The 127,052-nt window shown below is 38.5% G+C and overlaps 6 protein-coding genes and 2 long non-coding RNA genes across 19 annotated transcripts; 3 read left to right on the forward strand and 5 right to left on the reverse strand.

Annotated features, from left to right (window-relative positions):
• The first annotated feature begins 2,028 nt into the window (after nucleotides 1–2,028).
• Nucleotides 2,029–6,015, forward strand: LOC110837302 (uncharacterized). Its single transcript, XM_022079260.2, has 3 exons — nucleotides 2,029–2,390; nucleotides 3,198–3,328; nucleotides 4,297–6,015. Exons 1-3 carry the CDS (start codon nucleotides 2,376–2,378, stop codon nucleotides 4,796–4,798), a joined length of 648 nt encoding a protein of 215 aa, XP_021934952.1. The 5' UTR covers nucleotides 2,029–2,375; the 3' UTR covers nucleotides 4,799–6,015.
• On the reverse strand, nucleotides 6,008–11,755 carry LOC110837277 (uncharacterized). Its single transcript, XM_087346632.1, has 3 exons — nucleotides 11,582–11,755; nucleotides 8,036–8,398; nucleotides 6,008–7,741 (listed from the first exon to the last, which is right to left on the reverse strand). The coding sequence occupies exons 1-3, from the start codon at nucleotides 11,612–11,614 to the stop codon at nucleotides 6,971–6,973; spliced, it is 1,167 nt and encodes a 388-aa protein (XP_087202758.1). The 5' UTR covers nucleotides 11,615–11,755; the 3' UTR covers nucleotides 6,008–6,970.
• A 4,380-nt stretch (nucleotides 11,756–16,135) lies between these two features.
• LOC110837291 (uncharacterized) lies at nucleotides 16,136–20,910 on the reverse strand. Its single transcript, XM_022079241.2, has 3 exons — nucleotides 20,628–20,910; nucleotides 18,384–18,668; nucleotides 16,136–17,836 (listed from the first exon to the last, which is right to left on the reverse strand). Exons 1-3 carry the CDS (start codon nucleotides 20,637–20,639, stop codon nucleotides 17,558–17,560), a joined length of 576 nt encoding a protein of 191 aa, XP_021934933.1. The 5' UTR covers nucleotides 20,640–20,910; the 3' UTR covers nucleotides 16,136–17,557.
• Nucleotides 20,911–27,918: 7,008 nt separating this feature from the next.
• LOC110837293 (cuticle protein 14) lies at nucleotides 27,919–33,242 on the forward strand. Its single transcript, XM_022079243.2, has 4 exons — nucleotides 27,919–28,023; nucleotides 31,784–31,925; nucleotides 32,421–32,553; nucleotides 33,018–33,242. Exons 1-4 carry the CDS (start codon nucleotides 27,997–27,999, stop codon nucleotides 33,118–33,120), a joined length of 405 nt encoding a protein of 134 aa, XP_021934935.1. The 5' UTR covers nucleotides 27,919–27,996; the 3' UTR covers nucleotides 33,121–33,242.
• Nucleotides 33,243–33,527: 285 nt separating this feature from the next.
• Nucleotides 33,528–37,634, reverse strand: Blos2 (biogenesis of lysosome-related organelles complex 1 subunit 2). The gene is made up of 4 exons (XM_087346641.1): nucleotides 37,270–37,634; nucleotides 35,983–36,113; nucleotides 35,431–35,542; nucleotides 33,528–35,272 (listed from the first exon to the last, which is right to left on the reverse strand). Exons 1-4 carry the CDS (start codon nucleotides 37,316–37,318, stop codon nucleotides 35,136–35,138), a joined length of 429 nt encoding a protein of 142 aa, XP_087202767.1. The 5' UTR covers nucleotides 37,319–37,634; the 3' UTR covers nucleotides 33,528–35,135.
• Nucleotides 37,635–43,223: 5,589 nt separating this feature from the next.
• Nucleotides 43,224–56,580, reverse strand: TH1 (negative elongation factor complex member TH1). Of its 4 annotated transcripts, none has more exons than XM_087346637.1 (14): nucleotides 56,472–56,580; nucleotides 55,661–55,732; nucleotides 54,363–54,478; nucleotides 52,944–53,053; nucleotides 51,787–51,896; nucleotides 50,681–50,788; nucleotides 49,363–49,512; nucleotides 48,222–48,352; nucleotides 47,211–47,398; nucleotides 45,920–46,181; nucleotides 45,141–45,351; nucleotides 44,584–44,724; nucleotides 44,022–44,151; nucleotides 43,224–43,556 (listed from the first exon to the last, which is right to left on the reverse strand). In XM_087346637.1, exons 2-14 carry the CDS (start codon nucleotides 55,712–55,714, stop codon nucleotides 43,525–43,527), a joined length of 1,743 nt encoding a protein of 580 aa, XP_087202763.1. In that variant the 5' UTR covers nucleotides 55,715–55,732; nucleotides 56,472–56,580; the 3' UTR covers nucleotides 43,224–43,524. The 4 variants fall into 4 exon arrangements, with proteins under 4 accessions (XP_087202763.1, XP_021934940.2, XP_087202764.1 ...); XM_022079248.2 differs by lacking the exon at nucleotides 56,472–56,580 and adding an exon at nucleotides 56,154–56,308; XM_087346638.1 differs by lacking the exon at nucleotides 56,472–56,580 and adding an exon at nucleotides 55,896–56,032.
• Nucleotides 56,581–56,706: 126 nt separating this feature from the next.
• LOC147874271 (uncharacterized) lies at nucleotides 56,707–59,302 on the forward strand. Its single transcript, XR_015534587.1, has 2 exons — nucleotides 56,707–56,934; nucleotides 58,031–59,302. It is a non-coding gene; the product is annotated as an uncharacterized LOC147874271 (long non-coding RNA).
• A 3,641-nt stretch (nucleotides 59,303–62,943) lies between these two features.
• On the reverse strand, nucleotides 62,944–119,937 carry LOC110837296 (uncharacterized). 9 transcript variants are annotated; one of them, XR_015534590.1, is made up of 5 exons: nucleotides 119,606–119,893; nucleotides 119,230–119,384; nucleotides 118,929–119,075; nucleotides 113,859–113,929; nucleotides 62,944–65,976 (listed from the first exon to the last, which is right to left on the reverse strand). It is a non-coding gene; the product is annotated as an uncharacterized LOC110837296 (long non-coding RNA). The 9 variants fall into 9 exon arrangements; XR_015534591.1 differs by lacking the exon at nucleotides 119,230–119,384 and having other exon boundaries at nucleotides 119,606–119,903; XR_015534589.1 differs by having other exon boundaries at nucleotides 118,929–119,384; nucleotides 119,606–119,889.
• Between the last annotated feature and the right edge of the window lie 7,115 nt (nucleotides 119,938–127,052).

Raw genomic sequence — 127,052 nt, forward strand, 5'->3', positions numbered from 1 at the left:
CTTCTGTGTGTGAATGGAGTAATTGTTGGGATGCCACGGAGAAACCGGGGAAGCCCCCGGAGGAAAACTCCGTGTTGCCTAGACCACGGCCTTGCCCAACACAAGTTATAAATTCGGGCACCACCGGGAATCGAAACCGAGACCCCAGGATTACAAGGCCAGCGTTCTAACCGCTAGACCACCGTGGCTCGTGATCAACGCATATGTAAGACAAAGACCTCCTATCTCTTCCTCTGCACCTTCTCAGCCTCTGGATTCCAGTGTCTACGAAGTGACACCTCTGCTGTCGTTTAAAAGGGCAACCATTTACTTATTAGAAGCAGAAGTGAGTCGACAAGATTTTCTTTTCAGCGTGTAAGACTTGGGGAAATTGTCTATAGTATTAGAACTGCTATGTTCAGAACGACTTTTGATTACGGTCATTAGAAGTTAGGCAACTTCCATTAAGTTCAAGCGAAGGTCATTCACCGGGAACAGTAAACTATGTTCCAGGGGTGTTAAAAATCAAGTCACGTCAGCAGTTTATAAAAAGTACGCTTGCAACACCGTCGTGGCCTTGTGTCTATCTTTTATCTATTACTTTTGAACAAAATGGCTAAATTTCATTAGACTTGGAATTTACGTATATGAGAAGCCACCTTGCATTTGTACTTTTAAATATTACTCTCAGCAACATTAACATGTATGTACAAACGTCTGAGGCGGGAGTGATATCGCGACATCTATATATTATCTTGAGATTTGGTGGCGAATAGGATTCTTGACTTCAATATCACTGTCATTTTTTCCACACACTTTTGACAATTTAACAAGATTTAGTTAATACTGAACTACATGTTTCGATCAAAAACGGTCTTCATCAGGCTCGTTTAAATTTTACCCAACCTATTCCACACCTTCAACGGAAATAATAGTTTGTTATGTACATTAGATATTTAATTACACCTATGACAAAACAGTGGACAATATTTTTTATAAAATAATTCATTAGTTGTATGTTAAATTCCCTAAAATGGTTACAGCATGGATTCTTGTGGAGTATGTTTCGTCATCATTGAGGTCTTTCAACTCATTTTCAGAGGTGCAGCTTAATACTTGATTTCCTATCCACTGGTACTCAAACTTCAGACAGACGGAGTTAGGTTTTCCTTATCTATTCATTAAGGACGTCCCTAAAGTTAAATCAAAGAATAGTCACTAACATGAGCAATTACTCTTAATCAAGAATATAACACGCAGTTATAGGCTCGACTACAAGAATAAATAACTAATGCCCTTAAACTCACATTAAAATCAGCAAACCTATTTCTCGTAGATTCACGTTGTTCATACTGTTACGTTTTATAATTCGTAATCAATTTCAACTGTAGACATCTAATGAGACGAGAAGTTAATCGTGCATGATGACTAGGTAAGGATTTAGAAGGAATCAGTTTTTTGTCTATCTGGAAGTTTTATATATTCAACAGAAACTTGCCAGTATCGGGATATTCTCTCGGATCCACAGAGCGAAAACAGTGCCAAATTAGGTAGGATTTGAGGTTTTCACGGTAGGGAGAACGAAGATCGCTGTCTTATCTTCTGGGTTGTTGCATCCTGCAGCCTGGTAGGCGTTTATCGCCGTTTAAGAAGTCCTTGCAACCTCCATCATCAGGACGATGATGGGGGGGGGGGGGGGGGGTGGTGGTGGTAGAGAGAGCAAAAACCTCTTAAACAATAGCAAACTTCAACCAGACTACGAAGCACTACAACCTAGAAGACAGTCATCTTGGTGTGGAATTGCATTTAAAAACGAATCCTGGAAACCGAAAATAAAATAATATTTTTAAGGAAAACAGTTTGCATTAAAGTAATATATATTATAGACAGTTTACTTCCGTTCATACACGTATACGTTGATTAGTTATTTAATTGTAATCTTTAAACACATGTTAGTTGAAAATTAATTAGAGCGGGAACCAGTAAAACTTAGTGCTTTAGGTATGTGGGCGTCACATTTTTATCATCTCTCACCTTCAAGCAAGTGCCTCAAAATTATACAAAAGCTAATTATTCAATCACCAACAGAATACAAGAGTCTGATTAAGCAATTTAACTGTGATTAGGTGCTGACTGACATTGGAGGAGACTGATTTGCATCTAGCTGGTCGCAGGTTATTAAGGTGTGTGGTTTATGAACCTCCATGCCAGTTTGATCAGGCTCGGTATACAGAATATACATTGGCTAGAAACAGAAAACCTTTCGTGCATTCCAATTGATCCTGCGACGGCCTGGTTGATACATTGGAAATCTTTTCCGGTGGTTAGAAGTTGTTTCAAGTTTGCAAGCAGTAGCTGGATCCTGTCATAACATCAGCCAAGAATTATTTGCCTGGATGTCGGACACAAAGGTAAGAGGGGTTTGATAAAATCAACGAAAGAAACCTTTGCGTCATCTTTTAGCATTTAAAACTATTTGTAACTTTTGAACATTATAAAGTTTTGTTTCCATGTAAATGCAGTAACGAAAGAAATTTTAATGAAACGAATCCTGGAAGGGGTTATTTGACAGAAGAAACTGCAATTTAATTACAAATTGTCGTACTTCATTCACGATGTCTATTGCGAAAAATTACAAATACGCTGAGCAGAAATGCTGAATACCGCGGTACATGCGATGTCTTGATTTCTTACAGCATAAGAGCGGTCAGTGGTCAGGAAAGCAGTAAAGTAATGCAGTGTGGTAATTAATTTCAGGTCCTTCCGTATCATTAGGACAGTTAGCTGTGGTAAGTGACGGGAGGGAAATGCAGGTTATACATTCTAAGAAATTCTTTATTTAAAAGGACTGCAAAGGGACAGGAAACAACCCGTGATATTTTAGGTTATCACGGCGGCGAGTATGAAGATGACTGTCTTCTGGGATGTTGCTCCATGTAGTCTAGTAGGAGATAACTGACGTTTCTGAGGTACTTGCTATCTGCATCATCAGGACGATTATAACCACCAAAAACCTCTAAAACGTCCGTAAACTCCTACCATACTACACCGCGCAACATCTTTGTATACAGTGATCTTCAAGAAGGAACCCGGCGTTGGCCTTCGGTAAATGCCAAACAGCTTTTTCAGATGCTGTAGGTTACAGAATGGAGTATGACGACATAAGACATAAATGCATGAAGTTGCGGACTTGTAGCATGGGTTGTCTAAACTTGCAGGCGCTGATGCTGGTGGTAATGGCTGCCGCGCTGTACTTGGAGACGTGTGCTGCCCCGCACCTGCTGCTGCCGCAACCTCGACCACATCGGGTGCCCTGGGGCAGCAACCCTACATTCCTGGCTTTGCACAGGTGAAGGCGCCTGCTTCTCTGTGACTGATACAACCGAGCTGAATTGTGCCACTCCTTACTACACAAATAATTGTTGTGTGACTAACGGTGAAATATCCCTGTTGCTGTCCTTTTTACTTCCTTTCTTTCACTTACGGCTTTCAATCTTTATTTACTCGTCTTCCTCCGTTCATTTTCTTCACTTATTTTTTAATTACTTTATAATAAACTTATTCTATCTTTAACTTTTTATCTAGGCTATTAATACGGCAATCCTGGTATTGCAATCAGAAGGTTTAACATTGTCTGTACCAAGTCCCGCCGGCCACTGAGTTAGTTGCATCCACTCACAACCATTCTGTTAGATACATTTTAACATCATCGGACTATTATGAGAATCTTCCCCGCTAGAATTCTATTAATTAGGTATCTTCCCATCAGACCTGAATTCTCAGTCCACGAAAAACTCCTTGATTTTACCACCCTAACAACCGTATGAAACAGTTTCTTTACATAACACTTTGAGCAGTTTAATGTTAATAAACAGGTCTACAGACATGGAAAGTAATTTAATGTTAAATACGTAATTTATCTGTACAGTATTAACTGCAAACGTTCCTTCTATCCCATTAATATGGATGATTGCGTACGTTAGTTTGGAACGCATGAGATCACGCCAAACTTAATAAACCAGTCCAGAATTCGCTTGAAAGGATTACGTGAACCAGTGAAAAGAAGAATATACAAATGCACTCCAGGTGTCGCGTTAAAAAAGGAGAGTTTTATTTAACGACTTCGTCTCTTTAGTGTCTACATGCATGCGACGCTCTTCGTTAATTTCTAAATAGAGTCGATAACCAAACGCTTAACTGAAGATAACTTTCCGGGATGTTGCGTCGTTTTGTCCTGGTAGAAGCCTGCAGCAGCCCTATATAATTTTATGTCGTACAAAAATATGTTTTCAACAGTTTTAATATCTTATTTTTCAGGGAAAACGTATTAACAATATTGCCACGTAATAACGAGGACGTGTACCTCGTACTCAGCACGAAGTCAAATGCGGGAGAAGAAAAGTCTTCTCTGTCTTCCAGCAACATAAATGTATACTACATTACAAACACTGTCGGCGAAGTCAAGTCTGATCTGCAATCTGGTGATGAAGGAATGAAATCAAATATTACAGTGGTAAAGAGCGTACGTCTACCAACTTTGGGAGATGTTATTGAAATAATTCCGTTCCTTCCAATTGAAATTAATGTACCTAATGTCATAGCATATATGACAAGTTTCCTTAACTGGATAATGAACTGGAGACCTCAGGACCAGAGCAATCCCAGAATTTATTTCATGCTAAAAAATCCTCATGGGTACGAAATTTATCCGTTCATTACGAAGCCAACTCTTCCAAAATTTCCTTACGACAACCACCCTTCTTATGGTATTTTAAAAGATCAGTTAGTGTTACCAGTGTACGGTACATCTACTGTTTAACTATTCTCATGCTACGAAAGAAATATCTCAGATACGAACATAAACCGCTTCTTCTCTGAGCAACTTCAGTGTTCGTTCAGAATAAATCCTTCCTTTGCCTCTTTTTTTTAATAAATTATTAAAATTAATACTTATATTGCCATGAACACGCTATACAAACAGTGACGACAGGTTGGCTAAATTAAATTCAGCATTAATAGAGTTGGGCAACGAGTAAAACGGACCAATGCAGACAGTCACTTAAAGTTACAATTAAATGTCGTAGATTAGTGCCAGTTCTGGCATAACGCAAGGTTCTCACGGCGACAAGTGTGAAGATAACTATCTATCTTCTGGTATGTTGCGCCTGTAGTCTGATAGAAACTGGCCGACGTTTCAAAGGTGCTTACTGACTCATCGCCCTGATTATGAAGGCAGTAAGAACCTCTGAAACATCGGTAAATTCCTACCAGACGTCACGGAGCAACATCCCACAAGACAGTCATCTTCTTACACTGTGTTTCCACTTAAACCAATTATTTAAACACAACAAAAAACATTTTTAAAGAATTAAATTCCTAATTCACACCACAAAATGACGTGTTTTAATTTTCGTTGTAACAGTGTAACCAATGAATAATTTTCCACCAATAAATCGGGCGATATTTTTATGTATAAAACAATGCAGCCATCTCGTTTATGCACTTAACCCTTCAACTGCACCTGTGTCTTTTATTTAGCGAAATTTAAAAGTGCCCTATTAAACACTATGCCGTTCAAAAAACATGAAGGTAAAGTTCCACATATTTTAGACGCAGTAAATGGAAGCCACATTTTTCTGGGATCGGAGTTTCTGGTACACATTGGGTACATTTTTGGACAGGCCTAAGAACCGTTCTGAACGTAGTAGCAAAGAGATAAAATTCTGTTATCAAACGTTGTTTTGAGCTATTTGAAACAAGTCCATTCCGTACCTTCCTCAGTTCCGTTTTCACTGTAACTCATATAGCTACCCCCATGTGTGTAATATCTCCTCATACTTATCACGCTTTATTACAATAATAATATTATGTAAAGAACATACATAACAAATAAACCTTCGCTACCATCTTGATAAGATTCTGCCACCTTAATCCTAGAATTTGAATTTAATTGCGGAGAACGCAGGTAAAACGTTGTAATTGTGTATCGTCTAAGAGTATGTTATTTACTTTAATAAAACAATATGACTAACATCAGTCGTTTACTTTTGTATTTAAAAATTAACAGCGCTTAAAATATCAAAATATCAGCTTATCACGAAGAACACAACATCCCGCTACGATGTCAAAATTCTCTCTTTTACCGTTGCATTCAATAGGTTATTAATACGTGATTTTACACCATATGCGGGTGATTCTATTAAACCGAAATTATATGCAAAGTAATACAAAAGTTATTGAAATATTTCTACACCAATTCTGCTACGTACTGTACCATATCTTGTTTTGAGAATAACGGCAAACCAAACAAATTACACTTTATTGAATTGTAATTTAAATTAAAAAGAAGGAACTTGGTAAGCCATAATATCGCATGCCTCGTCGCCAATAGATTTGCCTCAGTGATTACGTTACAAATGACTTCGTGTTAAATAACAGAAAATATAGTTCTATCAGACTTAATGAGCTTGACACATAAATCGATACCTACATAATGAAATTCTATTATCGACCACATTGCTGGAAATTAAATAGAAAGATTACCCGGCAAACATTCAAGAATCCTTGTTGCCATAATAAAATACTGCAAAATGGAAGCAAGTAATTTTTAGTAGCGTATAAATAAAATCCTATGTTTTAAAAAGATTTAACCTGATGTTCTTTTACTTTAGGGACAAATATTTTAATCGCGCTGTAAATCGCAATTATATTTGTGACAACGAAATCATTCAATCGAAAACAAGAATTGAGCTCTGTTACCTTAATTCCTCAATAACGACAAATTATATCCAAATATAAAGACTCTATTCGAAACACAACCAATCCTTTGCAATGTATGTGAGCTATTATTAATTTATTTATAATGCCGCCTAATGTCATGCAAAACGTTATCTCAAAATTCACAAAAATTATAACGTACCTACTATCAAATATCCTACAGTTCAAAGGATGGTAGTAATTGTACACCGACAATTCCCACTTCCCTATGCTCTCACTTTATCGACTCGGATGTCTCGATATACAAGGGCATAACTTGGTAGTTTTTGACTGAGCCTTTCAAATGAGCTGGAACCTGTGCGTCGTGTACAGCTGCTACAGGAATTGCACCAAAAAAAGCAGCTTTATGTGACACCGATGAACCATCTTTGACAGTCACTGCCTCTTTCTTTATGTCACCATATTTCTTGTCTTCTTCCATAGTCCTAACCTGCACATACAAAGGGACAGGATATCTAAAACTATAAAAGAATCCACCAGGTACTTGAGGTGGTGTCACATCACTTGTGACTCCAGAACTCCCTTCCCCAGATTCAACTTCAAGAGTCTTCGCAGCTCTAAGACTGTTCCCAGATGTGTCTGAGGAAATATCTGGGTTATCCACAATAACAGCCTCTCTGCTAGCGTCGTGGACGTGCGTGGGATCGAACAGGTTTTGAGGAAACATATGAAGAAGAGGATATCGTGTCAGTTCTTTCAAATCGTCGGGGGGAACAGTACTGGGATCATCACTTTCGACTACCACTCCTTCGTGATTGTGGACCTCCTCTGAAGGTGCCTGCTGAGGCTTATGGTTGTTGCTGGGATCCGTTTTGTCTGTGTTAGTAACAGCAGCTGCAAGTGCTTGTTGGAATAACTGAAAATGCTGTTTCTTCGCTGCCATCACTTCGGGTGTGTCTTGAACCACTTGGGGCATCTCTGAATATACGCCAGGAAGATTGTTTCCGGCAGCGTGGAAGCCTGTGCCATCGTCCCAGTACTGTACCTGGAAGCAGAGCGAAACTGCAGTTCGGACCGTAAATTCCGCTCCTGTCCTGCAATTTGAATAAGGTTGAGATGCGAGTTTGCTGCGCCCTCGCAAACAACGCAGATTTCATTTCTACAAACCTCTAGTACGCACTTGGATAGGGGAGTAAAGAAATGCATATAAAATGTTGGTAGGGATAAACAGGTAATGTAGTAATTTGGAAATCAAACAAAGAGAAGACAGGTTGTGAAGATAGAGGCTGGTGGAACTTGCCCAGAACAATAACACAGATAAGCGACCGGCGGCTGTTACCTTGACAGCGTTCCCCCATGCGTCCAGATAGCTGTAGGAGCCTCTGACGGTGCCGTCCTCACTTCGAGACTCAATTCGGGCCTGGTCAGGTGTCGTGTAGCCAAAGAGGGCCCGACCCCTGCTGTCCTGCGAGTGGAACTGCGAGGCCTCCCCTTCGGCCACCTCCTCGTTCCCTTGACTCTGTTTCGCGAGGATCTCAGATAACTTTTCATCTCTCATCGCCGTCTTCTCTACAGCCATATAGCGGCTAGGTGTCTGATATGGTGGTATTAACCCCACGTTGTTAGGGGTTAAATAAAACAATTGAAGGGGATACGGAAGTTGGTCGGCCAAGATGGCGGATGCACAACATAGTAAGCTGATCTGTGAGATTGAAATAACGACAAAACAAATTGTAAAATTTGAAATAACGAGACAGAAATAGCAGAACGAAGAGAGAACAGATCTGGAAGGAGAATAATCCGCCCCATTCTACTGAACTATAGAGTTCGCTATGCGAAACTTTTTTAAGTTTTACCAGACTCATTCCGTTCACAGAGTGTTACGGTTTTTATTTCTGAACGACATGAAATATCCAGAGCAGTGAAACGTAGAAGAACATTTGTTATGCAAACTGAAGACATAATTTGTTGTGTAGTGACAAAAGGGACAGCAGGTGTGCAACAGTGACACATAGAAACACCAAGCTGTAAACTCGTTCTAGGGTTGGCAATGGCAGTGACCTCAAGAGATTGAAAGTCAACTTGAAGGTCAAGTGACTAGATATACACATATAGAGAGGGGATAATGTTAACATGTTGTATACCACTCCCAATGTGTCGTACATTTTGAAGATAATGTATAAAAGCGTATTATGTTTTCCTTTCATTCGTAAATCCAGTGGCATCTACTTTAAACTTTAATAACGGTGTAGAAAATATGTTGATGGGGCTGGAAATTATAAAGACCAATGAAGAGAATATATGGGGGGAGTTCAAAGGAAAAGGGATACAACTCTCAACGAATAAGATAAAATAAAAATGGCATTCTCTCTGCCTAAGAACTACTGCATGAATACGTGCAGGGAGTGAAGGGACAACTTCGTATATTTTAATCTCGTCAATACATGGAGGTAATCTACGTATTCACATTACTTCTGTGTAAATTTAATATATTTATTTATCCACTTGTCCCACATTGCGTCCTGGATTATACTCTTGAAAAAAGTCAAGGAGTCTATTAAATTCCAGAGACCAGAACAAATAAAAAAAACTGCTTGACAGCTTTATGACGACAATATGTTTATTGATTACCCGATTATCCAACTGCCTAAGTTACGTAGCACGCAATGGTAGAATGATTTCTGACTCATAACTTTAACTGGGTATGGATAGAATCCGCTGTAGTCTATTTTAAAGTACTATTTCAGAATTTTCTTTTGGGCGATTACGTAAAATCTCGAATAATGCCAGTCTATATAATGATAATGTCTAAAGAAAGTACACGCAGCCTATGATATACGTACGTACACTCTTCGTTCAAATTTGCAAAATAGTCGAGTTGGGTCACTGTTCCTCTCAACTATGATTATAATAATAAGGTACGGCAGATATCTGACTGTCATTCAGTGTAAGTACCACGTCAAAGAAGCTGACGACCCCTCACAGAGGGGAAGCGTAAGTAAAACAGGTTCTATAGAAGAGGTAATTTAATTTTCCAGCAGGTAAATAAATCAATACAAACTACTTCATCATCGGCTTAAATAGTCTCACATAGCCTAATTAACGTATCGCAACATTGATGTGTGGCTAATTTTCTAACTTCAACTGTGACCATGCTTTAATACTGAGCACTGATAAACAGTCAGCGTCCAGCACGTAAAATATTCCTTGGACTGTCTCTGCTTGTCGGACGCACATCGCTCACAGAATTTTTAACCACGGTAATCACCTATAAGCATTAATTATAATACAATGTGGGTTGGCTATTATCATGACAAATAATTTAGAAGTTCGTGTGAAAAATCATCAAAAGAAAGAATGTGATAAAAGTAAAGCAAATAATAAAGAGAACTGAACGCATTGTGTCGTAGAAACGCGAATCACATGTGTGATGTTTCATGGTGTGCTTCTGTGTTGAAGACAGCAATCAACATTTTCCCTTGAAACACTCCGTCAGTCTGCTGCTTCATTTGTATTGGAAATCGCCACGAAAGTTTATTATATATATATATATATATATATATATATATATATATATATAAACATTTCAAATCATTCTGAATATTGAACACGACTGATTTATGGAGTACAGCGCCGTTTAGTCTGGAAGACGTTTACAGACGTTTCAGAAGTGCTTACTGCCTCCAGCATTAGCACTTGCAGCCCTGATGCCGTAGGCAGTAAGCAGTCCTGCAACATCCTAGTAGACAGTCATCTTTAAAAGTTAAATTGACTTAACGTGAAATTTGTGGACTAATAAACACGACTTTCCCACAATGCGTTCAATATATACACTTCAACAAAAGCATAAGAAATTAATGATAGCAGAGTTTCACCTCACACAAACTCACAGGTGTATCTTCACAGCATGGTAAAAATAACTTGGTATGTGCAGGGGCTAGACACAATAAACACAAATGGAAGTCGACATAACCACTGACCAAGTCGATGTATCGGCAACTTTCTACTTACATTCGGGATATATCGAATTTTGATCAAGTTATCTTCTATAGCAAATCTAAAACTTCTTGACGATGGTAATAGGGATTAGCTCTATCTAGTGGGCCCAACTGTGTAGGAACCTGAAGACGGAGATACAGTCCCATCTCCGAAACGTCGTTTTACGTTTTATATTTACTAGACGATGGATAATATCCAAGGAAATTTTTATTCAAACAAGTTATCTTCTATATTGACCGAGACCTTTTGTGGGTTTCCTCAGTCTCTCTAGGTAAACACCAGTACAGTGTTCTGTAATAGTCTACGGCCGCTTCCTTCCACATCCCTCCCCCAATTCATACTCAACTCTATACAAACTCAACAGCTGAAACAGTGTCGTTAACGATTCAAGACCCAGCTAGCCATAAACTCTGCAGATGAAATAGAGTCGCATTCATTCACTGACGGTCTACTTAACGACGCTGTCAGTAGCTCAGAGTATGTAGCGTAGAATTATTAGAATTATAAAATAAATTAAAGGAAGTGGACGTGGCCTAATTGTATGTACTACTGGAGATACTGACGAAAACCATACAAATCCCGTCAGGGTAGTCAGATTCCTATCCCAGATATGAACCCAGGACCCCCGAATACGATGCTAAAAGAACGACGTTAAATAACCTGTAAACTGTAACTTCTGTAGTTAGAACTACGTGAGACAACCCAATCGTAAATCACATATAGACCAATATCTGTATTTTTAAAACCGTAATTGAATATTTCATGCGAGCGATTCCTTCCTCATCCCTTAAATAAAATATTCACTTTCACACTTCCATTAATACTACATAACCTGTGTGGCTGAAAATGCGCTGTTAAGCAAACAAATCAGTATCGGCAGACTTACCACGAGCAAGCAGTTCATGTCGCCTGTTACCATCGGGATGGTTGTACGCAATTAACTATCGAGGTCCAACTCTGTTGGTATGAAGCCGGGACAACAGGATAGGACGCCCTGGAGAGAGAGAGACGCTACCACCACAACCAGCCAACCAACAGACCTTTCTGAAATCTCCGACCAGCTTCGGGCTAAATTTTGCAGCTTTTAGTTTGTTTTTTTTACTTTTATTCGGATCCTGACTCTTTCTTTTCCTCGTTTTTCTTTTACAGGGTCGAGGCTAAGCAAGTAGACTGTAGATGACTACCAGCAAGTGGAAATATTAACCAACCACAGACCAGGTGGGCCTGCTCTTATTGGAAGAGAACACTGAATAAAGCTTTTCATTCAGCGTATTCTACAGAACTAACTAGTATGGTGGCTCTCATAGTGAGACAATTAACTGGTCTGGCACTGACTTATGTTCCCAGTCTTACCAACAATTTGATTTAATCGAAACAGATGAGACAGCAACAAGCTTCTAATCTTAGACCTGTCAACACCTTACTGAACCAACATCACACGTAAAATGTTGATATAGCAGCTGTCTGTTTCATCCTCCTGTAGAGAATACTAGAAGAAACATTTCTCCTGTCTGACAACACTAAGGCAATTACATTTTTCATTCCTTAGATAATAATAGAAAATCCATTACGAATCTTATCTTCTGTCGACACCATGATTCTACATAAAATTTTACGTTCTAATTTTGCAAAGTTAATTGATATAAATTTATTGGATTTGAGGATTTCGATAAAAAAGATATTTTAATTGCGTTTTTTCTGGCAGTAGCTTACAGTAGTACAGATGACAGAAATAAATTATTATATAATAATAGTTTTGTGAAATTCAAAATGTGTGCATTGTGCAGAATGTACGAGAGTAGGTACGCCTGCTCCTAAATTTCTTTTTGTGTCGAAGAATGTAAATGCTGTGTTGCGTTTTAGATCAAACATCCTGTATTAGGGTAGATGCAGTTATGAATCTTCAAAGTGGTAAGTCTAATAATGACGGCCTTAGGAATACGTAGACACTGTTTACTCTACCAGATTAATTTATTTTTATAACGTTAATTGGACTTCCCAATTCCAGTAGCCTGCTGTTAAAGAATATACTTGGTGTCACAAAAACTTGTTCTGTTTGTTGAGATACAAGCAAATTCCAATACGATAGTTACAAACAAATGATATTCAAGAACTCAGGTTATAAAAAAATGGCAGCATTCTTTAAGTTTTGTTGTTGTTTTTCTAAGTTACGTCCTTGTGTGTCTTTTTTAAATAAATAAACAACAATTTCGACGTAATTCGGTTATTCACCTTCAAAAAACCAAGGTACAACAAAAAATGTATTTGTTACCATTGAAAATAAACTCTAAACAGAAGCACCAACGACAGAAAAACTTGTTTTCTTTGTACAATAATTCAGAAACAATCAAAATAGGGTAAAAATACAGACCTGGCCCTATCGTAAAATAAATTGGCGACTCATTTCAATGCCATGACTGAATTTGTAGCGAGGCCCCTTGAATTTCTGGCAAATACCTCAGCGTGTCGAATATGCAGGACTGTTACAGTCCTCTGAGATAAAGGTCAAGGTTCCAGGAAGAGCTGGACACGTACCATACAATGATTATTCTGTATTTAACCCTTTGAGGCCGAAGTTCGTCTATGTAATATTAAAGATTCAGTTCCTACCGCAAAGAAAACAATGTTTCACTGTTACACAAATTAATTGGTTGATTAAAATAATTATTATATTTGTTTACCGTTAAATCACAATAAAATAGTAAGATAAGATAATTAAAATGATTAAAATATCATCTTATGTTCCATATCGAGCATTCGATTTACATCGGAACATTCACAACATGTTTCGGTTTATCAAACCGTCATCAGGTGTAAATTATAAACTTTTAAACTCAAATTACAATTATTTATAGTTTTTACAATTTTATAATTTTATTTTCCATAAAATATACTGAGAAAGATGATAAAATTATAAAATTGTAAAAACTATAAATAATTGTAATTTGAGTTTAAAAGTTTATAATTTACACCTGATGACGGTTTGATAAACCGAAACATGTTGTGAATGTTCCGATGTAAATCGAATGCTCGATATGGAACATAAGATGATATTTTAATCATTTTAATTATCTTATCTTACTATTTTATTGTGATTTGACGGTAAACAAATATAATAATTATTTTAATAAATATCACAATATGACGCAACTATAATATCTCATAATTGGTTGATGTTGTTCAAGAAAATTATCGTTTTCTATTCAGAAGATTACACGAAATAAATACTACGTTAAAGACTAAAAAGCAGGTGGTGCATCTAGTTGTTACTAAGTTTTAAAGGGTTAATAAGTCTTTATTTCGAAAGGATGTGTTGCACTAATGTAATCCGAGGTAACTTTCGGACAAAAATTTGTTTCCAATATTGCACAGCAGTATTTCCAAAAAATTATTCCTGGTCATGGAGGCTGCCTACTCCAACAAGAAAAACTTGAATGACAGACATGGGCGGGCCTAAGTGTTCTTCGCTCACGCCAGAACGTGAAAAGCACCTAACAATCTACTTATCTACCTATTCATCCATCCATCTAATGCAGACTTTAAATATACGTAGAGCTTCACCTTCGGCTCCCCTAAATCCCTCTGTGGCGTGATAGGAAGAAACAAACATGACATCACAATCCGTATGGATTGCCGGTCTTGTGACCTTCGAACAGCTCGGCCCAGGTCCTTGAGCACCAAACTTAATTATTATTCCCAGATTTGTAAATGCGACAATTTGTGCTAGAGCGTCGGATAGTTGGTGTGTCAGGGTTATGGCCTTGCCAATGATCGGCTCACACAACGCCACTCTGGAATGACTTCACTCACCACAATACCGAAATGCGCGTTAAAAATATAAACTACCTATAATACTAATTCATTTATTCCACCTGCGTGGATCTGTGGATAGATTTCAGATAGATGAGTCGATGGATGCGTGGGTCCAGAAAGTATACCAAATGATGCAATGAAGCAGACTTAGCTTATTTTAAGCTATTATCTAAGTATGCAGCTGGAGAATGAAGAAAACCAAGATTGCCGGTCTTCAGACTAAAAAACGAACGATACAAAGCAGAAATTCTAAGTACTCGCCTATTCCGTGGATTCATTGCAGGCCTACAATTCGTCCACTGATAAACTGGAAATCGTAATTTCCCGCCAAACGCTGCAAAATTGTCCCTGAAATAATCATCTCCTCAACTGCGCCAAAGTGATGCAGAAATTAGCAGTGTGTTGGCATCGAAAACTAGAGTAATCATGGAAACTAAAGCAACCAAGGTAGCCCACCAAGTCACTTCCGCGTGCAGATCTCATAAAAACCCGTTATTGCTGTTAGGTTTTAACCAAAACTAGGCAAATTTTAGGAGAAATCTTAAATATCAGATTTCACGACAATCCATTCTATTCCATCATTCTCGAGTTGTTTCATGCAGACAGCCAGATATGGCGAAGCTAACGACCCATCTTCTGTCAGAGTACGAGTCAATATGATCGAGTTAAGCTAAACACGTACGATTATTATTATTATTATTATTATTATTATTATTATTATATTAATATTATCCAAAAACTTGGTTGAAACGTTGTTGGGCAGGCCAGATTTTACAAGGCCTCTAACAATGCGCATTAATCGCATAGTTTTCCGAAGATAGGTACCCCTCATTTATCTCCTGTTGTTACGAAGAACTGCAAAATTCAGTAGAAACAAAGGACGCAGTAACATTTGATAAAAACTAGATACGCGTGGTTTGTAAGTTAGAACAACTGGCGACATCACAGTCTGCCAGACTTTAGAATCGAAGAATGTATACAAAGGGATAGTTTAAATGCATTATTCGGAATGGTTCATCTTCACTTATTACAGATAAATGTTCAAATGTAACTTAGCCAGAAGAAATTTCACGTGTAACTATTTTTGTATGAAGAGCCTTTCTTTTCATAGAAATGGCTAGGGATAGGACAGGGCAATTGTGAACACGGTAATGAACATTTGTGTTCCATAAAACACGGGTATTGTCTCGATCAGCTGAAAGACTGTCAGCTTCTCAAGAATGACTACTCCATGGAGTTCTACTTGGAGTCGTACACGTAAAATGTGTCGAATGAGATGTTTAACAATCATGAATCACGAGTAGGTTAGGGTTTGGAACGAAGTGACCATGACCCATTTAAGTGTAGATACCACCTCAACATTCGCACTGAAACACCGAGGAAAATCCGAAAAACCCCAGAGAACAGTCAGTAGCCTGGTCCGGATTAAAACAGAGCACCTCCCGAACATAACTGTAGAAAATTACCCTTTTCCTTCACAACCCTACTCATTTCATATGAATGACAATGTAAGGACGTTCTTATACTTCGTCGTTAAATTTGTTTACTATAAAATTTGATAAAAAACAATGTAATTTTAGATTACCTCTAAAGCATAAACACTGGCGAAAGTATTTAAAATAAACACTTATCCTGCATTACATTTATTTTTCAATTAGGTTACAGAACTCATAAAATCAGCACAGAAAAGTATCAACACAGCATACAAACTCTCAGGTATGAGAGTAAAATTAAAATTAAATCACAATATTACTATATAAATGACGTTTGAAATTTTATGTCTGCGATGAGGAATTTAAATATGCATAATTTTTTACCTTCACCAATGCAATCTGTAAACAAATTAGACAGATTACACACCATGCTAAAAATCTTAAATCGCAAAATATAATATTTATTGTTGCATAATCACTATACCCACTACAGGACGTATAATGTGAGTTGTTAATTAAATCAGCTCAATTAACATAATGCCACGACTAATCCTTGAACTCTCTTTGATACCAGGTACTGGTACAAACAAGTCACGAAACTGGGTTCCAACTACGTAGCATTTTATCTGTTTGAAAGGACCAGGGCGTTTCTGGGGGAGGGGTAGGCGATTTTCGGATCAAACCGTGACCAACTCTATCTTAACAATTATTCTGCTCTGTGGTTCCATCTAGTCTGAAACCTAACTAACACGTTAGTTGTTGACCTTTCATGATTTCTTTAATAACAAAAGTAATACCACGAAACAGTTTGTAATTTTACATATTTTCAGCATATACTGCCTACATAATAAGGGAAAAATTATTTTAATGGAGATATTTGAAGCATGCCGAATAATTGTGAAACGTAGGAATGTTCACTGAAAATTAATATTCACTCACAAAACTAAATTTTATTCAAATATGTGATCAAATCACCAGCCATCTGTTGAAATAACACATTTTAACCAAACCCTGATTAGGTAAGCACAGAATGTGATTCATCTTATTGTTGGAAAACTTCATTTATGACTATTACAATAGACCTTGCAGCAAACGAATCTCATCAACATTTATTTACGATCATAGGCCTACTTGAGGTATTTCCATAGCAGTTATATTTTTGTATGTTTCTTTGTTTGTATTCACACGGCTGGTTATTCTCGACCGATTAGGCTAATTTAAAAAATCTCTGGTGAATAGTATACATTTCTAGCATCACATAAACGTTCCTTGTCCAAAGCAATTTATCCATCTGATATACTATTCTGTTTTACTCGAAATTCAAATACAGTATAAATTTATTTGCATTTTTCAAAGTGAAAGCTTAAATTTATTACAAAATTTTTAACTTTCGTGTACCTATACCACGCCTGTTAGCCCATAGAGAATCTCTTTCGACATACATGTCGAAATAACCAACTCTTAGAAGACACAAAACCATCAAAATACCCCAAATGACTGATTACTGCCAAAAATAGACACAAATGCGACAAGCCTGCTCATTTATCGCCTCATAACAGGGACAACAAAACTAAAATTCTCGTCAAAAAATAGAGTAGGTCACGATAAGAATGATCTTAGTAGCTAATGACCGGAGCAGGGGAAGCCCCGTAGACTCCAGAAGTGTGTGCGAAGTGACTGGGAACATGAAGCCCGGACAACCATGAGTGGTCGGCGGAGTACGTAATCAGGGGCCACGGGTACTGCATGGGACTACGCAGATGAGTGGTGCTGGCTGGTGTCTCCTTCAACATGACGGAAGAGATGTCACGGCGCCTGCGCACTTCTGGTGCCAGAGCAGCTGCAATAGCCGCCCTCTCGTATTCCTTAGCGAACAGAGCTTTTGCACTCTTTACCTGGTGTCAAAAGACATAACTGGTTACAAATTTACAGGACTGACTTCTTGAATAGTTGAAAATGTTGTCTACAGTATACCGGCACGATAAGTTCTGGGATGAACTTATAACACCTAATTTCCTTTATAAGTTTCGGTCTGTATGGTAAGGCTAGCAAGAATTAAAAATTAAAAATTATAACAATTTAGTGGTCAGTTTTTGAACATAATTTCCACTTGTACGGATTACTTTAAAATTAGAAGCTATAACTTCAACTTCTTCGTTACGTAAGTTGCTCAATGACTTCATACCTCCAGTCGAAATATTATCCTAAGAACTTTGTCTGCTGTATGTTCTTCCCCCAAAACAAGATAAGCTGGGAAAGCTCTAGAAGTATTGTAACTGGCCGGAATTTGATTCCCGGCAGGGACTGTCTTCGCCACACCATGACCCAGATCCGACCTAGCCTCCTACCAAGTGGGAACTGGAGGATCTCTCCCCGGAAGCCGGAGTGTGAACTTCACGATTACCTTCATGCCTTACCCCTCACGTTCAACATAAAGAGTACCTCAGGGGTGTCCTCCACCGGCTGTGGCATGCCGCGGGTGGTGTCCTGCGATGGAATAGCGACCTGCACGACGTGGGGATACTGATAGATGCTGGACACGGGCACTCCGAACAGACCCTTCATCTGCACCGGGTTGTCAACAACAGACTTTACGACCACTGTAGAAGGCTCTTTCACAGTCATCATAGGAGACACGGCGCCAGCCGGTAAGATCGCCGTACCGTACGGCCACGCCAGATGCTGGGCCCCCACACTTGCCACCACCAGCGCCACCACGAGAGCCACCTGAATCGCCACAAAAACTCTACTTCGTAGAAAATATTCACAAACAACATAACAACCTTCCCACCTTGCGCCTGTTTCTTTTCCTACACCTAACTCCATAGGGCACAGTTTTGGCACGATGATAGTACGTTCAACTAATCAAGAAATTTCCCATTTTTATGGAATCCGAAGGCTCATTGCTGTGCTCACAAAAGCCCATAACCAGTCCCTATCCTGAGTGAAAAGAATCCAATCTACAACCTCTAATCCCATTTCCTTAAATTTAATTTTAATATTATCCTTCCGCTTATGCGTACGTCTTCGTATTTTTTTCAGTGAACATTAAATAACTCCGCCCTACGAAAGCAAAGAGTTTAATTAGTGTTTTATAAATTTTTGGTTCTAACTACATAAAACTAACGCAAAAGAGTAATGAAGGGGTCATGTCTGTAAGACTGATTTTTTCCGTCTACACATTTCGTCTCCGAAACTACTGAACAAACTTGATTAAACCTGATATAAACGGTCTCGTACACCAAACGGAGAATTAACTTTGCTTGTATCGGTGTAATTAATATGCCTCATTCCACATAAATTTCAAAATTTAACTTGCGAACTTCAGCAAAGACGCCTTATCGTAAAAAAGTTGGTATAAAATGTAAAATATGTATAAATATACCGGGAAATCTCATTAAAATATCAAATTCAGGCCTACATTTCAAACATTTATCGACATACTACATATTTAACGATATAAAAGAATATTAATTTCTGACTTTGCAATGTCATTATCAACAGTGTGATTAGTTTCGTAATTATACATTGTAATTGAATGGCCCTACCAAGATTCTGTGCGTGTTTGTTAATAATGCGTGCTACGTGTATTTTCCTTCTAATCCGTAATCAAACATATGACAGTTTTTATACTTCGTTCTCTAAGATCTTTAGGTTAACTATTCTAAAAGTTTATTTACAATTTAGACGATGGCAGACGACACCATTTTAACTGTTATTCCGTTGGAAAATAGAAACGTGGATTACACCACGTGAGACAATCTTCAAAATATTATATTACTTAAACAACTGCAATAATTTGTTCTTCAATTATATAACTCAAAATATAAACACAGAAAAGAGTAAACACATCTGCAGTTCGGATATCTACTGAGCTTCCCTTGCATATTCTAAACCTTACCAATTTCACGAACTTTTCATGTGCATGAATCATGAAGTGGTCAGGTCGCACGAATAACGACTACAAAGTACATATGAGAATGTCTAAAAAGCCCACATAATTTAATGCGCTATAAACCCTATTAACGTGCGTATGGTGGCATCCTTGTAAAGCTTATATTTGTTGAAATACATTCCTTGTACAGCAGGTTAGATAAACGACATTCATATTTGTATTTGAGACGTATTCTTTTCGAATCTGTACCCACACTCTTCATTATCAATTTCCCGTTCTTCACACGACAAATCTTACTTAAAATTCCTATTTCATTCGCCCGAACAACTTTAAAGTTCGGCACTGAAAAATATTAAAAGCATTTCCAGATAGATCTTTCCTGTACGAGTCCTACTGTTCGTCTGTTCTGATTTACTTTCTCCTATGGGAATATACGAAGAAAAGTAAGCAGGGGTTATGGTGGATCGAATGGAACAAACTGAAACTCGACTGACAGACATCTTTAGGGCAGCTTTTCAACACCAAATGCAATTAGAACCAATTGAATAGTTTCGGAGGTGGGACACGCGTACTGCTATAGACTTAACAATCCCATTATATACTCTGTACAAAATAACGCATAATGCGCGCATATATCAAACAGACAACGTTCGACACAATTACAGCGTAAATAATTAACGATTACCACCTACATTGTGCCTTAAGGGTAAACTCCCCAAAATGGTCTTATACAGTACGCAATTTAAGCGCGTTCAAATAAACTGAGCCAATCACGGACACCGTAAACTTACCAAAATTTTCATGATGATCCAGACGTCTGGCCCAGTTCTTCAAATCTTCACAGTTGACTATTCCCAGACTCCACTGACCTATATATACCAGAAGATTGCAACCCTATGCTAACGTAGGAACGTGCTAAGAATCTAAGATACACGGTACAAGAGAATAGTCCCATTGTAAGAAATTCACTCTGTCATTACATGTTCACATAGATTACAGTACACATTTTACATCATTAGTTACAGAACACAGCGATCGACTCTTAAGTTGAAACATGATTGGCTGTATTCAAACTAAATGGTATTCCCTATTGGACGATGTTTTCAACAACAGCATTCGGCAGGATTACGTATTGGCATCTGCCTTTGTTTTATATTAGCAACATAAAACATTACACTGTCAAGTTCTCTGAATGCAGGAGACATGATTGGTTTGCTACATAGAATCAGCTTCTCTGATTGGATGAAATACCAGGGTAAGACAGCCTGGCATCCCTTTACGCTGTCCTTGAGGATGCTTCGGGGAGATTGTGGTCGAGGGCCGCCCTCGTCTGGCTGGACCAGTTTTCGCTTTGCCACAACTGGAGAGACTCTTCTCCCCTTACCCTTCTCGGTGCCCTCCAGTTGACCTACCACTTGTCGTAGGTCAGGGGTGCACATTCTGCGAGTTATCGGCTCACATTACTTTGAAATGGGGAAAGGCCATATAATGTATATGCAGCTTTCTTCTCAATGTGGGCTCTGCTCCATGAACAGTTTAAAATTACAAAATTTAAGTAAATTTGGATAATCGATGACTTACCCAAATCGAGGGTTGTACGGGGATTTATGTTTCTAGGACAGCTTCGAAATCTCCTCGAATAAATTTATTTAATTATTCCTGTTATACTGTACTATATTTCATACAGACAAATATAAATAATTAACTATCTTACGCGGTATGATAGTCATTATTCGTTGGCTTTCCAACAACAGACTTACAACGGTCCCCAAGGAGCTGACAGAAGGCCTACGCTCAGCTAGTCAAGAAATTCTGTCTTTTATGCAACTCGAGTGTTCATTAACCTGTCCACAAAACAGCGGTGTATATCATGAAGATATCAATCCAATTCACATACTTCAATCTTATTTTACTATTATCGTTCCATGAACGCCTAGGTTTTGTACACGAAACAGATTTTGTTTTTTTAGAAATTTGACTGACCAAAAAGTTCCCCAACTTTGATTCAGCACAAAGGTTCATTACCGTGCTGAAAACAGTTTACCTCTAGATTCAGCTGAGTCGAACACCCGTTTTTACTCTTGTTATTCTAAGTGGAGCAATTCCTACTTAAGGCTCGCTATGACATACTATATTTGAAACAAAGTTTTTACCATCAATACACCTTAATATTTACTAGTTACCATACGTTTCTATCCTCGCCACGAAGTAATTCATACGAGAGATTTTTGTAACTAACTGAAATTCCCCGAAATCAGTCGAATTCTTCTCACTTTATTTAGTTGGAACCACCCGACAATCCTCGCGTAGCGATGTCAGAGTGGATATAGCCTCAGTATAGGCCTACGTTATTTCCCTCTTTCCGAACGAATTCAGACGGAAAGGTTCTCATGACGTTATACTACAGACCAGATTCATGGGTGGAAAATTTCATGGTGTATCCCGAAGATATCCGATTCGAATCTCAGTCGTTATACACTATCGGATGAACGAGAGTTGATCATGAGTGACATGTAAGACACAGCCAATCTTCAACACTGGTTCACTACCGTCATATAATGGACACAGATACTACCAATCTCCGAATCGTAACACATTTTGGAAATTTTAATTTAAAAAAACTGTCTGCAATGTCATAACAAGGTATCATAACAGTGTTAGTGCACCACTGTTAGAAAATTTTATAATAATATAATGATATCTGCTTACGTTTCTTTTTGAGAGGGTTGGTGGAAACCTACATCGACCTGACTGATGTGCAACGAAGATTTTACTTTCATTTATCTACGATAAATATAAATTTATCTAGCACAGAGATTAATTCTTTAACGCAACTGTTATGCAGGTATATACAATCCCGAATACGGAGGGGATATATTCTTCCGAAACGCTGGTAATCACCAACAGCAGACGGTGTCACAACGCAAAAGACCTCTAGAACCTCAAAATTTCCAGACGCTGAGACGCCACAGCTGAGTATGTAAGACATTCCAGACCTGTATGGATGATTAATCCTAAAGTTAATTTATGACACTGTATCAACTGAACTTGCTACATTTCGTCGAATGAGATGGTTACATCATCATAAACGATGAGTACGGATGACAATTATCGCGATCGATTAGAAAGTACTCTCCTTCCCTGCATTTATCTAGTAAGACTGAGATAAATCACGAAGACGTGTAGTTACAATATGCAGTAACCCAGATTAGTTTTGAACCGTGAGTTACAAACGAGTATATCTTTTATAAGTACGGTAGGATTCGTGACCGGGGAATCTGACCGCCGTTAAGAAGTCTGTGTAAACAGACGAAAAAGATACAAAGAAACGAGGTCATACATCGATGCCCAAAGTAAGATTAGAACCCGTGGTCCCAGTGTTCAAAACATTCAAGATCGCCACAGAATGCACGGACACTCGAAACTAATCTATTTATTCCCTTGTAGTACTTCTGTGTTTTGGATCCCCTCAATATTCTAGTACGAGACGCGTCCTCAAAGTAAGTTTCCCACTCGTCCCACAGCTAGCAAACCTTATATTGCGCGAAGCGACTGTGCGTACGTGATAGAGCAATGACGTAGCATGGCGCATGCACTAACGGAACTTCCCGCGTTCTCACATTAGCATCGTTGCAGCTGTTGAAGATGGAGGTTCTTATTCCAGCTCCCGCCGACTGTGAAGTGCGGTCAGTGATAACGCTAGGCCGCACACGACTCGATGGACAGCAAGTCTCCTGCAGGAGTTCAGCTGGGATGTGTTTAATCATCCACCCTACAGCCCGGACCTCGCTCCCAGTGATTTCCATCTTTTCCTACACCTCAAGAAATTCCTGTCCGGTCAGCGTCAGCGTTTTGAGAATGACAGAGAGGCGGAGATGGTTGTCACACAGTGGTTCCAATCCCAGGCGGCAGACTTCTACGACACAGGTATTCAAAAGTTGGTCCCACGGTATGACCAATGTCTCAATTCCGGTGGCGAATATGTTGAAAAATAGCTGGACACTTGCTGTATCTGTTGCAATAAATATTTCCATGAAATTGTGTTTTGTTTCTGTAAACGGCCCCAGGGAAACTTACTTTGAGGACGCGCCTCGTATACTGCAAGGTTGGCAACATTTAACTGATTGTAAAAAGTTAATAACTGACATGCCATCAATTTCTAGCAGTAAATTTACAGTTATTAATACCACAGTCTGTAAGTTTGGGAAGCTAATACATTTCTTGCGCGACTGTACCAGTCCGATAACAACGCCTTGGACTAGCAACATATATGGAATATTCAACATTTTGTTCTTGTTTCCTTTAGTAATGTATTTTGAAAGCCACCTTATACACACTAGCGACTTAGCAACAGCAAACAAATGGTGAGCTGTCATTTCTAATTATAAAAACAAGATTGGTCAGTTTAGAAACATCAGAAAGTAATGTTCCCTTTTAAGTTCTTTTTCTTATGAGGAGTCATTCAAAACATCATCTAAATAAGGATTTGCCGTTAACGAACCGATTATAAAGCAGAACTAGTTCGTTAATTTCCGAATAAGCTTCATCAGTATTTCTTGTAACTGTCTCCTCATAAAACACAAGAATAGAATTCACTGCACATGACAGAGCTCTTGAAAACAGATGAACGATTTATTACCCCAAGCAACACAATGATGTAATATAAGAAAAGAATTGTTGTGCAGCCAGGAAAAAAAAATTAAACACGACGATTGTGTAAAGCCGTTTCAATTCTCAAACTTCGTCTTAATTCAAGAAAAGACGAGCACTTATGGGAATTTCAAATTCGCCTTTCCCGAGCTTCAGAGAAATCAAGCCTGAAAAATTCTCTCTAGTTAGGCAAGGAACTGTAATCACAGATATGAAATTCCGGGTAAAAACAGGCCTATAGATAGGCTTATGCCTACATCAAAATCCGAAACAATGTTCAAGTCGATTTTGTGTTGTAAATGTTCGTAAGTTAAGTAAGTCATGAAGATGTGTTATAGGGTCGCTCATTAAGTAATGCCCCACATTTTTTTCCTCAGAATATATTTATTCAAGATGGCTGAAATTTGGTGACAATATAAATCAATGTTTCCTTTACACATACTATTTTTCCACATAGTCCCCATCAACTTGTACGGCTTTACGCCATCGTGGAACAAGTGCGTGCATGCCTTGCCGGTACCAGCTCTTGTCCTGTGCACGTAGCCATGTCCTCACTGCTTGAATCACGCTCTCGTCATCTTCAAATCTTGTTCCGCGGATAGCATCTTTGAGTGGCCCAAAGAGATTAAAGTCGGAGGGTGGATGGGGCAGCACCGTCCAACCCAATTTGGTGATTTCTTCCCGGGTTCTCGGACTTGTGTGAGGGCGTGCATTGTCGTGCAGGAGCAAAATTTCTGCTGGATGCTTGTGAGGCCGAACTCGTCGGAAACGCTTCTTGAGGGTTTCAGGGTCCCGATGTACGCGTCTCGCACCTCTTGGCATTACATCCACAAGAATGAACCCATCACTGTCCCAAAAGACAGTCATCATGACTTTTCCGGCGGAGGGAGTTGTCTTGAATTTCTTCTTTCTCGGTGATTGAGGGTGAATCCACTCCATTGACTGCCTTTTTGTCTCCGGCTCAAAGTGGTGTATCCAGGTTTCGTCACCTGTAATGATCCCTCAGCATCAAAACGCTTCCAACAATTCAGAAGAAATTGTTTTCCTTTGAATCCTGCGGTCTGCTGTGAGACTTCGTGGAACCCATCTTGCGCACACCTTCGAATATGCAAGAGCCCGGATAATTGCAATTACACTTCCATTGCTGACTGAAAGCTGTTGGGCCAATTGTCGAGTTGTGACGCGCCGATCCTCACGAATAATGGCATCCGCGCGGTTCAACATGTCTGGAGTGGTGGCTGTGGCAGGACGCCCAGAGCGCGGCAGATCATGGAGCTCGGTTTCTTCACTTCCTGAAGCTTTAACTCTCTTAGCTCAGCGACCAACGGTGCTCCTATCGACTGCACAGCTTCCATACACAGCACACAAACGTTTATGAATGTTCACCACAGTTTCTTTTTCAGCAAAAAAGAATTCAATTACAGCTCGTTGCTTGTAACGAGAGTCGTTCACAGACGCCATTTTAACAGTTCACTACAGCTCCTCCATCGGTTGGAATCATTTGAAACTCCGTACACGAACGCGAGAAACATCAAATCTCAAGCATGTAAAAGTACACTTTTCTATCTTCATTATTGGCTGAGAAAAAAAATGTGGGGCATTATTTAATGAGCGACCCTCGTAGTTCAGGTAAAACTTATTATGGGCTACTTCTTCTAAATGCTTATATCTGTGACACTCCCAGGAATTATATATTGATAAGTAACCATATAACTCATTATTTACATGCATAATTCCCATAACCAGATATCTCCAATATGCTAAACGTTTTCAGATATAACCCCAAGATTTCGTACCGATAGCATGTTTTTAATTGTTAGCAAACAAAGTCAATGGAGCAGAGTCCTTGAGAATCTAACAGTCACTCAGCTAGCCAAGAAATTCCCTGCACTCTACGGAACCCGAAAGTTTTTTACCCTGTTTACAACAATCCGCCACTGTACCCTATCCTGAGCCAAAATGCCCGACATATACCTCTAAATTCTTACTAAATTTCTGCATATAATATATCTTCCAGGCGTGCTACATGACCAGCCAATCTCATTCTCCTTAATTTAATTACCCTAACAGACTAATATTTAGTGGAGATTGTCAGTTGAATAACTATCAGTTTTTCGATAAACATTCCATATCATAGCATTTAGGGATTCAGTAAAGATCGTTTAAAAAAAGAGGTCATTGTCAGTGGCCATTGTGTCCTCTACCTGTGACCTCTGGGCTAGGAAAATCCTGTGACAAGATTCCAGCTAGACAAATTGGTCATTTTGTCTGCTAAGATCTCAGGGAATCCCCCAACCCACATTCTAGCGTCTGACGTAATTTCAACCTTGCGCATAATGAGGTTTGAAGAAGCACTCCAATTTCACAGCCATTGCTCCAGAGATAGCGTTCTGTCTTAACCAGCGAGGTACACGGTTCTTAGGTTATTTAACCCATTGTCAGATTTTGACAGTTTTTAATGTCATCGAATTAAAGTCGAAATAGTTTATTAGTACCTTAAAACAGACCACGAATGCTTTTTTCTACATTTAACGGAATACGGGAAAATATTTTGACTTCTTGCTACGTGCTGTATGATTAGCTTTCCAATAATACACTTATGTCTACAATACACAAACATCAAAACCAAAGAAGTCTGCAGAACAGGCACAGAACGCATTTCGAAAACGCGTGTGCTTCGATCTTTTGTTTCATACATATATAATTCGACAGAGCTTAATAATAACTTGAGGCAGCCACTTAGGACGACTTCTGCACGCTACTGGACGTGCGTAGTGCGAGTACACTGATTCCGGTTTTCTGGAAAGACCTTAAACATAACTGTTTTACATTTATTTCTCAACAATCATATCCCATAGCAATATGCAAAAGAACAGTCAATGTAAACTTTATAACATTTCTCCATTCGGATTTCATCGAGGTCGCCCAAACTAACAGATAAGCGCTTGTCTGTACCTTCAACTTGCCCTTCGCATCTGCCTCGAGTTTCAACAGCTTGCCTGAAGCAGACTGTATCAAAATAAGAAGTGATGATTTTACCTGCAGTGGGGGGGAGTATATATCAAGTGAAAGTCAGAACTGTTAACAAGTTAACAAAACAGAATTGTGGGTTTTCAATATAAGGAACTGACATGCATATAATTTGAAGAATAAAATGTTAACACCAAAAGACATACTTACAATTAATGCACTTTAAAAGAGGGTTAAAATTAAGGGTTGTAGTATAAAACAGGAAGAGTAGGGGGAAATTATAACCAGAGTTGTGGGGAAGAAGTGGGGATAGGGCTGAAAAGTGTTCTCAAGGACTAAAACTCACTTCATTTCTCATTCCTTATTTTGAAGTGAAGAAGATACTGGCATCACAAAGAGGCTGCTGAATTCTTAGTGTCTCGACCTGGACTATATGTCGCGCGTGTGATTATTAAGTAATGTGCTGTTATATGGGATGCAACGGAGTCTGTAAACTCATCGCCTCTCGCTGTAAACACTCTACAACAACAGGAAACGCCGATGGCTACACTAAGGCTACTTGTTCTTGTATGTATAGTGAAGTACTTAAACTCTTAGGCGGATCATACACTGAATCAGTTTGCATGTACTCAGTTTCTTGCTGTTCAGAAACTACTTTGAATCAGTCTCTAAGCTTTTGTTCTTCTGGTGATGATGGTCACGTCGACGAAAAAGGAGAAGACGATGTTAGGTACGTCATGTCCACACTCTGAGTTTACGGAACTGCTAAAGAATTAATGTACATACAAAATTAAATGTTTCGATCTTTCTACACGAGGAGTCCAACTTTTTCCAGACTCAGTAAGTCCAGTTGAGACGAAGTTAATGAAAAATGACACCAAATAGGACAGAAGGAAGGCTTCAGACTGCATGGTAAACCTATTCTAACCATTTTTATAAAACCAGTATGTGACTACACAGCTCGTATATAACCACCACAGCGTTCCCAGCGTAAAAATCATTTAAAATCCGTGTGTAACCTCCAATTTAAAACAACAGAATTTTTCCATAAAACCAATTTCCAGTTTTATTAATCCGATTTCATACAACTGGCGATAAATGCGGCTGAAACCAAATAGCAAAGGCATACTCCAATGGAGTATACAAATTATCAACGGCGTTGATTTTTGCATGACTTGCTGTCTTCAATCTTTATTAATTTAAAATACAAATCTACAATTGCAAATCTATTCACACTCCACATATCAAAATGCACGTGGTCAGGAAATGTCTGTCCTAAAATTTAGCCAAAATTCATAATACCAAAAAATGGTTCCACTAAAAGTCGTCAAGTCGTGAATGTCAGGAAAATCCTGACCAGAGGATATTCGGTCTGTGGATATCCCCGATATGAAGCAGTATTAAGGTACAATTTGGCTGCACGCGACAGAGACAAGCGACCGAGGCAGGCGACAGAGTTACGAGACCGAGACTGGTCGCTTCCTGTCTGTTCTCTGTACAATCGTATGAAGTACAATTACGAGCGCGAGACAAAGACAGGCGACAGAGACAAAGCACAGGAGACCGCTCTCGGACCAGTAGTGTCTCGCGACGGGCTCAGGCAGCACGTGTGTTGTTGAGTAAAACAATGGCAGAAATCAAATTTACTGGTGACCAAGATGAGCAATTGGTAGAATTAGTAGCAGAAAACCGACCACTGACCACCGACAGAAAGATCCTTCTCCACGTCTGGTTTTGAATATTGAACTCATAGGTTTTCTTTGTTTCTTTCGCAACAAATAACACAGCAACACATCATCTTCTTCTTATTCTTCGAGTAACCTTTTTAGAAGCATTTTTGTACTCATTTTTCACAGAATATGTGCACGTATGTCTCAACAAAACAAAGAAAACAAACACTTTGCCGCATGTCTCGGTCGCCACCTCATAAGTGTGTGGCGACAAGCTGCGATGTGTCCGTCTCCCGTCTTTGTCGCCTGCCTCGGTCGCTTGTCTCTGTCGCGTGCAGCCAAATTGTACCTTTAATGACCGCTACACCACCACGCCTTGTACAATGGGTTAGCTAGATTCTTGATTAGTTACCTGGCTAAACGGTTAATAACGTTCAAAGTTCCGTTGCACTAGAACAATTGTAGTAGTATTACGTGTTTTAAAAGGACTCTCGGGATGCAAATGAGTACAAGCAAGTTATAACAGAGGTAACGCGCAAACATATGTTTGGGACTTCGAATTCCGGCCGGAGAACAGATTATTCTGACTGAATTCTCACTAATGTCCTCATGTCTAACGTGGGAATTACACTCAAGTAATTCGGCGGATTTAATTTGGATCCGTATCGGTCCATTATATTCCACAAAGATCAAATCGAATGTTACCATTTCTCCCTCATGAAAACCATTATACAAAAGATTTGCACTGAATGTACAATACAGATCTCAGCAACTCGGAACCCACCTGCTAGCATCCGACGGCTGTGTTCTGCGATGTGACCAACTTATTTCCCAGCAGTTCGCTCGCTGATGCTGCTGGTTCCAAGTTAAATGGGATTTATGTATTACTTGAGACATGTCTGGATGTGGCGTATATTTAACAACGCAAACTTTCAGAAAAAAACACCGTACGACTATGTGATTATAACACGCCGGGTTTATATGTCCATCCGTATGTAACAAGTAGTAAGCAGATAACGATAGTTGTTTACCGAGAAGCAAACTAAAAACTGCCCGCTGAGTTTTCTTTTTGTTCCTAGCGGGCCAATATAACCCACATTAACTTTACATAAGTTCAAAATTCAACTTCGTTTTACTTCTCTGAAAAACCCTCTTCATATGAAGAATCTGTACATAACATACAAATCTCAAGATATACAACTTGTATCTGAAATATATTTCGATATGATACAAACCTATATATAAGGAAACAAAAGGGGAAAATATAAATGACGATGTCTCGTATTTCTTACGTCGTGCGTGGTCCGAGGGCCGCGGTTTGACACACTTGCCGGCCTTGCTGCCGGTCTTATAACGAAGGTTGAATGAGGGCCTTGCTCATCATGCAACATCCTGGTGTAGAAGGCACATGCCCCTGTTTGAGACTGTTACATCTTTTCGAAAGTAGCCTATGCGGGCCTATAGCCCATTTCATATTAAAAAAAAACAACTATATCAAACCGGTCTAATCCCAGGATCCGACTAATCTAGCGTTCCGTGTCGTAGAACAGTGGCATTTTGGTAAGCATGTTGATATTTTGTTAGTGGATCCAACATAACTATCGTAAACATTTTAAGGGCGAAATTCTGCTGTGTTATTCAATATAGAATCGTAGTCTTTTGTCATAACATAAACTCCATAAAATACTTTCAAGTGAGAAGTTCTTAGTCGCGTCTGCTAGCCAAATAGATTCCCTTCTTTTATAGCATATCTTGCAATTACAAATATCCCGATGCAATGCATATACAGGCTTCTCAAGGACTGAAGGGTAACCAGAAGTTTATTACGTGTTCACAACAGCCTGCCACTGGTTAGTATCCTGAGCCAGACAAATCTAGCCCACCCTATTACTTTAGGACCTCTTAAATGTCATCCCACATACTAGATCCTACAAGAGGTCTCGATTAGATTTTATGACTGAAATTCTGCATGCACTTCTAATTATAATACGAAAGTAAACAAAATAAAGTCAACTATATCGTAAGTTTTGTAAAAATAATCATATACCGAATTAACTCTGGTCTATACGTAGTAAAGTAGGGTATTTAAATCAAGACACTTATAATAGGATGGGACTGTACTGAATTTTGATGGTAAAGGCAGGGGAGATGAAAAGGCAACAACAGATGGATTTCAGGGAGATAAAATGTAAAGATGTAAGACGAATGGTAATTGTTCAGGACTGGGACAAGTGGTGGGCTTTGGTATTAGCAGTGTTGAACCTTCGAGTTTTACTACATGAGAGTGAGAGAGTCAGTTAATACACAAAAAAGTTATGTCTGCATAAAGTTCTAAGAAGCATCCTTTCAATCAACATACTTTTTACTTCAGAGATAAATGATGTTCATATACATCAAAATGTTTGCTTCCAGAAAACAAGTGAATATTGTAAGTTCCAACTGCATGAAGAACGATCATTCAGAATTCAGTATTCAGTATATATTATGTTTTTATTAGAACCATCAAACATGTCTAACTGTTTTAATCCTACTACATTACATGGAGGGTACGTTAGTTTCATTCAGTGGTTGCAATATGAAGATAGTAATTTCTGCAGCATGTATGAAATGACCCCAAACTAAAAACACTTCAAACCTGTATCATGGCATTGTTACAGCTACTTGTTGGCAGATTGTGTGTCTACTGTCTATTTCCTGAGCAACGCTACCACATTCCAGTATCCATTCCAGCAAATTCTAATGCACACTTCAAGATTTTCAATGCTTTAGATGGCTCCTATCATTTTGGTTATGATACTGGTGAGAATAAGTATGAACTTTCACGTTATCAGAAGAACACAAATTTCAGTAATTTCATAACATAATTTTAATAGGCAGGATTTGAGGTTTTCACAGAGATGAGTCTAAAGATGGCTGTCTTCTGGGTTGTAGTGCCATGTAGTCCATGCTGCCTCCATCATCAGGGTGATCATCACCCTCATGATGGAGGAGGACCTCTGAAACGTCGGTAAACTTCTACCATATTACATGGCTCTACAACCCAGAAGACAGCCATATTCATAATTTTAATATGTCACTGAAAATAAATATTCATTGGAAAGTCTTCTGGGTATTGCGCCACCTCAAAATGGCATAAATTATGGACATACATTACAAATTTCAAACATGTAGAGTGTAAATGTTTGTGATGATGTGTGACACTCATAATTTAGCAATGAGTAAAATCATACAAATATTCTTAATATCATATATTCATTACTGACAGAATACCAGTATTTGACTATCATGTTCTAGGGCTAATGCAATACCAGTCCTTCCGTGAAGAGTTTCGAGATCGTAGTGGACGAGTTAAAGGGAAGTTTGGTTTCATAGATCCAAAGGGAATTTTGCGGATCACCGAGTACACAGCTGACAAGCATGGATACAGGTAAATACCACAGTGGAGTACATAATATGAAAATGATCAAGAACACCAACAACATGAAGGAAAGTTAAAAGCAAAGTTGTCGATGTGTCTAAGCTCCACAACACAAAGAGACATAGAAGACATAAAAATAAAGTTCCATCCATTCTAGACCACTGCATTAAATTTAAATGAGTCCGTTAATGTCACACTCCAGACACTTTTCTTCCCGATGGGAAGAGACTCTGGTATCCAACGTATAGAATGCTGGGTGGGCCCCAAAGACAATTAGGAGAGACAAAAATTCTTGCTCTTGCCAAAAAACAAACCTTGGTTATCCAATACGCAGCCGGTGATTTTACTGAATAGGCTATCTTGGTTCACTGATACAATAATTCCTACACTGTTAAGACGATGAGCTAAATGCTCACCACTTAGCCTCATAAAATGGACAATGTGGATAAGCAAATGCTTTATTTTCTTTGCAGGACCAAACAGACAACTCGTTACTTGGTGAAAAAGGATGAACCTTTACCCATCATTGGCCCAATTCCAGGACCACTTAATACAAGAAGAAGTCCACCACAATGATAAATGACTGACCATTACCTTCATCAACAGTAAATGGATCATTACTATCAGTTGGCTTTGATCAAAATGTTCAAGAACTAATTTTGTCACACATAAAACAAATATTAAACAAGTGGTATATATGACAACTATTATTGACTTAATTCCTACTATTCTGTCTCGGTCATGAGAGAAATGCCATTTTGCACAAATACGGTTCAATGACAAAAAATGGCTGACATAAATGGGTAAATATGCATACCAAAAAATAAGATGTTGACTTTTATGACACATTTCATGAAGACAGAAGAATGACAACTTTTTTATAATATGAATCCTACACAGAAAATGGCAGGTCACTTTTAACCTAAGGTCAAGGTTCTCAGCAAAAATCCTACCATCTATTCAAATCAATGCCATCTCACTGATCTCTTTGACTATAGAATTTTTCTTTATTTCTTCCAACTGGCTCCCCTAATACATATTTTTCAGATTTGGCATTAGCACTTGGGTCATACTATACACTAACAGAAGCCTGGATTGGCTTCATACACATTCAAATGCTGGTGCTGAACATTCCCAACACACTACAAAATTTAACCTCTATCAATCAGCTTTTACATGTAACATGTGAGAAAACTCAACCTCACATGGCAATAAGCAAATATTTATCAGTGAAACAAAACTTCTAAAGCTCAGGACCAGAATAAAACGGGGTAAAATCAATGAGGTATTTTTACAAGTAATGGTGTTAGGCAGGGCTGTGGAGTCAGAGTCGAAGTCGGAAGCAATGTTAGGTGGAGTCGGCAAAAATGTACCGACACCGACTTCAAACTCGATATAAACTCTTAAAAACAATTTTTATTCCGTGTGAGCCGCCGGCAGCCTCACATTTTAGGGAATTCAACGACGCGTTGAGCCACATTGTGTGGGAATAATGCTTTGTTACTTTGGCTCCGGTACCTTAACAATACAAACTGTCTACAAATCAACTGATTTCTGCAATAACCATTACACGTAAAAGTAGGCTGGTGATTCACGTAGTGGTGATGAAATCTCTTATGCTGCCATTTACCATTTTAGTAGGTTTACCCTTATTAATACATATTGAGCTTTTATGAAGGAGTCGGGGTCGGAGTCAGCGTCAAAGCCCTGGTGTTAGGCATGGGAATTCAAAACAATGACTAAAAATGTGCTCTAAAATGAATATGAAATTTGTTTTTCAGTGTCTTGCACTGAATGTGTATCATAATATTGCACAAAATTCCACTAATCTCATACAGCAAAATCCCTCAAAACCAGTCTTTAGCTTCTTCTAAGTCCCTCATAATGGAAGTCTTAAATTCATTCTAAACCTAAAATTTACACACACACACATACACATCTATATGGGTTGGCCTACTCCCCTTTCTTGACACAAAACAATTTCTACAAATCCTGAAATTTGAAACTTTTTAGCTGTGACTTATAGCTTCCCTCGACTTAGAAGTCATCATACCCCTCGCAAATATTAATGGTCATTCCAACATGACTGGTTTCCTCTTCTCAAAGTCATCAGAATTTAAATCAAGGACTACACCAGTTACACTGGCAACCCTTTACATCAGAAGTTCCTAATTTACCATGAAATGATTTAAGTCATCTAATGATTTATAAGTACATATATGTTACAGAAAACCAAAAATTCATATATCTGGTAACATCAAGACCTCAAACTAAATTTAACAAGAAATATGTATGAAACCAACAGATTAAAAAAAGACTCCATGTGATTGACATTAGGGCATGCATACATGACAAAAAGATTTATACCAATAGACAAGAATTTTTAATACCCACCCTACTTATTACAAAATTATATCTACACAAAACTTATTATTCTACTGGCTACCTCTGGCACAAACAAAACATAACAAGCAGAGAATGATAATACAGAATATATTCTGCATGTGTACAATGACCAATTTTTAAGAAAATCAAGCTGGACACACACATGCTGCAGGCACACAAGTATGGTGTAAACACTTGAAATGTGTCTATCGCTTCTCTAGATTCTTTAATCTTGCCTCCAGACGTTTAGAATATGCATCAAGTTTGTATGCTGCTTGTTCAAGCTTTGTAACACTGTCTTCAATCTGGTCTATCTGTTCCAGATAAGGCTGCAGACTCTCATCTGTGAGCGAGAGATCAATTTACATGTCAGTTTCAGTTGTTATAAAAGGAACTGAACATTATCTGTCAGAACTGACTGTGGGTTTAAAAAGCTGGCAAACCTAGTTCAGGTATTAGCGATAATGAACATTTGTGCTCTATTATCAGAAAGTTACTTACACTTGTCATTCAGATCAATCATGGTACGAGCCACATTGCCTGCAATCTGTTTCATATCTGAGTATTTAGAGATTGTTGCTCGATTCATTGCCTCCAGTAACCTATAATCTTCCTGTAGAAGGAAGAATAGATAGAAACATAAATTACAAGTATCTACATACAACGCTGGCAGAGAAACATTTGATCCCAAGAATAAGTAGACATTTTTGAGAATTATACAATATAGAACTTCATAATTTATATGAGCCATTTAGTATTGTTACTGCAGCAATCATTTGGAAAACTGAAGAGGATATATGAGGATAACATCAGCTTTTATTATACGGGAATAGGAAATTTCAATCCGCATACTACAAGGCTGCAGGTCCGACAAATGGTTAAGTGGTTTAGTAGTACGCTATTGTGGCAAATGGACAGCTAATCCATGTATAACCTGTGACACATGGCAGATGAAGGTTAAGATGGATCTTAAGGAATAAGTCTGTGAAAATGATGGATGCAACTGGCTCAGGATTGTGTCCAAACTCAGAATTTGGTGACAATAATTCACACCTGTGTTGCTGTCAATTCACCAAACAGGTAATCAGCTGTTTTCTGAAACATTGTAGTTGCCAGACGACTTAGATTTGGATCATGTGGGTCAAGGGCTTCAAAACTGCTCGTACTTGTGGACAGTGTCGGTCCTGAAAATGTGTAACGAGTAAATACAGGATATTCCACAAACACATTTCAAAGAGACAATTGTATCGCTGGTGCAAGCCAAGTCACACTCACATAATGATCATTTTGCAGTCACTTTAAAGCATAACTCATTTTATTTAATTTAAAACTATATATGTATTGATGACTAATATGTTCTCATCAGCTTATATGAGTTACCTTACATAACAAAACCAATAAGATTATATGAGTTTAAAAAGATCAGAGACAAAAGTTTGTATGTTCAGACATGCACAGACCCTATGAACAGTCTGTGGAATTATTCTGTTTCATTACATCAGCAAGTAAACATATCCCAGAGGACAGCACAGTGTATGAAAGGTTTTAAAGTGGTGAAGTATATCAAAGAAGACCATGAATTGAACATAAAAGATCTACTGACACTAACAGCTTGCAACAATGTGGAACAATAACAGTGCAGGAGACTGTGCAAAGTGACTGAAAACTAATAAGAAATTACTGCAACACAAGTGTGTCCGTTGGTAGCAACAACATAATACTCAGTTTCATAAGTTGAATCACCCTGCCAACACATACTAAGAATGCTGATGAAGGAACAACGCAGTGACTGCATGAGGATCAGTGATGAGATCAACATCATAGCAGGAAACAATTCTGACTTTGACCAGTTTCTGATTCCAAAATGCTACTTTATGGTTAGGTTAAATTAGTCCAATCGTTTCTACCAAAGTTTAGTTTAGGGGGATCCATACTGTATTCTGAAATTTCACCTCTTAGAATATTCGTTGATTGTTTTATTTAAACCTTTTATATGGAAGAACATTCAACCTAACCTTAACAACATAGTCACTGAAAACTGATACTTTCATTTACAATTTATAATGAACTACACATACTAGAAATTCCGGCTATGATTAATTGCATAAAATTCCTAGTCTCTAAAGTCTTAATTTTGGGCTCCTGTGCCTTTATGTATGGCATTTTTGGCATTAATTATTGGTGTTAATACACCATTGGCTGTTTTTGTCATCTCGCTTACGACAGTCGCTGTGGTTTTAAAAAAGCACGTGTGTTAAAAAGGCAAAGCATGATTATGTAACGTAAAAAACTGTTGGGAGAATACAATTGTCAAACGTAACACTTTATAAGCCATCATACCTTTTTTAGGAGAATCCGTAATTCCTTCACTATCACATTCATCAGCCATAACTTCAAAATATATTGAATTAACTGTATTATTCTATCAGTTACTTGCAATTTGCACTAATTTTCCACTCTAAACACCACTTTGAAATAATACTTCAAAAACATATAACAGATGACCTAATCTTTAATCCACGCTAGGTGAACTGTCATTTGCTACATCACTATTTGCTACAACCCATTGCTGAACGTGTTAATACAATAAAGATGGAGAACACATACTTTTAATTATTTTTCAACGACAAATTTCAACATAAAGTATTATTATTTACGATTGAAAGTGAGGACGTAAATATGGTGGAAGTAGGGATTTGTACGGAATAATAGCTTACTGTCTTACCGATTGATCACCGAAGTCTACGCTTTTCTTGTTTTCCAGTTTCCCTATAGGGGCACATATCCTTGCATGTCGTGTTCATGGTAGGATATGGCGTCTTGTCATACGTTTCCGAGCTATCTTCAATCACGCAATTTGTACTATTGAGGGGAATATCTATTCTGTCTCATGCAACAATCATTTTATTTCCTAAATTCATGCGTAACATGAATTGAATGTACAGAATTTTGAGATATGCTCGACAAACTTGTGGGGATATGTCCGCAGTTCTTTAGACCAAAAGAATTTCACATACAGAAATATTCTGGAAAAATTACAGGGTTATTCTATCAAAATAGAACCTAATTCTGCATTCCCCGCAAAAAACAATATTATATTTTAGGCTTGGTTGAATCTTTGTCCCTGCAATGCGGGTTATTCAGAGGTTGCAAGAGTTCTTTTTTGTTTTCTCTCTCTCCTTCTCGCATTGATTTCATTGGTCTTGCCGACTGAACCTGTTTATTAAAAAAATACACAAATACTTAAAACTAAACCCTCCTACATGAAAGTCCATTTTGCCTGCACGGGCTAAACTGAACACAAAAGCTGAGTTCACACCACCTGTCCACAAATCCTATCCTATCAGGGGAGACGGGAGGACAAATTCAACTTACAAAATAACTAGAAAAAACAAAGTTCATAGGGTTGCTAACTTGGCATTAACCTAAGCCCTTTGTCATGACGGCTACCGCTTCAAACACAAAGTTGCCTGACACAGTACTATGTTATTATCATGACCAGCCTGAGGCCGGACTGATATAAGACCGTGTCGATGTTATGGCGTACCTCATTTGCTACAAGTACACAGCCCATCCTCCTGCGGATGGTTCCTCAACAACTAAGAGTTCGGCAAAAAAACTGTTTTATTTTAACGTTACCGTTCGCGCGTTGCTCCTTTCGCCATGGTCCCTCGTTCCACGTCTACCCCGAATGAACACTGCTGCTTCCACTGGAACGTTGCTGCCGTTGACAAAATCCATGAAAATGGCACAGCACTGTATTATAAACACTCTCTTGTAACAATCGTGCACACACACGAAGATCACAGCACAACACTTTATCAGCAAGTGCTGGAAGACAAACGCCTAGACATCACAATTTTGTAGCCTCAAGCAATATCGTATCTGTGCGATCACTACAGACGCTACTAATGGAATCTTTATTTTTAAAGACAGTGGCTTGATATTTCAAAACAGAAGAATTCCACGAAATGTATATATGGATAAACAGTCACATTAATAATATTGTCTCCTTTCTTCGTAGAAAAGTTCCACATAACAACAGCCAAAAAGCCTGCATTCACTCTCGTACACACGCGAACCACGAACTGCCAACCTGCCTGCCACAGAGGTAATTTGCCTGTAAACGTTGTACTTATTAAAGTTAAAAATTTCGTAACTTTTGATTGCTGGTGATACAAGTAAGCGTATTTAACTACCTTCGGTAATTTATTGAAACATTTGCTATATAAGGATAAATTATGACGTATTTTTGAGGTTATGTCCAAATGGCGTCAGGTGAACTGGTACGTTTGTTCAGTAAGCGAATAGTTTTCACGTTACACGCTAAAATTGAACATAACTGAATAGAAACAATTTTGTATGAAAGTACTTCCTGTGTTCAACAAGATATGACGATACTTTATTTTAGTAAGACTTGCTGAAGAAAGTCATAAGAAACCTCACGATAACAGAATGCCTGAAATGAAGGCGACAAATTATAATTACAATATTTCCAAAGTATCTACACATGTTAAAAATAAATTTTGTTCATTTTCTGCAAACCAGAACTACACCGCGTTTCACAATATAATAAACAATGGTGTGACTGAAGCTTGTTTATTCGACATCAAGATTCTGTATCAGTATTAATATTCAAATAAATTAATATAGCTAGTGCACCCAAAGTTTATTAAACCCTTTTAGGGGATATGAAATTTTATTTTAATCCTGAACCACCAGAAGACGGAAATGGACACACATGAACGTACAAATTGTGTTAGTGTTTGCCGGTGACGCATATGAAAGAAACCCCACAAGCAAATAAAGAAAAATCATTAGTTTTGTTAGTGTGTTAGTCTAGCAGATAGACTAGTATTTTTAACATTCATAAGTGGAACTTCCCATAAAATAATTTTATATAAACTCTGACGTCACGTTAAATGTAATATGCACATTATTGTTATAATAAAAACGTGAGTTGTATATAAAATTTTGGTCGGAAAACGTGAACCTATGTGCTCTGTTAAACCGGATAACTTTCTAACCGGTTAAATATCTAGTAACTGCTTAAATATTTATTTACAGTGAATTCCGGTTAATTGGGACACATCGGGACTAGAACAGTTTGGCCCAGTTAAGCGGCTACCCCAATTATGCGAAGTTCCACGTAGAGTTAAAAAGGTTTTTTCTTGAAGATTTGTCGCAAATAAACGGCTGCCCCGAATAACCGATGGCCCAATTAAACAAAATCTACTGTATTTACATATTTGTTTATTTTTGATTGCCGACGACATTTAAAAGTTCTTAATTGTTTTTATGTTTATTATGTGTGGTTTTCATAATGATTAATTCTACCAACAACATTTTCTGCACAAACTGTAAATAATGTTGGAATTCTTTACTTGTTTTGTATCGTGTTTGTCCGCTTGTTGGTAGCCCAAAGTAGTGTAAAATATCTGTTTACTCCTCAACGTTAATGGATATCATAAATAGTACTTACGCAACATTTAGCCTGGCAATACATAATCTACGTATAAGTTATTCTAAATGTCAGTTTTACAATATTATTATCAAAGTTATGATAAATAGTTGTTACTGTTACAAACGACACAAATACGAAGCATCAAGTCTACTGACCACTGTTCAATCAGCAAAGTAATGTATGGCAGTCTGAAACTTTTTGATTGAATTTAATTTAAATACTTGCAAGTCGTTTAGTTAATAAAACTCCTAAAACTAGATGCTGTTCTATCATACGACACATTTAGCCTACGCAAAAACAAAAAATTCGACAGGCAGATTGCTAAGCTTCCATAACCTCTATAACCTACGTCGTGCAACACCTTTATGATGCAATTTGGCGCGATGTCGAATTAGTACTGGATCTTCATTTAATTTCAACCGGAAGATGCCACCCTATGTCAAACGTGCAAGTGATACAGTGGCGCTTAGTGTAAAATATGTAAACATTCAAAGATCGACAACATAATTCATAAAGACGTTCCTAAACTTGAGTTGGTCGCATTTGTTCTGAATTTTAAAATTAGATAAATACATATATACGAAAACTACTGTTTGGTTGCATTTGGTCTCACTCTACATGAATAACATAGGGGAAAAATGTGCTGATGAGAATTTATGGACATCAGAGATAAATGAACAAGATAATAAAGAAAGTTACATCATGTGGGGCTTCAGTGTTTATGGTCTAGAGTTTAAATTGCTAAATGTAAGTATTATGCTTTGGAAGTGCTATAGAACAGGGTTGAAAATGGGCGTAGTTAGAAACTGGTGGGCGCTTTCCATATAGTTCCAGTACGAATTTGTTGCAACACAGCTATGTCCAGTGTTTAAGACATCATAAATATGATTCTCATCAATGACACATGTACTTTCGGAACAAATTTCTGTACCTGCATTTAGCAATTTTCTTTGTAACACATGCTAGTCATTTCCCAGGGCCTCTCTGCTGATCTAAAGAATGCACCTAATTCTGAAAATCATTTCCACCCCTGTCATAGGGACCTGGGGTAAAGATCTACTCATTCTAGACTTCGCTGCTACTTGGAGAAAGTGGTCAGCTTCCAACATAAACCACTCCAAAACAGATAAGAACGTGGAGGAGAAGAAAAAATATTTGCTCTGCTGGGGATTTAGGTGTTGCTTGTGGCTAGATGATGTTTCTACTCGCTCTGCCCAGTTGATGTCGAGTGGGCACTGGGTGGGCTGCAGAGTGGACCGAGTGCCACTGTATTAAGTAGCCCTACTTTGTGTCCATGAGCTTCCATGTTCAAATCTCAGATGATGGGTTGGTTATCCCGCATTTAAAACGATTTTTATCAGTCCCTGGATTAATATGTTGCTATAGTGCCTCAAAGTATGACTACCATTCTATATTCTTTAAATATGTCATTAACAATTTCCCCATCACTGGATCCCATGTAGCCTATGATACAGACAAGAAACTAAATAAAACAAAAGGTCATTATAATATAATTAAATAAACAAACGTATTTTGGTGGAAACAAATTGATCAGAGCTGATACTCACCTCAATGTTTACACAGTTGTCTATAATGAGTAGTTCTGCCTCCATGTTCAATATACACCTTCATAGCCTAAACATAAAACCACTGAAGGATACACTAACAAGAAACCAGTTTTTTAACCTAAGTTTAACATTTTTGATAATGGTGCAGAACGCTGTGTACAATTATTTTCTTGGACTCCCTCCACAGGCTCTTGCCCTCCTTTCACCTGAAGACCAAAGTAGTAGTCTCAATTTTAGTATCTTTTCATTTCATAATTAAAATCAAAACTTATTTGGGCTTCATTTTATTATTATTTCCTTCATTTTGTTATGAAAGTTAATGTTAAAATGAATTCTAAAGAAGTATGATGTGATGATATGAATTGAATCATGTGGCTTAGGCTAGGGTCAATGACTGTGAAACTTCAGGTTGTATAAAAGGTGAGTAACTTTTTGACTTTCTAAGTGATTACCAGCTTGTCACAGACCGCTGCATAGAGCTGTGTGGTCAGAATAGCCAAATGTTGCTTTTTTTCTGATGTGACATTTTGCTTTTGACACAAAGCTTCCATAATAAACTTTGTATTCGGTACACACATGAGGATGTACAAGTGACGCATAATAAGAAGAAGAAGAAGTCCAAAATCCTATGATTCCAAACTTCTGGAATATTGCACCGTGCAGTGTGGTAGGAACTAACCAACATTTCAGAGATGCTTATAACATCAGGGCTTCACCCTGATAAAGGAATATTGTACTATCTACAGTCCACAGACCAGGAGAGAAGCCCTGCTAGGAATTCGTTATACACGCTTGCGCAAGATTTCACGGTGAGTGACGACCCATCCTAAAAGCATTCGTTCCACAACCACTGAACGAACAACGGACAACAGGCTTTCATGTGTTCAAATGGGTACAGCTTTAAGATTACCTCACAGTGGCACGGTGATTGAATCTAGAATATTATCACAACACCCACAGAACACATTACAGGCGCACCCACTACACGCTACTCTTAACGGCTTGATGTTTTCAGTCTGTGTGTAGTAGTGTAAAACTCTGACGTGTCACACTTCCCACCAATAGCAGCCCTCTAGTCCAGCTGATAAGAAACATTCCCCCTGCACCGCACTGGAACCAACTTCCCCCCCCCCCACACACACACACACAGGGCTTTTCCCCTGGTCTGTGGACAGTAGTATGATTTGAAAAATACTGCTAACATGGCAAGTATGTTGATGGTGACTTATAAAAGAAAGGCAGTGACACAAATATTACCAACGTCCAGATTTCATCACCCTCATTGTGGCGTCTCATGTTTTTTGATATGCATAACATGTTTTACTATCCAAAAACAAAGCCTCAGATATGACATAAACATGACATTTTCATACAAAAATTTCAGAAAAATGCCCACGTGCAAGTGTGTGCTATGCAAACAGAACTAGCAACTCGCTGAGTTTACTACATAAAATTAAGAGGAATGATCAGCTTGGAAGCCAAATATGTATCAAAAATCTTAAGCTTGCTCAATATCAAATGACCCTGAAGCTGGAAATTGGAAATATGATGAGAAGTCTTGATTTACAGGATCGTGTAGTGTGCCTTGCAGTGAACTGAAACAGGAAACAAAGCTTTCCTTAGAAACAACAAAATCCACTATTATAACATGAGACAACATCCAGCAACAACAGGGTAAGTTGTGCATCACTCTTGTCTGCTGTGTACGTATATTCAGCGTGTTAAAAATTTAGTAAACATCAGCTTGATGAGAAGGAAATCACAGAAGCTTGGACAATACTTTAAAGGGTGTACACTACACAGGTATTATACAGTGATGTTTTTAAAACACAAGAGTTTTATTAAAATATATGAGACCTAATGCATGTATATTTGATGGACACATTTATCTCTGAGCAAATGAGATAAGTCCAAGAATGTAATTAGGCCTTTATGGAGTGTAATATTAATGAAACTAAGGCATGGAATGCATAAAGTTGCATCACAATCAGCAACATACATTTAAACTAATTTCAATAATATTTATAAGGAATATGTGTTTTGGCCATGGTATTGCTTACCAATGAACTCTGAGACAAGATCATTCTCTCCATCTCCTCTCATTGTGCCAGTGATTTCTTCATTTTCAACCATAGGTAAGAAAAGCTGCACAAATTCAGGTGTATATGGTGGTGCAATCGCTTCTAGCACCTGTAACATAAGAGAGCAATTTAGTATATTAATTAAAAGCAGATTGATCAGCCATAACAACAGAACACTCAGCGGCATCATAACCATTCAATTAAATTTACATTATGGTGGGTTATCCTATGACAATCACTATCCTATATTTCTGTCTACCCTACCGTGTCTTTGTTTAGCAAATAGTTATTTTTTCAAAATCTTTATTTTTAATAATCTTCATAACAATCACTTCCATAATACAATGATTAAGATTCCATTCAGGGTCTAACAAGCAGTAGGTCTGCATCCCAACTGCAACACTACTAATCTTCAACATCCTGTATCAGCTCCTGCTTCATATTTGAGAGGTCCTGGGTTTACATCCTGGCTATAGCTCCAGATCCTTTCCAACTGAGGAAAATGCAAGTAAACCTCACCAACTGCCCAGTAAGCACTTACCTCTGTGACAAAGTAGCGTATGAGGGATATGTCAGTGTCGCCACGTAACCAACACTGCTTTATGTACTTCACCACTGGCACTACACAGCCTCGACTCAACAAATTCACCATGCGGTCCAGCAGCATTTTTCTCATCTCCAACTATACAAATTGCAACATAATATGCATTACTTGTCTCTACTATCCTAGATCACTGTACCCTCAAAAATTTCACTATCCCAAATACACTAGTTGGCCTATATAAACCATGAAGTTCTTTGTTATGCAACACCCTAAACTGCTCACTTACTTCATCCCTCTTAAATACAAATATTTTAGTTCAAACTTTGTTTCCAAACAAATGTAATACATGTTCTTCCTCAAAGCAAGATACCACATTTCACAAACATACAAAACTGGCAAAATTAGTTTTATATATGCTAATCTTTAGTATTCTGAAAGCTAGATGTATAAAGTTTCTCAAAAGAAGCTCACAGTTTTCATAAGTTTATCTTGTATGAATGTTCCATCATATTCCAAACCAACAGAAAAAGCCTGGCAAAGAGGCATGCACACACCTGTACCAGAATCTCCAGTTCATCCTGTTTTGATTCAAACAGCTGAATTAACAGCTGCAGGACTTTTGGATGAAGCAGGAGGTGACATGTGACGACCTCATCAAGAAGAGCCAAGTGAATTGGAGTGTGTTCTGTACAGAGTTTGAAATAGCTTGGCTCTGTGACTGTACTTTCCACCCAACGCACCACACCAACTGATACTACAGGAAATCTGCCAACACACATTTTAAAACCTTGCATACTGTACAGTGCTGAATACTAATCTAAAATATATAAAATCATGCATGCATACAAACAAAACTGTTTACACTTTGAAAAACACTTAGTGCCAAATGCGTTTCGACCTCATGAGGTCATCATCGGTGGCAAAAACATCAATTCATTAGTCTGTCTATTAAATCATACCTCATGAGGTCAAAACACGTTTGGCACTGTTTTTCAAAGTATAAACAGTTTTGTTTGTATGAATGATTTTATATATTTTAAATAAATGCCAACACACAGCAAGTCTTTTTATACACTTTTGCATTTATCAAGCTAGAAGAGTCGGAAGATGTATTCAAAATGGAAGTACAATTTTTAAATACAAACTACTGCCACAAAACCAATTTCACATCCAATATGCAGTAGTCCAGTAAGAAATTAATTTTCCTTGTATTTAATTAAATATTCACTATAATTCAATAATAAAATAATGGATCTCAGAAAGTTCACTATTGTTTAACAATCTGTGAATCATAAAAGGTTGGTATCACTGACCTATTATTATTGATTCTTACCTGATGCATTGATACAGTGTGCTCAGCTCAGCTATGAGTTCTGCTGAACCTTTGTTTATGTTACAAATGCTATGAACCTTCTCAATGGCCTGGACTGTGGCCTTCAACTCATCCTTATTGAGTGTCTTGCGTACTGACTGTCCCTTCTTGCCAGATGCAACTTCACACACACTGGCAGCATAAGCCAGTAGATAGATATACTTCGGTTTGTGCTCTGGATTCAGTTTTACACCTGGTTTAAACAGAGAGTCTACCAGCAGCTCTGCAACAAACACAATATATTAGTGTTTTCACTAATTTACACAAACCTTGCGTTGTTTCTAAATGTACTGTTACCGACTGACGAGAAAGTTACAGTACCTTATGGCCGGAAAGGTGCAAGTTATAATACATTTGAAATATCGTTAAATCTAATGGATAGTTTCACATATTTCAAAGAACTAAAATATGATTTGATCCAATCAATTTATATGATGAATTGCAATAGATGTGGAAGTGGTCTTGGCACTTCTGAAGGTACTTTCCCAGCATGTGCTTGAGGGACAGAGAACTGCCACAAAAATCTCGATAACGATAGCCAACCTCCATGGCAGTAGCCAAACCTAAACTTCTTACATACAAAGTAGAACAACAACCACTCAACTGTAATGTTTGGCAATTAAATTATGCTTTTAACCATTTCTATGCAATATCTCACCAATGTAAGTAGCTAAAAAAACTGATTGCTTTTGCTCTCATATCTTTGGCATTTAACAGGTATATCCCCTATCACCTCTTTGGAGAATGTTATCATGAAAGTGGACTGTGGACAAAGGATAAAGCAGTTGCCCACAATTTTCTGTAATGGTTTACTTCTAAGGAAGACAGCAGACAGTTAAGGATATTACACAAAAAGGAACTTTGTGATCTTTATAAATCATCTAGCATTGTTAGGGTAATAAAAACAAGGAGGTACATAATGGACTAGATATATTATTTTGATGGGGAAGACATACTAAAATTTTGTGGGAGAAACATCTTGAAAACAGAACACATGTAAGATCAAGGAGACAGAAAGTGGGTACAAGTACCTTAGGATCATTCCAATGGTGACTTTTCTTATCAGACAGCTGGCACAACAATACGAGGAGAAGGTAATAATTGATACAGTTCCTCGCTGACTTTCATGTGTTACAGAGTTCATATTATTTTTTAGTTTACATATTGTATAGTTATTACCAAATTGAAACTACCACAGCCAAGAAACTTCATGATTCAATGCAGTACATGACAGATTTCACATTGCACTCACCCAGGAACTGAGGAGTTCGAATCAAGTCAATAGGAGGTGGATCCATGGCAGAATAGTTTCGAAATAACACCGTGATGTCTGCCGGGTTCAGAGCATTGCGTGACAGCATGGACAGGAGGGCCTGACATGCTTGTGGAAACCTTGCAGCACCATTTAGTGCCATTGTGATGGGAGTCACATCATGCTGGCTGCCACAAAAAAGAATAATAAAGCAATAATGTTGCCCCTATGCCTAAGCAGTATGCCAAGAAGGCACATAAAGGACATAGAAGTAAACCTCTACACATTCTAGAGTGAGTGGCCAGACCCCACCCCCAAACCCATAGAATAAGAGTCTAGATGGACTCCAGGTTCAGTCTCCAGGAAGCATGTTGACAAATGAGGGTGGAGTGTAAAAAATGCTCCACACATTCTAGACATAAGGACTAAGTAAACAATGGTCTATTATATGCTCTAGTGTGTGCACGCACACACACGATATATTCTTTCCTGTCCTTACAAAATAAGGAAAATATGCTAAAAATACACACTTTTTATTAATTTTTATAAAACCACATATCAGGCACCATGGTGATAATAACTGAGATTAACACAATTACCAAATATGCATAAATAATAATGAAGGATCATAAACTGAGTTCAACACAGTATTATTGTCGCAAGACATTAGAATTATGTTAGTAGACTCATTGAATTGAATTATTCATAGCTTATTTAACACTACCATTTTAACAGAAGCTAAATAGCTTTTAATTAAATCTGAAGATGATCGTGAATGGAGAGTAGGTAAGAATTAGGAAATAGTCATGGCTTATGTCAAGGTATCATCCTATCATTAGTCTGGAGTGAGTGACTGAAGAAAAACATTAAACCTGACCAGGATAACTGGCCTCTAGTTCAAAAATAAAACCCAGGATCTCTGAAACATGAAGCAGGAGTAAAGACAAATCAACAGTGATGATCAGTGTTGTGATAATGAATGATAATGACAGTTAATAAACAGATTTTTACTTTTGCTGGGCACAGCGGGTAATCTCCTGTGACAGCCGCTTCATGTTTGAGCCACCCTTTGGTTCTTGGGACAGGACCTGCAGTAATACCTGACTGTACACATATGTGTGCTGTCCATGGCACACCATTTTCTGTAACATTTTTAATATTATTAAAACAACTGTTTGTTATACATGATTAGAGAAAACCAGAAATATCAAAATATCTGAGATGTTAAAGGTTAATACAACACTTAAAGAAATTACTTTGTATAGGAACAAATGGGAAGATCATGTATGTAGAATGCTGTGAAGACAGATGGTAGAAAACAGCATGGAATTATAAACCTATTTGGCAAAGAGTGTGTCAAAGACCAAGACATCACTAGAATCTGAGGATACAGACAAGAAGTTGTTTATTCCATGAAGCAAAGAGAATAAAGAGAAAAATTATTTTGAAAAGCAAAATCACATTCCATAGCAATGATTAAAAAAGAGATAAATTTCTCAAATGGTTGACTTAATTATGAATTCCAAATCAACAAAGAATTATATTAAAATGACACATACAAAAGCTAATCTATTAGTTCAAATTCTTGTCTGAGAGCAGACAAAGCAAGAATTCTGTGGAAGATATTGTTAGTTCAGTTTGAGAATAAGATTTTTATTTTCACTATCTAGTATTGATGCAATGATACTGTCATTACAGATTTAAATACATATATAGCATAATAGCTATACCATCACATTGCATTCTACAAAAGAACTTAAAAAATGCATATTTGTTTAAGATCTATTACGACACAATATATGAACAATGTTAGTGTAATTCCCTTCTCAGAAGTTCAAACCACTACCATGTTGGTATTACTGATCACAGGAATTTAAAAGTAGAAATACAGTGGCCTGAAATGGCATTATGTTCAAAGAAATTTTCAGGAAAATCTGTCAAGTGGCTGAGAAGTTATTATGGGGGGAATGCATGTGCATGCAAGTGTATGTGCACGCGCGTGCACACACACACACCTGATAACATCATAAACCCATTTTTCCTTCCAAAACAAGAAAGCAGACAAGAAACAGAAATATTCCAGACTATAAGAATCAGAAGTTGATATATTAACAAAAAATACATAAAGACAGAATAATTCAATAACACTCACTGCACACTCCAAAATACTGTTTTGCCAGTCTTCTGAACTTTGGAGGAAGCTTGAGATGGTAGTTTTGAGAACACGAGAAAAGACTTCAATCTGTTGGGCAGCTGTTGAGATGCTGGTAATCTCTCCCTGGAATCCTGCATCAGATATCAGCTGCAAAAAAAATAAGCACTTATAATAAAATGTGCTTACAACAGAATCCCGAGGAACCTGGAAATATTCTGTTTGTCAGAAACACAGGTAATTAATTGTAGATAAATAACAATTTCCAATTACATACCCAAAACGTTCTTGATTCAAATCAGAAAATCAGAAATTCCTACTAGATACATACACTACATTGTTACTGAGCAAAACACATTTTCATTCTATTTCTTTCTTTTCTTTTTATCAGTTGTGCATTAAACATTTCAGAGGCCAGGCAATTCTTTCACACTTCTTAAAGAAACATTCTTTTTCAGAGATACACTGCAGGAAGTACAGTAGAGAACAAAATTAAATTAAAAGGGAACAATAAATATTTAAGCAAACCATTTTCAGTTACATTATTTTTTTATTTCAACCACTGCATTAAAATTATAAGTACACACTGCTTATTAGAGGCACAGAAATTTTTCACTAGTTTTCACTCTTTGCTTCTGGAACCATACACAAATATTCTGATAAAAGCAAGTATAAAAATAAACTCTAAAATTGCTAATAGAGAACAATGAAGAATACTTCACATTATACATAAAAATACTGATGAAAGACTCTCGGGCTACAAGCCGCATCAGGTGGCTCAAAGGTGATTAAACCATATCTTCTGCCAAGGAACGGACTGGTTACCCAACAGCCTTGAGGATGAGAACAGAGATTGTTCTCGAAACGTTGGCAGAAGATATGGTTTATTCACCTTTCAGCCACCTGATGCAGCTTGTAGCAAAAGAATCCTTCATCAGCTTCAGTCATCATGAAAGCTTCACTTTATACAAATGAAGAATACTACACAATTTGTTTAAATTGTGGTACATTAAATACACACATCATAAAAAAATGCTCTAAATAAAACTTGTAGATCTTCATGAAATCTAGTTCTGAAATTTCTTTTTGTACAATGAGCTGCTTTCAAGGAAAGCCAAGAAAACAAAAAGAGAGAGAGAGATAAGAAAGATAAAAACCAAACTTAAATGTTCCTGTCAGCTTCAATATATCAAATCCATCAAAACCTGTTCAGTATTTTCAGAGATAAAATGTGGGTATGCATCAAGACACAGCCTTTCCTATGTATAAATTTTATGTGCTTCATGTAAAGAAACAAAAGCTGCAAGCAAAGACAAACCTTGATAGTAAAGTTTAGCATAAGGCAGTCAGGGTACTCTTCAGCCAGTCGATAGATGAGAGAGCGCCACGTGGGATGTTCTATCATCTCTGTTAACCAGGCAGGAGTCTGTGTAAGTACAACATGACAATCATTGTATTGACAACCTACTTTTATTTCCCTCATTGTATAATAAATATAACATGCACTGATTTGTTGACTTATTTCTGGGTTAAAAGTTCACTCAGCTGCACAGGCAATTTGTATCTGTAAGCACATCAACAACTTGAATCCAGACTTAAAAAACTAAACATAAAATCAACCCAAATTATAACAACAGTGACAAAAATCTGCAATGACATTGCTTTCGGGGAATTTTTTCATATAAACGTTATATTTTCATTTGGTTTTGCACAAATTATTTATCAATATGTGATCCAACAAGCAGTAGATTGAAAGTTCAGACACTATGAGTCTCATGCAATCTGTTTGTGGAGTGATCCCATTTACACTTCAATGCTGTACACAATGGATGCCATCTTGTCCCATGAGCCAGAATCAACATTCAATGGAAAAATTCTCCTTGCTAAAGCACTCAAAAAGACTAGTGTGTAAATGGTTATCAAAAACATTCATGTCTTCCAAGTAATATCTTTTGGGCAGTTAACTAATTTACTGATGCTTCAACAAACTGTATATTTGGCCAGTCAGTGTTCCCTTCTAGTTCTGAATCTGCCTTCTTATGAAATAATGTAAAATAACTAAATTTGTCAAATAAAAGGGTCAAATCTGGGTGTACATCTAAATGAGGTCTTCAAACTATATACAATACCTCCGACCACCATCATTTCTCACAAGAAATGCATGCAAACACTTTTTACTTTGGAATGACTGATCTGATTTATATTTTCAATACGGAACATTACTAATTAAAATGGACATCTTTACATCATATTCATTTGAGCTGCCTTAATCTGAAAAGGAACTACAAACAAGATGAGGCTACAAGTTATGTTCAATACTGGTACCACTATGACAATTCAAACCAGTTTTGACATGTAATGTGGCCTTTAAATAAACAAAATGACCAGGACCTTCATGGTACTATCATATACATTCAAACTTACTTCACCCTCTTCTGTGAAAATTGTATCTGCTTTCTTTGGATCAAATGTCTTGAGAATCAGATCCTTGAGGTGGTTTTCAACCATTGCTTGAACATCAGTCACCTTTACTCCTATTAAATAAAATTAAATATCAGTTTACAGTCAAAAATGATACTACAATTCTAAAAGAGTAAAATGTAAATAAATACACTTAACTTTTTAAAAAGAAACACTTTCCATTGTGCTTGTTGCACTTAATAAAAGAAACATATCCCATCTATATTTTAACATTGTACTCTTTAATACATCAACAGTGCAGATATTGCTATACCATTTACGTTTCAAATTTATGACCAGGTGCCTCTAGGAACAAGTGTTTTGAACTTGTTTCATGTTTTTAACCACTTGAAAAGTAAAGTTAAAAGAGAAAATTATACAGTAAAAAGAATACTACAGTAAAATAAACAATATAAAATGATAAATATCTCATAATTATATAGTCTGAAGTTGTTATGGAAAGTAAATGCAATAAAGTTTTCTCAGGTGATCAGCCATTTAATATGGAATAAAATTCCAATGTTTTCAAAAAAGAGGCAATCTCTGAAATGTTGAGGTTATATTTTATTCTGATACCACTCATCAACAAAGAAGATTAAATTGACCTTCATACATGACTTATTCAAGGCAAAATTTGCATTGATCTAAAGTAGTGTTAAAAGGAAACATTATAGAAGAGGAATAATCATAATCATAATCAAACAGTTCTGCTGCTTCTGCTGATGGTTACAACTCCAGCTACAACAATAATAATAAGAGAACCACAGGAAGAAAATAAACATAGTCCCCTCAGGTGATCAGTTTTTTCAGTATAAAATAAAACAATGTTTCAAAGATAAAAATATGAAGATACTGCACACCATCTAAAACGTTCCTACTATGTTGTACATGTTACAAACCATACCGTCGACTCAATGACAATGATGAAGGATTAAAGTTGGTGCAAGTTGATAAGGGCTATACCAATATCATGGTTATGTAACATAAATAACCATTAAGATGGCTGTCTTCAGACTCACCACCGTGAAAACCTCAAATCCTACATAAATAACCATCATCCATCGATCCAATTTCATTAAATGTATTTCTTTTCCTTTCAACAAATATTTAACAAATCTCACCTCCAAGAATAAGCCACTCAGCAAGGAGATTTGCCATCTGTGCCACAGCACTGTAGTTGTGAGACAAAAGTTCAATAACTTGCTCAGGATTTCCACCTGCTTGGAAGTACCTACAAAACATACTCATATTCACATACTATACGTAAGATAGGCTATACCTGTATCTTGACATATAACCATAAATGCCATCAGCATTTCATGAACAATTCACAAACTCTTGGTATGAGCATTACCATACACATTCAATCAATCCCACTTTTTTATCCATGTTGGCTGCAACAAATGTTCCCTAGTTGGCATGATGAAATGTTGCTGAATGTTGATACCAGTATTTAATAAAATACAAGGAAATATAATTTATATATGTTATAGTACATGTATACATAGTAAGATTATATTCACAACATTGCATTTGCATCTGTAATAAATAAACATTAAGACAGATTATATGCAAAATTATATTTGGAAAATACACTTTTCTAATAAGACTCACAGTATTCAAGCCTACAGCATATAATTAAATCTCCCAGTGCTGAGCAGAATATATGGACATAGGATAACAAAGAAACAGGATGATGGAGAAAATTACATAATGAGGAGCTTCATTTGTGCTCTTCACTTAAAATGGCAGGCTTCTGTGAACAGTAATGAAACTTTGGGCTGAACAGATGAGCATTTATAAACCTTTCAAGAAAAACCTAGCACCATGGGGATACTATTTGTGAAGTTAAATATAATATTCTCACCATCAAAGTTTGGTATTTCATTAAGTTCAAGAAGTTTATCTCCATACTGATAGTGTATCAAGCGATCATACTTAACACATCTCCATTCTTATGTGATAGATATATATTTTGAGAAACTCAAAACTTATGGCACCGTAATCTGACAACACTGGTAACGAACTAATTTCTGTACTTTGTACCATGAAATAATGATTTGGAAGGCAAATGGAGGCATGGCTCCACACATTCTAGACCTTCGTACTAGATAGGTCGTCAACTTCATGCTTACCCCATGAAGAGCTTCTGGCACCAACTGAATTGGGTGCTAGGTGGGTTATAGTGCTAGTTTAGATGTGCTGGTTCCTGCCTTTGCTGGGAATCCAATTCTGGCCATCCAGCCCTTATGCAGTCTTTTTATTCACACACCTATCCTGGCTTATCACATTCATACTGAGTTTTTGCAAAACATAAAAGTTAACAGTCTTACAGGTTCTGGATAGAAATCTATATTTCTCTGAGCTAACATGTTCAAAAGTGTATCAGTACTTGGAGACAAGATTTTATAAATGTCTTTGTTTTACTTTTATTTTGCACTGCATTTTAGGAAATTAAATCTCCGCTTGCTTCATAGCCATTCTGGTTCTCTCTCCCATAACAATATGACTTTGCATGAACATGATTCTTGTGTACAAACCTCTTCAGCTGTGTGAAGATGCCTGGTTCCATGATGTAGTCCGGTGTGCTGAACTTCTCCAGGCATTCTCTTAAGACTTCCTGTGGGTGCTCCACTGGTTCTTCCCCTCCTTCAGACTGAAGAAAAAAGACTGTGTTTTACTCAGGATTTTACAATATATATAACCTTTGACCAAGCTTGAGACATTGATCAGGAGGCCCAAGACAGTAAAATTTTGTTCACCTACATGAACACTGAAGTAGTATCAACATTCAAATCATTGTAGCTTTAATTAAAAACATTACAATGACAAAGCTTAACAGATTAATTACACACCATGCAATTGTACTTTCTTATGAGTTTTATGATTCCAAGCAAATTAAAATTTAGTTGAAGACTGAGATTTAACATGGAAACGCAGAACTCTGATGCAAGTTGTACAGGCTTGTAGTAAATATTTCCAGGATATAAGGCACTTCTTACACAGATGATAGGTGTTAGCCAAAAGATTCCCACCTTTTATGGAGTGTGAAGGTTCATCATCATTTAAAAAAAATACGCTGCTTAACCCATACTGATCCAGCTGCATCCAATCCATAACCTCACAATGTCAACCCCTATAAGCTTAAGCACTTAAAGTTTTTTTACTAATTCTGAAATATAATATTTACCTACAAGTCTCCTCTAAATAATTTTTGGTCATACAAATAAGAAAACTGAGAACAAAACTGAAATAATGTGCATGGCAGGAGTTAACTGACTCCTTATGTGACAAGTGTGGAACCATAGGATTTTGGACTTTTCCTTCTTATTATACGTCACTTGTACATCCTCATATGTGTACCGAATACAAAGTTTATTATGGAAGCTTTGTGTCAAAAGCAAAATGTCACATCAGAAAAAAAGCAACATTTGGCTATTCTGACCACACAGCTCTATGCAGCGGTCTGTGACAGGCTGGTAAACACTTTGAAAGTCAAAAAATTACTCACCTTTTTTACAACCTGAAGTTTCACAGTCATTGACCCTAGCCTAAGCCACATGATTCAATTCATATGATCACATCATACTTCTTTAGAATTCATTTTAACATTAACTTTCATACGAAAATGAATAAAATGCCTAAGAAGAGGAAAGTAAGTCTATTCCATGGCAGATATAACAGAATAAGAGTGTATGAATACATTGTAAGAATGTAAATAAAGTGAGTATTCCAAGGAAGGTTTTGAACATAAAAGTTGAAAAGAAGTGTTAATGACTACTACTTCAAATCACAACTACATACAATAAGCAAACTCTTTATTATTTATATTACTCACTTCTCCATCACAAATGTCTCCATCCCAACCTTTATCATCAAATTCATCATCCATGATGCTAGTTACATTACTCTGAAAATAAACACATTTAATTAATGCAACTACATCACAAGGCTGTAAAAATATCCTCTTTCTGCAGAAAGGTATGGTAGGGAATGCTAGAGAACTCTACAGCCAAATTTCAATTATTTTATTTTATTTTATACAGACTGCAAACTACTAATTCGTCCTTTACCAAGTGCCATAAAACTACACTATCGTAGGACTTCAGTTAACACATGTAAAGAAATGCGTAATAATTTACGCCATTCCTTACGAACAAAAGAGCTCGTGAAAAGTTTAGTCAATACGGTTCCAACATTCACGATATTATTCTGTCACAATATTTGATCCATTAACAAAAGCCTCAATAAACTGATTCCAATTAAGAACGCAATTATACGTATATTTACTTAGACTTAAATACTTATATTCTAACAAGAGTAAACCATACCTCCAAGAAACTAATATATATAATGATATTTAAACAGACAATAAAAGCGCCATATTTTAACACATGACAATTTTGGCCTTCATGATATTACACGAAGTCAGTCCTGATCACGGATAGCTCATTAGAATTGAATTTATTTACATTCCATAGTCCTTCATAGGCTTAAACCAAAGATATAGAATGGGTCACAGCACAAATACAATACTTGTTTCTAGTAAAAATATAAATACAAAGATATAATAACTATTCACATATTTTTGGAACTACAGTATTACAGGAAGCTAATTATGATGGGAAACCAACACCATTATTACTTACGTATAATTATCATAGTTGAGACTTTTTCGGTGATCTAATTTCTTTTACTGTGGAGTGCGATAGGAGATGCTCTTTTAACGTTGGCTTAAACACTTTTATATCATGATTTAAACTTTTGATAGTAGGTGGAAGATTATTGAATAACTTAATTCCAGTATAGTAAACTCCTTTTTGATATTTACTGAGGTTAGAATTCGGCACATGAAGGTTGTATCTGTGTCTTGTTCCTATATTGTGGGTATCTGAATTTGTTTGAAATTTTTCCATGTTATTCACTACAAATGATAATAGTGAGAGTAAGAATTCACTGGCTAGTGGAAGAACTTCTTAAATAATTCCCAACAAGTGTCTCTCCTTTTAGTGCCTGCCATTATTCTAACGATCCTCTTTTGAATGTAAAATACTTTTTGCTGTCCATTGAATTTCCCCAGAAAATGATTCCACATGACATGATGAAATGAAAGTAAGAAAAATAAACTAATTTTAAAGTTTCTGTTTTCATGAGTGCTGCAACTACCCTCATAGCAAAACATTCTGAGCTTGGTTTAGGGATAATGTACTGAATATGTGTTTTCCAGTTAAATTTGTTGTCAATTTGTAGGCCAAGAAATTTAGTTGTTTCTATTTCCTCCATTATTTTATCTACCCATCATACCATATATTTAGATTTACACGAGTTCTGTTGTTAGTACAAACTTTCATGAAATTTGTTTTGTCACAATTTAATGTGAGTTTATTGGCTTTAATCCATTTGTTCAATCTAGCAAAGACATCATTTATGCAATTTTGAAAAAAGTCAATTATTATATCATCATCTATCGTTATTGATGGGGTCACTTCTTCTGCAGAATATTTACCTGTCTCCTTTTTCACAATTTTTCAGTTTTTACTTTATGTGGCTCATATGTTTATTGTAATGCATACATTTAGCCTCTTTAATGACCTGAGTTAATATCTTGCAATATTTACTGTAGTGACTTTTCATTATTTGGTTGTTACTATATCAGCAATTTAGGTAAAGATTTCGTTTATATTTACAAGATGTTTTGATACCTTTAGTAATCCATTCTTTATTTCCAAACATCTTTTTCTCTGTTTTGATGAGGAAACTCAATTTAAAATTTCTTAAGAAGATATTTAGGAATGTGTTGAATTTTGAATCTACATCATGTCTGTTTAATACTGACTCCCAGTTTTCATTATTTAGGTTTTATAAATTCCTTAATAGTATCATTATTTGTAAGTCTGAATCATTTCCTGTAATTATGATAATTAGAGATTGATTCTATAATTTTTATAACTAGAAGTTTAGCATTATAATCAGGGAGACCATTTGTTACCAGTTCAATAAAAATATTATCTTTCCTCGAACTGTCTAAAAACATTATCAATGGCAGTACTGGAGAAATTTTGAATTCTTGGGGGTAGGGGAGGAAGTTAACTATTGACATGAGATTAAAGGATGTTAGTAGAGAGTTCAGACATTGCTTGTGGTAACTTTCAGTAAAATAATCAACATTAATGTCACCACAAATGACAACTTCTGCAACTGTTTGCAGTTTATCGTCTGTGGATATCAGACGTCCGACACATCACAATACAACCTGATAATGAACATCAAAAATACATACTCCAGATGAAGACTGAAAATCAATAAACGCAATGCACAAATGTACAATAGTTTTTAAAAATACATGAATTGATAAGCCTGATGATGATGTGGTAAACATCGAAACATGTCGAAATCAAAAGCGCTGTGATAAATGTAATATTATACGACACAGAAAAGCGCCACAATTTATATTGTAAATGTTATAAATAATTTTAACAACATTATTTTAAAACAAGTTTGTGTATAGACTGGAAAAATAAATATATGTATTCATTAATTTTGTTTGAAAATCCTCTAATGTTCTGATGATACACCACAAAAGTGTTATTTTGATTGTGATCTAAATTTATAATTGGCATATTTACAGTGACTCGGATATTTTTCAGGTATTTAGTGGTAAGTTTCGGCGTTTTGCACGTTAACTATTACTTGACTTAAACAATACTCTCCTCTCAGAAAATTCTTAAACCAACATTGCACCAATGAATACTTTTAGAATTATTCTGTTACTGAGATACCTACCCTGTTACCAGGTTAAACATGAGCACAGATTAACTACATGGCACAACAACCAGGAGACAGCCATCTTCAGACTCACTGCTGTTAAAACCTAAAATCCTACATGTTTGTAGGTTAAATGTGCTGAATACTTTGTTATGTAATTTGATTTTATGACATTTATTGCTTTTAGATTAAAACCACTGTATTAGTCTGATACATTAGATTTCACAAAGGAAGGTATATTATTTTCTATTTTAATGAACATACCAAATGTTATGCAAATTAGTATGATTAAAATTATGATTGTGATGCACATAAAACTACAGCTATTGAATCAGTTGTACAATTTTAATCAAAGCATATATTTTTTTGGCACTGTTGTATAATGAAATAGTTGTTAATAATTTGTATTTATGAAGTTTATTTAAGTTATTCATACAATACATTTACTGCCTGGTAAGAACGGTGTAAGTCCAACGTAATTTGTACTGATTTCAACCCACCTTATAAAGCACCAAAGATGTAGTTTTGTAATATATCTTTACTATCTAAAAAAATGTTTAGAGTAGATTCTGATTTGTGAGGTTATGACTCATGCATACTGTTGCACTGTTTGTGTATATATGAGCTAAACACCAACTTCTGTTAACCATGTGCCTTATCCCTAAAATGACATGTTTCATTCTTGATTCATTAAACCATTTTTTTATTTTTATCACATTGCCTTTACTGTCACACATTACAGTCAATTACAACAATGATTCATCACCCTGATGACGGAGGCAGCATGACCTCTGAAACGTTGGTGGACATCTATCATACTACATGGCGCAACATCCCAGAAGACAGCAATCTTCAGTTAATTATCATGTTCACATGCCTACAACTGGAACTGATCCTCAGCCAGTTACATCCATTCTACACTCTCATATTCTGTTTCTTTAAGATCCATGTAAATATTAGCAAGCAAGTAGTCTTGTGTGTAAGTGATCATGAACGTGCTGGAAGATGGTCTACTATATTACACAATACTCTTTTTGCTGTACATCAGAGGTTCCCAAAGCTAAGTCCATAAGTTTCATTCAGGTGATCCATGGAACAGCTGGAATTACAAAAAAGAAAGTTTAATAAAAATAAATAAACAAGTAATATAGAAATGCAGACATACATTTAAAACAAACCAAGTTCGGTATCAATTTCATTATTCTAGTCTTTAGTATATAGGAAAGGGCCACAGCAATATAAAATTTGGAAATCACTGTTTTACCTTAAATTGTTTAAATTTATACTTGTATTATCACATCACCTTTCTGTTTTACATCAATAATATATTTTATACAATAAATGTACTCCACTTCCCTGTTCCAAACATAAATAAAAAGAATGTACCAACTGTAACGTGGGCACCAAAAGGTTAAAAACCACAGATTTAACGTGTTAAATAATTTGCCTTTAAGCAGACAAACCTCATGCACAACCTTAGCCTGGAAATCCACATTAAAAAAGTCGGAAAATTGTCCTACCACCATCAAAACGTATTTACTTGTAGCACAATGCTCATGTAACTACATCTCAGCAAAACCTTATTCTTTCCAAAACATTGCCTATGTAATTTTATGTCGCAATCTAGTTCCGAATGTGGCCACCTGAGGGAGGCAATAACCACACTTTCCTGCAATTAAGTTGGTACACCTAGTTCTGAGCAGTGATACCAACACATTTTCATTATTTGGGTGTAATACCTCCTCAGATATCTTATTACCTGGATACAAACCCCGATTTTAAAATGGCGTCTTCGCACAGTTCGTTTATCATCGTCGTTACTCGTCATAGATACTTTACGGTTCGGCTATCAGCAGTCAACTGTTCGATGCAGTTCTAAACATAGCCACCAGAGGGAAGCAATATTAACGGATTATGTTGGTGCCACTGGTGTGGAGCAGTGACACCAACTCATTTTCATATTTTGTATGTAATACCTCCTCCTAGCACATCCTATTTCCTTGATAGAAGACCAAAATTAAAAATGGCGGATATGTGTTTAATTGTAGGTATGTGCTTTGTGATGTAGTTCGCAATACTGCCAAAAGATGGGAGGACATTCCACATCATCGGCTGACTGCTAGCGCTACCTTCGCCAAATACTGAACTACCTCAACATAATTGTCATGGCTACAATTTCGTATAACTTCAAGAACCATTTTGAATTTCGAACTTGTATCCAGGCAATAGGATAGGCGAGGAGGTATGAGAACTAAATAATAATATTAAGTTGGTCACCCTGCTTCTCAACAGGAATACCAACATAATATCTGTCATTTGTTTTTGATAGTATTGACCTCTGATGGCTAAATTTCAAACTGTTTCTCATGCATAAAGGCGACGTGCCGTACTCTGGGGGCCATAGTTGGGACTATGTTATGAAACCGCCCTCTTACTGGGAACTTGAAACTATATCTGATACAAAATGGCTGCAGTATCATACTAGTAAGCGGACGCCATTTTGAAATTTAGGCTTGTAACCAGGTATTAGGATATGCGAGGAGGTAGGACACTCAGCTACGTGATTTACGTTGGTATTAATGTTTAGTACAGAATGACCAACGTAATACTTACTGTGCCCTCTCGTGGATGAAATATGGACTATTAAAAAACATAACCTCTTTCCTTCTTATTATTTTAATTGATATACAAGAAAAATAATAAATCCTCAATCCAATACGTATTCTCCCCTGATTACACTGACCTAAACTGATTTAAAGCCAATAAAATCAACTCAAGTTCTGACAAGGTAAACCATAAAATTCACTACCAAAGAGTATCAATATGTATATAGGTTATGATATTAGAACAATAGAAGTATTAAAATCTAAGTTCCTTGGTTTGTAATATTATAATAAATTCAACTGGAAGAATAGATTGAATATATTATCCCTTGATTAAGTTCAGCATGCTTTGCCATGAAGGCAGTCATGCCACTGTTGAAAGTAGATAAATGCTTTTATTTATTTACTTTGCTTATTTCCACTCCATCCGTATGGAGTTACCTTCTAGGATTATTCAACACATTGTAATCAACTAAAGAGAAAATTATTAGAATAATGGCATGTGTTACAGGAATAGTATCTTGCAGAGAATTATTTAAGAACTTTAATATATTCCCCCTTGCAACTGAATGACACATATCATAAATGCAAACCATAAGCATGATATCCATGAATGGCTGCCTTCTGGGTTGCAGTGCCATGCAGGCTGGTAGAATTTTAACAAATGTTCAAGAGGTCCTGGATTCCTCCATAACCAGCACCTACAAGGCAATAAAACCTAGAAGATAGCCATCTTTAGACTCACTGCTATGAAAACCTTAAATCCTACATCATCTCCATCAGTCATACATTAATCTCACTAGTCATCAGTAAGATGCTTCCTATGCAAGAATCAAATTAGTCAGTGCTCTTCCAGATGGCATTAGAAGATTAAATCATGATTTAAAAGTATATAAGTTATTATTTACCTCACTCCTACTCTATAGAAAAATTTACTGCAACTGAAAATTATTAAGTACTGTAAATATTTATGTAAATAGCTGTAATAAGCATGCAATTATAATACCTGTTGCCACTTCTTCTTTGGAACATGTTTCCTCTTTATGAGCCATCTAATTTTCCATAGAAAAACAGCATGTGTGACACAGACTTATTATGGTCCTTTATATATACTGGAGTGAAGTATCAATGCTGTCCTACCAGGAGTGATATGTATGGTTATTTATTGGATCATTCTAGCTACGAATTCTATGAGCCTGTACTCCAGCTATAATAGCTGTGTATTTGTATATGTCAAGGCATTCAAACTAGAAATGTGATTTATACTTATTTTCCATGACCCTTTATTAGAAATACGTCTATGAATTCATCATGACACACTCACTAGCAATGCAGTGCACACACATTTAGGCAGTCTGAGTGGCATCACTACTTCTCGATAAACTGAGCAGACTGCAATGTCCATGTATTTCTTGGTGTATACTTAATAGGAAAAGTACAGCTCTGTATTTCTCAAAACATTCCTAGTAAAAAGAAGGGAAAATATTTGTAGGGGCACTCTCACTAAGTTATTATGCATACATATTTGTAGAAATGGTTTAGAATATTGTGGGTGGAAGTAAGGTTAGATTTAGCTTTCATGTACATGTACTGGTATCTTTGTATTTATGTGTGTGTGTGTGTGTATATATATATATATATATATATATACACATGTCATATCATGATGACTTTCTCTGTATGATTTAATTTAATTTTTTTATAGTTAATGTACTTGGATATATGAGTCATATTAGGCAAAATATCATGGTGATAGGTGGTGACACATCCCTTGTGTTTATTTCCATTCATAAGTACATGTGTGACTGATTGCTGTTATTTGGTGAAAGTTACTTTTAAATGTGGTTTCTATGCCCTTACCAATGTCCATTATACCTTTAATTTTGTACTTTGGTCTAATATTATATATATATTGTCCTGCGAAAACTACACCTTGTGTTTTCTTTGCATGTGTATGTACTTCTTAGTCCTCACATATTTATAATTCAAATGCAGAGAAAGGTGGAAATTTTATGGTTCCTTCCAGCTTATTGAATGTACACTAGGAAAAGTGAGAATAGTTTTGCTTTTAAAAGGCATCAGAATACAAGGACCTTTATGAACTATGGAACATCATATTAGAAAGTATTTTGAATACCTCAGGAAGTGACATGGAAAATGTGTGGTGACTCTGAAAGCTACAGCACAGTGACAGTTACAAACAAGGGTTTGGTTATGGAACCAAATTAACTACAAGAATGGTACTTAAAACAAAGATTTGATGCAGAGGGAAGTTATCAGCCAATATACTTATGTATTCTTTATGCGGACTTCATAAAATAAATGTATAATTAGGAAGTTGTAAAGTGAATTTAATTTTAGTTACCCTACTTCAAATGAAGTTTGAAACTAAACAACCTAATTTTTTCACAGATGGTTCACTGAGAAAAAACATTTCTACATAATACATGATACGGAGATAATTACGATTAACAACTTCACTTGAGGTACACTTTAACTTAATCAAAAGGGGAAAACAATTTCTGCAAATAGGCAGTACAAATAGTTTTCCATCAATTTATATGCAATAGAACTGACAAACAGTATTTGTCAGTCTCTGTTGCTGAAAAGACATAAATGTTACATGGAATCCAAAGTAGTAAACTAGGGATATCAGGACTTAGGAATATGTGACATATGAAGTGTAGTGAGATAAACTTTGTCTTGTGTTGTCATTTCTGGAATGTCCATCCAACGTGTAGCAGGAGTTCCAGTAACAAACACTACAGCACTACACATTCTGCACGCATTAGGATTATTTATAATGAATACAAATTGCAAAGCAGGAATAATCCTCCAATGCAACTAGAACAGTCAAGTTATCTGAATTCTCTGTTCATAAATACAATTACTAATTTTTACAGGGGGCAGAGAATTTATCGTCTACCCTCTGGGTCCAGACTGGCACTGGGGCCCAACCAGCCTCCCATCAAATGGGTACCGGGTTCCATTTCCAAGGGTAAAGTGTGGCCAAGGTATGATGGTTATCACTCATCCCTATCGAGTGCCAAGGTTAAAAATGAGTAGGAGCCATACCTCCTTTCCACCCAAGCACCTTGTTTCCACTAAAATGCTGTGCCTAATAAGCACTGTAAGTTCCCAAGTGTCATCTATCTTACCATCACATGTACTGTAGGTTTCAACCCATCATTGGTTTCCCTCGTGACATCTGCTGCAGACAGCTACAGCAGTTCCGCAGTCAGATCACATGAACATGCGGGAAGCCTATAACACTCACCACAGATTTACTGACTGTGCTAATCATTTGAATGTTAGTTGGTACTAGCCCCATCTTAACTTTTCTGACTTCAGGTTAACACAAAATTCTCTTTTTCTGTACTTATATGTTAGGGTCTAAAAGGCCAACATCCCCCCCCCCCCCACATAGGGCATAAAGTGAACAAATAAGAGTGAGTCTGTATGCCTATCTTAATTTTCATCTCCATACCTGATAAAGAGATTTTTATTAAGGTTGGGGCTATGGTTCTATGCTAAACGTTATTAGGCAAATTTCTATTTTGATTTGAACTGGTAAAATACAACCCCTAGAATACATGAGTCTCAGAATGAACTTCATTTAAATCACTGATCTTGTAACAATTTGCTTATGACAAAATATATATCTTTATACACACAATTTTGTAATAGAATCACCTTTATCTATGGTAAATACTTAATGAAATGCAAGAAAAAAAGTTTTATGAATGATAGAACTGTATTCACATATTAACAAATTGTCTGTCTTTTGTGTTGTTGGAGACAATTATACACATAAAATGGGAGAAATATTACTATAGCAACATGATTCAAAACATAGAATTAATTAGCACTATATGAATTGGGATAGGGAGTAATAATCAAAAGCTAAATAATGTTGAAGAAAATATGTTTAACTTATTTAAGATAGTAACCACACTACATGAAAACCACTGTAGCAAAACTTGAGGACAAAACAGTAATACCAACATCCACCACTGGAAACCATCCAGTGTCTGTTCAATCAACATCCCAGGATCACCTTTCCCCAAAGATCCATCTTTATGTTAAACTCCCTCTGAGTTTACCACATAAAAATCTTTCAATAGATTTAACTACCAAACTTCTGTGTGTAATCCATTCTACTTACCTGCCCAGTCCACTGACCCCACCTAGATTCCTTTACCTTAACAATACCAGGTGATATAAATAAACTATAAATGTCCATGTTATGTAATACTATAAAATATTTTATCCTTTGTAGATCCAAATATTTTCTGCAGCACTTATTCTTCCCCAAAATAGAGACCATGTTTCATGCCCATACAAAACTGACCACAATTATTTCATATTACAGTCTTGCTGTGCCATTCTGTCTTCTTATTGTACGGCTAGCGTACGGGAAGTAAAATCCACTGTGCTGACCTCAGCGTATTGCCATCTCTTGGTGATAGTGTGAACTAATAAGAGGCTGAAGATGGTCAGTTGTCTTCTGGGTTGTTGCACCCTGTAGTCTGGTAGAAGTATACCAACGTTACAGAAGTATTTGCTGCCTCCATCATCAGGGCAGAGTAAGCATCTTTGAAAGGTCTGTCAGCTTCTCCGCGACAACAAGACGCAACATCCCAGAAGATATCTCCACACTCATGATGAGATATGAAATCTCATCATCTTCCTTGCAGTTTCTCTTTCAAACATTTTCTTTCCTACTGTCCTTTTGGTTGAAGGAAAGCGAGGACTGGGAAGAAGACTGATACAGCTAACCGACGATCTTAAACAAGGAAAGAAGATGAAGTTTCAGGAGTTAAAACGAGAAGCTGTGAATAGGGAAAACTGGCGAACTCTTTTTGGGCAGAGCAATGGACCTGTCGTCAGACAGAACACTCAATAATAACTGTCCTTTTACGTGTTCGCTGTAGCAAACAACCACATTTTTAAAAATTTCTCAACAACCTCTTCGTGACATGTCTATAGGCTCAGTCCAAAAAATGTACTGCCGGGGCAGGTGCAGGTGGTATAATCTGTGGGTGGTACATAATGAGAAAGGGCGTAGTTTTGAGCAGCCCCAGTTCGGCCTTCGCCCAAGAGGTGGGAGCACTGTAGTGAGGTCAATGCACCTTCGTTCCCCACAGCACCCCTTTTAACCCCTCGCAAGCAGCTTTGCACCTTTTTTCATTCCTCGTACATATTTTCAAATGAAAAATTTAGTCCGTTCCAGAATAAAAACGATGCAATGTCTACCAAAAGTTAGAAACTGCAATAATCCTCCTCCCCCCCCCCCCCCCCCCCCCGCACAAAAAATGAAGCAACTGAACGTGATGTCACTGATTTAACAACAGTATTCATACAAACAAACGCTTAGCTAAATACTTTTATATGTTGGTCATGACGCTCATTTATTACAACAAAACTACTTTTGTAAAGCAGTCACTCTACAGACAGCAACAAATGAGACTTTGTTTGGTAGTGGTGGTAGTATCATCATCCCTGAACTGTAACAAAGGGGGTTATGAAACCCCTATAAAATGAGGGTCCGAAAGTCGTGAATAAGAAGGTGGCCGGACCATAACGTGTGTGCGTGTCCCGGTTCCACGTGGGTGGGGTCAATGGCCGCTCGGGTCAGCAGCGCTCCCCGCGGCAACAACCCAAATCATGTCACACGCACTTCTGTTTTGCTGCAGGGCTGAAGCTTGTTTCTATTGCTGTATGCCACATGCCTCTTGGACTCCGTGTCTTGTGTTTTCTTTTGCGAGACTTCTTTATTCTACTTTCTTTCCCAACTGTTTCGATGTACTCGGGGTCCATACACTGACACTCCAAAGGTGTTCTTCATGCCACATCACATAAGTACTTGTTGCACTGATCAGATCCGAGGTCAATGTGGAGTCTTCGGCCACTCTTGCACTAATTTCACCCTACCCCACCCCACCGGTCATGCTCGTTGAGTATCCCAAAAGGAACAATGAACCCCGGTCATGCAGGTTGATACCCCTACAGGAACAATGACATCCTGACCATACAGGTTGACACCCCCGTAAGAAAACTAAATTCCCAGTCAAGTTGAGAACCACATGAAAAACGTGACAGACAGACAGACAATAGTTTGCTGATGTTGCCGTCACTGTCGTCCTTGTCGCCATCATTTGTACCATCTACAAGGTAGGTGGAAGCCAAAAGGCGCTTTATTATAACTTTGTTGCGGGCGCACCTAGAAAAGATGACCGTGGGACTGTACAATCAGCAACTACAGACCTATTTCGAGCACCCCCCCCCCCCGCCCCCGAAATTGTTTAATTTTTTATATATGGCCATTCAAGTCTAGCATTGAAGGTAGTTTGTTACTCCGATTGTGATCTTTCTATAAATCCACATTAAAAACAATTTCACTTCCACCAATTTGGTTATTCACCTGAATACTCTTGAACTCATAGAGCAAACTGATTTTGTATAGCGGAAATGTGGGGAATTTGTTGGCTAGCTGAGAGACAATCAGATTTTCAAGAACTGTTCGAACAGATGATTACAAAGAAAATTGTCCAAAAAAGGATGTAAAGACACTTGCCTCGCTGACAAAACTGCCCCTCCGGGTATTAGCAACTGAAGGTTCAAATCTGTAACGCTGTGCTCTCTACGTCTATTTGGATTGTGGTGCAACTAAGTCACAGACTGCCGCTTCCGGCAGCTGGTAGTTCAGTTTCCGCTTTAATGGAGGCGGCGTATTAAACTGTTCAAAGCATCGAACGAGTGAGTAATATGTCACTTAACGACAGGACATTTATACTTCTTAAAAACCTAACAAGTTAATTTCGACAGGATTTAGTTTTCCATAGGAATATTTAAACATTTTAATCTAATACCGTACATCGACTGATCAAAGCCTGAAGTTTACGCCAAAGTAGTCCGTCTACCTACTTGTACACTGGGTTATTCAAGTGTTTTCATACGAAGTCCATTCATAAAAGACTTCTGAAATGTTGGTAAACGTTTTACAAACTACGCGGCGCTACAACCCATAATACATATTGTCAAACTTCCAGCATTTTGATCAAGCTTTACGAAAAAGAATTTGAATTTTTTAAAACATAAACCACTGAAGAGAGGAACGAGAATAAGATAAAGGAAGAGAGAAAAGAAAGAGTAGGACATAAAAGAAACTTGCGTGGAACGGGTTATGTGCCATCAGAAAACGTCCTACATTGTCACTTGCTTTCACGTGTCACCTACGTAGCTTTGTAGTCTGTAATTACCTGTCTTTTGCCTTTAATGACGTCACTGTGTCGTCATTCGCCAGTCACCTTATCATCCTAATAACGTGAGGACGATGATAATGACGTGCTGTTTGTTCATCTTTTTGTTCTTGTGCCTTGTATAGGCCTGTTGGAAATAAAAGTAAGTCAGTACGGCTGTCTGACGCCAGAACGGGAATGGAAATCGCCGAGGATGCGCGCGGCAAAGCGACCACAGATCAATACGACCGAAAATAACACACGTAACCATGGCAACGAGACAAAATACGGCCACCACTCGCCAGAGTGTGCTGCTAGCGTTCACAATATGTACTCATACGAGCGATCACTCAAACATGTCCTGTATTATGAAATATTTATTTCTGTCAGATGTTAAAAAGCGTTCACTTTAATTTGCTGTACTAATATTTTATGGAGTCGCAGAAAACTTCATTTTGTCCACACAAATTTACCTCATAGGGGATCCTGGCAGATGCATCTGAAAGAGATGAAGAGTGGAATGACCACAAAACGTCGATAGTTAATTATATGCTGGCTGCACCAACTAAACTACAAGCAAACAAGAAAGACTGTGTTTAAAAACAATGAGACATCACACGAATAAATAAATAAACAAATCTCCTTGCAAATAAGGGTCAGTTTTCCTGCCAGATCCGTAGCTAAGCTGCCGTTGTTCCTCTGTCGATATGGAATCTCCCTACTTTGCCTTCCACTTTTGCTTCCCGATTACAAGAACACGCATCCGTTGTTAACTGCTATTTAAGGTGACTATACTGCAGTAATAGTCATAGCAGCAATGACAGCGAAAAAATTTCAAGTCATAAATTACTGTTGAATGACTGAAACAATAATAGTTTCAGAATATATTTTATTCACTCTTTTTTTTATTTAAGCAGGCAAATTTTAACAGAAGATCACCATCTTCAGACTCAACGCGGTGAAAAACTCAAATCCAGAATTATAACAAATCACATTTTGTAGGTCTTGTCATTTGCCTGTAGCAACTGAATGAAAAATATAGCATATTTTCATTACTTACGTCAGAATCTTACACGGTTATAAAACTTACATGTTGAAGTAAATATGCACTGTCAAATACGCGGTTTTGCAAACGAAATGTACACTTTTAAAAATACGTTAAAAGGACTAACAGACCTTCCTACAAATGTTTTCAGACCACAGTACCTCATACGCCAAACGCTTAAGTTCATAGATAACTAAATATGTACTAAATACGAGTTCCGCTGGTACATACGAGAAATGCGTTCCAAACGTTTTGAAATGTGTTGTGTTCAAAAAAAGCGATATCTTCAGAAAACCAGTTCTTAAGACAAACGCGACTGATCTTTAACCCCATAGAAAAGAAAACTTCATATGAATTAGATCCGTGTATCTATGAGGCTATAGTTTACAGTTCTTACAGTCAATTCAGCGATCTAAGTAGAAGCACTTCATCGAGTCTTCTAAAACTGAACGTCTTGCCAACTTAGAAAAAACACAGACTTTCATGTCTTACCAACAAAGCTTTAATAAATTTGATCAGCATATTTATTTAAAAGTGTATACTCCGTTTGTAGTAATCCTGTAGTATTTTCAAGGTTCTTGCTTTCTTAAGAGACTGAAATATCACACATTCCAACGCCATGTGGTTTCTATTACAAATGTAGTTCGTACTCCAGCAGCTATCATACGCGACCACATACAGACATCACGAGATGCAACATACACACTAGTCGTCAGTGGCGTTCCGCAGGCCGAAATCAACTTCATTACTGGTATTATATAACTTTCCATAGCCTAGATAGTTCAGTTTAAACCATCTCAGTGGGCTATAATATAATTACAATTAACTCGTAATTTAAACGTTCAGAAAGCAAAAATTCATAAGTGCCTGAGGCAGGAGATACACAAGAGACGCAGAGAACCTACGCTTCCATAAACACGTTTCCGAGGCCGTATCTCCATTACGTTTGGATTCCGGTTTCCAGTTGTATCCGGTTTAAGCAGTGTTCATTCTCGAAATGGGACGAATATGATCGCCATCCAACGCATGGTCATCATATGCACATGACGTAGGGAGTTTCGACTTTACAGGATCAACCGCCAATAATGTTATAAGATAACAATAATAATAATACTATCTTGTAAATAAACATCAGCAAAATAATGGGTGAACTGAATTTTGATACGTCCGGTAGATCTGGTGATGGCCGCTGGAAGTTCTTGCTGTGGTGCACGGCCTTGCGTTCCTCTCGCATATCATTCTGACTCCTTGACGAACTCAGGAAACGTGCATTGTGCAACTGTCTTCTTGTTAAGAAGCAGTGCTTCAACTTCAGATTAAATACACGGATACAGTGTTCTTTGTATCTGACCACCACATTCGCAGAGTGGAAATTTCCAGTCTCCAACAGCAGTTACCACAACGCCACGCCCCTCCCACACGGAGTAAAACTCAGGTCCATTACACACCACGTTCCCATTCCTTTCTTTATATTTAACTTCCTTGTCATTTTCTTTCTCAGCTCCAATTCTGTAAGGTTCCTTGTTTCAAATTACTCGATGGGCCAGAGGCGAGAGCACAAGAACCCAGGTAACACCCCCCAATTCCTGTCGTATGCCAACCAAATTATAAATGTCATAATTACAGATGAAGGACGTATAATTTCATTCTAGAAAAAGTTGTCATTGGAACCACGGTTCCGGAGAATTTGACGTAAATACGGTTATACGGAAAGGAAGTTTATATATTGGCTTTATTCTAAATATTTCCTTTATACATCTTTACAATTGAGTAAAGTTTGATTAAGACTTTGCTTATTTAACTTGAATTAATTACGCTTAAGATGGGTCTGTGGTAGCTGAATGTAATGTAAAGTAATGTAATGTAAGGTAAGGTAATGTAACGTTTCCTAGGTAACAACAATGCCGAGTAAACACGACGTTCCCTAGGTAACCAGGTTACACTTTTTCGTTCCACTTTTTTGCCGAATGACCCTTCCTCATAGACGTATTTACGTCAAAAATTACAATAGACCTATAGCACAACATGGAAGCTGCTAAACCTCCTGTTGCTGAATGGCACATAATACGAAACGTCCAAATCCAGGATACTCTGTCCCATCCATGACCCATCCTCGAACCAGATACATCGCGAATGCAAGGCAAAGACTTCGTTTGCAACAAAGAACCGCGCTTTCATATGCCTAAACTATTCATCACGCCATTAGGACGTATGGGGTAATGGAGGTATACCTCCACGCATTTCAAACTTTGGCACTATTGAGGTGAGTTGTCAGCTTCATGCCCCGGCCGCTTTGCTCCCAGGGAAATGGCTCTCGGTACTGCTTGGATAGGAGACTGTGCGGGTCCTCAGAGCTGGTCCAGATAGAATAAAAAAGATCCCAGCCCCTGAACGGGAATGGAACCCAGGTTGTTTAGCCCGCAGCCTAAGTACTTTCGAAATTTACAACATAATTTAAAGGAATATATGGGAAATATAGCCACGGTGGTCTAGCGGTTAGAACGCTGGCCTTGTAATCCCGGGGGTCTCGGGTTCGATTCCCGGCGGTGCCCGAATTTATAACTTGTGTTGGGCAAGGCCGTGGTCTAGGCAACACGGAGTTTTCCTCCGGGGGCTTCCCCGGTTTCTCCGTGGCATCCCAACAATTACTCCATTCACACACAGAAGAAGGCTATGGCAAACCACTTCTGGATCATCTGCCAAGAACGTATATGGACAGGTCCCAGTCCGAGAAAAGGATGGAAGGATCCTGTTCATATGGACCTGTCATCAGACAGAACACTAAATAAATAAATAAAATATGGGAAATATTGTGTAGGCCTATCCATTTATTCCTAATTAATATGTGCACACCATTGTAGATAATTTTGAACTCCTGTTTCAGTAATGTAGTAAAAGTAAAAGGTATTTAGTGACGCACTCAAGGATTATTTCATGATTCATTATGAGAAGGGAAAGTGCAGACTATTCATCTCTGAAGCCACTAACACAGCCAAGTACGTGTTTAAACTGAATATAATCCGAACTCAATAAAGCACAACCTGGAAAGATGAACTTCCTTGAACAGCTAATGTCGTATTGCATAAGTATAATTTACTTCCGGTTGTTCCCAAAAATGAAAAATTAACATCGAAGGTACCAAAATATATCAGTAATCAAGAACAGTACTGAAAACGTCGATAAAGAGCTAAAGAATAATTCTTAAAATGTTTTCAAAATTGAGTACGCAAAGAAGTTTGGGGAAGAATATATTGCATTTCGAGTAACAAAGAATTTTGTGATCTGGTTTAAGTAAAATATTTTTTTAAAAAACGCAACACGATTAGACAAGAATCTGGAATACACAAGAAGTTTGAAGACTAATAACAAAGCACTCGCTGAGAAGATACTGCATTCAGAAGGGGATGAAAATGTTATGTAGATAGAACGGAAGATAACACGGAATTCAAAACACAGAACAAAGAACAGGAATAAGACCAAGGAGACGGTGAGAAGATTTTTTGGAGGTCGGTGTGGGCTCTTCAAGTTGCTTACCAGCGAGTTTAAAATGTTGGTAGAAATGCGGGCATTGGCCATGATGATTTGCAACAGCGTTACAGTTTGCTGTTGATATTACAGAAAGAGATAAAACACTGAGCTCATGTCACTTCGCGAAAAAATGTAGAAAGGAGTTTGGTTTTGCAAGATTTCGTACAATTACACAATTTACTAATTCATATCTGGGCAGAATTTCCACTAGAACAGATTCACCCTCAAACAGATCTTCAGTTGAATAACTGAAAAGTTAAAACTTGGAAGTCGTCATCCGGAAATGTGTAAGGATTTTAGAGTCACTTTTTAATTTTTCTGTTTCTCATGTTTCAGGCGTGCAACTTCCTGCTCTGAAGTCGGCCTCAATATCGGTAACAATCCACTGGCATAAACAGAGCGCTTGAGCGTAATCAGCTCTTGTGTCGTAGATAAAGTTGCGGTCTGAACTACGCAAAGGAAACGCGCGCAGAAGGGCTTGAAAGCAGTCGCTCGCAGGCCTAGTAACTTACCAAACAGGAGTGTAAAATTATCCCACTTGGCAGTAAACATAGGTAATTTTTTTCAATGCGTTCTGTGCAATTTCTCGTAACTTACTACGTCGTTCACTTAATAAAAATCTCTGCTAAAAACTAATCGCACTATAGGTAACACTTTCAATAAACCGTGTACGGATATGAAATTTTATGTGGAGTTCAAGTAATTGGACTACTGGTTGATTGTACGGACCAAAATTAAATTCTTCCGACAACTTTGGCGTGGATCCAAAATGTCAAATTTCAATTAAATTTCCTTCATATGAAATAATTTATATGATTTTTTTTTATTCTTAATTTTGTTAGAACTAAATATTCACAGCTCCTTCAACAACACTTTCTACCCCACGAAGAGTCTTTTAGCGTTGAATGAAATTAGACTGTAAATGATGACGTGGGAACCATTTGCTTTTTAGGTCAACATTCTGCCATTTGCATAGATGAATTGAGAAAAATCACGAAAACGCTTTCCGGGATAGTAACTGAACTGGAGAGAATTGCTAACAACTCATTCGTTACGTTGTGTTTATTTCAATTGAAATGTATTAATTAGTGTAATTTTTCATAAACATCGCCAGGCTGTGATTGCGTGTGGTAATACTGAACGACAGGATATCGATGACGAAGGATCGATCTAATCGATTCTGACACTTTGTGTAACAACACATTGTGATTAGCTGCTTTAAAATTAACGATCCACGCAAGTTACCCAAGCGACTCGCAGGTTAGAAAACACTTCTGGCTTGCAGTCGTAGGAGTAGAATAAGAAACGTTGAAATCATTTTTCATATAAAATATTCTACAGATTCGCGTGTAGCGCCACTATCGATCGGAACAGGCTGTGAATCTAGACGCTGCTATGCGACGTCTGGAAACTAATAAGAATACAAGACGCATACGCCGAGAATTTGATGTATTTTAGAGTTCCGAAGGATAACATTAAATATAGTCTAATTACGTCGGATTTTTCTTTCATATTGCTACAGTAGCTCTGCACCGCTCCATCTGAGAGGACATTACAAGTAGAAAGAAAACTAGCAGCAGGATAAAGCAACTTTCAATTTCAAGCACATCGATTTGCTTAACTTTATATAGTAGTTAACAATTATTTATTTTAATCCGTCTGATCACAATATTTAAAATTTCTTATAATTAAGATAATAAAATATCATTGATGTTCCATATCGATTGATCGATTTACAGTTTGGAACATTTACACAACATGGCCGATATGTACATCTAATAACATTTAAGAAAAACAACACCTTCGCCCAAAAATGGAAAAACAAACGTAATGAAACATCACCAAAATACTACAGAAATCATAATTGAGTTTTAAGTTCTTAGATATATTTTACACCTGATGATGGTTTTATAAAAACCGAAACATGTTGTGTAAATGTTCCGAAATGTAAATCGATCAATCGATATGGAACATCAATGATATTTTATTATCTTAATTATAAGAAATTTTAAATATTGTGATCAGACGGATTAAAATAAATAATTGTTATAATATTCACAATATGACGCAATTACACTATCTTTATATAGTAGATAAAACGCATGTGAAAACATACAAAACTGAAAATTGTTTGAATGTGGGCCTATATTTAGTGAGACAAAGTCATAACTAGCTTTCTAAAGTGCTTCGTGAGAAAGTTGCAGTCGTTCAGCTAATCAACACATCCCCAAGTAACGTGTAACGCAAAGACGCAAATACTTTACTTCAACTGTTAAGTTGGCGAAACGTATTTCAAGGACCTTCACAGATAACCAAATAATTACATAGTCTATCTGAAGGACAAGTTCTGAGCGAAATATCTCGTGCGTAGCATGGAAAAGGTGAAGTGACCTCAAATATATCACGACAGAATATTACAACGGCCTGTTTGTTCAAAGAGTAACGCCAAGATAAAGCGTCCCTTCCAAACAAAATCCATCTTGGAATGTCTCCCCCTACCGCACAGATATGGTCCAATCCAATCACACGCCTGTGTTTGGCGTTATCAGTTTTCGGTCTGGTTTTACAGATAACAGCAACAAGCTGTACCATCATAATTCCGATGGCAGTTTATGACCAGGAACTCCCGATTTCACGTTGTGTAGGAGTACACCACGTTTTAAAAATGAGTTCCATTCCTTTCTGCATGCCTCATGGCCCTTGAAGTTCACATTGCAAGTGTGACTTAATATTCATTAACTCTGCATTTTGTCCACAGAGCGCGTGGATGGGCTTCATGCGATCACCAGAACAAACAGCCAGCCTCGTGTTTCCTTAGAGAGCGAAGTTTGAAATTTAAATAATATTTACACGAATTTGAGCTTAAAATTGCTTCAAAATAAATATAATTTAAAATCCAAACAGCCGAAATTTAGACGCCACTGATACTGAAGTGTACCGTATCGTATGAATATTGTCAGACTGTGCCATGTGGCCTTGGCACCAAGCCTCTCTCCTTCCTGTCCTGCCTCGTTACTCAACCTCGTCCGAGCGCGGAGGGAAGTAACTGCCATTTCAGAAATTTCAGAGAGAAATTAAGGCTGTGGCATGGAATCGAAGTTTTACAATACACGTGTTCATACGAGCTCGTTAATTTGTTATGGTGTACAGAAGTCGCCGTTAAGTAAACAAATTACAAGGTTAGGTTACGCGCTTATTATTGGGAACATATTCTTATTGTATAAACCACACGGACAACCAGACATTATTTTCTTGCATTTAATAAATAAAAAAGTTGTCTGTGTGTGAAACTTGGTATCTGGTCCTTACTAAAGAACAAAGGCTGAATATATTTTAAAAAGTAGGCAACCGAAGAATAATATTTTTACCTAAAATAGGTCAGATAAAACTGTACACTGAGGAGGTTCATAGTTTGTGCTTTTCACAAATTATTATTAGGGAGACTAAATCTTGAAAGATAAGATAGGAGGGAGATGCACACTGGTGGGAAAGAAGAGAAACACGTACAGAATTTTGGTCGAAAGCTTGAAAGAAAGAGACCAAGAGACAACTCGGAAGATAGACGTCGATGGGATATTAATTTGGATGCAGCGAGAAAAGGTGGACGAAGCGAACTGGGTTCATCTGGCTTAACGCAGTAAAAACATTGGGAATTTCTGGACTGGGTGAGGGACTAATGACTAAGAACTCGGACAATTACGTTTCTTTTATTTATTTATTTATTATTGGCTTATTTAACGACGCTTTCAATATCGGTAGCCTTCGAATGATGCCACACAACTGCCGATGACAGCGCATATATATATATATATATATATATATCCATCCACTGTACAGAAACTCACTCCTTTCAGGCTAATAAAGCGATGTCTAAGTTTACTTACATTGCCGTTTTTCGAAGACGAAACCACTTTACAAAGCAGTCAGACCTATATCCTGCAATCTAGTCTTCCCGCTTCACGCTATACGCATATTTGCTACGGAAATAGGATGGTAAGCTTTTAAACACGCCAACTATCGTCGTCCAGGACGGGATTATTACTGCCCAAGACAGTGTTTCCAGTCAGCCAAGCTTATGCCAGTGCATAAAGCTTATAAGAGAATGAATGAAATAAAGACGGAAAGAAATTAATCGCGTCCAAACGATTCCGCTGCTACATAATGCGATGACAACAGAGTTTCACGGTGATCTGTATGCAGCTGATCGCACTGCAATGAGCAATCGTAAGAACCCAGAAGTCAGTCTACACAACACAGACTCAGGGTGATGTAGTGATCATACACTCCTGATACATCACTGTGCTCCAACAAACACTTTGCTCTCAGTGCTCGTTTTCTGAGAATTGCAAACAAAGCAAAGAGTTGCAACCAATCAACTGTGTAGGAGTTTTCAAGAAAACGTCAAGGAACGTCCTGGAACAAAATAAAACCATCACCGTCTTCGAAGGAGCTAACTATATGAAATACCCTGATAGAACTGAATCTAATCCACAATTACTAGCTCCCATGCTCAAAGATCCACATTAATATAACCTCCATCTGCGACTTGCTCTCCCAAGAGATTTTTTCCTTCGACGTTTTCGACCAAAATTCTCAACGTAGGCCTTTGTAGTTTCCCCACGTTTCTTACGTCTCTTCTTCAATGTATTTACGTTTATCATATTTCGTGAAGAGATCAAATTGTTATGTCCCGTGCGATAAAATAGTCTCTATCCGCCTGGCACTACAATACCTCCCCCTAGGTCCTTATTCTGTCCTCGGAATTTCTCTCTCAGACATCTCCAATCCACGTTCCTTCTTTCTTGAGCCAAAGTGAAGGATCGAATTTCACGCTCATATAAAATAACGGGCCCTAAGTAAACAGAGTGCGGGGTTATCGGATGGATTCAGCAGAGTATGAATGCGGTAAACCGCCTGTGTTTGGTAGTCAGCAGGGTCATTAGCCCGAGAACTGAGATATATCTCGACGTCATTCGGTCATTATCAACACGTCATGGCGCAGTGCGAGAAATTTCTTGGCGTCTTTTTTATGAACTTAGATCCTTCATGACTGCCATTTTAATAAGGTAGGAAAACATACATCTTACAGATAAAACGTCGGCTCCAGGAGCTTGATTCGTTGTTGGTCAATCGATCGATCGATCGATCGATTTGTTCTCGGTTTAATTAACCACTTTGTCTTCACTGCAGACTTTATCACTTCAAGAGAATGGACTAATGGTGAAGATGTCATTAGTGTCTAAGAAAAATCATGATAAACTGAACACCTTGCAAACCAGGTTGGTATTTCAATGGGGTACTTCCCTATTAAAAGAAGAAACAAGAAGAACAGCTCTGTCTGCTAACTCACACTCTATTTTAATCGCTTGCCTCGATCACTGGACTCGACCAAGCCCACTTCGAATTCGGCTGACACCGGCCACGTCTAAAAAAAATGAACAGTACTCTTGTACGCATACACAGTATTCAGGTGGCTTTAAACATAAAGATGTCTCATGAACTTTGACTCATTTCCTCAGTATGTAGCTGGAAAATTATTCCCAGAATTGTGTGTCCTAACAGGGTCTTTCTTTCTCAAATTTACCATCGAACAGAAGCCCGTACAACAAAGCTTAAACCAGGAGGCATGAAGCGTATCTCAGGTCTTCGCATCACAACTGAACACAGAGCAACAGCCTTCTAGAAAATGCCAACGCTGCTCTGTTATTAGTGAAGCAATGGCCGCCAAGATGGCACCCACATCCAACCTACTCACAGCAACAACGATCAATGTAGTGTGTAAGTGCCATGTCGTACTATTTCAAGGCCGGTCAAGCCTGCTGCAACAGATCAAGTGAGTGAGAGGCCTTGGGTTGAAAGTAAGAGTGAGATAAGAGGTTTGATACATGGAGAAATTTGAGGATTTGGAAACAAAGGAAAATGAGATGGGAGGGGAATGTAACACACAAGGGAGAGATGAGAAATTCTTGCAACGTTTTAGGTGGGAAAATATCAAGATAAAAGACCGCTTGAAAGACGAAGGCGCAAATTAAAAGATAATATTAAAATGGATCTTAGAGAAGCAGGGGGTGTGTGTGGAATGAATTCATTTGCTCAGGAAGTGGATCAGCTGTGGGCTGTTGTGAACGCGGCAATGAGGAAGTTCATTCGTCTAAAGAAGCTGAAGACCAGTGACGGAGTCTGAATGGTCCAGTCGAGACAACGGCACACGACGTTCGAAGTTTGGCGGTCTGGATGCTGCAGCGTCATCTCCATGCTTTCTCGTTTCATAATCTGTAGAACAGGTCGTGCATTACACAAGTGAATACGACGAAGCGAAGTGGGGAGATGGTGTCCTTTCTGAATGATTTACCTTCGAATCTACTGAATGAGAAGAATTTAATATTGGTTCCTTGTTCCAATAAAACCCTACTTTATGTGAAGCTCGAATCGAACTTACATCAATTACCTCCAAATCGGTTTCTCGTAAAAAAAATATTACATAACATACAACATCAAAAAATAAATATCTACAGTTCTTATCTGTTTTAAATCAGATTAACAAACGGCATTTAACCCTTTAAGACCCAGTGGTAACTATATGTACCACCTGCTTCACACAGTTAATAACTCTGCGTTATGTACTTACAGGTTTTGTATGATTCTATGTGTAAACTGTGTTATTTCCTTAAACAGCGTTAACAAATTGACCTTTGTAATGGTGAAGTGTTGTGTTTTCTTCGCGGTACGGACTGATTTATTAAATAATATTTAGACGAGGTTAAGTAATGTTCCAAATTAGAAATCTCAACATTTTTCATGTGCAAGCTTTCGGTTTGCATCAACAGATACGTCTATGCCATATTCTACACACGACATTCGCCCTACGGAGCACTGCAATTAGTGTCCATTTCTCCCACCAGGCACCTTAGGGGCGTGAATGTTCGCGTGCTGCTAATAACACAATTTTGCCAAATGCTGTGTCACCGCGAATTTCGTCACTTCCTTGCTCGTTTATTTCTCGCGCATTTCTTGTACTTCTTATTCTATTTAGCATTCCGAAACTGATTATCTGAAGTTTTACTTTTCTTGCGGGCGAGGGGCGGGGGGGGAGCTTAGTCTTCAGTCTAAGGAAGGTGCGTTTGAGTAAAAAGGGTACAAGGGAATATTTGGACCTCGGAGACAGGAGATAACAGAACGACAGAAGAAGTTACAACGAAGAAGCTTTATTATTTGCTCTCTTTACCTGATAATACTAGGGCAATCTAATCAATAAATACGAAGGGTGAGATAAGATATGCATAAAACATTTTCGAAAAGAAAAAGGGAAAATACAGCTCAGCGAATACAGGGATATATAGTCCGATATGACGCTTTTTAAATACAGTGATGAGTTTCTTCTAAGGTTAAGACACTATCAACTTTCCAAATAAGTTGCATAAATAAAGTCTTCTCGGGTTATCAGCCGTGTTAGTTGGTGATCAATCGCCGACTAACACCGCTGATAGCCCGAGAAGACTTTATTAATGAAAGCCGCCGTGAAAGCTTCACTTCAAATATAATTTGCGTAAAAGTGATAATTTATTTGAGAACAGAACGCATTATCAGTCCTGCAATTCAGCCCGCCACTGGAAAACGCCGGTGCGTGCGTGCGCTTGGCACGCGGGACGTTGAACCAGTGGCAGGAGAGTCCAGCGCTCGCCGCGGAACAAAAAAGTACCTTACACCGAAACGATGCAAAAAGTACAACAGTCGCTTCTTCATTTTCTTTTATTTGTTGTCCCCGACATCGAGAAGCGACGCTCGCAAGTATTTTTTTTTGTAATCGGGAACACACGGCTGGTACAAACCAAAGCCAAGAAGTCCACTTTGAGATACGTCAAGGGGTGTGTAAATCCAAGATGTGATGGCTTACACGGTGACGCGTGATCAACTTCTTGGCCGAGTCGCTTTTAACCTCAGATACTCCTCATACACTGACAACTACAGGTCGGTAAAATCACTAAACTTAGGTCAAACTTATTTACTGCTGATGCGTTAACCATCAACTGCGGAATTCTGTGGGTCAGTGGCGGAGAGTAATACAGCGACGTTACACACTCTGAACAGGATCTGCCATATTCGGATGGCCTTCGTGATTTGTGTCCCCCACGTGAGGCCCCCGTCTGCACGTAGAGTAGCTGACAATGTGGATTTGGAGGAATGAAAGAAAAGCAACGAAAAGACGAGAAAGATCGAATATTTAAATTAAATTTCCCCGTACAGACGTGGGCTACATTAGACTCTTGAATCGGGTTCTTTCCCCAACAGGGGATCTGGGGCCCATCCAACGGGTACCGGTTTCCTTTACCGAGGGTAAAACGCGACCAGGGCGTGACGCTGGCCACTCACCCCTATCTAGTGTCGAGGTAAAGAATAAAGGAGATGTACCTCCTTTTCCCCTTATGGCGTTTAGCAAGACAGCTTTCTTTATATTCTTCACAGCAAATAAGCTGTTCCCAGAAAAGTTTTAAGCAAAATTTGTATAAAATTAATATACTTATATGTTAAATTGTGTCATGATTTTTTGTTGTTGCTAAACTCGCGGTTGTTCTGTGCCTAAGAACCACGACATGATGGCGTGTATGGTAAGTGGGATTAAAGTTCAACAACTTTCAAACCCTTACACTAAATTCTGCTTATTCCGACTGAATGATTATCATGATCATCACACAGGCTACTGATAGTCTTTCTATCATGTGAAATAACGAGTCTTACATTTCCATAACCAAACTAAGGGATTGGCATGTTTGATACGGTTTATGCAGGATTATTTCTTCATCATCATTTGATAAACCGTGTGGACCTCACCGCATATACTGACCGCGATACTGTGTTAAAACCTGCGTTATTTGGCAGTGGTGAATATTACCTTTCTTCTAAACCAAATTCCTTGGTCGCCTTTCGAACAGTTGACCTTGTTTTCCTTCTAGAAATTGCACCGGGTGTACCATAAATGAAAGGGGATTTCATAACAATCACATACGCGTATCTTTTGTTATAAAGCAAGGTAAATCTAAGAACATGTAGCCTTTACACTGTTATATAAATAAAGCAATCCAACAGGGGATAACACGAATTACACAGCTCAAAAACGTTCAGTGGTTGACTACTAGAGACCTCTAATGGGATGTGTTAACTCGGATTGAAGAGGTCTTGTGGACTGAAAGTAAAGTTTATATTTTGCTAACCGTAATGCCAGTACAGACATTGTAAACGCCTTCTCAATACGTGTGTATCTTAGGTGTTGCCTATAGCGTAAACTGCCTGTTGTAAAATGTTTGTTTTGCCAACTTTTGGGAAGGATTCCCTTCTGCACTTCTCATCATATCAGCCATAAAAACCGACAATATTTCCGTCAAACTCAGGCTGCAGAACACCCGCTACTTTAATGTAAAAAAAAAAAAAAATGGTGGAGTGTATTCGTCCGAAGGCTGCATCACGCACAAGGCACATAAGCCACAGCGTTGTCATAGCAACACTGTCTGCCGCACCCCTCTGTCTCGCTAGGCCAAATATCGATTGTCTGCAGCGATTGCGCGCGCAAAAACAACACAGACGCATGTAATAATTTCTCTCTCCCGAATTATTTTGGCTGCACTGTATAGACAGAAAATGCATCCACATTTCCACAAAGCTTCTCACAACTTTCCCAAGATCCACTAGCACTTTTCCATGGCTTTGAGGCTGAGCGTTGGGAATTAACAAACAAATTCAAATCGATTTCAAGGAGGTTATGCTCGAGCAGGTATAGTGGAGGCAGACGACGTCTCCTTTCGTCCGCGGTCTATCTTTCCTTCTCTCTTGGTTCCTTAGGGCTCCTGTTAGTAAACGACAAGTTGTACCGATGACCAACAGTTTACCGTGACAAAATCTGTACTTGAATAATTCCTTCTTCCCCAGAGAAAATAATTTTATCCACCAATCAATAAAAAATAAAAATCATAATCTGTAATACAAACAATAACATTTTGGCTCGACTAGCCACGGTGGTCTAGCGGTTAGAACGCTGGCCTTGTATTCCTGCGGTCTCGGGTTCGATTCCCGGCGGTGCCCGAATTTATAACTTGTGTTGGGCAAGGCCGTGGTCTAGGCAACACGGAGTTTTCCTCCGGGGGCTTCCCCGGTTTCTCCGTGGCATCCCAACAATTACTCCATTCACACACAGAAGAAGGCAATGGCAAACCACTTCTGGATCATCTGCCAAGAACGTATATGAACAGGTCCCAGTCCGAGAAAAGGATGGAAGGATCCTGTTCATATGGACCTGTCGTCAGACAGAACACTGAATAATAATAATAATAATAAGATTCTATCGTGTGGTGAACAACGCAAGATTCCAGCATGAGATAGGTAGGTAGGTTCTTCCCAGAACTTTTGTTACTTCTCGCGAGTAACCTATGGTAAATATAAATGTGTTTCTGCAACTGTTGTGGGCACAGCAGGCTCTCTACGTACTTGCTGCTTTCCGCTCTTTCTGTCCAGAAATGGCGGTCGACAAAATTAATGGTGCACGCCAAGGTATCTTCAGACGAAGCATGCAGATAAGCTTAAAAGTGATTTTCATTGCGTGTAAAGCAACGTGGAATGAATAACTCGAAATTTACTTAACTTTAACCCTTAACATTGCAGTAAAAGAACTTTCGCTGTGTTTGAATTATTCGACCATTTACAGAAGAGAAGTACAGCAGAATAGTCGAACAAATTACGACCAAACACTGGGGCAAACGTGAGGCAGAATCATTTCACGTCAAGCAGATATGAAATTGTCGTTTCGGCCATTAAATAAAGAGGAATTAAACTAATTAAAATGGATATATCTTGCACATGGTAATTAAATCAGCCAAAGAACTCTTTCAGGCCCCGAAGTGATCCTTCAAATGAACAAAAATAAACCAAAATCAAAATGACTCGAAATAAGCGTAGGTTTACAAAATCAAGTTTCATCCAAATCCGCCCGTAGTTTGGGGACATTTCATTCATATCTACAGACAGACAGACAGAAAGGTTAAATTAACAGACATCCTTTTTATTAAACAGGCATCCTACGAAACAAATAAAGCAAGTAGTCACCAGATTTCCAATTTGCGAAAACTATAACGAAGGAATATTATAATAAGTTAAATGTACGTCTAATATAAAGAAAAAATCGACACTAATATGTCGTCACCTGACCTTGGGTATCCGCGGGCGCTTTTAAGTTACGCAAGAGAATAAAAATTCTGCTTCGTAAATTATTAAGCAAAAACTACATCACAAAACATCTGCACTATTAAAACATGTCGTTATAGCATTAATTAAAAATTGTCTTCAGAAATATATAAAATGCCGACATTTTCACAGTGTGTTGATTTCTAAGATTTTTAGTATAACTGTTAACTCAAATACGTTTGCACATGAAAATGCACAGTAGAGTAGAAATCCCTGTCTTCAAGCTTTCGCTGCTATATTTTAATGTAAAATTTTTGCATTCGGGGGATAAGCGGCGCTGGATGTTGAAGTTTCTCAACCACGATCTGCAAAGACATCCACCCTGAAGATGACAACTTCAATGTTTGCCGAACCGTGGGAAAACCTTCTGCATCTGATGCGGCTTATACTCGTTAACCAAAGTTATACAACAAAGCGGAGGGCTTAATGAGATTAATATGCCTTGATCTTACGTAACTAATGTGATGAAACAGAGCAAATGTGCCCTTACGCGCTGCAGAGCTGATGTGGGTTGCGTGTTGCCAGATATGACGAAATCAAAACTGCAGTGTGGATATAGGCTATTCACCACATTCAAAAAGTAAGAGATTTTGAAACACTCTTTAATAGAACAATGTGGAATTTCATGGACGTTCACTGTACGACTAATAGACGCTCTGCTGAACAGCTGGAGAATGCAAAATGGCGTCACCACAGCAAAAAGCAAAGAAATCTGTCATCAAATTGCAGAAGACGTTTCCGCGTGGAACATGGAAAAGAAACACAATGAGTACAATTCGTGGAGACGGGCAATGTATTGCGCAGGAAGGCCTCTGTGACCTCCCCAGATGCTGGAATACACTTAGCGCAAAGCCAAGTACCGTTTACACACGTAGTCATAATATATTCGTACTATCCCATGAGATCCAACGCACCTGAACTGCACTGCCATGGTAACAGTTATGACAATACGCACATTCATAAATGTTATCCCACAAAGCCCGAATCCAAAAGCAACAAATGATCACCAACCAACCAACACTTGTCTGTAAGATTTGAGGTTTTCACAGCGATGAGTATGAAGATTTCTGTGTTCTGGGTTGTTGCGCTGTGTAGTATGGTACATGTTTACCGACGTTTCAGAGGTCATAATGCCTCCATCATCAGGGCGATGAGTATGAAGATTTCTGTCATCTGGGTTGTTGCGCTGTGTAGTATGGTAGATGTTTACCGACGTTTCAGAGGTCATACTGTCTCCATCATCAGGGTGATGAGTATGAAGATTTCTGTCTTCTGGGTTGTTGCGCTGTGTAGTCTGGTCGATGTTTACCAACGTTCAGAGGTCATACTGCCTCCATCATCAGGGCGATGAGTATGAAGATTTCTGTCTTCTGGGTTGTTGCGCTGTGTAGTCTGGTCGATGTTTACCAACGTTTCAGAGGTCATACTGCCTCCATCATCAGGGCGATGAGTATGAAGATTTCTGTCTTCTGGGTTGTTGCGTTGTGTAGTCTGGTCGATGTTTACCAACGTTTCTGAGGTCATACTGCCTCCGTCATCAGGGCGATGAAGATTTCTGTCTTCTGGATTGTTGCGCTGTGTAGTCTGGTCGATGTTTACCAACGTTTCAGAGGTCATACTGCCTCCGTCATCAAGGCGATGAATAGGCGGTCGTGGACTACTTGAAGGTGCTAGCCCAGAATTCTACGTGAGACTGAGAAAAGCACGAAAACAGTCACAACATCCAGTGCTCCATACCGAATTTAAAATGGGTACTCCCGAAATATAACCCAAGTCTTTGAGTCTGTAGGCTACTTAGCTTCTAATATCAGTTATTTTTCTCGTACGCGAAGCTAACGCTGTTTTATTTGCTGTGTGCATGAAGTATGGCATAGCATGGTTCATGATAGATTGCACCTGTTACACAATAATGTGGTGAACCAGTCCTTGAAGCAATCCGGTCGACCTTCTCATCGAATTGCTCTCTTTCGCAATACCCAAGAATTTATCTTACGGAAGCTTGAAATAAAGAGAACATAATAAATAAATGGAAGAAAGGAACAAACAAACAAGGGTTGCCTCTTTTTAAGATGGCTGTCTTATGGGTTGTAGCGCCGTGTATCTTGTAGAAGTTTACCAACGTTTCAGCGGTACTTGCTGCCTTAATCATCAGGGCGATGTTCGCCAGCGGCGTCACAACTTAGTCCTAATTTTTACGTGTTAATTTTTTCCACAGCGCACAAGCGTTACGTACATTCCCTATATTGTGCCTGCACATGTATTTAAAAACATTAATATCCAGTTTCCTGATTTGGGTTCAGTTTTATCACATACGAAATTCAAATTATTTATTTTTTCTGCTGTGACTGATAAGGAGAAGGGTAAAGCACTGCAGCCTATCTAAAGAATTTGACCCTCTGGGCAACTGCCTGACTAACCTGCACGCCCCTTGAATTCCTCCTTGCTGCCAGTGGACTCGACCAAATCAATTGCGTATTTCGTAATGAGTTACTAAATAATTGTCTTCGAGAATTTTGAGTTTCTTATTTAATTTAATTTGTAGCCGAAAAACGCCACTGCTTACTGTAGTTAGGTTTTATTGATCTCTGGTGTACTTGGCTCCCATATTTTCGTAACGCGTCCTGAGGACGTCAGCCAGATTAACGGTGACGCAACGCGGTTCCGAGAAGCGTCATGCCCACTCCCTTCATGCCAAGCCCCGTGAATCATGTCCATCGTTGTGAATTCAGTGGGCCGCGTGGATAGAGCTTGAACCAGAGTGCAGTATGACGATTAGCACCACTTCTAACCCGAAGGTTGAGGCAGTATGCCAATGATCCTCTGAAACTGAGGTAACAACCACCTGCAAGACTATACTACGTCACAATCCACATGTTCCTGATATCAAGCTTGCAATTTTTCTGAATAAAATATCCGATTCCGGACACACCTACGTTTCCAAAAGCATAACAGTCTAAACTTTTTCATTCGGAGACAGAATTCGTGATTTAGGTACCTGATACAACGATGCAGCCACTACAAATGCCGGACGTAGAAGTAGGTCAGCCTTTTGTGTAATTCGTCAGTTCACGAGCGTTGCATGAACAGTGGTCGGCCTGCTATCGACCGCTTCACGAGACCCGTGCCAGGCTAAATTTAGAATTGTCAGGCATCGACGTCACCGTCTGCGAGGATTCAACTACGTTTATTGTTCAGCGAAGAATTTATTTCGCAGTAACGCTCAACAAGAGAAAATCACATCAGATCTGAGGTCTCCGGAGTTGCCGTGTAGCTTCGGAGGATCTTGCAACATAACGAAAGGGCTCAACAAACCCACTTGTCTGTTCATCCGGGACGAATGAAGTCTTTGAATTTATTCCCTATTTTTCCACAGAACTGTGATGTTTTAAAACGCTCGAGTATGACTGTTCGAACCCCAGCCTGTTGAAAAGAACATCCTGTGTTTGTCTGGAACTGAAACTACGAGAGATAATGAAGCGAACATGTGACTCGCAGCCCCAATTTCCTCTCGGGTAGTGTTTTAATCCACATCCTTTATACACCTGTTTCGATCGTTCCAATAATATTATCGTCCTACTACCAAAGTAGGCCTTGGCCTTGTATGAGGTAGGGATAATCAAACATTGCTCTGCCGAGCAACACCCGTCCGGAAACGTTCCTGGTTGTGGGGAATTACGAATCTGCTCTAGCGGTTTAAGGGTTACGTCACCTCCATGTGCAGCGCTTCCTGTGTTACGTACAGCAACTAGAGCAGAACATTCCACTACATCCGGATGAAACACATCGTCATTACCTTGAGAGCCGGTTTATGCTGGTCCAAACTCTTGTCGATTTGTCGCAGGGCCGATTAACGAAATTCATTGATAAGATGGTAAAGTTGCGTCATATTGTGATATAATAAGTATATATTAAAAATTCAAAAATTATCTTCAATATATATTAATTTGTTTTCTATTTTACTAATATTCATTTAACCTTTATGTTATTTACATTACAGACTGATATAAAAACAACAAAACGTTCACCCACACTAAAGTCACATTGAGCATGATGTATATATACAGAACAACATCGAGTGTGTTGTTAAAAATGGAATAAAAATCTGAAAAAGAACATCGTTTGATATCTGGTAAAAATCTGATAAAAATGCACGCTAGCATAATGTATGAAAATTGTATTTGAAATTATTTATCGTTTTGAAGCTTTATATAATTATATATACCTGAGGATGGTTCTTTTAGGAACTGAAACATGTCGTGAAACATGAAAAATGATGGTCTAATGTAAATCGAATATTTCGATATAGAATATCATTAAATATTTTAAATAATTTAAATGTTAATTATTGTAATATTTTAATATTTAATAAGAATTTATTGTGATTAGACGGACAAGAAATTCATTGAACAATATTCCGTCTTGCATTAACGAAATGGCATATTTTTAACAAGTCTGAAACATCCGTCTGTTCGAGCTATGTTCAGCTACTTTGAGGACTGTGGAAATTTCACAACAGATACAATTGTAGCAGTAAATTAATTCGATACAGGAAATACGAATGCAGTATTCTGAATTCGAGTACTGTGCAAATGGTTTAACTGGTACAGAGACAACGTCTAAGTCCGACCGTCAGTGCAAAATACTTGAACTAAGGCTTTGACCGGGATGTTCTTTGTTAAATCTTATGTGGTACCGCCTGATTCGACTTCTAATGGTTAAGTGAAGTGTTTTCTTCGCGGTACGGTCTGGATTCGTAAATATTATGAAGACGAGCTTCGGCTTCAAAGGGTTAACCAGCTGATTTTCGTAATGGTGAGGTGTAGTGTTTTCTTCGCGGTACGGACTGAATTCATAAATAATATTCAGACGATCTTCGGCTTCAAAGGGCTAATGAAACAGAAAAGAAAGGATGGAATGAGAAAAAATACATTTAAAAAACTATAATATTTCAACCGCTTTCATAGTGTTAGGAAACAATTCATTTAAACGGGGTGGCAATGGGCTGATTAAGGACGCTAATAAACTTTAGATTTTGCAGAAAGCGAGGTTGACGACAGGAACATTCTGCACTGCGGTGGAGACAACGATTTAACAGCGACGCAAATATATCTTTAAAAGATGATTTCGTAAAATATTTCCAAAGTTGGGGACAGAGACTGCAGATGGTAGGGTGTGGTGACTGTGCGCGATCTGGTTTCAATAGTCTTAATACACTTTTCACAGTAAAACGGAATTTAACTGAAGGAATTTATCACATACAGGCCTATCTTATAATTTCCCACCAGTCAACAATTTTTTGGAATTGTCTGTAACGCGTTTCGGATAATTACATAGCGATCTCCACGTGGCACTGTTGAACCCCACATTTGGTGTTTCATTATTGAAAACCTCACGTAGAAGGCCGATAAAAAGAGTCAGATGTGCAATATAAAAAGACCACTAGAGAAAAGAAAAATCCCACATAATTGGCTCTTTACACTACATATTAATCTTTACAAGGGCATCAATCAAAAACCACAATCAAAATAATTTACACTTTTAAGGCGTTCAGTTGTCTGCTCCTGTAGTTTTATAACATAATCCTAGCGAAACACCACAGAGCTGACCTTTTTGACGTAAATACGTCTATAAGGAAGGGTCATTCTGCGAAAAAGTGTAACAATGGTTACCTAGGGAACGTCGTCTGGTTACTTAGCATTTTTGTTACCTAGGAAACGTCATCTGTATACTCGGCATTGTTGTTACCTATAAAACATTACCTTACCTTACATTCAGCTACCACAAACCCATCTTAAGCGTAACTAATCCAAGTTAAATAACCAAAGTCTTAATCAAACTTTACTCGATTGTAAAGCGGGTATAAAGGAAATATTTAGAATAAAGCCAATATATAAACTTCCTTTCCGTATAGACGTATTTACGTCAAATTCTCCGGAACCGTGGTTCCAATGACAACTTTTTTGAGAAACTGATTAGTCAAAGGCTGTCAATAAATTCCCCGTTTTTATAGAACCCGAAGGTGTAATATCTGGTACACAAGAGATTATGCAAGACAGCCACTGTACCGTTCTGAACAACAGTATCATTTCAGCTTTTAAAAGTAACAAACAATTAAACACATCGCATACTAATCACTTTCTTCCAGCTACCTGTAATAATACGAAAAGCGATACGGGCATAGTTTATGCATACTTAAACATATTATTTGCTGTGCAGTGAGATACTGAACCTTGTTTAAATGCGCCGCCACGTGGCAAAGGTTGAGAAACACTGTTCTAGGTTTCTCCCCCTCTGACTCGCACAGCATTTGTAATACTGTTCACGTTGCTGCCAATCTCGGAAAGGTTTCTTGCTGTAGACACTTTTCTAGGACAGACTCTCACAAACCATTGTATTAGTGAAAGTTAAAGCAACTGCTGCTATGTGAACGAGCCGCTCCTTTACGCACTGTTGGAGTAATGAATTTTCACCGTGTCTCTTCAGTTGAAACATTACGAGGTGCGATCGGAAAGTTTCAAGACTGCGCCTATAAAAACCCGTACACTTATCTCAGGTATTAAATTCATCCATCACCCTCGAAGTAGTTCCCCTGGGAGTGAACACAACGATCCCAGCGCCGCTGCCAAGCCTGGAAGCATCCCTGGAAATCTTTCTTTGTCAGCCTGTCAAGCACCATCTGCGATTCTGCCTGAATCTCTTCTATCGTCTCAAATCTCCTTCCCTTTAGCTGAATTTTCATCTTTGGGAAGAGGAAGAAGTCACACGGAGCTTAGAAAGGAAGTTGGGGTCGGTTCTTGCAAGATCTTTGAGCTCCTGACAAACGAGAAGTCGATTCTGCTTCTGGCCCTCAGACAGGATGCGTCGCATGTGGAGTTCTTCCTTTAGAATCAGCTGACAGGTCCCATAGCCTATCCCAACAATGTCGCACAAGTCGTTGATGGTACGACGTCGATCTTCGTGAATGGCCTGCCGAATCTTCGTAACATTTTCGGGCGTTGTGCTCGAAGATGGTCGTCCAGAACGCTCGTCATCATCGACAGAGGTTCGGCCATTTTTAAAACGTGAATGCCACACAAAAGTTTGTGCACGACCCATTGCGGACTCCCCAAATGCTCGCTTTAGCATTTCATAGGTTTCCGTAGCCGTTTTGGCGAGTCTTTGGCAAAATTTGATGCACACGCCATTCCGAAATCGCAGGAGGGTCGGTGTAATGCACTACCAAAACGCCCGTAACTAAGAAACAAATGCTAATTCGATGATGCCGGTTGGCACACTGATTCACTATGAATGTAGGCCGCACCCCCTAGCGGCAGAAGCTCGTACTACATCCGGTTCGCTCTCTATTGACACAGTCTTGAAACTTTCCGATCGCACCTCGTACTTCACCATCCATCATGGCTACTGCCTTCTTCAGTGGCTGCTTTCGAAACCAGTGTCTCAATTAATAAGCCTAATTAGGATCTGAGATTCTCACGGCGATGAATACGAAGATGGCTAACTTCGGCTATAGTTCCTGTTTACGGCAAAATATCGATCGAAGCATTTCGGAGTCAACAGTTCTTCCTAGACTTCTTGTTTAAAATTTTATGATGTAATTGTGGTTGCGTAAAACTGTCACATCGTGACCCCTTTGAAATAAAGCCAAAAAAAAACTACGTCGGAAAGCATAGCTTGTGATGAACGGACACAGAGGGGGACGCTACTTGGTGGAGATAAAATCAGCACGGAAACCTGTGGGGCAGAAATGCGTCGGTGCGTGAGCGTGACAATGACGTAATGCGTGAGGCATGATGGAGACTGACAGGGGGAGGGATGTTTGTTACACGCACGTGATAGGTCGGTTCTGGGGTTGGAGGGGACCCCCCCCAAAACGCAGTTGTGCGTGAATGCCCCTCCCCTGATTAAACGATCACTCCTACCAAAAAATCAACCGGAACATCCACAACGCAAAGAAAATGGCGGCTGAGACAGAGGGGCAGACCCGGTCGACGTACTGACGATGGGAAGGTTACATAACCTCACGTGTACTCATGCCTTCCTTCGGTAGTGACGACGTCTTCTCATTCAATTATTAAAAAGGGCTTCATGACCTTTCTTAAAAGAAACAATTTGTGACTGGCTTGTGGGCAGTATAGAAGTTCTGAGGTTCTCGCGGCGATGACAATGATGGTCTTTGGATAGCAAAGTTTAGGTGGAAGTGTATCATGTTAAAATATCTTAAGTATAAGTAATAAGCTTAAACAACGAACGAGAGAGAGATAGATAAAATATTGAGATCAAAAAGTGACTGCAGTAATGAAACTACAAATTCTACACACGTAATTACAAAACAAATTTGCTAAAAAGATAACAAGCAGTAACAGATTAATAAAGACACATTAGCAAGTGCAGGAGAGATGACAAACCAGGGATGAAGAAAACGCCACTGCTACTGTCACGCTTTATAAAATGTTAAAAATTCGAGTGCAAAGTTGGCAACTAAATCACTTAAGAATCAGTCTAGATTTTAAACGACGCTGACTCACCTACACTTGTAGGCTGAGTTGAAACCACTGTGTTTGTTGATTGGGAATGGATTTTGAAGAAGGCAGTCATAGTGCGTGCATATGAAAGCATTCCCGGAGATACTACTAAGTAAAACCAACAACCCAGAATACAGAAATCTTCATACTCATCGCCCTGATGACGGAGGCAGTATGACCTCTGAAACGTTGGTTAACATCGACCAGACTACACAGCGCAACAACCCAGAAGACAGAAATCTTCATACTCTGATGATGGAGGCAGTATGACCTCTGAAACGTTGGTTAACATCGACCAGACTACACAGCGCAACAATCCAGAAGACAGAAATCTTCATACTCATCGCCCTGATGACGGAGGCAGTATGACCTCTGAAACGTTGGTTAACATCGACCAGACTACACAGCGCAACAACCCAGAAGACAGAAATCTTCATACTCATCGCCCTGATGACGGAGGCAGTATGACCTCCGAAACGTTGGTTAACATCGACCAGATTACACAGCGCAACAACCCAGAAGACAGAAATCTTCATACTCATCGCCCTGATGACGGAGGCAGTATGACCTCCGAAACGTTGGTTAACATCGACCAGATTACACAGCGCAACAACCCAGAATACAGAAATCTTCATACTCATCGCCCTGATGACGGAGGCAGTATGACCTCTGAAACGTTGGTTAACATCGACCAGACTACACAGCGCAACAACCCAGAAGACAGAAATCTTCATACTCTGATGATGGAGGCAGTATGACCTCTGAAACGTTGGTTAACATCGACCAGACTACACAGCGCAACAACCCAGAAGACAGAAATCTTCATACTCATCGCCCTGATGACGGAGGCAGTATGACCTCCGAAACGTTGGTTAACATCGACCAGATTACACAGCGCAACAACCCAGAAGACAGAAATCTTCATACTCATCGCCCTGATGACGGAGGCAGTATGACCTCCGAAACGTTGGTTAACATCGACCAGATTACACAGCGCAACAACCCAGAATACAGAAATCTTCATACTCATCGCCCTGATGACGGAGGCAGTATGACCTCTGAAACGTTGGTTAACATCGACCAGACTACACAGCGCAACAACCCAGAAGACAGAAATCTTCATACTCTGATGATGGAGGCAGTATGACCTCTGAAACGTTGGTTAACATCGACCAGACTACACAGCGCAACAACCCAGAAGACAGAAATCTTCATACTCATCGCCCTGATGACGGAGGCAGTATGACCTCTGAAACGTTGGTTAACATCGACCAGACTACACAGCGCAACAACCCAGAAGACAGAAATCTTCATACTCATCGCCCTGATGACGGAGGCAGTATGACCTCCGAAACGTTGGTTAACATCGACCAGATTACACAGCGCAACAACCCAGAAGACAGAAATCTTCATACTCATCGCCCTGATGACGGAGGCAGTATGACCTCTGAAACGTTGGTAAACATCGACCAGACTACACAGCGCAACAACCCAGAAGACAGAAATCTTCATACTCACCGCTGTGAAACCTCAAATCTTACAAAGAGACAAACCACACCACTCAATAGACAAGCGAACGGGTCCAAAGAGCTTTACTAGCGAAAGTAATGGTCCGGATCGAAAGTTGCCAACGTGTTCGTCGTTGTTTGGTCTTCTGCAAAAACGTTGTTTCCAAGCTGATCAGTATTCACCCCACACTCTCGGTCGGTCCGTCCCGCTGTCCCACCCTCTCTCGCACTCAGATCAATCGCGTCCAAAGATCAACAAATACCTCATCCAGGATGCTCATTTCTTTCAAACCACTCTTCTGTATTCTTGTCCTTCGGTTTTCCCTATTGTTCCTTGTATAATTTCGCGGAACGAGCTGCCTAAAACGCTGATAACTACAAAGTTTCGACAAACATTGCATTCATTGTATTAAAATTCGAACGTAGGCCTACTGTAGGGTTTGCTGAATGCCTCCAAAACAAGTATTCAACTCTGAAAGGCGTATTACATTAAATTAAATATTCGGCATTGACTTCAACATTTTAATAAAAAAAATATCCAGCTATTATATCCACACATTTTCAGTACACAGTTTGACGTTATCAGACGTCACCTTCCACAAATACGAGATAAAATGTTCACAAGAACGCGGAAAATGGCTAATTCCGAATAAGGTATTACATCATCAGTCGGTTGCGAGGTTCTGCGTCCACCGGGTATTCAGGTGTGGTACGGCAGTGAAGATTTCAGGTGTGAGCAGACCTTGATCTTCCCAGTTCTCCATGAGCGGGTCTCAAACTGATGATTACCATCAGCACAGAAACCACGCCGCCATGATGTATGAGAATATAGAAAATTACGTCATCGGAATGAGACTTCGTAAGAAGTCAGCGACATTCCGATGACGTCATCAGCAAGTTTGAATTTTTAACGCGACTTTTCCTTCTACGCCCCGCCACAAAACGAACAAATGAACGACGCGAAGCGCGCAGGAAGTACCTATATAGCATGGTAGGCCTAACCAACTGGTTGTTGAGACTGTGCCGTCGTCCTGCGGTCGAGAATGTCAGCCGCGGGATGAACACCACCGGACGGTGGGGATGTGAGGCGAGCGAAGGTTGCAGTGGGGAGAAAAATCGTTAATTCTCCTTCAGTGGCGTGCAGCACTCTGCTAAACATCCGATCAGCGAATGTAAAAGCAATTTAAACATTAATACCCCCCCTTTCGGTGTGTAAAGTGAGTTTTCTACATGAAGAAAACTTGATACTCAATTTATTTTTATTTACATTTTGTCCACTTTCCATATTTTCTGCGAAGAAAGGCTGTGGAAAATCACGTCCGTGTATTCTGAACCAAAATAACAAAAAGGCCAACTTGACTTGGGGTCCTAAATTCGCCTGTTAATATATTTTCGATGTTCATGCGATTTATTTCCTTTCAAGACAATCTGATTTCCACACAGATCCCAGCAGAAGCAGGAACTTTCTTCCCAGGGATAAAGTGGCCGGAACGTGATGATCGTCGCTCAGTTAACCTGCGTCTAGAGTCAAGGTCAACAATGCGTGAAGCTTGCGCAATGTTACTTAACTTTAACCCAAAATTGCCCTTGTGCTTATGGACCACGTAATGAAGGTATATGGGCATACAGCTTCACTCCTTCTGGACCTTCGCACGAGATTGTGTTTAGTGTTCGGCTTCATATCCCGGTTCATTTACTCCGAAAGTCATTATCAGAAAGCTCAGAGCCGGTGAGGAGAAAAGCCTAGTCCCTACCGGGAATCGATTCAAGGTCATTCCACCGCAACTCCCACTATCTAACCTATTTAGGCCGATCTCACTATTACTTCTACTGTTGCTGCTGGTGGCTGCTTAAATGAATTTTCTAAAATCGTTGGTAACGAGGAATCTCCCTGCCCTGTCGAAAATAGTCATATTCGTTACGGAGCTATTCAGGCTCATTTACATATTATAATTTATAAAAACCGCCAGCACGGGCCTCAAGCAGGCCTAATTCATTAATACTGAAACACAAAATGACTCAGCTCAAAGTTTCAGTCTCTCCAGTAATATCCTACAATAATTAAATGGTGCAATTACAGTTAATCTTCTTTGGAATATGCAATATTAAATCGTGATGTTCCGTCAATACCTAGTACTGAGTAAGGTCACACACGACCAGTCACTTGCCAGATCAGTTATGCAATTAAATGTACCCGTACTTAAAAGTTGCAAATACGTGAAATATCCGGCTTCATAAGGACACTTTTCCTTTTTCTAAAATTTCTGCTAGTTACGTGAATGCTTTAAAATCAGCAATGTAATTTTTCCTTTCTGCTGTTGAAAAACAATCAACTCTTGCATTGTTTTCTTAAGTATCTGGTCTTCCTAATAATAAATTAAATTCTATTGGTACGATAATGGCTGTCTATGTGTGTTGAGGCTGTAGTCTTAGAATTAAACGAATCCAATTCATAAAGCCGTGCAAGTCCACTTATTTGAAGAAGCAGCAGCAGCGTGAATTCGTGTCCCGGTTCAACCGGCAATCGAGCAGCCCATCGCCGCCAACTTCTATTTCACACACTCGGAACTTAAAGACTGATGATAATGTCCACTGACTGTAGGCTTACATCCATGCAATTCTTAAACAATGCAAATTGTTGTAGAGGCGTTATATATAAGGCAACAATGTTGAATTTGTTGCGTCATATTGTGGAGGCACTGGGGGTACCTAAGAAACACCATGCACAAGAATATCCATGTATACTAGACCTACAAACATTTGTATAAATTATGTTCCCAAACACAAGTTCTCAGAGCACTTTTCTGGACTCACACTTCCGTTTGACGACGATTAAATTAATCACAAAACATGACAGGCACGAAGTCTTTTACTACAATTAGTTTTTGCTGTTAGATTCATATGATTTGGTTCTGAAATTGGTTGAGGCACATACAAAATTATGAGCCCCTGGCCTTGAAAGACGCTGGAGGAAAACGAAACTGTACTCTCTAATGCAACTGAACCGGATCTACCGAAAGCGAAAAGTTGATTACACCAACCGACACACAATAACATCATACATCGGCTTACCAATCAACATCTTCGGGTAATCCACGAAGAATAACAACTCAGAATACGATTTTACTGATGTGAAACTTGGAGGGAGTTTGGAAACAATGCACATAAAGGAATATTTGAATCCAGAAAACATTACATAACAAAGGAACAGATAAAATTACAAACAAGCTATGGTGAGGACCTTCATAACGTTTACTCTTCACGAAGGCAATACTGAAGACGGAAGACCAAGGACACAGTGAATTGAGGCCTGTATAGGCTTTACGTTGCCGAATCTGTGAGAGCAGGAACATGTTCTGAGATTTTGAAAAATTCAACTCCATTTTAAGAAAGCTTATATTATTCCGGCAAAAGGCTCCAGGCATTGGCACGATAAGAAATACGTATCCCGAGATTCAACCAGGAATTTTCGAAATACGAAACAGACGCCCTTACCAAAGAACACAATCAATCGATTTACCTAACAAATTAAAATTGCGGAGTTAAAGACGAATACTCAGACCTTTCGAGAGGTTTATTAAAAAAAATTTGCTGCAAAACATTTGCACACGATTCGGGGATGTTAAAAACGGAAACGGTATTGCAGCTTGGCAAGATGACAAGCGTCTGCAGCCAGTCAACTCTTAATCCAGAGCAATCCGTTCACCCCCATTCCCGACTACAGTTCGACTCTTAATAAAAGAAACAAGTGTTTAAATTTCAGGTTGTAAAATTCAATAAAATCCATGGATTTTTATAAGCACCGTATTCCATCGAAACTTATTTATTCACCGCTTGTTGTATAGATTAACTTCTAGTTCCTGATTTCTTGAATAAAACAATCAATCAGAATAATCTGGAATAACTTACTAGTCACACATCCGTTACCGTAACATTAATATCATAGACATCGTAACTCTGTAGGCATTCAGCTTATTTACAAAAACAGTGAAAAGAATTTTCCTATTCGTCAGATGTATAAAAAAAAGACAAAAATGAACACGCATTACTAAAAAAACCTTTTATTCAAGTGGCATGCCCTTCCTTCAACTTAGTTCCAAAGTTATTACCAATCAGAAGTGCACAGAACGCCGCCATCATTCCTGCACCAAAATCCCCTTCAAGCAATAATTTTAAAAGTCATTAAAAAAAAACCACATGGACAAAACAGTATACGTTTCATTATTCGGCTACAATAATTACCCATTATCTTCATACGTTTGTCATAACGATCATATTTCTTTACAGTGTGTGTCTCGTTATTCAGTTTTAATTATCACTAAATTTTAACTAGCATCTTATTTGCCGTAACGAACACACAGTCTAGTAGGCCTAATTACCTCTACCTTGTTTCCACCAAGTACAAGCTGTCCCATAAATCAGTTCACAATAAAAATGCCCAAAATCACCTACTAAACATTCCTAGCTGCACGAATTTCAACTCACTATTCTGTGATCAAGTGGGCAGAAACTTCACTGCAGTGCTGCCGTCTACACGGTACAACGGAAATCAGCAACTCTGGCTCTCATCATCACAACACACCTTCTATGCATATTAAATGTGTCGAAATTCGGTTTCTAACCTATTCTAGATCCACGGGAACCATCACAACCTACATAATGTAACCACAAACTTAATAATTCCTTTAATCGAAAGCATTGCCAAGTTAAAGTCCACTTACCAACCTTCTTGCCCGTACAGATGTGTACTCCTATTACAGCAGATGAATACTTGTCAGACATAACCTGGTGTTTTAAAACAAAGCAATTATTTTAATATAAACATGTAACCAACTGAAACACTTCTGAATTCACTAAGATATCTTTATATTTATGATTCAACCCAAGTTTAAACACACATGGCACCTAGGCTTTGCGAAAATGGAGGAACGTAATTGGAGATCGAATAGATATCGATTGTCGAGTTCAACATAATAAAATCGATCAATGCATGGTGAGCCTCATCGATAACCAAGTCGAGAGCCAAACACGGTTTACGCAATGCAATATCGATTCTAATGGGACGTGAAGAAACGTCACCAATAACCAGCCAACGATAAGTACAAATCACAGATGAATTAAATATCGTACCCCATACTGCAGAATCACATTGTGAATTTCAAATTAATGAGAGACGATCGCGATATTATTATTATTGTCAACTTTAATTATTAGAATAAAAATTTCCTTGGATATTATCCATCGTCTAGTAAATATAAAACGTAAAACGACGTTTCGGAGATGGGACTCTATCTCTCCGGAGATAGGGATTAGCTCTATCTAGTGAGCCCAACTGTGTAGGAACCTGAAGCCGGAGATAGAGTCCCATCTCCGAAACGTCGTTTTACGTTTTATATTTACTAGACGATGGATAATATCCAAGGAAGTTTTTATTCAAATGACTCTTCACCATCGTCAAGAAGTTTTAGATTTGATATTTAATTATTATGGTTATTATTACATTTTCCTTTTCAGTGGTAAAATTAATTTTATTCATACACGTACATGTACGAAGAATATTTCAAACATCGAGATTGGGAACGTGGGTATTTCGATATTTCTGCTCATTTTTACAGAAACTAAACGGTCACGGACACATCTTATCAAGTTCATAATTGATAATTGCATGCACTTATGACGTGCGAGTCGTGTGGCAAACAGGGACACTCAAGTGTTTGTTCAAACAGTAATAAAATAATACAACCTACGTTTCGGAAAACTAATATAATCTAGGCTAAGAATCACAAACAAGAATTTCTTATGAAACCCTTATATATCGGGCTAGGAGTGCGGAATGAAGTAGCTTGGCAAAAATGTATTTCGAAAGCACACGCTTAAATTGGCTACACCATTTGCATCCTAAGCACGAGATACATTGTTTAACACTGGACCTTTGTTACTCTTTCACAAAGGGCTGTGGCCAAAATTATAAGCTACGATATTATGTGGGTGTAAATACTCTTCCAACACAAATTTTGGAATCCGCTGTAACTGAATGCGAGCTAACAAGTTTCTGCTTGAGAACCTCCAGGTCTGAGTAGTTGTTACATGTGGGCACACCGTACTGCAGTGTCCCTTTATGGATTGAAAGACAATGTGGTGGTTTTGCGTACTGTATATCGCTGGCACCTGTTTCATATTTCGAAAATTATTACATTCATTATTAGTCTCTTCCCGTGAGAAGAATCATAATTACTAATGACATGTTTTACTTATAAACGCCTCTTCAGGTTTCGGCAATCCACCATGAGTACTGAAAATACAAGTCTGTAATTATCGATGTTATTAACACCTGTTTGTATGTTGTTACTGTTGATTTCCGCCATTTTCTCAGTAGTATAAAATGGCTGAGTGGGCGTGACGGACGCGCACGCATACTTGTTCTCCACCCCGCCACAATCCATCACCAACACAATGACGTCAACACCCTCCTTCCTCCGTAACGAGTTGAATAGTACATGATTAACAGCAACACTAGAAACAATGGTACCTGGCGAAGTTTACAGACCTATAATCCGTGAAATTATACAACTTTCATCTCAAATTTTCATTTCAGATGGAAGAGGTACATTAATGAGTGAAAGGAAAACAAAACTTTTGGCCTATGAAAGAATGCTGTGGGTAATGACGAAGCGCACTGATGTTTGTACCACAAATGGCTGCAATATCATTCTCCAAAGCCTAAAGGCAATCCCACATGCCAACCAGTGTTAGATATCATCTCCGATCAACATGGAAATTTCGCACTGCACTATAGGTAATAAATAATAAGTCTCTAGAAGGGGACAGCCCGGGCCTCGAACAAGCAACCATGAAACTGTAACCAACTCAAAACAGATGACTTCGTCCTGACAAGGGTAAAATTTTGCCGTTGTACCCTAAGCTGAAAAATCTGAAACCAGTTCACACACTCACAAGTCACTTTTATGAAACATCATTAAGCAGAGGCCGAGATAAATACTCTGAAATGGCCTACGACCAAACCCTATTACCGGGTCTTCAATTTATGAGGAAGCGGTCATGCTTGCATTGCGTGCTCGGCCGGCGCACTGTTGGTGTGGGAGAGAGATAGCGCGTTCTTCCCATGAGTCACCGGCGAATCAGTTTCATTGCCTCTCGTTGCGGATTGACTTTGATAATATGGTGTATAGTATTAAGCAAGTTCTTAGTCGAAACATATCCCAAATATTCATCCTACGGAAGATGCCACCGTAAATATCGCAGACATTTTCTCGGTGTAAGTGTTCCTAGCAGGTCCATGATAGAGAGATTTGTAAAAAAAATTCGTAGTACGGGATCAGTTTTGGATAAAAAGAACAGGAAACGGAGTGTATTGACGGAAGAGAAATTGGATGAAATTGGGGCTTTCTTAGAAAAAAGTCCAATGAAATCTTTGGCACGTTTAGCTGCACAATCTGGCGTGTCATTGGGATCTGCTCACACAGCAACGAGACTTCTGAAATTGCGACCATATAAGACCACTGTTGTTCAGAGACTCACAAATCCTGACACTGGTGCTAGGATTCGTTTCTTCAATTGTTTGTTGGGATCCGTGCATGATGGGATTGTTAATCCAGTGCTATTGTTTTTTAGTGATGAAGCATGGCTGCATTTAAGTGGATATGTCAACACTCAAAACAACCGCTACTACAGTTCCGAAAATTCACATCAGTGACATTAAGGTTGGAATAACATGTATTAGTGACGAGAAATATTCGTAGTTCGCTGTTGCTAGCGGCACTGAAACTGATTCGCCTGTTACTCACGGGAAGAACACGCACCAGACCTGCCGACGTTAACAGTGCGCCGGCCGAGCACGCAATGGAAGCACGACCGCAGCCTCATAAATTGTAGACCCTGTACGTCTGTACTTATTGCCAGGAAAAGTCTACTACGCAAGTCTACTTCTGTAGGCCTACTCAAAACAGCATCCTTAAACAGTTGAAGATTTAAACAGCTGAAGATTTAAACATATTTTGTAACTTAATTTCTTAGTTACCAATACATCGACCTATAATCGATTTCAAAACATTGTTGAAAATAACTGTGGTATAATTACTCAACTACTGTTGGAATCAGTGCATATCAACCTAGACACCCACCCGTGCGTTCAGATAATGTTATTCTTAGCATGGAATCCATGTCCAAACCCCTGTGACGGCGTCATTTTTGTGACGTACCCCCAATCATTGAAGGATTACCTGTACTCGCTAAAGATAAGCTGCATTAAAGTGACTGGTCATGTCGAAGCAGTGGCACCAGAAATCCCAGTGCCAAGTTACATTATGGCACGGCACATGCGACTCCCACTTTCACTGCAGTCGTAGAGGGCTTGGAATCTTCTATCATATGCAAAGTGATCAGAAAATGTCGATACTGTTTTTCTCGGCGAAATTAAGTTCGAGTAAGCATAAATGTCTTTTCAGAAATAAATAAATTCCCTGGGAATTAATATGGTGCCCTAAACAGATCTGTATCTTCGGGAATTAATCTGGAGGGATATATTTGTCAAAATTAATTCAGAACGTAAAATAATTATGAACGCGACTCTGGAAAATACAATTTCTAATTCAAACTTCGCCCCGTATTAAGACATTAACGCGACTAGGTCTGAGCACGCTAGAACCCTTTCTGAAATCGGCCCCTCATAATAAAATTAAATACAGTTTGGACCTGATATTCATACACCTAAGTCAATCACATGTAACCAGTTTTAGTTAACGTGAAACTGTGATACTTCATATATTCTTATTACCTCTGTTCCTTTTAAACTAGAGTTATAAATTGTAGTAGAAACAAAAATTACATATCGTTGTGACCACTGCATTTCACCAAGTGATGCCTGAGGAAGGAACCTGGTGCTGATTATTTTCGAGTCGTGCAGTGTTTTCTTTGACATCATGGACATTTCTTGAAGTAGGTTTGGTGCCAAACTAATGTTGGCAGCATCTGTGATGCAGGATGTGGTCAGATTCCGTTGATGGCGATCCAAAGATGCAGCAGCGTATGTCGGAGCGAGTATAGGAGAGAGAAAAAGACTGACTTCTAAATGTAGAGCCAAAGCCTGTTCCTCTCCCCCATGCACACCACCGGTTTCCAATGCCCTTCCAGAAATCCTTAGTCAACTTCATCTCACCAATAACAGATTTATTTACACAGCCAACAAACAGTGATTATGTTCACAGTGTTGTAACCATGGATGTATATATAAGTCTAGCTTACATCCTTTCGTGAATGTTTTCCACACTTTCAACTATAAACTTGATTACAGCTACAATATAAAAATTATAAATAAAACTCAACATTGACGTGTTCAACAATTATGAAGGCGTTCTGTTGATGGAAAAAAATGAAGAGATAATCGAAAGAAAATATAACAAAAGAAAAAGGTCAAGGTAATGAATGGTTTGTTAGCGTTAATTACTTATAAATAATAAGCGTACTTACTGGCCTATTCAGAGACACGCTACTTAGATGTCACCTGACAATACAGGCAAATGTATCCTGTAAATTCATAATTACGTCTAGCAACAAATCCTCATATAAACAGGCAGAGAAGTTCTACTCCAATCACAAATTGCACATTAAAAATACGTTTGTAATGTTAAGACTAACTTCGCGTATCTAGGACCACATAGTCAGTGCCACTCTTGAAGGCGTATTTGTGGTACCAGTAACACGACAGAATGTGCTCTATATAATCAATCACAGAATTACAGGAACTGCCAACAAATCTGTAACTAACACATAACTAATACTCAAACAAAAAATTCGTGACAACTTAGTTTTAACCCTTAAAATCACGTGACTGAATTTGTACGTACGATAATCCCAGTACACAAGATATTAATAAGATTTGTCCACGGTTGCAACATTTTTCAATAAGTACAATACCGACAGAATAATAACGTCTACAAATAGGCGTACTACAATCTACGAGCACCAAACTACAAAGTTACTGATAACACTTTCCAATAATAGTCATTCGAACTTGTTTTATGTAGCACTCCGAACGTCGATGAACTGAGCACAAACTCGTGAAAACAACATAATTAAAATTAATCTTCTGAATGCAGTAGAGTCGTACAATATAAACAAAATATTCCGCCTTGTGTTTTAGGTTATGCCAATAATTAACGTGTGTTTTATAAATATGTAATACACGGAGTTATCTCTGCTCCCAAAACACTAAACAAAAGTACTGAAAAGAATTCTAGCAGAACGACATCAACCAATTCGGTTTACTATCAGGGAAAGTGGTATCAGTTCACGAGGGGGGAACTTATGTTTCTTTCGAAATACAAACAATTAAAGACCCGATATAGTTATCTTCATATCGGATGACGGTCAGGTCTCGCGAAATGCAACACTCAACACCAGCCAAAGTTCATTCTGAAAGATTACAACCCACTGCCAGCCAACTTTAAATTAATCATCAATTTTAATAGAAACCTGTGAAATAGACTAGCCGACAAGGCAGTGCGGACCTTACACGAGAATTCCGTTTAGATTTCAACAAGTCGCTAATCGGTCGTTTATAAATACGTGTGAAATAACGTCGTTGTAGTGAAAGGACTCTAATCACCTGCAAAAATATTGTAACCTCAATTAGTTAACTGACAGAACCCAGTGACGTACCTTACTTAGCTATTACTCAGCACCGGTGATGAACACATGATTTACGTCAGAGAAACAAGGAGAAAAAAAGTTCAATTATCGCAGATAAAACGAAAATCTAGTGTTGCAGTCACGTTTTCAACTGTCGATCTGCATAAAACTTATTCAGCAGTCATAATTTGGGTGCACCAAGTTTGCTATACAGGCTTAGAGCAACTTATAATTCCCATATTATAACTGACCGAGATGCACAAAAACGAATTCGCGAGACAATCTACGACAAAACGAATCAATAAATAGTTTCAGAAGTAAAGCAGACAAGCGCACGAACTGACATCCCCTATTACGCGTTCAATTTAAAGCAGTTAAAAGAACACATGTCTGAGAAGAAACTAGCTTATTTGTAAAAACAAGCCTAGCCATTGTGGGACAGAACGTTTCTGAAAAAGTTGTATTTTTTATTACCGAGAAGACATCATTGACTATAACATTTAAGAAAGTTATAAAAGACCAATGCAAACCGAACTGCACTCGCCCCAACATTTCACCAATTCAGTAACTTTAATTAAATATAGTCTAAGCAAGCAAACGGATATAAATTCTCCACTTTTCACTTTACGCACCTCGTAGAACTAGAACATAAGGTGACACAGGAATAAGAGAATTTTTGGGGAGAAGCTTTTTAAACTATGAAATACTGAAATCAAAGCAATCCATATCAAGACAAAAAAAACTCCGCTGTCCTGTAGCAAAGGCTTGATTTCTAGCCGTGTAAATCACCCGTCGTTTAGACCCTCTGCGAGCACTGCAGCGCTGTATAATCTTGAAATCCAAAGGGGAGGGCAGGAGAATTTTGGTCGACGCACCGATTCTCAGAGACACTAAAGAAATCAGTGCCTTGATGAGAATTTTCACAACAGGCCTCTTAATGAGAAGCATGGACTGAAAATACGGACATATACACGCAAATCACGCTGTGTCGTCGAACACACCTTGCCGTCTTACCTTTTCGTTCTTGACGATCGAAATCTGTGCTTTCCCTCACATTAACAAAATTAAAAATACTCCTTTTCCCATCACAGACTTAGGAAAGATTCAATATTCTCACGGCGACGAGTATTAAGATGTCATCTAATCGTGTAGCCTGGTAGAAACAGATCGACATTTCATATGTTCTTGCTGCCTCCATCAACGACCATTGCAGTAAGCATCTCAGAACCAACCAGTCTACACGGTTCAAAATCCCAGAAGACAGTCACCTTCAAATGCACTGACGTATTAATAATTTCAATCCGAATCACAAAAAGGCCAATTTTTCCACTAATCCATAAGATATGAGACCTTCACTCAGAACACTTGAACCTCTCTGCCCTTTACACGACTTCAACTTTCTACAAACAGCATCTCGTAATTCTTACAACGGCTTGAGCAATCAAACCTTTTAATGATAATTTTTTTCAGTCAGAGCTGACATTGGCGGAAGGAACGCACGCACGAACGCGCGCTGTCCTTCCCCGCAGTTCTCGGCACGCATTTCACGGTGACCGCAAATGGTCCACGTCGCCATATTGCATGGGGAACTGCCGTGTGTTCAGTAACGCCTACCTTGTACTTAAACGCTTGGGGCAACTCTCTTCCGTTGCGAGACGAGCGATTAAGAAAGTCCCAAAATCGGCAGTTCACTCCTTAAGATACAGTAACTGACGTGATGTATCAAGAATGCATTTGAATTCAACATTTCTACTCTGACCGAGAGTGCACTAGGATCAGATTTTTAAAAAAGGGTTTTCTAAGCTGCTCTAAATCACAAAAATGTCAAATACTTTTTTTTTTAAATTATAAGACTGCAGGAAAGAATCGAACTTCGAACAGAAACGTGATTTTTCCTTCGACTTAGTCTGAAAAGAGTACATGAAAGACAATTTTTGAAACACTCAAACAACTTTACTTTCAACTTCCGCCTTGAAGAATTCAGGTCTACACGCCTAAAGTTTTCGTATCTATTCCTTAAGCCACAGAGGAGAATAAAGTGAAGAAACGCTGAGAGCAAAGCAACAAGATGAAAGAAGGCCACAGAACATAAAGCAACTTTTCAGAAAGCGGAAACGGCTGGAATATTCGAACATACTAAGCAACAACGAGGCCATCAAACCAAACAAACGTTGGAGCAAGGCCAAAAAGATATTACGTCTGAACGTCTTTAAGTCACGCAAGTGTCAAATGAAGGAGTGAAAAATAAATACTTAGTCCAAAGTTCAATTTCCACTGATACGATTCCGAGACTGGACTTCGTATTGCCGGAAGATTGTCGCTAGAAAGTTCTTTGACTTGGCGCCAATACACCGTTCGTATTCCACGAAGCACTAAAGTGAAGACGCCGCTCAAAAACACCGGGGACATCATAAACAGACGGCAGTTTCAGAATAAGGAAAATGCATATTATCAAATAAACTCAGCACATCTTAAAATCAGCCGAATGGATCAGAGTAAATATACACGATTGACATTAATGCAGTATATGTGTAAAAACTACGAAAAACAAACTTGGAAAAAACACTTGTAGCCCATTTTGATGTGATACTTGTGCATTACCCAACTGAGCATTCCAAAGAAATTCATAAAACAAATGCAAGGCCCACAATAAAAATGTCTTGGATTTATTCAAATGTTGGCCACATCAGATCTCACAATAAAAAATTTCCACGTGATATTAACCACGATATCACGTTCATTGCTGTCCTGTATTCTGAGCCTATATATTTTAAAATATGGCGTCGCAAGTGAAAAAAAAAAAACTGTTGAAAGACATAAATGCTGAAAAATATTTATTTATTTTTGATTGTACATCTGATGTCGGTAACGAAGAGGAAATATTTCAGCTTAGTTATGTCGACGTGACATCTGAAGACGTGAAAGTAGGGAAGAAATTAGAGACAAATAACTCATAATTTGTTTGGCCACAAAGCATCACTTCAATTAGAATCCGAAACTACTACGTGCTGTACAAGATTTCATCAAAATATCCTGTGATAAGTTCAAACAATAACGTACTATTTCCAAATTGTTTTGCAGCTTTATATCAAACCACAACATTCAATGGTCTAACCAAAAAAACAGACACGGTAACTCTGTTGCAAAATGGAAACAACGTCAGATCTGTCGAAAGCGTATAGGCGTAAAATAACGTGTAACGTAGTGTAATCACGTGACGTCTCTCTTCCATTTCTAAGCAGCTCAACAGTTACGCAATTAGGTTCAGCCTGTAGTGAAGCCATGGACCAGACCGCCATTTTGGTCGTATCTTCTCCGAGATGAATCTGGGAGCCGTAGACCTAAACCGTGGACAGTTTGCGAAAATAATAACACAGCAGAAATTCGCCTGCCTGTCACGTGTAGTCTGCCTTTGTTAATCAAACTAATAAATCGAAACACGAAACATAACTTAAATGTTTAGGAAACTAAAAAGACTAAATACATATTGCGCCTACAAGAGATTGATGTAACTAATTTAAAACTGTTGTTGACATGTGACAAGACAATGAATGACGCATGCAGAGCCCCCAGAAACGTTATCTACAACATTCAACTGTCCATAAGAAAAGAAGAACTCAACACTCAGGAATAACGGAGCAAATTTATCATGAGTATTAAAGCGTGTTAACACAGTTTGCACATATTGACAAACATTATGCAATACAAAGGAATCATAGACCTACATATAATTAGGCTACATTTCACAGGTGGCCAAATTTATCCATTACAACCGTTAAGGTCACGAATAAGCCAAGATTTCATGGGTGACTTCAAACAACATTCTATAGTTCGGGGACGTATCGGCTCGTATCATCTTCACCGTTAATACGTAGCCTAGCATCATAAGTTAATTGGAGATGAACCAACGCTTGGCAAAACATGGCGACTATTTTACACATAATACTACATGGAGGTACATCTGTAAAACATATATTTCAAACAAGAACGAAATTTAAAACATTTACAACCCTTGTACAAAAATTCATGAAACTTAAATCAGAACTTGAATTCTTTTAGAATATAATTTACAAAACATGTAGAATCCACATTCTATGAGATTCCAGGTCTTCATCGTGGTGAAAATACATTGAGGTCTTGTCGGTTATGGTAACCAAGTATTATGGAGACAACAATTTCATAGAGGCGTTCGCAAGACGCACACGAAACCACAATCCAGAACACAAAATCCACTGACCTTGTTTTTTTACCCAAAAGTTCTTTCCTTCAGTATCATGAACATCGACAACTTTTAATTCAAAGACTCTGTCTAGAATCCATGAAAAATTAAAATAGAAAAATCATAGTCATTTCAGAACTTCGTACGCTTTACTGAAAAAACTTAAAGGTTGAAAGTATTTCAAACGCATGCTTCACTTAATTAGACCGCAACTTAGTACGAAGCTCAAAACGCGCGGTGGAGTATAATTCGAAATACCTTAGGTTCCCTCCGCCTGCTGTTTAACAAACTACATCAGCCACCCTTAATATAAATCATAGCATAAAGACGTCGCAAATGAATTTGAAACTTATGTATTTTTCATTCGAAACCTCTGCATACGTTATTCGAAACACTTACAGTAACAGATAATTTGCATGCAATCAGTGTTTCAGGAATTCAATTCGTCTCCACAACGTAAACGCGAATGATATTGTACGAACTGTGAAACACAAGTTTATTACTGGAACTGTGCAAGATGGCGGCGATGTCCTTTCCAGTCGAGGTCGAAAATCCGGAAGCCAATGAAAGTAGGTCGACCACCCAGACAAATGAATACTTGTCCCTAATACAACCACGTCAAATAATTTGCTCTAAATACTTGCCGATGTGTTGTATAGACGTTACTGGTTATTCTTCTCACATAAAACAATACAAAATACACTAAACACAATAAACTGCAGAACAAGCAAATACTAAACCAACCTACGAAGCAGGGCCCCAGTCTCAATTATGAGCTACTTCTGGGTTCCGTCTTTCCATCCTGCTCGCCCCACTTCTGGAAGCCACACCTTTAGCGTCGGTGCCACTGCGCGCGCAGAAACCCTATTGGCTGCACACGATGTCGCAACATCTCATTGGCTAGGAGTGAATTCTGTTTCGAGATTGGTTGGAGTTGCTCACTTCGTTAACGATCGGTGCTAGAAACGACTGCGTGGAATAACTAAGCGATGGACGCAACGATTTGGGCGGGTAAAGAAATGAGTAATGGCGTATCTGGAACATATTCTCCGCTCAATCGTCTTCTACAACTCCACGTGCATGAGGTGATCAACCTTGCTACATTCCAAATCAGCCCATCTCCACCTTACAGCAATAACAAAAACTGCCAAATACAATGCACAACCCTTCTTCTGTCGACAAAACCAAATCACTTCTTGGTCTAAACGAGGGCAATGTGTAGAAATTTCATAAATAAGACTTGAAATAAAATTTGTAAATAAAGGGGCATCTATTTGTTTGAAGATTTCTGTCGTCTGGGTTGTTGCGCTGTGTAGTCTGGTCGATGCTAACCAACGTTTCGGAGGTCATACTGCCTCCGTCATCAGGGCGATTCATCTACACAGACTACACAGCGCAACAACCCAGAAGACAGAAATCTTCATACTCATCGCCCTGATGATGGAGGCAGTATGACCTCTGAAACGTCGGTAAACATCTACCATACTACACAGCGCAACAACCCAGATGACAGAAATCTTCATACTCATCGCCCTGATGACGGAGGCAGTATGACCTCTGAAACGTCGGTAAACATCTACCATACTACACAGCGCAACAACCCAGATGACAGAAATCTTCATACTCATCGCCCTGATGATGGAGGCATTATGACCTCTGAAACGTCGGTAAACATCTACCATACTACACAGCGCAACAACCCAGAACACAGAAATCTTCATACTCACCGCCGTGAAAACCTCAAATAATAAATATATTTGTTTATTATAAGTTCCAGCTATACAAAAGACCGGCGGTCCGCGCGTTGAAAACCCCTGGCCTAATTATTTTACGCAGAAATAAATTAATGGACTTAATTATTCATAAAGGAATTTGAAATGTAACCAAATGAATGTACTATGTTTTGTCCCAAGAAAGTCCAATAAGCAACAACCCTGCATCCCTTCAAGTACTATTGGCCTGCATGAAAAATGCGAACGTTACGAAGTAATAATTTTTTCCTACACAGCCTAAGTTCTAAAATCCCCGGCGACGAGCCTCGTCAATACAGAGCAGAGGTCCAACGTCTCAAAGAACATCAGGCATAATTTCCTGGTAACAGAGACCGGTCTTCAAAAGGTTTGACTTCTGCTCTGAATTCAACGCTTTCAATGAGCTGAAATCATTAATTTATCCACTCAATACGACCTAGAAGCAGAATTACACACATTCGCTTTTCACATCCTACAAAATGCAATTCGTAATGGCTGTAGATAATAACAGCTGACATGTGTCAACAACAGTTTTCATTTGTTCGTAAGGATAAATAATCTGGAAACAAGTAGAGAAAACTCCGTTACAAGCGATTCATCGACGGACGACCTTGGACTGAACGCATTACATGACATGAACTACTAAGTAATCCAATCTCCACCAATAGACTACCCCAACACATTACTTATTCAGTCGTTCCTGTGACAATCGACAGCTGCACAGCAAATTTTCGCACGATTTTCGTAGATTAGAAAGTTATTGTAGCCCATTTTATGTCAGGCCTGTATCGCCTATAAGCCCTTCGGATCTTAAATTTGTATCTGTGTCACATCAGCGACAGAAATTTCAAAGAACGTACGAGCCGGCCCTACAACTAACGCGGCCTATTTATTATTTTTATTTAGTGTTCTGTCTGACGACAGGTCCAGATGAACAGGATCCTTCCATCCTTTTCTCGGACTGGGACCTGTTCATATACGTTCTTGGCAGATGATCCAGGAGTGGTTTGCCATTGCCTTCTTCTGTGTGTGAATGGAGTAATTGTTGGGATGCCACGGAGGAAAACTCCGTGTTGCCTAGACCACGGCCTTGCCCAACACAAGTTATAAATTCGGGCACCGCCGGGAATCGAACCCGAGACCCCAGGATTACAAGGCCAGCGTTCTAACCGCTAGACCACCGTGGCATAACGCGGCCTACTACGAATAAAAGAATTATTAATCAAAATCAGCATCAGAGTTTAAAGCATTTTCCTGGCAAGTATAAATAGGCTTATATAGCTATAATTAAGTAATTGTCAACCGATCTGCAACTTCTAAACGACTGCTTTGAATCAGAAAAGAAGAATCGAATTTATATCGGCCGAATAAAACAGTAACTCGTGGAACACCCACGTGGGAAAAAAGGTTTTTTGTTTTGGCAGAATGCAAAACGTAAAGAAACATTTTTCTAAAAAAACAAAAAAAAAAACACGCAGAACAGCGCTTAAAACTGGGAAAATATTTCATTATTTAAGTAACAAGTTTGATTTTTGGTTATTGTGCCAAATATTTGTGCCTTACTTCCACTAACAAAAGCAAAATAGGTCTACACTGTAGACCTATTTTGCTTATTGCTATTATGAAGCATTTTCATGATTAAGTTAAAAAGAATGAGATGGGCTGGGCATGTAGCGCGCATGGATGAGACAAGAGGTGTGCACCGGGTATTGGTCAGGAAGCCTGAGGGGAAGACACCTCTGGGGAGACCTAGACGTAGATGGTAGGATAATCTTAGGCGGTATCTGTCAGAGATAGGAGTTGAAGGAGACTGGATTTTGTGGCCCAGGACAGGGTCCGGTGGAGGGCTTTGGTTAATTCGGTGATGAACCTTCGGGTTCGATAAGCCATCTAGTTAGTTAGGTCTACACTGTACATAAATAATGAAAATGCTTCATAATAGTTATTATGACATTACGAATAAGCTTACACAGCGACAGCTTGATATATCCAGTACGCGCAATGCACGTTTGTTTAACGACGCTATCACAATTCCGACTGTAAGAGAGATGAATGATTAAATCATAGTGAAACGGGAAAGGTAATTTGAAAACACTTGGCCATGAAGACTAATCTCGAGACAGACATTTTTAAGCCGGTATCTCCCGAAAAGCAAGCACGAGTACTAACCACTCGGCACACTTCGAATGCGGGGGAGTAATGGCTGCATAAGATTTTCATACTGATTATCTGTAATTACCATGTTCTTTTGGGTTCTGGCGCCATCATTAACATCGTCGCCGCCGTGAAAACCTCAAATCTCGCATGATTATTTGTGATTAATTAGGTCGATACACATAGCTTAAATTTCCAGCTTTCTAGGATAACTGAAGACTGACCATAGGCCTGTACCATTAATAAATATAAATAAGTGAACAATGATTTTTTAATAACAGGCTTAATAACGTTCTGTGTGAACCTGCTTGCGAGGATCAGTAAATGACAGGCGCGTTTTGTTAAACTGACCAGAAATTTCAATAAAAGGTCGTCATATTAGTCTATACACGGCAAATATACGGTTAAGAACCCCTGTTCGAAAGTAATTTTATGGCAAGATATTAAGATGGAGTAAAGTAATTAAATGCTGTGTTATGGTCGCATAACCAAGACAAAGGAATTCTGACTACTGAACGATTCTTTCAGTAACGGGCTGACGAACGTTATTTCACTCACAAAAGTTTCAAATTTCAATTTGTTTGTTGTGTCGTTGCTTCATTCTGATCTTCATTCAAATCAAATAATAATATTATTATTAGCCTTCACAACAAATCAATATTACAAGCTTTAGTATTTAATTACATGTTTGTGTCAACAATTTTATCAGTGACATGTTTTGGACGTAGTCCATCATCAGACATAGAATGTTTAAGCAACATGTAATATTGATTTATTTACATTTGCGGTAGTAATTCAATAACACATAATAATAGGCGACATACCGGTGTGTCGACCTCACAACTAGACCAGACCCGTCACATACCAGCAGATGCTCGGGTCGTTCCTCTGGTTCCTGGAAGAACAAAATATCAGTCAATTTTTTCGTTTTTAGAGCTCGTTTCTTTTCTGGGAACTACAAGTAGTCTAAAATTTCAACCGTCATCTCAGCCCACGTGCAAATTTCTAGGAACTCAAGCGGAAAATCCACATGAAGAGGAGCTTGTGAAGGGTCAGTGCGTTTGTCATAGCAGGCCCAAACGTTGCTTACATCAGGTAATTAAGCAGACAGGCCTACAAAAATTACGGTACAGAAACACAGGTATATGATAACTACCCGGCTTAAGAGAGAAAACCTGTCCTAATCTGCAAATTTTTCCAAAGTCGTGTAAAATTACACCACCATCAACGTTTTAAATTGATGTAGGCCTACTATAGACCTATGTTACATTAACAATCTGCAATTCTGTTGAAAAGTAACGTTGGTACACACAGACAATTATTTTCAACTGAGAAACTCTGAAGTAATCTACATTAAAAGCAAATTTCTAATCTACACTTGCACTGAACCCGGTTGTGATAAAATATGCAGCTTTTTGACTGTATAAGCTCCCGCTACAAATAGCGAATCTGAATAATTAGATTAAGCCGTAGAACATTGTCAGTCCGCGGGCCACCGATTTGGAAACAATGCGTCAAACCATCTCAAATCTGATCGAAGAACTGTAATACAGCATGAAATGTAGTCATGCGTAATGATTGCTGTGCCAGTTAAAGGATAAAGAAGCCATGCGGCCTTGCTGAGTGAGGCCACTGACCCATCCTCAGTTCCTTCAATATGCACGCGCATCCTCACAGACCACTTCGCCGATGTACATGATAATAACGCTTCCTGGTATAAAACCTGAAGATACACCTGCCCCTTTGTTAGTCCTCCCGCGACATTCTGAGACAATGGTCGAAATCATGCTTTATAGCCTATGGTTCCGGACCTTGTAGCCCTGGTAGCATCCCAATTAAGGACGAGTACAATAATTAACTCCACTGTACAGGCCCATGCCTTCCATCTTCTATGGAAAGCTTATTCAGGTGGTCACGAAACTCGTTGTTTTTATGGAACCCAGGCTGTTCATAACAGTATTAACGAAAAACAACAGACCCTATTCATAGCCACTTGAATCCATTTTCGTGTTGTTGCTATTGATTCACATCAGAACGAAACTTACTTGATACTTTCGACATACAGTTTTTATTTGTATCATGGCTACTCTGAACATCTAACCAATCGCTTCTTATCCATATAATTTGGAAGAAGCAAAACCACAATCGAAAAGTGGTATACAGTGGTCATGTTTCAAAGGAAAAGAATGTTGTACATTGAAGCGTGAATGGTCTCCCTCGGCCGCACGCACGAATGTCAATTTCATAGCGAAATGTCTGGGCAGAGCTAAAGAAGGCAATGACCTGTGGGGCTACACGTGTATCTCCCACGGTTTGTTGGAACTTAGGGCCCGCGAATGCTCGGAACCTTGACTCCCCCAACGGGGCCAATGCCCCCGTGATGATTATTATTCCAAGACTCTTTCTACACACACTGGTATTGTTAAAATAGGACTCGTGCTTCGAACATCTTATTCAGGCCTAGATGTCGCAATAGGCAATGTAACAAAACACACTTCCGGTTTAGAGATAACCAGCCTTGAGAAAATATGCACGAGGCCAGAGTGTCGGCGTCTCTTGTCGATCCATGAGAAAGCACGTACCATCAACGCTTTGAAGCCGAGTCCGTCCAACATTTAAGAACGAAGTGTCCTCAAGAAAACACGCTTCTCCATTACAAAGATCAACTGCTTAATGCTTATCCTGGGAATCATAGCAAGACCATAAATATAAACTGAAGATTCGTGATTGTTAAGACAGATGGTACGTAGAGTTTTCCACTGGTGTGTAAAGGGGTAACAAACAAAATTCTTGATTTCGGTCAACTAATGTAACAAAATGAACATGAACACAGTCTCACAAATTCACTATTTACTATTATATATACATATATAGCCTAAATGCGCTTTGGTTCAAGTTATTTTCCTGCTCACTATGTGGAGTTGTATATTCTTTGAATTAATTACACGTATCCGAGGTCTTCTTTCGTAAAACTTAAGTTCAAACTGACGTAAATATTCGCTTCTGCCTTCAAATGTCTAAAAGAAAAAAAAGACGAACATAATCCATATACACAAACACTCGGCATTCCCTCTGCTTCATAATATACACAGTTCTCACTTAAAATATGCAAGCTTTATATACCGGCATTGTAGTCCTTGGCTAGATCTGCGTCTATATTTGTCTGTATCTTTGTAACTGTCCTATCTATTCCCCTTTTTAGTGCGCTGTCTCCTATTACATACAGGCCTAACGTTTCATCCTGATTTATACTGAGCTTACAATAGCAAGTTACATTAGGCCTATTATTAAAAGTGCACTATACTCGTTGCCACTTGATGGGTTTCAAAGAATTACAGCATTTCGTTTATTGTATCATGAAATGTTCAGTATCTCAGGGATCGCGATCCAAGTACACAACGCAAACAAATGAAAATTCAGACATATTTTGCCTATTTACCATATGAAATACACAGCCTGCTTTTAACAAATGTTTCTGCAGATTTTCCGACCTCTTGCGTGTTATTACGTGTCCGTATCTCTATCGCTTCAACTTGTCCTTATTTGTATGTCACACATAAAACTAATCAAAATGAGAAAAGGTGAGAATTCAGTTTCTTACGGGTACAAGTATGAACATGACCGTCTCTGAGATGCTGCTTTGTGTTATATCGCTACTAAAGCAAAATACTCTTTTAATAAAATCCTCTGGGGCTATCAAACGCGTCTAATGGTTAAAATTCGCCGACGATTCTGGGACCACCTCAATCATCCGGGCGATAATGGAGGCAGCATGGACCTCTGAAACGTTGGTAAACTTCTACCAGACTACACGGCGCAACAACCCAGAAGACAGCCATCTTAGGTTGCTACTGTTTTGTCGAACACCATAATCACATTTATAACTCTCTGCAATGTCCGCTAATCATCTTTTCATGAACAACATGCAAATCAACATTGTACCTGGAAAGCACAATAAATGTTGCGTAAGTGACGTCATAGCTTGGGAACTGTTCCGAGGCCGCGCATGCGCAGACAGACTAATGCAGATTGATCAATAGATGAGACGACAATAGCGTGGAACACTGAACAAGCATCTACTGTAAAATGATCACCAGTCTGTATTTCCTCTTCTATGGTCTTCAGATAAGGGGAGTTAATCATCATCATCATCATCATCATCATCATACGACTTCACACATTCAGACCTTAGTGGTCCGTTTCGACCTATAGTTGATTATCGTCTAAAAGTCGTTTGAAAGGTCGAAAAGTTCAGTGCAGCAAACCCTACGCCAAAAGCGGGGGGTTACGGTCCTCAAAAACACTGCATCTGGCAAGACTATAAAAAATTGGGGGTTGGGAGAGCAGTGGCCGGTGTTAAAACACACAACACAGCTTAGCTACTTTCAATGTTCCGTCACTTTACACAAATGCCAACACAAATTAAAAATCGCTGGTACACAAAACCAAATACCGCGGTTAGCAAATTTGGATAACTGTATCAGCACCTGACCACGAAATTATGCAATGCTTCGTTTCCGTGGTCAAATACCTTTGGGAACACAAAATGAGTCACAAACAGCAATCACACAACAACACTTGAATTTGAAAAACTAAAATACTTCATAATTAAGCAGTGCCACAAACTTCGAAACAGATAAGCTTGAAAGAATTAAAAAATCAACAAAACTACAGGCCTGTGAAGCCATAATGTTATATAAAAACTTCATGGAGTAGGGAACTGAAAACATATTTCCTGGTTTTATGAGCCACTCTATTTCTACATGATACATTTTAGTATCATGCTCCTATACGGGATTACGTTTCAAGTGGTGACGTTCCCTTAAGACACTATGGAAAGGGTACCAATATTTAATTTCCCTACGCATTCTGCATGCCCCGCCCACATAGCATTCTTGGACTCACTCTAATAATATTGTGTGACGAAATCTACATTTATCTGCACAATCTGAATAGTCCCACCCTTCTCGCTAGATGTCCATGTTTAATTGTTCATTCTTGCTTCGCCCGATGGACGTACATATTAGCATTTGCATTACGGAATAAAACCCGGAATCAATAACAAAAGGTAACTTTAGCAACAAAGAATTAATTAAGCAAACTTAAACATGTACATACACCACACCATCACGTCACACAAACTAAGCAAGCCTTTATAATATAAATTAATATTTATGGCACGGTGGCAATAAATGAGTGTTTACACTACCGTTGGCCACATACGTCTCCTTCGACTCAGTTTTTTTAATTCCAAAGAATGAAATTTTAAATACACGCACAAACACATTTTCTGAAACCGAGCTCTGACAGCAAACTACACAGAAATCTTGCCATTCAACACCCGTGTTTCTATCCTTGTGTTCATCCAAGTGACACAGACCTGACAACCTCAAATCGACAAATTTCATTTTGACAACAGGACTTTAAATCAATGAAATGCAAATTAAACAGCCAGAAATCAAAGCAAATGGAATAGACACTAATATTTTTTGTGTTGTTATTGCTAGAAAAATTACTACACAAAATTTCAATACGTTCTTCTTACATGGAAACAATTTTATAATAATCACGAAACTGTAAGATGAGCTTCGGCACAATTCCCACTTAAATCTAGCACAAAATAATTCTACCGTTAATTAATAGCAGGACAATAACATCGACATTTCAAGTACGCACAGTATTTTAGACGAGGATTTTCAAAACGACGCTCAAAACAAAAGAAGAAACTTTTAAAAATGATAGCACATACATAAGTTACAAATTTATCCGCCAAAACAATATGGAGCCACACTTCAGTGGCCCCAGTGCTGCTCCAAGCGGCGGAAATTATTCATATGCTTGGCGCTTTTTTAAGTTCCGTACAAGACAACAATCCCAAAATAACTTCAAGTTACCTGTTGTCTCAAAACCTTCACTTCTTGTAACGTGTCACACTCTTGAGATTTTCTACATTTCTTGCTTTGTGCATGCCACATTTCGACATCGTCATTGTCACGTGATTGTGATCAAAGCTCAGGTTTCACTATCTTCAGTTTGCAACACTGAAATCAACAATCGACTTAATACGGAACAGGCACTTCACTATATACACCACTTATAACTGGAAAATAGATCATTTCTCAGCTTGTCACTAAAATGGTTTACAGTTGCAACATTATAATGAATTTCTATTCGACCCATGAACGATCATACTACCACACGCGCGATACTCTGTTGAAGGCACTGGCAGGATTCCAAGTGGGTCAGAGCTCTGTGACGGTGAGGTGTGCAGGGGAAATGCCAGCCGCAAGGTCGCTTACCACGTGCCAACCCTCTTGCCTTTGTATCGAATGAGCCACCGAGACACAACACTGTAGCACGGACATCTTCAATTATTACACTAGAAATGTCTATTACGAACACGACGGGAAAATTACTGTTTGAAGCTTCATTGGAAGCTTTCCAAAGATTATGCTTTCAGTTACTCACAAAATATCGAACGAGGGTACTGTGTAAGAGTGCCCAACCTCAAATAAATATTTCTCAAAGTAAACTTGCCACATCCGGGGAATGTAATTTTGGCATGCCTTACCTTTACATCCCGCGCCGGAAGTTACTTCTACGAACGTTCACTCCTCTGGCGTCGGCGTCACTACTATAATGATGTCCAGTAAGGCTGTGATGCCGCTTCCAATGCAGGTTGGTCGCTTAGCTGATGCCAGTTGCTGGCGTAACACTGCGCAAACCCAGCACATCTGACTACACATGGGTACCGAGTTCCACCGCTCGCTCGCGCAGTCCCAGTATCGTAGTCGCGAGTCGCTGCGCGCAGCGCGAATAAAGACGAAAGCAACCAATAAAAAATAAAACTGGGATGAAAATAAGGACGAAGAAGCGAAGGATCACGAAAATGAAATAATACAAAACAACGAATCGGCCAACAAACTTTTCTTTTTGGACAATGACACATGCATAGTAGTTGTGACGTCACTAGTCCGCAATTGTGATGTCATTGTCAAAGGGAAAGACGACAGAAGCCCAAGGTTGAGAAGGCCGTATGAGAAATAGCACAGTTTATTGCTCGCGAGGCAGCCAGCCTGACTTCTCCTTGCCTTCCCCAATCATTCCATGTTCTTATGGTCATGGCTACTCATCATTCGATAAATGTCCCAGGTGCCATGGTTTAGCAATTTTCATTGATGACAAATGTCAATCGCGACGTTCTGCCTGAGCGCAATGTTATCTATGTTGAGTCCACTCGCAGCGTTATCAATGAAGGGCGCGGAAAAAAATGGTTTCCAGGTAACACAATCACATTCCCATTCCTGTATAGGCTTACCAACCCATAAAAACTCATTACTGGTTCTTCCGCCCGGCATCTTGAATCTTTCTGCATCTTTCGAAATGCAACCATCGACAACGAGAACGAGTAGCAAATTATTTTTCTTGTTCATACACATCGAACGTTGCGGTCTTACTTCCTGCGTTCATGTATCAGCCCGGAGACCAGCTGTCCTGATTGAGATTTTTGGTAGTTTTCCATAGTCCTTCCGGGAAAATTCCGGGATATTAACTTCATTTAAGCCATGACAGCATCTTTGTATACCTTTTCCAATTCATTGTTCATTAATTATCCTATCATTTGACTGTGTACAATCTGAGATACTGACAATGTCGATAATAAGTCATAAAACTAAAATAAATCACAATTATTAGCTGCTCGTGATTCGATAATTATCTTTGGTGTCTGTTAATTAAAATCTGTGAAAGTGTATCTTCTACTATTTGTTGATGCTTGAACATTCTTTATTTTGGTCTCAATGAATAAAAATTAATAAATTAACGTTCAACATACAAACGAAGGCAGGCACGAATTTTGTTGAAAGTTCAGCACTGAAAGGGTTTAAAAACAGAATTTCCAGTGATATGCAAGATTTGTAGTATCTCCTGAAGTCGAGACACAATGCAGAGAACCAGGAAAGGATTGTTAATCTAATATGGAGTTAATATATTTTCAAAATAATCTTAAGTTTCATATATAATGTTTGTATTGTTTGGTTTTTCTTGAAGTCTTCGGTGCTCCTTGATGAATTATTCACAGAATATCGTGAAGACAGTGTGTTAGATGGGCTAGTTATAAATTTGTCTGCTTCTTAGATTATTTAACGACGTTATCTCTTTTGTATAGACCAAATAGCGTCCTGTGTAAAGACGATCGTGGGTTATAGTTTAAGAAAGGTGTGAGAGGAATCTGTTGCGATCTGTTATGAGGTAAAACCCACCAAATCCTAAGATCATATTAGCCAGTCTTTGTGTCAAGAATCGAAACTGGACCTTCCAAATACAGAATAGGCTACAAACCTTTAAACTGCGATGTTCTGTAATTATCGTGTGTATCTTTTCAAACATCGCGCTTTGCTATAATCATCATAGACGGGTTTTCATATGCGTGTCACTGGGTATTGTGGTCCGAAACCACGGCAAGCCAGTCGCTAATCTGGAAATGCCTGGCAACACAGGGCAAGTTAGCATAGGTTGTGTTACCTGAGCCTGCTGTAGTTTGGGAAGTGGCTAGACAAGTTTAGTTTGCAAAACAAGAATATGCTACCGTCTTCTAGGTAGCCATTTCTTCCCACGACGGTCATACATGGAGTCGCGAATGACTTATCGGAAGATTCCAAAGACCAAAATTACTTTTCAGCTTGCCATTATGACAAATTCCATATCACGCACGACATGTCTCATTTATAAATACGTATTTTGGTCTAAACTTGTTTCGCGTTTGAAAAAATAAACTTTACCATTTATCGAAAGAACGAACTCCATAGTGTCCGTTCCACCGCGCTCAGTGTCCTGATAAAACACCTGGTAGTCATGACCTTAAAAATCTAGATATTTATTTCATACGCTGTTTAACGTCGTTTAGGTCTAGCGGTTAGAACGCTGGCCTTGTAATCCTGGGGTCTCGGGTTCGATTCCCGGCGGTGCCCGAATTTATAACTTGTGTTGGGCAAGGCCGTGGTCTAGGCAACACGGAGTTTTCCTCCGTGGCATCCCAACAATTACTCCATTCACACACAGAAGAAGGCAATGGCAAACCACTTCTGGATCATCTGCCAAGAACGTATATGAACAGGTCCCAGTCCGAGAAAAGGATGGAAGGATCCTGTTCATATGGACCTGTCGTCAGACAGAACACTAAATAAAAATTCAACGACATAATTTAAATGTGGCGGAATTGTGAAAAAGAAAAAGATAATATGCGTTTTGGCTATTAAAATGTAGCATATCAGCATTTACTTGCAGAGACTAAAGGTCAATGAGGTTGAGGTTCTCACAGCGGCGAGTATAAAGATGACTATCTTCTGGGTTGCAGTAGAAATTTACAGACTCAGCTGATGATAAAAGTACAAAGCGTCGGCAAATTTATACCAGACAACACAGTTCTACATCATCAACGAGATTAGGGGGCCTACGGGTTGAGAATCGAACCCAGGTCGCACAGAAAGCTGATGATCAAAATTAATAAAATACTACACACATAGCAGGCAAGCAGACAGCTTGAGACACCTTGGCGAAAATGGGAAAGTAATATTATAACGAATTTTAGAAAATTAGGTGGTCTCAGACAAAAATCAAATAGCATTATTAATTATACAGAACTGGCAGTACTAACTTGCAGTGTCAGTGATAGAGAAATACAAGAAGTTCTACGACACGTTTCCATTCTACAGATACGGTATATGATTTAAAATACTTTGACGTGTTCTTTGCGCAATGTGCACATATGGGAAGGTCATTTCCACCGCCCTCTTCTCATGTTCCACTCGCAAACTACTCAATAGATTTACATTAAATTTGGTTTTAGGGCATAAGCCTGCGTTAAAATATGTCGAACAAATACAAATTTTCCTCTCACAAACCAAGAAGTTCGATGTAAATATAGTCCTTGCTTTCTTAAAGCTTCAGTAGTTTCGTATAGGTTTTTATTAATTATAGTAATATTTTAATATTTAATAGGAATTTTATTGTGATTAGACTGACAAGATTTAAACAAATATATATTTATCACAATATGACGCAACTTTATCATCTCTTAAACGACTTATTGTACAAAATAATTACACACAATAAAAGAAATAGTACATCGATCTTATTGAGATGTACAACTCACATTTTAAGCATCTTTCGATACAATGAGTATTTAGAGAAAATAAATAATTTTCTTTAAATAGTGTGGCTGAACAATATATTTATATCTACAACAAATCAACATCAAGGTCAGTGAGAACGCATCTGGAAAATCTGTGTCCAAGAAATCAGTCCACAATTAATCACATTTGAAATATGGATGAATATCTTCGCCTACCGTACGAAGTCGCTTGTGCTTCCGTTTAGCAACAACTCAGTGTTACGTCACACTTCCGGGAAACAATTTAACCGTTCCTAGCTTGAACGGAATGACCTTTGTACTGTCGTTTCCCGCTGAGTTCGTAGGATTTCAAATCGCATTCATTGAATGCTTCTTTATACATTAATCTTGCGAGTATTATTTTTGTGAACTGTTCACGGACATTTTAGAGTAAACAAATAAAGGAGGATGAGATGGGCCGGACATCTTAACAGCTTCAGATGGGAGAAATTTCAAGGAAATAGACGTTATGTGAGAGACCTAGGATTAGTTACGAGAATAACACTACAATTGATCTTGAATGAGATCAAATGATGCGTCTCTAATTAGTGTATCGCCAACCGGTGGTCCGCAAATTGTGCCCAAATGGTCCGCGAGTTGAGTAGATTCTACTCATTTAGCTTTCATACTGTCTTGCTTAAAGTTTTACGTTTTATTTGACAAATTTTCCTCCTTCCTCATTTCAGTAAGAATGTGACGAAAAGAACTATACAGTCTGTCTATATTTTAGTCTATTACTGTTAAAATAAAATGTGAGACAAATTTGGGGAGGGGTCCGCGGTACCACAACGGTTGAGGCCCTCTATGATATTTTAAGCGGCCTTACTCAATTATCGAATTACAAGCCGTAACACATTTTAAATTTCAAATTCACGTCAAATAGCTACTTGTATAACACTATCCATTATTTAAATTAAATAAAATGCAAATATGTAGGATTTTGGGTTTTCACGGCGGTGAGTTTGAAGATAGCTGTCTTCTGGGTTGTTGCACCGTGTGGTCTGGTAGAAATTTATCAACGTTTCAGAGGTCCTTGCTGCTTCCATCATCAGGGCGCAACAACCCGTTCAGTCGGCACCATCCTATTCAAGGTTAGATTGCTATGGTTACCGCATGACGACAACAATAATGACCACGCGTTGTTTGTTGCACACGTTCATAACTGCCCCCCCCCCCCCCCCCCCCGGTAATCCTACACGTGGAACACGGCCGCAGCTGCTTCTGCCTCCCACGTGCTGATGTCTTTCCGTCCGTCCGAAAGCGGTCACGTGGAGTTTGGATACAAAACTGAGTTGTTTTACCGCATGGATTATGCCTGTCTGGACCTTGTGACGAGACAATACGGGGTTCGATTCCTCACAGGGACTAGATTTCTCTATTTATCACCATGTCCAAGCAGACCTGCTTTTTGGGGTTCACCCAGCCTCACACTTCAGCTGCTATCGCTCTACAAAGAGACAGGAGTCTCGGCGACCCCAAAGTCAAATTTTTGTTTATGGCTCAAAATTATAACATACTTTTAATAGAAATAGAATAGAATGAGGAAACAAACGCAAAGAAAGCCAATTAAATATTTTGCGTCAGCATGGATATTACGAGGACCTTCTGTGGCGTAAATTGTTTTCTTTTTCGAGATGTAGCAGAAGCCACTTAGATGGGAACAGCGCATTTTATCAGAAGTCATAATGGTTTTCTGTTCGAATGTTTCATTTGTTCTACTTCCGTCTTCAGGTGACAGCCTAATCTGTTGGGCCCTTGGTCGAGCTGGTCTCAAACCACGGGTCCTACAGATTTGGCTTTTGTCTTCCTGTCACTTGAAGGAAAATAATTCTGAAAAGTTGTAGTTCAAAAAATACCTACGCATTAATATAAGTGGGTTTTGAATACAGGTCTCATACAAAACTCAGAATAAACAGCAGTTATTTCCTTAAATAACATTAACTAAATGATTTTTGAAAAGCAGAAATGTTTGTTTTCTTTGAGGTCGGGATTGAGTGTTTAGATGTTATTTCGATGAGTTTCGGTTTCAAAGGATTAATTATGCTGAGGTATGTGGCCTTCTGGAGGAATCACCTCGTGACGCCACGACACACGTGTTGGGTCGCAGGCGCTGTATTCGAGGGCAATGACCTCGCCTCTCCTTCTCTCTGTCTCCCTCTGGCCGCCGATTTATTATGATGACATCACCGGAGCAAGTTTCCCTGCAAAGAGGTCGTCGACCTCGCCACTGAGCTGCGGTCCGCCAGACCGACCTGCATTCTGGCGCATGGGATGCTGGGTCATCGATCCCAGAATTTATCCAGTGTCGGATTGCTGCATAGGCGGAAATATTGGCTCCACATAAAACGACTACGACTGCAAATAAAGACAAAGGTGGTCCATCCAGGAAAATGATGAATAGTGCCTCAAAATAGACCATGATCGATTTCTTCTTTTCCATATCAATTCATCATTCAAAATCAGCTTTCCATTTGGTGCTTAGAAACACGTGTACTTAAAAAGGGTTATTATATAAACTTTAGGAACATACATGCGCACATAGATGAAAATAAAATCCTGCTAAAGAATGCCTATGCTGTATGCTATAACATAGAGTCAAAATGATTCGATACATTCATTCATCCGGTAGGAGATATGTAGCATTTTCTGTTAAACGTTCGTTCATACATTTGTTAATTACGGTGTCTGGCCTGAAGTGTAAAATCCATTTTCGATTTTAGTAAGAATTCCTATTGATTGACAGACAAACCAGCGTAACAGTTGAAAATTCGTGTGAAGTTCGACCATGGCTTCAGAAACAAGAAATGAAACTGTATGTTCTGTGAACATAATTACTTAAGACGGCAGGATAGTTTCCCCGCCTATAAAATGACAAGGTTTGAAATTCAGGTCTGAAACAACCACGGACCTATTCCAGGGGGTGAAACGTGTTTATGTTAACTGTGTTAGCCATACTAGCCTTGCTAACACTTTTAAAAACTGAAACAAAAAATGCTTCTATGTTGCTTTCGTGATCCAGTGACACTCCAAACACTGCAGAACAGATAAAATGTATCGTTAGCCAGCTCCAGCCAGGTAGATGACCCGAAACGGGCACACATTCTTTAAATTCTGAAAGTAACATTTATGTCGTTTGATGTCATCTGTAGAAGCAAGTATAAGAGTCATTATAGACCGTCATAGGTGCAAGAAACAGGTCACGGTAAGGGAAGGAAAGAATTAGAGTGATCTTGCGAGAAAGAAGAACAAATGGGCAAGAATAAGGTGTGATAAAAGTGAAAAATGAAAACAAAAGTAGGATTAGGTTATGAGACGCAGGTTAGAAGACAAGGAATCAGGGTAGAAGTATCAGCAGAGAAAGAAGGAATGAACGGAGCTGAAGAGAGAAAAAGGAGTATTTATTAAAAAAAATGTCGGTAAATAACGCAGTCTAGGGTGCGAACTGCGGACCAGCCAGTACGACACTGCAACAGGCTTTCCATATCGATCTGCAGCAGACCGCTAGCACGTGGAGATGGAGCAGCCTCCATCTCGTTGCCTCGGAACTGCAATCCTGAATTCGAACCTTGGCTCAGGCGACACCAAGGCTTTTTCGTCATATGAATTATTCGTAGAAAATCAATTAACATATAGCAACATTTCATGGCCGGGTATAATAGGGTTTAAATAATTAACATTAGGATTAGAATGGGTATTCTTAAAGATCACAGAACAAATCAAACATAAATAACTTTGAAACATCGAAATCACGTCAGTTTAATAGGGAAACAGCATCACCGGCTGATGAGGAGATAAAACAAAGATGAACAAACTGTAACCACGGTATTGTATGGACGACTGTTGAAAG

The sequence above is a fragment of the Zootermopsis nevadensis genome, unplaced genomic scaffold (assembly GCF_977971745.1).
Source record: "Zootermopsis nevadensis isolate Lab colony 2312 unplaced genomic scaffold, Znev_1.0 Znev_ptg000010l, whole genome shotgun sequence".
In the NCBI taxonomy this organism is placed as follows: Eukaryota; Metazoa; Arthropoda; class Insecta; order Blattodea; family Termopsidae; genus Zootermopsis; species Zootermopsis nevadensis.

What these genes read in the sequence shown, in the direction of transcription:
- LOC110837302 (XM_022079260.2), top strand. An exon ending in ACATTCCTGGCTTTGCACAG is followed by an intron (nt 3,329 to 4,296) that starts GTGAAGGCGCCT and finishes CTTATTTTTCAG; the next exon opens with GGAAAACGTATTAACAATAT.
- LOC110837277 (XM_087346632.1), bottom strand. Translation starts at nt 11,614, where the DNA reads ATGGTAACAGGCGACATGAACTGCTTGCTCGTG. An exon ending in ACATGAACTGCTTGCTCGTG is followed by an intron (nt 8,399 to 11,581) that starts GTAAGTCTGCCG and finishes TCAATCTCACAG; the next exon opens with ATCAGCTTACTATGTTGTGC. An exon ending in CATGGGGGAACGCTGTCAAG is followed by an intron (nt 7,742 to 8,035) that starts GTAACAGCCGCC and finishes CTCTGCTTCCAG; the next exon opens with GTACAGTACTGGGACGATGG.
- LOC110837291 (XM_022079241.2), bottom strand. An exon ending in CGGTGGAGGACACCCCTGAG is followed by an intron (nt 17,837 to 18,383) that starts GTACTCTTTATG and finishes TTTTGACACCAG; the next exon opens with GTAAAGAGTGCAAAAGCTCT.
- LOC110837293 (XM_022079243.2), top strand. Translation starts at nt 27,997, where the DNA reads ATGGCTACACTAAGGCTACTTGTTCTT. An exon ending in CACTAAGGCTACTTGTTCTT is followed by an intron (nt 28,024 to 31,783) that starts GTATGTATAGTG and finishes GCATTGTTACAG; the next exon opens with CTACTTGTTGGCAGATTGTG. An exon ending in GCTGACAAGCATGGATACAG is followed by an intron (nt 32,554 to 33,017) that starts GTAAATACCACA and finishes TTTTCTTTGCAG; the next exon opens with GACCAAACAGACAACTCGTT.
- Blos2 (XM_087346641.1), bottom strand. Translation starts at nt 37,318, where the DNA reads ATGGCTGATGAATGTGATAGTGAAGGAATTACGGATTCTCCTAAAAAA. An exon ending in TACGGATTCTCCTAAAAAAG is followed by an intron (nt 36,114 to 37,269) that starts GTATGATGGCTT and finishes ACACATTTTCAG; the next exon opens with GACCGACACTGTCCACAAGT. An exon ending in GATTGATCTGAATGACAAGT is followed by an intron (nt 35,273 to 35,430) that starts GTAAGTAACTTT and finishes TCTCGCTCACAG; the next exon opens with ATGAGAGTCTGCAGCCTTAT.
- TH1 (XM_087346637.1), bottom strand. Translation starts at nt 55,714, where the DNA reads ATGGATGATGAATTTGATGATAAAGGTTGGGATGGAGACATTTGTGAT. An exon ending in GAGACATTTGTGATGGAGAA is followed by an intron (nt 54,479 to 55,660) that starts GTGAGTAATATA and finishes TTTTTTCTTCAG; the next exon opens with TCTGAAGGAGGGGAAGAACC. An exon ending in ACAGTATTTTGGAGTGTGCA is followed by an intron (nt 48,353 to 49,362) that starts GTGAGTGTTATT and finishes AAAATGTTACAG; the next exon opens with AAAATGGTGTGCCATGGACA.